At 46.0% G+C, this 129,678-nt stretch overlaps 6 protein-coding genes and 1 long non-coding RNA gene across 10 annotated transcripts; 3 read left to right on the plus strand and 4 right to left on the minus strand.

Moving 5' to 3' along the window:
- Window positions 1-627: 627 nt before the first annotated feature.
- MTG2 (mitochondrial ribosome associated GTPase 2) lies at window positions 628-6,503 on the minus strand. Its single transcript, XM_061441270.1, has 6 exons — window positions 6,289-6,503; window positions 4,769-4,916; window positions 4,077-4,192; window positions 3,214-3,432; window positions 1,843-1,981; window positions 628-1,438 (listed from the first exon to the last, which is right to left on the minus strand). Exons 1-6 carry the CDS (start codon window positions 6,463-6,465, stop codon window positions 1,044-1,046), a joined length of 1,194 nt encoding a protein of 397 aa, XP_061297254.1. The 5' UTR covers window positions 6,466-6,503; the 3' UTR covers window positions 628-1,043.
- Window positions 6,504-7,458: 955 nt separating this feature from the next.
- On the minus strand, window positions 7,459-24,796 carry SS18L1 (SS18L1 subunit of BAF chromatin remodeling complex). The gene is made up of 11 exons (XM_061441337.1): window positions 24,527-24,796; window positions 20,927-21,003; window positions 19,535-19,619; window positions 18,551-18,695; window positions 14,829-15,026; window positions 13,710-13,874; window positions 12,701-12,802; window positions 12,240-12,332; window positions 10,899-11,018; window positions 9,845-9,972; window positions 7,459-9,642 (listed from the first exon to the last, which is right to left on the minus strand). The coding sequence occupies exons 1-11, from the start codon at window positions 24,593-24,595 to the stop codon at window positions 9,616-9,618; spliced, it is 1,209 nt and encodes a 402-aa protein (XP_061297321.1). The 5' UTR covers window positions 24,596-24,796; the 3' UTR covers window positions 7,459-9,615.
- A 343-nt stretch (window positions 24,797-25,139) lies between these two features.
- PSMA7 (proteasome 20S subunit alpha 7) lies at window positions 25,140-30,191 on the plus strand. Its single transcript, XM_061441733.1, has 7 exons — window positions 25,140-25,268; window positions 26,743-26,869; window positions 27,410-27,534; window positions 28,482-28,604; window positions 29,000-29,119; window positions 29,633-29,695; window positions 29,956-30,191. The coding sequence occupies exons 1-7, from the start codon at window positions 25,173-25,175 to the stop codon at window positions 30,046-30,048; spliced, it is 747 nt and encodes a 248-aa protein (XP_061297717.1). The 5' UTR covers window positions 25,140-25,172; the 3' UTR covers window positions 30,049-30,191.
- A 1,275-nt stretch (window positions 30,192-31,466) lies between these two features.
- LSM14B (LSM family member 14B) lies at window positions 31,467-43,636 on the minus strand. 3 transcript variants are annotated; one of them, XM_061442049.1, is made up of 9 exons: window positions 43,437-43,635; window positions 38,811-38,974; window positions 38,325-38,460; window positions 37,751-37,867; window positions 35,873-36,043; window positions 35,673-35,750; window positions 34,504-34,665; window positions 34,181-34,334; window positions 31,467-33,303 (listed from the first exon to the last, which is right to left on the minus strand). In XM_061442049.1, the coding sequence occupies exons 1-9, from the start codon at window positions 43,555-43,557 to the stop codon at window positions 33,132-33,134; spliced, it is 1,275 nt and encodes a 424-aa protein (XP_061298033.1). In that variant the 5' UTR covers window positions 43,558-43,635; the 3' UTR covers window positions 31,467-33,131. The 3 variants fall into 3 exon arrangements, with proteins under 3 accessions (XP_061298033.1, XP_061298035.1, XP_061298034.1); XM_061442051.1 differs by lacking the exon at window positions 37,751-37,867 and having other exon boundaries at window positions 43,437-43,636; XM_061442050.1 differs by lacking the exon at window positions 37,751-37,867 and having other exon boundaries at window positions 35,673-35,753; window positions 43,437-43,636.
- Window positions 43,637-45,546: 1,910 nt separating this feature from the next.
- Window positions 45,547-51,644, plus strand: LOC133262475 (uncharacterized). The gene is made up of 2 exons (XR_009741322.1): window positions 45,547-45,662; window positions 50,581-51,644. It is a non-coding gene; the product is annotated as an uncharacterized LOC133262475 (long non-coding RNA).
- An 8,000-nt stretch (window positions 51,645-59,644) lies between these two features.
- Window positions 59,645-96,794, plus strand: TAF4 (TATA-box binding protein associated factor 4). Of its 2 annotated transcripts, XM_061441813.1 has the most exons (16): window positions 59,647-60,015; window positions 61,921-63,009; window positions 80,687-80,853; window positions 81,389-81,508; window positions 83,029-83,148; window positions 83,486-83,608; window positions 84,504-84,593; window positions 85,317-85,568; window positions 86,913-87,057; window positions 87,426-87,540; window positions 88,171-88,340; window positions 88,775-88,905; window positions 89,509-89,634; window positions 91,192-91,248; window positions 91,330-91,449; window positions 95,251-96,794. In XM_061441813.1, exons 1-16 carry the CDS (start codon window positions 59,700-59,702, stop codon window positions 95,416-95,418), a joined length of 3,309 nt encoding a protein of 1,102 aa, XP_061297797.1. In that variant the 5' UTR covers window positions 59,647-59,699; the 3' UTR covers window positions 95,419-96,794. The 2 variants fall into 2 exon arrangements, 1 of the variants encoding a protein (XP_061297797.1); XR_009741348.1 differs by lacking the exons at window positions 91,192-91,248; window positions 91,330-91,449; window positions 95,251-96,794 and having other exon boundaries at window positions 59,645-60,015; window positions 88,171-88,343; window positions 88,777-88,905.
- Window positions 96,795-99,186: 2,392 nt separating this feature from the next.
- Window positions 99,187-128,253, minus strand: LOC133262488 (fer-1-like protein 4). The gene is made up of 45 exons (XM_061441712.1): window positions 128,138-128,253; window positions 128,000-128,055; window positions 126,908-126,996; window positions 125,365-125,464; window positions 124,934-125,025; window positions 124,312-124,353; window positions 124,040-124,207; window positions 123,720-123,780; window positions 122,885-123,016; window positions 122,694-122,756; window positions 122,495-122,579; window positions 122,083-122,242; window positions 121,716-121,899; window positions 120,901-121,087; window positions 120,019-120,383; window positions 119,400-119,508; window positions 118,498-118,696; window positions 117,675-117,795; window positions 116,701-116,801; window positions 116,348-116,435; window positions 115,183-115,299; window positions 114,202-114,354; window positions 113,784-113,967; window positions 113,140-113,264; window positions 112,621-112,755; window positions 111,835-112,008; window positions 111,522-111,638; window positions 111,192-111,353; window positions 110,721-110,880; window positions 109,628-109,716; window positions 109,145-109,276; window positions 108,801-108,849; window positions 108,178-108,284; window positions 107,885-108,016; window positions 107,105-107,215; window positions 106,578-106,705; window positions 105,942-106,112; window positions 105,474-105,628; window positions 104,639-104,817; window positions 103,255-103,340; window positions 102,319-102,417; window positions 101,862-102,103; window positions 100,915-101,195; window positions 100,193-100,293; window positions 99,187-99,740 (listed from the first exon to the last, which is right to left on the minus strand). Exons 1-45 carry the CDS (start codon window positions 128,214-128,216, stop codon window positions 99,560-99,562), a joined length of 6,051 nt encoding a protein of 2,016 aa, XP_061297696.1. The 5' UTR covers window positions 128,217-128,253; the 3' UTR covers window positions 99,187-99,559.
- Window positions 128,254-129,678: the final 1,425 nt, after the last annotated feature.

Raw genomic sequence — 129,678 nt, forward strand, 5'->3', positions numbered from 1 at the left:
AGTTAACCTGCTTTAAAAATCAAGAAACACATAAAAGCTCAAGAACAATTGTTTCTCTTGGCTACTTCAGTATTTGTGTCTCAGCAGTCCACAAGTCTGTCAGGGCCCCTTATGAAAAAGCTTTGATAAATACTGGCTTTTCACTATAAAGATAATATTTCACACAAAACACAATGGGAGTACACAGAAGCAGCTCGTCTTTTAGCATGAGGAGAGGGCAAAGACTCACTGTACTAAACAAAGATTTCTGAATTCCTAAAAACCAACATTTAAAAACAGGACCCACAAAATGACATAGTAAAAAATAAAAGGGGGGGGGGGGCAGAGAACTGTGTATTTCTTTAATTTGGGATATTTAAGCCTATTTCTCAGAACATTGCTTGAGATTCCTTGAGGAATCTGGAAGAAAAAGAAACTGGAGTACTCAGAAGTGAGTCTCAAATGACTGTCCCTGGTTAGTTTACAGAGCCAAGTAGCTGCTACCAGCATTTAAAGACAGTTAATTATTCATACTAAGGAGAAAATCATTTTAATGATTAACTGCAACTGTTTCACACTTCTCCCCCGTAAGACACAGAGCAGCTGCACCTCCTCTGAGAGCACAAAAAAAAAAAAACAGGAGAAGAGTTTAAGAGAAGACGATTGAAAGTGGTTATGGGACCACCTGATTTTTATTTCAGACTTTTTGATTAGTGAAAAGGAGGAACCACTTCACTCTGATCCAGAAAGCAAGGCAGCAGCTCCTGCAGATCCTGAGCTTCAGTCGTTTCTACTAGACAGTACTCTCTTCATTCCATAATTAACCATCCAATGCCAAATGAGATCCACATTTCCAATTCAACACCCAACATGATTACAGTTGTCAAATTTTGTTGTAAAACACCTGAGACATCTCAAAGAGGAACAAACATTTTTGCAATGCAACAGCCCAGAACAACTCCAGATGCTGGGTCCTTGCACTTAAAAAACCCAAACCACACAGATGCAATCTAATCGAATTATGGGGTTTTTCCTCCTTCCAGTACAGTTCTCAGTTCTGGTTCCTACCACTTGACTGGGCTTTCCCCTCGTGACTGTTCTGTCTTCACATAAGCATCATACAGTTCTCTCAAACAAAACAACAGTTCCTCTAGGTTGTCTCCTGTCAATGCAGACAACGCAATGACCCGGTCAGCTACGTGTTCTTTAAGGAGTGGCAGATTGATCCTGGACTGAGCAAGGTCAATCTTATTCCCAATGACAACACAAGGCCTCTCAGACAATCCTTTTCGATACTGTTCCAGTTCATATTTTAAGTCTTCCAGCTGAATCCATGGCTGAGACACAGAGAGATCCACTACATACAAGAGAAAGCGGCAGCGTTCAATATGCCTTAGGAAGGCCATCCCGAGACCCCTGTTTTGATGAGCACCTTTTATTAGGCCAGGGATGTCAGCAACTACAATGAGAGAAATTCCACAGTGAATCCAACATATCCAACAACAACAACAACAAAAGATCAAACAAAAAGAAACCCCAAGCCAGTTTTTTACTGGACAGTACAAGTATTTCTAGAATTACATCTCAATGCACCAACACCTCACAATAAGTTTAGCTGCTCTTACCTTTTAAAACACCCAAATTGAGTTCATTCCAGAGAAGAGAACACACACATTGCTAGTTTGCTATTAAGGGCACATATAAGTGAATGTGAAATGGATTTTCAGTATTGTTTTGTTTGAAGTTCCTTAGAACCAACAAGAATTCTACAGAACTACTAAACTTACTTCTGCAGTACTGCAAAGAACAACCACAGTGACACAAATTGCCATCAAGGTACACACAGTGTACTACAGTTCTGACCTGCTACTTGCTCATAGTCGTGATAGTGGACAACGCCAACGTGAGGGTTGAGGGTTGTGAAGGGGTAGGCAGCCACTGCTGGCCTGGCACGGGAGATTGCTCTCAAGAGTGATGATTTACCAGCATTGGGAAAGCCCACCTGGAACATAAATACTTATTAAAGCCAAGGTTCTGGGCTAATCCTAATAAAAACCAACTGTAAGCTTCTACAGATGTGGCAAGGTTTTTCCAGGATGAACTTAACGTTAACTTTGCATACTTAGCTCTGAAAAGCACCCTGGTTTTCATGTTTTGTTGCTCCTAAATCCTGATTTATGATAAATATATTTGCTCATGAACATGAAACAGATCCCCTTAACTTTCTTTATGCCATCTTAAGTATTTACTTTGTCCAGAACCAAGAGGGCTCTTTTACCCTGAAATAACGTTATGACACTTCATCCAGCACTTCTCATTTTATCTGTGTTTTCTAACTCCTATTTATTATTTTCCATAAGAATTCAGAATTGGCTTTGTCCTTGACTCAGTTTGGCCTATAAGTAAGACACAAGTTTGGGATTTCACAGCTCTTCATAGACTCAACATCAAAGAATTAAATTGAAACCTGGCCTTCCAGGGAGAAGGCAAGAATTTCCATGTGTCCAACCAGTCAGAGAATTACACATACTGATCCACCAATGCCAACTCTTTTCTTAGTCTCTAAATATAAATTCACAAAATTCTGCTAGACCAGACAGTTATTCTGCAGTTGTTGAACTGCTGTTATGCAGCAAAGCATCATTTTAACAGCTTTACCAGCTGGCCTTAAAACATTTACATGCTTAGATAGGAAAACTGCATAAACCCTAAATTGATTTTGCATTCATGTCTAAATAGTGTATTTTATTTCAGAGGATGTTAACCCTGGAACAAACAAAGTAAAACATTAAATATCTGTAAAGAGAAAAACATAAGGATGAAACAGAAGATGATTTGAAATTTATCAATTTTGGTTTAAAAAAAAAACACAAGAAAGCAGAAACTAATTTAGAAGAACTCTCCATACTGTGCTGTTACCTACAGAATCAGCAGACAGAGCCTCCTGTACACCAGCAGCAAGTCTGTTAATCACTGATCAGTCTCACACACTGCTTTTCTATACATAGTTTTGATTTGAGCAGAAGGAGGATGACATCAAGGATCAAGAGAGTGACAGCTCTGCAAATCACTCTGGACATCCTTCTACCAAGCAACAGCAAGAAAGCATCAAGCTGCATCTCTAAACAAGCAAGCCAAGTGACTAACAAAAACGTTATCAGACATTATTTCTTCAGTCAGTCAAGTGTCATCCTACAATGCTAAGAAAGTTGAAGAACCGACAGTGACACTCACCAGTCCTGCATGAGCTGCTGTCTTTAGTTCCAGATGGAGGATCCTTTCCTGCCCTGGTTCTCCTGGAGTAAATGTTGTTGGAGACCGGTTTTCATTGGAAAGAAAAAAGCGATTACCTTTCCCTCCAGCTCCTCCGTAAGCTGCAACATACTCTTCTCCATGTTGAGTGAGGTCAGCCACAACTTTCCCATCCTCCTTAACCAGTGTACCTACAGGTACCTTAAAGAGAAGAGAGATGCCAAGTGTTAAACTGAACTTGAAGTCTGCAGCAGAACTGTCTTCAGCAGATCCCTTATCAGCCGACTTCAGATTTGTTGAAAATCATTCCTTCATATTGTCAAGATTAGGAATCCAGAAAGAGAAGTGGATTTCACAAGACACCTTCTGAACCCAAACAGCACTGGTGAGACATCTGCAGTCCATTCAAATGTTAACAGAACCATAACCCTCTTTCTTTCAAGAAAGGAGAGAAAAGCAGCCTAAGCACAGTAGTGAGTTGAGAAACATACTGCCTCTCATAACCAAAACAGGCATGCTGGAGAAAAAAAAGTATGAAAGAAAAATTCTGCTCCCATTGAAGAAGTTCTGTGTTACGACTCCTTTAGGAGTATGACCTATAGAAGTAGAGCAAATCAGGACAGTATCTGTTTTGGCCAGATGTTATCTTCCAAAGAAGTCTTATTTTTAAAAACACCTTTACAAGCAGCTTGATCTGCCTGTGTGCCAACCAGCCCTGTCTTAGCAGACACAGCACACACAGCTCCCTGCAAAAACACACGAGATTCTCTCACAATAACCTTGAAAAGCAGCAATGTTAACACAAAGTTAACACAACAGCATGTGTTTAAACTTCATTTACTTACTTTAACATACAAATATGCACCGTTAGCTCCATAACAGTTTTTAATTCCTCCTCTCTCTCCATGGAAACCCTGATAAAAGGGGAGGACTGAAGAAAGTGATTTCATTTGCTGGTCAGCTGCAAAGCAAAATGCACATATTTTAAACAGCAGAACAGGCACAGAAGAGCAACCTCTTGACTATTCTTTCCCTTTAAAGTATTGCATGAATGAATATCCTATTTACTGTCTCAACATATGAGGTAACTACTAATATTAAGGGAAGTTAAGATGAAGTTTAACTGCCTTTACTATTTGTTTATTAACCATGCACTTTATTAAGTGGTCATTCAAAAAATCAACCATTGCAAAATGCTCTGGAAAATTCATGTTATAGATTTTGCAGCAGGGCAGAGGCAGAAGCAGCTTTATCCATCTTAAAATTTGCTCAGATCCCAGCCTTATCATAACATAATCAGGCACCAGCCACCAAAATGTCTGCAAAATACTCCGACTATGAAAATGCTTTCTAAGGCATTTATGTCCCTGTTACCACAGCTCAGGACAACGCTTAAAAAGCAAAACCATCTTATACAGAAACACCCATTTTCACATTTTTGACATTTACCATGCCTGTAGGGTTGTTTTTGCTGGGGTGGTGGGGGTGTGTTAAGGGATAAGACAACACAAAACAAAACAGATTTACTAAGTTTTACCTTTCAAAATGACATGACCCCCATCACCCCCGTTTCCACCATCAGGACCTCCAAATATTTTTCTGGGTTCACTATAAAAAGAATGTCCTCCTCCTCCTCCTCGTCCTCCAACCACATGCACTCTCCGGTGATCCACAAAGTAGCGGGTCTGGAAGAGAAGTACAGTTTATCAGAGTGATCTGCTAAGAAGTTAATGTTCTGCAAAACTCAGTAATATGCAGACTTGCTGTTCTGAGTCATGACGGGGGCCATTCAACAGTAAAAAAAAAAACAAAGAAACTGGAATTCTGCTGCTATTCAGAGATCAGCCAAATACAGCATACTAAGAAAAATAATTTTGCTTTTTAAGTATTTTTAAGAACCCCATTAAAAGTATGTGCCTGAGGCTATGTTGATATAACCAATGCAGCAGCTCAGATATCCGAGGTATAAAATTCACATGAAGGGAACTAACAACAGGGAAAGCATCCTGTTAATACAGTCATATAATGCTGGCAAGCAGCTCAAGGAAGGGCCCACACTATAAATAAAAAACACTCAGTAACTCATGAAAACAATCAAAAATATATACATGAACTTTTTACTTCTTTAAATTGAACTGAAATTTGCAAAAGGGGCATAGTGCATGTGTGGGAAGGATATTCTGACTGATTCACTGCTTTCTACAACAGGTGATGAAATTAAAGCAAACTTCAATCTTGTAACAACTAAGAAAAGTATTAAAGACAAAGAATAAAACACAACTGTAAACGCAAGAAGAGGGAATCTTAATTTATGCCCAACCAGTTGCTAAAAATATATAAAGAGAATTCTACGTCTTAGCACTATTTCCAACATTAACTTCAGATTTGACTGATTACACTGCACTATGTTTCAGCTTTTCTGTCAGCAAAATAGGTTTGATGATACTGACCCATCCCCAGGAAGCAGGCTGATATCCTCAAGGCAAAACATTAGATAAGTACACTCATATAGGCAGGTGAAATTGCTTACGATGGGGATGAAAAGAGATAGTATGACCTTGACTTGTGGTAACACCTGAATTCTGCCCATTACTAAGGGACTTCCTAATAATGGAAGAAGTCCAAATAAGTAATCAGGGTCACTTTAAACAGGCCAAACAGTATTTGAGGGAGGAAAAGTCGTCTTCATGTTATGATGCCGGAAAAATAACTACCGATAATCAGTTATACTGTGACCGGTGATTTCTTAAAAAGCCTTTTATAAAAGCATTTGGCACCACCACACGGCGAGACAGGAAACTAGTGCTTTAAATGGGAAGTACATAGGAAGAGCATTAGAAAACAAGATTTTCCACAGACGCTTAATTAGAAAACGAACATGAAGAAAAACGTTCCAGGGCCTGCCGTGTCTCCGACATAAAGCGCTGCGTGTTTGGCAGCTGACTGCTATGCGTGAGACACAAAACAGCCTCTTAGCTTTAAAGCTATGTAAGGCTTTTTGCTCCCTCGACCTGTGCACGCACTGCAAACTGACAGCCGACTCCCTTCAGGACTTACCAGTTTCCTTTCCGAAATGATTCTTTTTTGCCTCAGCCGCCTGTTCTTCGAGCACCTCACGCACGTTGTGGAGAAAGGCACCGGCCGGCCTCCCCTCGGCAGCGGCACCGGGCTGAGGAGAACGACTGGCTTCCACAGCGGCCGGCTGCCCAGCACGGCCCAGCACCGCGACAGCATGGCTGGGCTCCGGGACCGGACGGGACAAGACGGAACGGGACCGGAGGGCTCCGGCAGCCGCCGGAACAGCCCGGAGCGCAGCCGCGACCTGTCCCGCCGCTGAGGGCCGAGCCCGCCCTACGGTCGCACGCAGGCGCAATCGCAGCCGCGCTGCTGTGGAGAAAGCGCGGGAAGGCGCATCCATGGCCGCGCTCCGCCGCTTCCACCCCGCAGCTCTCGGCTTCCCTTCACGCACCCGTTCGGGGAAAGCCCCATCCCGCCGTGCTCCCACAGGCCGCAGCGCTGCGAGGCTCGGTCTTGGGATCCCTTTCCTCCAGGGGCGCCAGGAGTGCCCTGCCCGCTTCCGTCTTACGGCGCTAGAAGTCGCTGTCCCCCTGGCAGCGGTCACCGGCAATAACGCCTGTGCCCGGGCCGCCCGTGGGGCTGCGGGTGAGCCAGACCCGTGAGGAGTCCTCCCGCACCATCGGTCACCGTGGCACAGTGCCCCTGCTCCGCCCTGCCTGTGAGGTGAGCTGTGAGAGGGACTTGTGAGTGAAGGGACAAGGGGAATGGCTTTAACCTGCCGGAGGGGAGACTGAGATGAGCTCTTAGGCAGAAGCTCTTCCCTGTGAGGGTGCTGAGGCGCTGGCACAGGGTGCCCAGAGAAGCTGTGGCTGCCCCATCCCTGGCAGTGTTCAAGGCCAGGTTGGACACGGCCTTGGAGCAAGCTGCTCCAGTGGAAGGGGTCCCTACCCGAGGCAGGGGTTGGAGCTGGGTGAGCTTTAAGGTCCCTTCAACCCAAACCATTCTATGAATTGCTCACATCCACTCGGCACACACGGAACGGCTGATCTTCACATATCAAATAATGTGAATTTGGGACAAGCTTTTGTCGTCTATAATCATCCAGGAAGTTATACCAGAGAAGCAGGGGAGAAGGTGCACCTCGAAAGAACTTCCCTGTATCTGTTGTTTCCATTCAAAACTCTGTGCCATAAGAAAAGTACCACCAACTTCATTCTCAGATAATATTTAACCTAAACAGTTTTCAAGCATTCTGTATTACAAACCAGAAAATGATACAATTAATGGAAGAAGTCCAAATGCTGGCATCACTTTGTTTCCACATTAATACATAAAAATGGACAACACATTAAATAAACATTTTGTTATTAACAATAAAAATATTAACACCAAAAATCATGTATAAATTAGGAAATAAATGTACAAACTATTTCCAAAGTGCTCTTTCAAATACATTATATACACAACATTCACGGAGTTCTTAATGTAAGACATTTCAGATTGATGTAATGTTGCTGTTTCATTTGAAGTGGTGTTCATATTCTCTCAACAGTATTTCAGTGCTTTCAAAAAACCACATAAAAGGCATATTTCCAAGCTGGCAAAGAGCAATATTGCATTCTTCTGGCTACCTGTAATATTAACATGGTAAAGAAAGCAATCTTCCTTGCTGTTCCTTGCTATTTGTATGAAAACACCAGCAGGAAAGATGAGAGAAATGAGGACCCACTATTTACTCAGTAATTAAAACTATTAATGTAGCATGGGCAGTGCTTGGACAACATTTAATAGTAAACTCTTTAGTTGTCCAGTTAAAGACTTTACAGAGAAAAATAAAAAGCAGTGAATTGGGAGATCTCTTCTTTTCCTTGTTGTCTTGGCTTTTCAAACCCCAAACTGAAATCCTATAAATACACCAGTTCAGGTAAAGAAAAGGAGAACAACCTACAGAGGGTGTATTTATATTGTAAATTTGCAGTTAATCTCATTAAAATTGCTCACAGAGTGCGGTCATCCTGGCCTTCTGATCAGAGAAGTTTGGCCATGGTATTTCCGTCAGCACTTACATTAGCACTTTATAAGTGCTTTTTATCAACACTTCATAAGAACGTATAAAACTGCCTAGAAGTGACTCACATTGTCCATACTGGCTTTTACATACCACTAGTCTTTATTCCTAAATTCTCCCTCTATAGATATTCTCTCACTGGGTGACCCCATTAATAGTCCCCCTCTCTATATGCATAACACTGATTCGCAATTAAAGCTGAATTCAGCTGCTTATTTGCCACAAAGATGGATTTTTTTTTTCTTTTACTTTTGAACTATTTCTGTCAAAATATCAAAGGAAAATAAAAACTGATGGTGAACTGTAAGAACAACAGACCAAATCATGTGACAGTATTTATGGTCATACTTGTGGGAAAATCCGAACACGGGCAATGGAAGAATCAGAACTAAAGAAGGATGCCAGCCACCTGCTTGCAAAATTTGGCATGAAAATGGATATGGGAGTTACAGAATTTGGAGTGGTATATTTAAGACTGGAGTTTTGCTAGATGGTTTTCTTAGCTAAGCACAATATGAAGCAATACTGATGTCTAGGAGGCTGACGCTGCAGATATGAGAATTCCCTTCTGTTTTCCTTTCCACAGTAGAAATACCTTAGTTTACATGGATATAGAAGAGATGCCTCTAGTGATTAACATTTCCTTGAATATAGGCTTGGATCCTCTTTCTGTACCTTTTACAACAGAAATGTGGATTTAGCAGATTACCTAATTGTAAGACTTGGGCAGGTGTTACAGAAGCTGCAGTTAATTTTATCATATAGTATAGAACTGTCTTCACATAAGGAACATATCCATACCTTTATTCTTAGGAAGTAAAGAGCCATGGATTTCAGAGGCCAGCAGGTAATCTTCAATGCATTCAGTTAGAAAAAGATCAATAACCTGCCAGGACAGGATACTCCCTGTACTGAGACATGACTGAATGGCTCCGTATTGAGCCAGACTGCAGAATAACCTGGCTGTTTTCCAGAACAGGGCACAGCTGTGATCAAATGATCCTAAAGCTATTTGGAAACATCAAGAATGGGGCTAGGGAGGGGGGTAAATGAAAAACTTCTGCATTGTATCAACATACAGTACTATACACAGCACCAAATATCAAACCATTAAAGCACTGTCGTGTTACCAGTAGTGCACTGCTTCATATCCAGCATGAAATGAACACTGTTCACATACAGACGCTGCTTTGTGCTAAGGGGTAACCAACATATTACAATTAATCAAAACTGCCTGTACATCCAGTTCAAAAGATGAAGATACTATTGAAATGAATCTGGCACAGGAACATGCTCTTTTATTGCTGGTAATTTCCATATTGTCCCTATAAAAAAGAGAAATAAAAATGTTGGAGACTAATATATCAGAAGTTTACAAATAGTGAGCTAGGCAATTTCTTTTGGCCTATGAATTTTGAAAGACCCACCGAAGTATCACCAATATGCCTGTACCAAATTATCAGATAGGTTTATAGTGGAGCTAACAGCTGCATCTGCTTTTTCATAGCATAGATTTAGAAGATTTACCTGCTCATAGCCATAAGGCCTCTGTTGCTGAGCGGATGGGCCGGTCTGGGAAGCTCTGTAACTCCCGTATTGCTGCCCCTGTCCCTGTTGGTAGCTGGAATACTGTGAAGAGGCTCCTTGTGCAGGACCTGAGAAGACAGTGAAAGCTGCTACTAAGGCTTGAGGGGGAGTTCTTGTGCTTAACATAATGTAACACATGATGGTAACAAAGTAAGCTCTATGAGTATGAACTATGAGTGGGTTTTGCCCAGACCTCCTCCCCTCTGGCTTTACACTAGAAAGTGTTAGTAATAGTAATGATCTAGTCCCAGTTTGGTTAACATTGCCTGTTCACAGTCAAGTCCCATCACATCTGGGAGAGCCACCAGAAATCCCCTGCCTCAAAGCTCCGATTTAGATTATTCTGATCTCTCTGGACTCTGGTTTTGTACTGAATAGCCTGATGTTTGTATTTGGTTATATTGTACTAAATAAGCTGACAGTTTCTTTCTGATGAAGACTGAGGATACATACAAGATGCCTCTAACTGATAGGAAAGCTCAAAGACATCAAATTCGGATCTTTTTGATGATAGTGGGGAACTCTGCCACTGCTGACTTGAAGGGTTTGAAAGCCCCACACTGGTGTCCACTGCATGCTCAAGTCTCTTTTCTCCTTTCACATCAGCCCCTCACTAAGGAATAAAACCCCTATGATGCTGCAAGAATGATTCTAAGCAAGGGAGCAGTGACTCTCCAGACTGTTGATGTTATTTTTTCCTGTCAACTGCAGAACTGAGATGTGCAGGAGGCCTGAGAATCTAGGCAGTATCCTCCTGCCCGCACTTACCAGGAAGACAACATGAGGCAAACCTGTATTTTCTAACTTTCTTTCAAAAGAGAGGGATTCAGGATAGATTCATGGAATGCGGTGCTATACTAATGTATGTTACTGCCCAGAATCCCTTCACATGCAATACCCAAGGTTAATCAAAGAAATAGTTTTCAGCATATGTTAGCTTAGGATGTGTCAGGATGAAGTACTGCAAACAGTTGGGCAGTCAGTGACTGCTTACCATATCCTTGCTGCTGTCCTGGGTAACTTTGTTGGTTTGGGTATTGCTGCTGGGAGTATGTTTGCTGTTGTGCAGCTCCCTGTTGGTATCCTGCCTGCTGCTGGCTGTACTGGGAATTTCCTAAAGAGGGAAACATTGAAAGAGTTGGGTTATAGGTGAGGCAGGTGTTTCACTGTACATGTGAGTCACGAGGAAGACAAAGACAGAAGTAGCCTTGGTCTGGAACTCAGACAAATACTCTTCTGAAAGAGCTGATTCATTTTTCCAAGCAGGATGTTTATTTCTGTAGTGAATTTTAGTTCATTTGAACAGGAGAGAGGTGTTTGTTTGTATCAGACTATACAGACAAAGAACCTGTTTCTCAAAGGATTTTTTTTACCCCAGAAGTAAACCACAGAGTCCCAAAGGTAAGGGAGCCAAGGTAAAGAGCTGGTTTCTCAAGAAGCCACCCTCCCACTGTATTTTCTCCTAGATACTGATGTTTATTCCCATACCCCAAAACACCACTTATCCAATTGTTACTGGTATGTTTTAAAATACCTTTGATAAAAACTCCATTTGCAGTATCCTGAAACAACCAAATGCACAGAGACTACACAGATGACACTGCTTTTCCTAAATGCCTGCTCACTGTATCATAATTAAGATAACATTTTGCAGCTAATTTAGAGTTCAGATATCTTGACAATATCACTGAATTTATGATGTGCTACTGTTGAGAGGTTTTAGTGGTAAAATGGTAAACTCATAGTATTGATATTCAAAGAGTAGTTTCATTTAACCCGTTGTTCTTCACCATTTGTAAGGTGAATTAAAAGATTAAAACCAGTTGGTTGGAATTAACCATTGGGCTTTCTTACTCCAGAGAATGATGACTGCCAGTTTTTGCCAGTTCTGACCCCATTTCTAGCTGCATTTTACCTTTGTCAGCATAACCATTTACTTTAATACAACCATTTTTATTCACATTATATAAACTGTTTGTTAATGTAAGGGAGAAGTCTTTTACTGCAAGAAAAGGTCAGTATCCGTAGCTCTAATTCCACCCTGCTCAGCTACAAACAAGGATCATTTTTGTAATGAATATGAGGCTACACACAAGTTGTTGGTGATCCCACACAGCTGCACAGCGTGACTGCCCCACAACACAGGTACCAACATGTGGACAGTCTGGTGTAGTCTTGGTATAAAAAATGCCATATATACCTAAATTCCATTTCCTGGTCACTCCTTAAGGAACAGCAGTTAGTGATGCAGAAATTGCACTTTTCATAAGCATTTCACTAGTATTTTAGGGGATTCAGAGCTTGCTTTACAAAGATTGGCAATATATTTTCCTACCTCCTTCGTAATAGTGTTGTGTAGAGTCGTCAAATGACCTGTCATAGCTCTGCTCAGTATAGGATGACTGCTGATAGGCATAGTCACCATGTCCTACAAAGAATTGCAAAGATTTATCAGGCACACTGTTAATAGAACTACATATGTATTGTTGAATGATGTATCATAAAGCTGCACAAAGATGTGGCTGAGAAGAAATAGACTCCATAGGTAGGAGGTCAAATGTATGGGAAGGAAAGTCACATCTATGGATAAATCTCTTGCATTTACTAATCCAAACTTGGCTTCATGCTGCTTCTGAAGCAGCTTGGATAGCAGGGTGCACTGATGTGTGTGTTTATGCACCAGGCTGCCATGCCCTGGGATTAGAATTTTGTAGCATTTCACCTGGGAATGAATCATAATGGGCTTGCCACATCCTAGGACGTGGCAGTCACGGTACTACAGCTCAGAGGAGTTACCATCTGGGTAGTATTGCTGATTCATAGGTTCTGATGAGCCTTGTCCATGGCTGTACTGTTCACTGTAATATTCTTCCTGACCCATATACTGCTGCGAGGAACCTGCAAGGCAAAGACACAGAGAGCAAACTGAGTGAGCCCAGGGGCTCCTAAGGGATATTCTTATTTTCTATTCTTAATGAAGAAAACAGTGTTTACAAGTGGAGAAGTGAACAAGCAGAGTATGTTCAGAGCAGTTGTAAAGATGTTACGCTCATTAGAAAAAGGAAATGGATTTGTATTTGCCAGAAAAGCTGCTTGAAATTGAAATCACGCAATGGTCAGTACCACATCCTAAACCCACTCACTTCTGTGGCAATAGGAATGGCTACATTTCATCTACTAATTGTTGTTATTAGAAAGCACAGGAATGTAGTCCATGCTCAAGAAAACAGTCAGGATTAAATAGATTTGAGTTAACGTATTAATTTGTTTCTTAGCAAAATTCACTTTATGTTAGAATCAGTCTAGCAGCTTTATTACCTCTTAGAACTTTTTCCAGAGAGGTCTTAGAGCATGGCAGTTATCCTCTGGAGTTTTCCTTTCCTTGGCCTAATTTTTCGTACTAATTGCTGGCAAACTATGTCTTCTTTGCAGAAATGTGTCCTTGTTAATGTGCCACGTTATGGCTGATCCAATACCATTTGAAAGAACTGACAAGATTCCCAGTGGCTGGAGGGAGCTGTACATCAAATTGTTCATCTTTTCTTTAGAGATATATGATCCCTTTTAGACAGAATTATGTTTTCTAAAGACCTGAAATAATTAAATAGATACATCTTGAAAATAGATTCAAGTTCATCTGATTGGCATCACACTTCCACCATCTGAGATTTCCTGTGTTCCTGGATGGGATTCCCTGTTCAGAAATGTGACTTGGAAATTCTGGTGCCTTGCCTACCCCACAGGATGCACTGAATTATCACCAGTATAAAAATAACTCAATCAATAACCCAGTAATAGAGTTTACCTTGCTGGGAAGCTCGGTAGGGGCCCATCGGCCGCTGACCCATCATGCTGTTGCCTTGGTTGCTCTGACTCATCATGGCAATGGAGGACTGCCCCTGGTAGTGCTGGCTCCCTCCTTGTGCCGAGTTGTAATGTGACGTTGCTGCTTGCTGGTGCATCATGGACACTACAATGCACATGGAAAACACTGTTTCTAAAGGGATGTGACAGTTGTCTCCCTAGTCTCTTCAGAAGCAAGTTAAAAACCTTCAGCTAACATGCATCCCGATAAAGATGTGAATTTTCCACAGGGGCAGATGTTTTCCTACTGCATGTATTTAACTCTTCTGCACTGTAATCCGGAAAGGATGTCATTACATGGTCAGTTCTTGCCATTTGCTCCAGTTAGGTATTTAAAAATACATCTAGCTTTGGTTATTATTAGTTTATTTAAAATAATATACTCATTCTTCCAGTAGGATTAAAGAAAGAAATTAGAACTGATGCTACCTCCTAATTCATTGCTGCATTTCTTTTCTGATCAACTATTTCTTCTGCTTCCATCTTACTATATACCTGATAATTATACAGTTTAAATAAACTGACATTCTACATCTTATTTGATCTCTACATTTCTTATTGTCAGAAAGAATTCTTAAGCATTGGACATGCCACTCAGTACTCAGCAGTAAACACTTCTTACGAATGAAGAGGTTCATTCTGAGTTGCCTGCTAGTCTCTCTATGTCCTGAAAGCAGTGAGAAAGTAACAAAAAAGGGGTCATAATGTACAAACAGTAAATGTGTAATACTCTTTGGCAGGCTTTTCAGCTAGGATAAAGGGGCTTCTCAGATCCACAGTTGTGGGATTCGCTGCCAGGGGCTATGGGATAGTGCTGGTGCACTTCCAGGGCACCCTCTTTCCCCCAGTTCCCTGCTAACCATAGCAAGTCAGTGTGAGTTAAAGTTCTGACGTGTGCTGGTGCCTGACACCCAGCAATTCAGAGATGTTAAAGTTGTCTTTTCCTCTTGGATGTTTGTCACCGTGTACAGAAAACATTTACAGAGCAAATTCCAGTGTGGTGAACCTCTGAGGTCACTGAAAAGTCAAGTTGGCCCAGAAGGAGGAAGAGGGAGTTTACCTGGATTAGACTGCATGTTGATGTTTGTTCGAGAGACATAATTGCCTATTGACCCCTGGCCTTGCATTGGCACATTCTGAGATGCAGGCACTGTATGGCTATAACCAGGCCCAGTTCCATGACTGCTGACAGTCATACTCAGAGAGGTCGTGGGCATGGTGTTCTGGCCTGACTGCTGCATAGACACGTGATTAGGACCTAGAAAAATTAGAGAGAGCAACAAGAATAATCTGTGCTATTATTGGCAATGTACAGTGAGCATTAAAGCCCTCATGCCCTTTCTGAAATACCTTCTGATAAGGCAAAACCAAAGAAAAAACTCCTTGTTATTAAAATTCCCTCTTATCTACAGACAATAAAACTGCACAGTTAGAGTGATCCTCCTTCTCCTGGCAGCCAAATCCAGTACAGAACTGCAGACAGGAAGACCAAAACCAGCAGCAATGCCCTAAACCAGTAATTGCAGATACTTCAGAAAACACCTGGACTCTGGATACATCCCAGCCCTCTGAAATTTGTCCTTTCCTTCCTCCTGTCCTGCTCTTGACTCCTCCTTCACACAGATAGTGACAATGGGAAGGAACAGGAGTGGCTGAGAAACACTTTGCACGTTGCTGCTTCTGTCCAGTTGCTCCATCACCAGCCAGCCCTCTTAGCTGGGGAGTAGGAAGTGACGAGGGACCCTCTCAGAGCACAAACCTGTCTCTCCCTGCCCTGAAGTTTGACTGGAAGTACCATAGACTTTCAGAAGATTAATTTCCCAAGTCACCAGAATAATCCCTGTCATTACAGTATTCCCTTTCCAGCATCATTGTATGGAACCATCAGACTGCTCCAGTTATGTCCTGAGTTTATCATGCTCTTTACTTGGAAGTATGCTTATTTTTAAAAATCCTGTTGTTGGGTAACTAAAACTGGGGGAAAACTGATTCTTATTTTTTGTTGTTTGTGGCTGTAAATGCTTTTATGAATGAGTTTTTGGAAGTTGTTTTCATTGTGCATTGTTACTCTCTAAAATGTGATAGTGTGTATTGTTATCTATCTAAAATTCAGCTGTATTGTTGTCAGTCTAAGTTAATGTAGGTAGAATGGAAGACATGCAGAATCCCAAGAAGAAACAGAATCATGTTGTAGTATTAGGTTCTGATATCTTAATTCACAGTTATCTAGTGTATCTACAGCCTCTGAAAAATGTGTTTAATTCTCTTAGTACAGACCTCATTAATTACTCTGAATGGTTTGTATAGACCTCAAAATGGGCAAATTTGCTGTAAATTATTATGTTTTCCTCTTGTGGAGAGATACAAGCAGCATTTTCAACATAAGACAGACAGCTCTACTGAAACCAGTGGAGCCAGGTCAAGCTCTAGCTTCTGTTTTGCTCCAGGTTTTGCATGTCTTCTAGAGCTTCTACTTCTGCTTGTACAACACAGAGCCACATGGTGTTTGACCAGAGCTAGAGCTGCTTTGTGTGAGAGATGGAGTTAAGCAAGTGTTGGTAAACCTCACCCTATGTGCGTGGGAAAACTTGGAGAATCTTGGCCTTTAGAGCAACAAAACAAAAAGTTTGACTAATTTGTGATTGTAAGGGAAAATAGGAAAGCATGGCCCAAAGTGTGTAAGTAAAAACACCAGAACAGTAGGATAAATACAAAGCACTGAACCTCTTTCATACTTTCATGGATCTAAGGCGGTTGGGGGTTGTTTTGGAAGGCTTTCTTCCTGATTTCTGAACAGTTAAAGTTCTCAGTTGAGCCCAATTCTGTCTGGAGGCAGCTGCATTTCACTGCTGGTTCATTGAACCGAATGGCTTTGCCTGCAGGGCTGTGGCAGGAAGAATCACTGACTTGGGGTTTACTTGAAATCCTGGTGGGTTGTTTTTTAGCTTGTCCCCATTGACAGAATTATCATTACAATTGACCTAGCTGCCCCTATGCAATTACCATATGTGTGGTTACATAGTGACTGTTCTACAGAGGTGATTCCTGTACAGTCCTGACTGAGGGCAATAAAGAATAAAAGGTAGCATCTTCTGTGGCTTCTTCCTTTTTCCTCCCCCTCTTACAGTGCTGTTACGTGTCCATGACAGACTTTCATCTCTACTGCCATTAGATGAGAAATCGCCACAAGTGCTAGAGCCCCTATATTGGAATTATTTCTGCATATTTATTCCTATTTCCCCCCAAATGCTGTCCAACAATTGTTGACCAATGTGAAAGAATCGCTCAGTCTCAAAGTCAACCTCAGGAATGCTGTGTCATGCATCATCACTGTGCTGACTCAATTCTGGCTGGCACAGAGACAGTAGCATTAGAGACTGGCAACCCAAGGGAGTGTCCCTAAGCCCAAGGGTGTGAGGGCCCTGTTCTCACAGCAGAGCACATGCCAGCACTGCTGCTGTTACCCAGGCTACTCAGAAGAGGCAAGCTCCTACATCCTCAGTTACAGCTCTGCTCTGAACGGTAGCTGTGTCCTCAGTCTGCTTCCCAGGGCTGGTATGTCTATGATAGAATAGCTACCACTACCCAAGTGATGGAGTCTTCATGACCAGGCAGAGAATAAACTACCCTGAGACCCCCCACAACTCAGCCTGGGTTTTAGTATAAGGCTGGGGCAACATGAAGTAAACCTGCAACATGAGGTAAACTGCCCTGGCTGCTTCTGTTCTGAGGCTGGTTCTTTCAGTCAGCACTAACTTACTATGAAGAACTGGGGAGCACATAAGAAAAACCAGCAGCAATAACACTGAAAATGTAGATTCTTAGTAATACAAACCAATGTTTGACTGACTTATTATAGTACTTATACTAGGTAATAAATCTCTCAAAAAAGAAGGCCCAGATAAATTCAGTAAGTTCACTTTACAAGCTGTAACTGTTTAAAGTAGGCACCTCATCCATTAGTTTAACAGGTACTATCAGCTTGACCACAAATGGATTTTTAAGAACTCAGAAGTCATTTCATGGCTTGCATCTGCTCTCGAATCCCCCTTCCAAAGTGATTTTACAATCAGGTATTTCTGTTCATAGGAACTGGTTTTTTTCTCTGTCACTCTGGGAAAGACCCACAGAAACCAGAACTGCCTAAAAGACTAGGAACTGCCAAATAAATATATTCATACCATAAAATGCACAGAGTAAAAACAATTGGTTTGTCTTTTGATTAGTTTCAGTTCCACAAACAAACACAAAGTATATTATCTTGTTCATGTGAAATGCCTGTGCAGGCTCTTTGGCTACGTAGTACAAGCTCTGCAAGCTTCTGTAGAGGACAAAGACTGATGCAACACCAAGTTATTGTTAGGAGGGCGCATATCCTGGAAGGTCTTTGCAATGTAAAGGTTTGGTTGTGTGGTTAGCCATGCAAGCAATTCCATTTCACCCTGGCCAAACCCTCTACTTTCTAGAGAAAAATACCCCAAGATATCATTTTTCTGACTAAAAACTTGGATGCATCTTTACATGGTGATTTTCATTAGGCATTTCATGGAAAAGATGGTTTTCATTTCCCCTATAGAAACACAAAGCAGACTGGAGTCCTTGCAGAAGCCAGCATCATTATTGACTGTAGCCATTTTGTGATGATTTCAGCATGTGCCTGAAACCCCCGTATGCCTGAAAGGTGAGTTAGGAGAGATCTTTTACAGCTCTGTAAGTATATTCTGCATTAATGATTTTGTTGCCAAGCAACAGCAAAGCAGCACAAAGGGGACCAAAGCTCACCATTGCTAATCTGACTCTGCATGAGGGAGGAAGGAGGAAGGCCCGTCCCGATTGCATCACTGAGATTGCTCTGTGAATGGAGAGATTGGTTGGATGCACTCTGAGTCATTCCTCCTGGGCCCAAGTTTATGTTTTGCGTTGGTGGCTGCAAATAACAGGGAGGAGAAGCAAATGTTTGGTTAGGTTTGTAATTAGAAAAAATAATAGCCCCCAAATTAGCCTATGACTGAAAACTGCCTTAATTAAATATGTGTTTCTTTCACTTTCTGGGCTTCCTTGCCTAAACCTTTCTTCATCTGACTCCTATGTGTGAATGACATTCAGCATGACACAGAGAAGCCAGCAGGCAGCTCAGGGAAAATCTTAAAACTGTGCTTGTAACAGTTTCTGTGGCCATACTCCTGTACTTATCATAGCATCATAAAATGGTTTGCATTGGAAGGGACATGAATTTCATTTTGTGCTGGTCAGAACATAACTGCAGAAGGGAGATGCATTAGCAATGATGATACAGAAGCGTGCTGGCAAGTTGACCTTTGTCAAACATAAAGCTATGCTGTATTTTGAGTTATACCTCCAGAATCAGTCCATTTAGCTGGAATAACACAATGTTTAAAGACAAACTGAGGCCCGAATGCTGAATTAGATTTTTCACATAAAATAGTGGCTTTTTTTTTTTTTCCTGAGTAAAGAATACAATTAGAATAGGTAAAGAATAATGAACCTGGAACACATGGAGGCTGTTCAGACCTGCACCACTGCACCATTTATAGTATACAGAACTTCAGTTATGGAGACAGAGATTAACACAAATGTCCCAAAGAATGTGTTTTAAACACAGTAAAAGTAACTTTTGATTTGTTTCGGGGTCTACTTGACCACTTCAAAACTTGTAGCTGGAGAAACACTAAATAAAAGGCTTATTGACATGGATCAGTAAGAAAATCAAAGAACATTTCCGTATCTGATGGTATTGGTACTTACTGCAGGAAGCAAGGACTGCATATTCTGGTTAGAATCTGCTATTGTTGCCAAGTAAACCAGGTTTCTGTGCAAGATTTGTTGGTATCTACAGAATAAGGAGTAAAGCTCATTTGGAAAGGGTTAACATTACAGAAAATTCCAAACTTCCTTTTCTTTTTTTGTGCCATTTCTAACTGATCAGTTAAATTACATTATCCCACGTTTCAACCGTCATAATAGCTACAGTAATGAGCTGTATCTGTGCTGTCCTGCTTTTCATCAAGCATCAGCGTCTTCATCACCTCTTCTACAAATGGGTAAACCTGGAGGAGGGGAGAGGTAAAACACTCTCTCCACTGAAAGCACTTTGAGTGAATTGTGAAGCTGGGACCTCAATCTCTGAGTACCGACACTGGGGCAGCTGCTCTAACAATTGGCCACTTCCTCTGTTTAACAAGGCTCTTAGGAGCAATGAAATTCCAGAACTCCCAAACCCAAAACCTCTGTGTTCTGCCAGCAAGCTGGGAAGAATAAGGGTTTTTTCAAGAGTGCTCCAACTGGAGTGTTTACTCAAGTAAGCACCACCTCAACTATTGATGCTTCTTCACAGTTCTCGATGAACTGGAAAAGCTCATAGTAAAGACCAGAAGGGCACCCGAAAGCAAACCGAGAGCTGTGCTACTGAGCAAAGTGAGGAGTCAAACCTCTGGAAACAGGGAGGAGGGTTCCAAGAACAAAAATGCTTTTTTAGCATGAGTTGTCTTCTGATTAGAGGAAAATGGCTGGGAAGTGGGGAAGAACAGAAAGGTGAAGCTAGAACAGTGACACGACTTCTTTAGCGAAGGGGCCTTTCTTAAACAAGTAGCTTGAAAGTACAGCCCCATGACTTGACCTTTCATGGGCAGATTGGCTGCTTTTCTGGCTGAGATTTAGCAGCTAAAGGCTATATCTATTAAATACTAAAGATTAGGAATAGTAAGCAGCGATACAAACTGGCACTTCTACATGCACATGGTTTTAACCACAGGTAACCACATGGCTGATCTTTAACACTGAATTACTTTCTGATGAAAATGTGTTATTAACTTTATACATGATTCTACTTTATTTAATGAATTAATATTATATTGCATATATAAATTTATTTAATGAATCTGCATAGAGCAAGTGGTCCAATAACCATCACTGTTTATAATTATTATAATAAATGACCAGTTAAAAATACTGTAAACACTAAATAATCAAATCCTTCAGGAAAAGCCCTCCCTTCCAAGAACAATATCCATTCATAAATACAAGTGAATCTAAACAAAGAGCCCAAGTATTCTCAATAATCAGAACTGTTCATAGGACTGTTCCTGACAACAAATACACACAAAAGTTCTAACATGCTCCAAAACTCGTAATACTCACTGAGTACACTCTGCAGTTTTCCCCTTGCTCTGATAATCCATAATGCATTGTATTAGGTGGTGATTTTCATCTAGCATCTGCGTAAAAGAAATATGATCAAAAGACGTTACTATGAGAACCATACTGAAGTCCCATAGGTTTGTGCTGCCCCACAGTCACCTTTCACGGCAGTGGGTGTTCTGTTGCCTTGGGATGTTACAAGGTTCCTGCACATGATTTTGTTGAGTCACAAGGTTGTGTTTTTCATTCATTTACGAACAGTTCTCCTTAAAGGAATCGGTTGAAATACCCAACACAGAAGAATTAAGGGGCTTACCTTTTTTGCTCCTTCCCTGGCAGATGGATTTTGATGCTGAAGAAGGCAAATGCTTTCGCTATGAAACACCCCTGCCTCATTCTAAACCATCACTCGCCCTTTCCAAAACCGCAGATTTTGCTGACATGTCTACTTCCAAGTGATAAACACACTTTCAAGCAGTTTGAACCCACTACTTTTCCTGCATGGGACTACCATGTGCAGACTACCGAGCCTGAGGAAGTGTAAAATACACATTACTGGATCCACCGAAACCACATTTAAGACAACTACATCCCAACATGTCCTGTGAGGTTCAGTTCAGTCCTAATGCAGAGAGGACTTACAATGAAAACACAAAGTAGTTATATATCAGTTAATTTATGTTTATCAGTGGCCGCTAGCTTAGCTTCATACAATAAATTCTAGTGACTGACTTGTTCCAAGAGGAGCAGAGCCGCTGGACAGAATGACCACTGACCTTTATTTCATGAACTTATAATGCAGTTATAAGCTTAAAATACCCTTTGATTTGCTTTCAAATTTCAACTACAACAGTTTGCCTCTTTCCCACAGCTTTCCTGTGGATGTGGGAGCCTTCTGAGGGTGAGTGAATGGAAAAACAACAACAGTATTCACAAATTTAGACTTGCCCCTGGCAAAAACTCACTACATAATACAGATCGTAGGTACCGCTGCTATTAAGTGCTTGTAAGATTGGGCTTTTGACCCACAGTGTCATCAGGACAGAAGAACTCTCAAGGAAAGAATAAGATGGTTTTGACAATGTGAATTAATCCAAGTTCTGATCAAAACCAGTTCTTGACCCATTCACATGCAAAGAGATTATAGGCAAATGAGCAGAGTCTTTCTGGTGCACTCTCAATCACTGCCTTAGAGAGCACAGCGGCTCCCGGTGCTTGCTTGTACTTTGCAGGTTGGGCTGAGCTTGGCTGGACCCCTCTGTCCATCACTGACTGCAGCGATCCCCTGGAGCTCCCCAGCGAGGGGCAAGGAGCAGAGGCACTGCTGTGGTCTGCAGGCTGCGCCTCGCACCCTGACAGGGAACATAGGAACCCTGTCAGTCAAGGACCTGGCATGCTCACGTGGCAACCCAAGGTGAGCCTGGAATTTGAAGGGAAAATACTCCTGCCTGGTTCCCAGTGCAGCGTGCAGAATATTCACCCATCTCAGTGGAAACTCTGCATATTGAATCAGCAAAGAATACAAACGTGTCCTTTTCAGTTTCCACAACAGACATCACAGACAACGTTCCCACATTCAGTTAAGATACATATTCAATAGCAAGAGTCCAAGCAATATTACACATATCTTCCTCAGAAAAGGACTATGCTTCTACAATTAGCTGAAGAACATTTTCCTTACCAATAAAGGAATCAGGAACAGCTCTTTCCTGACTTCCTAAGTCAGTACACTTAGTAAACTCAGTAACCAAGTTCTGATTTCCATTGCACAGAAGAAACTGAAGTTTACTGTCCTGCAAATGCTGTTTGAGGAACTATTTTAAAGCATCACTGTCACTGCTCTATTGCCAACGGCTCTAACATTCTCCATGTGAAATTGATTTTAGGAGCTGTTGGTACTGGAATAGTAACAGCTTTGAAAGGCTCTTGAAACTGAGCTAATAAATAAAAGTAAGATCTTTATATACCACAAATGCAAATAAGAATCTTTCAATTAAATAGGTATGTGTTCTACAACGCTCACTTTAATACACTTTTGAAGCTTCTAGCACGGCATCTGCCCCTTTTCTACACTCTTCTCTCATTGCCCCATTTCTATACATGATTATAAAGCCATCCCACTTCTGTGCCTTCAAGTCTCTTTCTCAGCACCATCACTTGCCAGAAATCACTGCCAACAGCCCAGCATCGACCAGCAGTCCTGAAGTAACATACCAGCAGTCCTGAAGTAACATACCAGCAGTCCTGAAGTAACATACCAGCAGCTGTACCCGAGACACAAGACGGTTTTGCACATTATTTGTAAAGAAATAACGTTTTGAAACTTCCATAAAGTTGATGAATATGCAAAAGGAAAGAGTTTGAAAATCCAACTGAATTACTTTGGCTGCCTTTGTCTGTGGCCACAACAGACAAAGCCCAAACTATCTGAATTAAGAACCCAACGTGGAGGTTAGGAGAAATTTATCCACCAAGACTGAAACATTTTAGTATTGAAAATCAATGACTCCACAATCCCACACGTGCTGTAAGAGCAGCACAAACGGGATCAGTTTCCAAACAGCCTCCAGAGACTCAAGCACCCTCTCCAGCCTCTCTTGCGGCAGTTTCCCTGCCTTCATCTCTGCTCTGTCACAGGCTTCTACTGAGGGTTTGGGGTTTTCCTTAGAAGTCCTAACTGGGCACCAAAGCCCGGTCACTGATGGGGTAGCAATGGCGCTTTCCCCCGGTCCCTGCTCACGCTGGACCGCTCCGGGCACACACACACCTCGCTCCTACCGCTCCTCGCACCCGCACCCCATCCGCGCAGGGCACGAGCACGGGTGACGAGCAGCGGTGGCGGTGAAAACACGCACGTTCCTCACTGACATTTCCAGCCTCTTCGGCGCTGACCGTGACCGGCTGCGGGAGGAAGGGGCGCCGGGCATGTGCGTGCGGTCCCTGCTGCAGCCCCGCCGAACAGGAGACAATAACTTCCCAGCTGGGAGCCCTGGGCTCCGGCCTCCACCTGACACCCATGCGGAGAGCTGCTCTCCAGAGAAAACCTCTCCTAAACCTTTGTCTGTCACGAAATGTCCATAAGCACCTCGCAAATACCGCTGTGTGAGGGATGTCAGCGAGCGGTGCTCCCTCTATCTTCAGAGAGATTAACATTCCGCACCCAAATACAAAAGAAAACCTTTGCAAATTCACTGTTTTCTTTTAATTCATTTTTTTTTTAGGTTGGATTTGGGGGTTGGGGGTGCAGAAGCTGACACACCGTCCTGAATTAATCATATTAACTGCATTGCCATCTCCCAATGTATTATTGGCAGCCTTTCCCCCCTTACGAGCGGCAGAGATAACGTGCCATCCCGATTTTATTCCCAAGTCCTCCTCCGGCTCTCTCTTTGCAGCGATCTGAACACCTTTGCTTTGTTCCACCTCCTCCTCCTCCTCCTTCCCCCACCTCTCTCTCCAGCTGTCCATCTCTGCAGCCCTCGCAAATTCCCTGGTTCTCCTGATCGCCCCAGCAATCCGCCTCCTTCCTCAGCTCCGGGGGCACGGGCGGAAGAAACGGCTAAAATCCGCTGTATAAAAGCATGCTGTTTTTTTTTTTACCTTCTGGATAGTTTGCTGGGTGACCTCCCCTTTGCCTCTTGGGCGAGCAGAAGCAAAGGCAACCGACATGGTGGGGTTTTTTTATGTGGCTATAATATATCTGCTCCAGCCTCTAATAATATTGTTATTATCTGGCCGCTATTGCCGTGCAGGGATTCTCCGCAGTGCACGGGGAGGGGGGGGGCCGCCGCAGATGGTACGATCTGCGCCCCGCAAAGAGCCACCGGCCCCGCACCGCCACCGCTCCGCACCGCCCTCGCCTCGCTGCCCGCGCCGCCGGCCCGGGCCGGGGGAGCACCGGCGGGGATTTGGGGAAGGGGCGGGAAGCGGCCGCGCCGCCGCCTCCCCGCCGGCCGCACATGGTGCGTCCCTGCTGCCGGGCTTCCTGTCGCAGGCGAGCGGCGGCTCCCTGCCTCCGCCGGCAGCCGCCGCCTGCGCCAACTGCGTAGGACGGCCGCCCTGTACGCCAAGTGCGCCAGAGCGGCGATGGAGAGAGGCGAGGCGGCCGCCTACGCTGGATGCGTAGCGCTGCGCTCCGTACGCTAGGAGCGCAGGCGAGGCCCCGCCTCCCGCCGCGTCGGGCGGGGCTGGCGATGAGTGTGCGGTTTTGAGGGAGCGGCAGGTTCCGGCCCCGCGGGACGCAGCCATGAGCTACGACCGGGCCATCACCGTGTTCTCCCCGGACGGGCACCTCTTCCAGGTGGAGTACGCGCAGGAGGCGGTGAAGAAGGGCTCCACGGCGGTGAGTGAGAGCGGCGGGTGTGCCGGGCCGCTCGCTGAGGGAAGGCCCGCGGTGGGGCCTGCGCCTCCCCGTCACCGAGCGGGCTGCTGGGGTGAGGCCCCACGGGAGATGCCCTGAGGCGCTCGGGCTGACTTCGGGGGCTGGAGCTGCCTTAAACAGCGCCGTTTCCCTCAGTGGGTGCCGTGCTCCTGTCAGGCTCCGGCCGTGGCTGCGGGTTTTGGGGGAAAAGTCGGAAGTTTTGTGCGCTGAGCACGAAACGTGAGGCCCGGGGCAGGCACCGCGTCCTGGCAGCCCGGTACAGGCCGCCGTGGGGAGGAAGGTGCTGCGGAGCCCCGGACGGCGCTGGGCCTGTGCTGTTGCTCTGTGTGGTGGCAGTGGCTCCGTGCTTGTGCACTCGCGGGTCAGCAGTGGACTGGGAAACGTGTCAGTAAAAGCACATAGAAGTAACTTTATGGCTCCCAGCCTTCGCGTGTCCTGAGGTTTTGCTCAGTGAGGGTTTTTTTAATATTTGGGGAGAAAAAAAAAAAGAAGTATTAATTTCCAAATTACAAAATACCCAGAAGAAAAATTACTGTCCTTGGGGTGGAATAAATATAATGACATTTAGTGCCAAAGAGGTGGCCTTCTTTATCTCACAGAAATGAAAAACACTGTAAAAGTGGAGCAGACATCAAATATAATCAACCTCTGCCTCTCTTGCTGAGTAGTTGGTTGGAAATGTCTGTAACACACTGACAGCCATCCCATAAGGAAAAATGATTCCCATCACCCCTTAGAGAACCACTGGGAATGAGTGAGAAAGACCAAGGGTTTCTTTTGTCCCTGATACTGGAAAAGGTATATCCAAAGTATGGATTAGGACATAGAATCATAGAATAGTTCGGGTTGGAAAGGACCTTAAGATCAGCCAGTTCCAACCCCACTCCCATGGGCAAGGACACCTCACACTAAACCATGTCACCCAAGGCTCTGTCCAACCTGGCCTTGAACACCATCAGGGATGGAGCATTCACATGCTGACATGAAGGCAGCAAACTCCTGGCGGGCTGCTCATCAGGTTTTACTTGTTCTGACCTTCAGTGTTGTGGGGTCTGCCTTGAGCAGTACCAGGGGAACAGTTGTAGTGGTAGTTTTGTTGATCCTGCTTCTGTGGCTGCACAAACACTCCGACTGGTCTTGGGAAGGCAGGGTTGGTGACAGGAGTGGGATTGTATCTCTGAGAGCCACATAGATTTAAACAGTAATAATTGATTGTAAAACTGCACCCTGGAATCCACTGCAGGTTTTGTAACATCAGCCCTTTCCCCAGGTTGTGGCAATAGGAAATAAAATACTGGTTTCAAGCTGAAATAACACTTACAGAGTGGGGGGGTTTGTGTGTCCTGGGTTTTCCTACTAATTTCGGTGCACTCTGAAGCTCACCGAGGTTTGAGGCCCTAAAAGCTTAACTTGTTCTTCTTTTAATGTGTTGAAGGTTGGAGTAAGAGGGAAGGATATTGTTGTGCTTGGTGTGGAAAAGAAGTCTGTGGCAAAACTGCAGGATGAAAGGACTGTACGGAAGATCTGTGCTCTCGATGACAATGTCTGCATGGCTTTTGCAGGTACATGCTCCCCTCAGGGGGTTTGGAACACTTAGCATAAGTGGCTGAGAACTGTGGGAGGGAATATGGTCCCACTGTTGCTTATTCTTTGTAAACCAAGAGTAGTCTACTGTATGGATGAATATAGAGAGAGCCAGGGATCTAATGAGGGGAAATACATGTTAAAGTTCAACCAGGCAAGCTTTGCTGTGCACATAAAGCTGCTTTGTAGTTGGGTTGCTGCATAAGAAATAAAGCCAGTGTGTGTGAGAACTGAGATTGCTTTGCCAAATGCTGTCGCTCTGTCAGTAGCATTGCCATCACCTGGCTCAGAATTGTGTGTGTTCCCTGAAACTCACAAACATGAAAGCTGTGAACCGACCCCTCTGCTTGTTTTGGTGTGTTGGGTTCTGTCTGTTGCCTTAAAAATGCAGCAAACCTGAGGAAGTGTGATCGCGTTTGGTTTTTCCTTTGCTGTCACACTGACCTCGAGAGCCTTTGGAGGCAACAGGAGTTGTTGTGTTTGTGCAGGATGAGTCTGAGAATACTCTGTCGTTTCAGGGCTGACAGCTGATGCCAGAATAGTTATAAATAGAGCTCGGGTGGAGTGTCAGAGCCACAGGCTGACAGTGGAGGATCCCGTCACCGTGGAGTACATCACGCGCTACATTGCCAGTCTGAAACAGGTACGTTGGACCCCATAGGGATGCTTCAAGATACATCCCGATGAACAGAGCTCTAAACTTAAGTATGTCCAAGCCTTGTTCTACTCAGCTGGTCAAAATCAGCACAACAAAACGTGTTTATTGGAAGTAGGGATGTAGAAATAGAACAGGAGGAGTGATGACTGACTGGGTTCTCTTCCAAGATGAAGTTAATTAGCACTTGCGAGTTCTGCACAGTGACTGTTGTGATATCATCAGGAGCACTGAGCTGATCCGCAGCTCTTATCTCGCCCTCATAACAATGGAGCTGTGTTATTGTCAGAACGTCTTCATGGCTCCTATTCATTTTTCCTCCTACTAAGCCATTGCAGGGAGGGATAAGAGGGGAGCAAATCAGTGCAGTCCTGAGTATGGTTTAGGGTTAATATTAATTAATTAGAGCATCAAAATCTGCCCAACTGTGCTCTGTGATAAATTGTGCATTTAGTGTGTATTAAACTGCTCTGTCTGCCCCTCGGCACCACCCAGCAGCCAGGGTTGCTCCTCAAGAAATCTGGAGAGTAGCTTGGGACAGGCCAAGGGGAATGGCTTTAACCTGCCTGAGGGGAGACTGAGCTGAGCTCTTAGGCAGAAGCTCTTCCCTGTGAGGGTGCTGAGGCGCTGGCACAGGGTGCCCAGCGAAGCTGTGGCTGCCCCATCCCTGGCAGTACTCAAGGCCAGGTTGGATACAGGGGCTTGGAGCAAGCTGCTCCAGTGGAAGTCCCTACCCATGGCAGGGGAGTGGAACTGGGTGAACATTAAGGTCCCTTCAACCCAAACTAGTCTGGGATTTTAACTCTAGCAGGTAGGTTGGTAAGACCCTGCTATAAATATTTCTAGTGTTTTTTCTGGTTCATCTCCAGTGCCTGCTTCTACTCTCACAACGGTCTTAGAACTGCTTCTGAAATAAGTCTCTTCTCTTTGCTCAGAGATACACACAGAGCAACGGGCGCAGACCCTTTGGCATCTCTGCTCTTATTGTGGGCTTTGACTTCGACGGGACCCCGCGGCTGTACCAGACCGATCCCTCTGGCACGTACCATGCTTGGAAGGTGAGTTGGTTCTGCTTCGTGTGGAGATGGGATGGAGTATTTGTGAGTTAATGTCCCCTTTAAAGAGGGACTGGTGTAGGAAGGAGATCTCACTGACCAGATGGGGGTGGCTCACAGCTGGAGAAATCCTGAGTGATCAGATTGGCTGTGAATGGCAGCTGCAGCTGAGCTTTACAGGGAGATCTTGTCCTGTTTGCAACAGGAAAACCCCAAACCCACCACAAGTGTCTTTGTGTGTGACATGTGGGAACTTACACATTCGGTCTCCTTAAAAATAGAAGGGGATCACAGAATGGCTTCAGCCTATGTAATTGTACAACTCTTATTGCTTGCTTACTCTGTCAGTGAGGCTTTCGTGAACTTCCATTGCCTTTCCCCTCCCTCAACGTTTCCAGGCCAATGCCATTGGCAGAGGAGCCAAATCCGTGCGTGAATTCCTGGAGAAAAACTACACTGATGAAGCCATTGAAACGGATGATCTCACCATCAAGCTTGTCATCAAGGCACTTCTTGAGGTGCGTCCCTTTCACAGCCCTTCAGTCACTTCTCCCTGCAGGGCTGCACTCACTTCAGTGGGAATACAGGGAAATCTCCGTGCATGTCTGTCACAGGAGAGAACCATAGCAGGATCTGTGAAGCTGTTCCTTGCGGGATTAAATTCAAGGTTCAGAGTATTTGAGTAGCAGTTTCCATAGTTTACGTGGAATTTACTGGTAGTTTTCCGGGGAGGAAAACAGGCTTCAGTTCTGGGCATTCAGCCAAATGCACCACACAGGTGCTGCACCACAGGCAGAATGTTTTACTTCTGCATTGAAGAAACAGCAAATAGCAGGAGGTTGATGGTGGCAAAGGGGGCTCCTGCTTGCTCCCAGAAGGAAGACCCTTACTTCTGTAGAGCTCCACTGCTGCTGGAGCAGAGTGTGTAGAGCCAGTGAGGGGAATGCTGCCCCTCTGTAGCCATTCTGACCTGGAAGGGGGTGGTTGGGAGCGTGTCCATTCATTAACTCTAACACTGACCCACTCCTAAGGTGGTGCAGTCTGGAGGAAAGAACATCGAGCTGGCCGTCATGAGGCGGGAGCAGCCACTGAAGGTGAGTGAGGGCCTTGTTCTGCTCTTCTCCCTTCCCACTGTCCCTGTTGAGCTGTGTTAACCTCCACCCCTCACCCTGCATCCTGTCCTGGCCAGAGCTTGTGTCTGTAGTTGGTGGCCAAGGAATGCTGTGTCTCCACAGGGTACCTGGGCCTGGATGAATCCCAGCTAACTCTCGTTCTGAGCGAGAGGTAGTGTTGCTGAAACAAAGAGCCCTGAGCTGTGTTAGGATCCTGAGGGTCTCCTGTGTTCCTGTTCTAGATCCTGAACCCTGAGGAGATAGAGAAGTATGTTGCTGAAATTGAAAAAGAAAAGGAAGAAAATGAGAAGAAAAAGCAGAAGAAAACAACATGATGGATGAAAGTCAATGGCTCAGCTGCTGCTTTTTAACTGAAGCAATGGGTTATTCTGTATAGACCATTGGTGTAGGCATTCCACTTGTCCATACTCTGCCCCTCGGGAGACCTACAATAAACCTACTGGGTGTTTTTTTTTTTTAAAGCTGTTAGTTTGGAATTGTCCATTCCTTGGATTTTCCTTCCCTGGGAGTTGTTGGTGGCTGCAGACCAGCAGCAGTGACCCATTAAAGGAAAAAGGCTTTGGCTCCAGTTTTCCTGGGTCACTTCATTCTGTTAATGGTTGGTCCCTGCACCCTCTCAGTTGGCAGTGCTTGGCTCGAGGGCTGGGTTAAAGCAGCAGCAGAACAGAAGCAGTGTGGAATTGAGCTTTTTTTTCCCCTAATGCATCTTCAAATGTAAAGAGCGAGGCTGTGCCAGGGGGTGGTGGTTTCCCTCTGGGGGGCAGCACAGGGGTGTTGGGGGTGCAGTATGAGAACTGGCTGCACGGGTCCATTTGCACAGTGTGGGACAGGATCTGGTATTGGCTTGGAGTGGCTGTGTGACTCCTCTGGTTCACAATGAGGGGTTGCTGGTGAGATTGACCACCGGGAGTGACAGGCTGGTGGCTTCCCATAGCTAAATGGAACAACACCATTAAGCCATAAATGCACCAGTGCCCTGGGGCCAGCAGGAACAGTCCTAGCAGAAAAAGGCTCATGCTTTGTGAAGGGCTCCCAGTCAGTGAGCTGAGCCACAGCCACAAGTCCCCTCACTGTTCCCATGCACTAGTGACCCAGGTACAGCTCAGCTTGGACACATGCACAGTGCAGCAGCTTCCACAGCACCAGAAACAGCAACTCTTGTCTCCTGTACTGAAGCTGAGGATTTGCTGTAGAAACAAGGGGATCAACTGCCTTGAAAACAAACAAAAGGCCTTCGTACAGGGAAGCTAATAGCAAAGTCACTTAGTGTACAAGTCATTTGTGGCAGTACAACTCCATCCTTAACACTGCACATCACACTGGCTGTTGCACCAGCTGAGAAATGGGAGGCTCACAGCAGCTTCCACGGCAGCTGCCTGGTACAGCCCTGTTGTGCTGGTACAAGCCCAGACACTGAATCCATCTGTGACCACTGACCAGCAGTGCTGCCACCCAAAACAAGCTCCAGCCAAGCCCATCTAGGAGCAGGGCAATGTGTGAACATCACAACCCTTCCGGTGGGTGCTTAACAGGAGGGTGGAACAGAGGCTAACAGAGACCAGGGGTCAGCGTCTGGATTTGAGGTTTTAAGCCCTTTTCAAGTACTGTGTAAGGCTGCACAGAGCTCTGCAGCACCCTGAGCTCCAGCTTGGGTTAAGCCCTGCAAGGGCAGACCCGCAGACAGATCAGTGGTACCCAGCTCCATACAGAACAAAGCAGGAGGGCAACATGAAACATTTACATGTTTATTATAATTACAATTTACATTACTCCAAAGAGCATCCCCACTGCTATGGTCTAAGTCTTAGCAATAAAGTCCTACAAAAATAAATCCAAGCTTTGACAGTAACCTAGGTCAGCGCGTAACTAAAACTCTAGCTCTGTAAGGGGTTCAGTCGTCAAGGTGCTTTCCCAACAGAATTCCCTACCAACTGAAAAGGGACGCATGCCTACAGCAATTTAACCCACTTATTCATGCAAACAAAGGCTCCCCCCTCCCGGCCCCCTCCCCACATACAGCTTGCTAAAAACAAAAGAGAAAAAACCCAACTAAACTATTTACAGTATGGGGGATACAGAGGAAACAACTTAAACATGCCCATCGGTTAAGCTTCAGGAGATGGACTCCCATCCCCAGTTTAATGAAGACATTCCATAGTGTTCCACCACAGCCTATGAGTGTACAGAGAACTGTTTGCATTTGGTACTACCCAGGAGCAAGGTACAAACTGAAGCAAGAAGTCGGAGCTGCGGATTCCATCCCAGACAGTCAGACACTGCCAAAGCCTCCTTGTGCTGAGCACAGGAGAGATGAGTCCCACCAGGACACAACGCACTGCTCCCTGCACTGCCCCGACCCTGCAAGGAGCTCCGAGTTTGAGGAGCACACGGTGCCCTTGAGCTCAAGGGAGAGCCATGGCTCTGTGTAAACCTGTAGTACCTCCACACTAGTACCAGCCAAACAGTTGTACAGTCTTTTACACTACTACATGATCAACAATCCAGTATTCCCAAGTGACAATATACACAACTCCTCAGCACCAGGAATCCATCCTTCCAGATACCGAGTGCTGCTTCACACCTACTGCTGAAACCAGCAGCACCAAAATCCATTTGGTTACTCAGAACAAAGAAATTAGAGCTGGTTTATTTCAAGTGAGCTTTGGTTCCATGTTAAAACAGCATGATTTCTTCAGGGTTCAGAAAAGGAGTCTGACTTTCAGCTTAGACTACAGCAGCCTTTGAGAGACCCAGAAAGAAGAACATGAAAGTTAATCTGCACTTAAAAAATCATACACAAAAAAAAGACACCCTGAAGAAGGTACCCCTGAACACATTCCCTCTTCCAAAGAATATTCCAGCTGACAGTTGCTGGTCCAAAATAAGTCCAGAATATAAGCAGTAGTACATGAAGTTCTGTCACTTGAGCTGAGACAGCAAACAATATGAACCATTTTCCCACATTAGTGCAGCAGTTGGGTGGTTTATTTCTATATACACTTCCATCCTCTCAGGGGAGATGTTAGGACCTATTCAGGAAAAAAAGCAGGATTAGATTTGACGCCATGGGGATCTGCTCCCGGGAGACAGCAAAGTTCACTCCGGTGTTTCAACTGAAACGCTTGGCTGCAAAGCCTCTGCTCCAACAAAGCAGCTCTTGCTTCCCCAGACCAAAAGCCAGTCCAAGAAACAAACAGCACATTCAACACGTGAAACACCACACTGAAACCACTCCTATTGCCTTCTACCACTTAGAAGAATCAATCGGACACAATAAGGAACAACTCTTGGTGCCTCTGGGAGGCTGGAGAGCAAAAGAGGTTGCACAGAGAGCTCAAACAAGGAACAAGAGACAAACCTGGCTCGGTTTTGATCTCAGTAAAGAACTTGCCTCGAGTTACACTCTGCCAGTACCAGCTCTGTGAGTGGGTTGGTTCCGCCTCGCCGCGCCGCTGCCCCTTCCACCTCGAAAGCCACCGCGAAAGCTGCGGCCACGGAGGAAGCGGCCGGACACTCCGAACGTCTCCGTGTTGAGCTTCCTCTCCTCAGCCCACGTGGTGCGCCTGGAACTGAACCACACCGCGGTCAGGTCTGACGCCGACAGCGACTGCCACCACTCACCCGGCAGGAAGCCTCTCACCCCCCGGGTTGTTCAACTGCACGGCAGCAAGAACCGAAGTCACCAACTCAATTCCTCTGCAAAGCGTGGGTTTGCAATTGGCAGCTATTGGCTTTTGTAAGCCACTGTCATACTGGAAAACCAAACCTGGGCCTAAGAAAGGGTTGAACATGATCTTAGGAGCAGTTCTGTGACTGCTACTGAGGCAGCCCCACAGCACTGGTGTGTTTCTTCCTCAGCAGAGCCCGCCCTGCCCTCAGCACCTTGGAGTACACACTCAGAGGAAAGCTTTGCTGAAGGGAAACACAAGCCTTACACCAAGGGAATTCCACATCCTGACACCCCAAGGATGCCTGACTTCTCCAGGCAGGCGATACCATCAGCAGCCAAAGATGAAGCTTTTGTTTAACATCCCCAACGTTTAACTTAATGCATCTCCAGAGACAGAGCTGGCCTCCGCTCTGCCCCAGCTCCTGTCTGCAGGCTGCTCCACCTCTAGCACAGCCTGACCCTGATGCCTCCTCCCACAACTGAGATAAGAAATTCATTTAAAAATCAACAGGTTCAAAGCCAGTACTGGGAAACAGAACTGGAAATTCCTGTATCAGAGTTTAGGCAAGTCTGTCAGTGGAAATCCTTGCTTTTTGCTTGATCCCACTGCATGAAGCTTGGTACTATCACTTGTGAGCCACCAACTGCACAGCAGTACTCCTTTTTGCTCATTTCCTTGTACTCTACAAAGAGCTAAACCAAGCGACATAGATTCTGCCTAGAATTCTAGGCCTAAAATTGCTTTAAAACCCAGCAGCCTTTTAGGGAACACTCACCTAGACTTCAGCTCTGAGGAAATGTTGTCAAAGAAAGACTTGGATTTATCATAGTAGCAGTTGGGCCCCAGAAGGTCCTCCTCTGCACTGCCATCATTGTTTTGAGTTGCCACTCCAGGGTCCCCTTTTTCTTCCCCCGTCTCTGCTTTGTCATCTGAAGATAATAAAGCGTATTACACTTCCTTGGTGCATACTGAAGAGCCATCTGTTCTCTTGCTCCCTCAAACAAGATTTCAGATGTAACCATGCAGTTTCTCAGCACGAGTTTCTCTAGGTAGCGTTTACTACTAGCTCAGCAATTCATATTTAATGAAGTCACAAACCTTTAAAGTTCAGTTTCTTCTTGAATTCTTTATCAAGTTCCTCTCGGTTGAATTGTGCATTTGCACTTTCAAAGTCAAAGTCACCTTCAAACTTTATTGTATTTTCCTTCACAGTAGTTGGTCTGTTTTGGCCTCTAGAACGGTTTCTGGTTCTCCTGTTTCCTGAAAGCAGGAGAGTTTAAACACTGGGTAACGCACAGGGGGGTTAAATGACTTGCTCAAGACCAGAGGAAACCTGGGTTAGAACTCAGGAGGTTCTGGCTTCCAGTCCTGTGGTTAGGCCACACCTCTTTGAAAGTAACTTCTCAACTTGGCTGTAGGAGACACATTACAGCAAGACTTTAACTGTCTGAAAAGCATTCCTAGATGGTAGTCTTAATGGTTAAGACAGAATACACTCAACGCTCCTTCCAGTGTGAGGAGGGGAAATAAGAACAAGTACTATACCATGGAACAAGGAGGGAAGCAGGGGAAACTGCCCTTCCTGTCTGCTACTCATCTGCAAGCAGGGCACTGTAAGTACTCTACAAACCTGTCATAATGGCAAAAGAGATGCAGGTCACTGGTTTTGGAACACCCACCCCAGATTCACCTACCCACAAAGGAAGCTTGTACTCTCTATTGTTGCTGGTTTCCACCTGGGGCCATCAACTCCTTTCTACAGGGCTGCCCTCAGGCAAAGCAATTCAAAGGTTGAAGTTTTGTTTTCTGCCTTTTCCCCTCTACCCCCCTCCCTTTTTTCCCCTCCTCATATTGCTTGGGCAGAAATAGCTGTTTGAACTCAATTTCACTGTCTTTTGATCTGTGCTTAAGCTGCAGCCCCGATGGAAGCAAGGGCTCCATAGTTCCTCTCACTTCCAACAGCTCTATGAATTCTCAGCAAGCTGCCCCTTCCCAGTAACAACCCTTCAGGACCCAGCAAAATCCAACTGTCACTGCCAACTCGTGGTACCAACTTTTATAACATACTTCAAATCTCTAAGGAATTCTGTCCCTGGAATGTTCTGAACCACTGTGACTCCAGAACCAATTTTGGTAGGGAAGCATCTCTGGATGCCCAATGTCTCATTAAGCTTTGCTCTCCATCTTTTGTCCAACAACCCTTGACTGAAGCTCACAATACTTGCCTTTACAGATCAACACACCTGCTCAGTGCCAGGTTAACCTACCCGATCTTCTCCTTTGAGGTCTTCTGTTCTCATCATTCACCTGCCCTTGAGTTTGCACAGGTGCTGCCTGAACTGTATCTACTGGACAAGAAGGATAAACTCAATGAAGGAGCAAACAATGAAACCCCAAGCTGCTCAGTCCTGCAGCTTTGGAGGCTGTTTCAGAACAGCACGTTAAGGAAGCAGTGATGTGTACGTACCATTTGCCTTAGTGCTGCCCTGGGGAACCTGCCTCCCGTTGCGCTGAACCCCGGGGTTGACTTTCACTGGGGGTGGCTTTTGTGAATTCATGTTGTCCACCGGCCCGGTCTGGACAGCCTGTTCCACCATGGGGCTTTTGCGGACCGGGTGAACAGAAGGAAAACCAGCACCTGGAAGAGATCCCAGTGACCCAGTGCCTCTCAGCATGGGCCAACGTTACCCAAACCCTACCCGCTGCTATGGAGAAACCGTTTTGTCACCACTTACTCAAAGCCTCGACTGTTCATCATTTAAGTGGCATATACACCAGGGAAGGCACTACAAGTCATAGCCCTCCAAGGCAGAGCTTAAAAATCAGGAAATCTACCCATTTATTTCTTCAGAAGAGATAGACACACATTAGATAAGCAAGCCAGGTCAGTCTCTTTGTCAATTTATACCAAAACCTCATTTCTAGGTGTACCTTCGGATATGTAGGATTTCATGTACACAATACTTGAAATCTGAAGCAAAAAAATGCATTATTTTGAAATTGCTCAAGAAAGCTGCCCTGCTTTGTTAAAAAAGTTTAGCAGCAAAAGCACAACCACCTCAACTATATCTCATTTTGGAAGCTGCTTTTAGAAGTCTTTCAACTTCATTGCTTATTGTTAACTTTCAGACAAAGAAAACCTGAAACCAGACCAGGATCTCAAAGTTACCCTTTTAAATTCCTTCTTGGTCAAGGCCCAAGTGTTACCAAGACTTCTGTTGCTCTTCCATCCAGGCTTATTTATTCACGCTACGAAACATGTAAATACTTGGTTTGGGGATACCTTACAAAGTGACAGCTTTTAGTACTCAGAAGAAACACTGCAGTCTAGGTTTAATCAGAAGTTCTGGAGTACTGCAGGGTTGTGCAGTTATACATAAAAGCTGTTTGGAAGCAAACTCTGAATTAGAGCAAGGAAAGTGAAAAGCTGAAGAGTACAAACCAAGGCACTGACACTGCTGGGTTACTCAAGTCCACATGAGATATACCCAGTAGTTAACATCATGCAGGTTCCCAGTTAGTGTACATCTGGAAAACTTGCAAGGAAGACAGACTTATCCTAAGGATTATTCAATAGGACAAAGCTGCTGTGCAAGTTTAACAAAGTTTCAAAGCTTTGCCAGAATACTGAGAGTAGGTACAGAGATGGGCAAAACCAGTTCCATGCCAACACAAGCATACATGCTCCAGTTCAAAACAGAAGAAACTCATTACCATGTTTAAATGCAGGCTGCACCTGGTCCCTCTGCTTTGAGGATGGTCAGTCTAGTACCTCTACTCAACCTTTAAGTTCTCACACACAGAAGCAAGGCCCCAGCACTGTCATCTCAGCCTTACCGCAACTCAAACCACTTACTGCTAGTCATGCTTTGCTAATCAGGAGTCTTGATAAGGTACAATGCCCCATCATGCATGAAATTTACCCTGACATTTCATCGACTACAGCAATACTCCTGAACCTTCTATTAGCCTAGGTCTCCAACAGAAAGGCCACCCACAACTTCAGCAGTGTTTGTCTTCCAAGCAAAGGCAAATTCCTCACTCAGTCCCTACAGTGACATACGTTCCTGAATAGGATGCAACATGTTAACATCCCTGAACCTCAGCCCCCTCCTCATACTTACACAAGAGGATCCACTGTCCTGTGCTTTCTCCTGTCTAATTGATACTTCTGGGACAGGAGGAATACTTCATATAATGAAAGGCAAAAAACCCTGAAAACAAACTAGTTTCACTAGCATTACCCACACAAGTACTATAATTCTAGGAGGGGTTAACAAGAACAGAGTGTTTGCAAGTGCCATGCAGTTCTTCCAAATATTTGGAGTCCTCAAACTGCTGTTACCCTTGGAAGAGAGCTGATGGGGCTCTGAAGACATGTCAGGCTCTGAGACAGGTTGTGGAGACGGAGAAGAACTAGGACTGGAAGCAGCTGCTGATGCTGGAGGGCTTACCAATTTCTCTAAAGAGATAGAGGGAAGAAGAGAAAGCAAAGATACATGGATAAGACACCAGGTAGTGAAACATCTGAAGGACTTGGGAAGAGATACAAGAATCTCTAGAACAGCATTAGAGTGTCTTATTTACAGTCCTCTCTAGGAATTCAAGATCTTTTTACATGTGATGGATATGTAAGGTATGGTAGGTTAGAAATGAGCTGGCCTCAACTGTTAGGTGTCCACATTACTCCCAGAAGGAAAGTTCAGCTATCTAGTTTGTTTCTTGTGTGTGTGTGTGCATGCATGTGTAAGTGAAACACAGGCCTCCATGCAGGAAGATCATTGCACAAAGTTAACTACTTATTCACTGATGGTTACAGCCTAACACTTGGCAGGACGTCTGGGTTAGTTTTATTTCACTTCACAGTAGCTGCATACAAGGATCAGACCTTTACTCTAGCAAGTAAAGTTTTTACTTACCTAAACCTAATGAAGCTGCATACTGCTGGCTAAGTAAAGAGCTGGCTGCAAGCTGGCTGTAAGGTGGCATACCTCTAAACGGGCTGTAAGGCACATGTGGCTGAAAGGATGATGTAGAGGCAGAGCCCAGTGAAGACTGTAACAAGACAAAGTACATTTCCATTTACAGTGTCCAGAAGTCAACTTGCTTTGGCAGTGATTTTCTACTTCATACACAGCATTACTAAAGCTTAAGTAAATACTGAAAGCATTATTTTAACCTCTTTATGATTTTTTCTGCATTCTCAGCTAGCTCTGGCTTTTATTGACTGAAGTCTTTGTAATGTTTAAGATAGCAGCATTAATGACATTCAGGAGGCTTCAAACAATCTGAAGATTCCTAGAGACACTTAACGGCCTTTATTTTCTATCAGTTCATACCAAAATCCAGTCCTTCAGCACCAATGTTTTATCACAGCTTTCTATTAACACTTCACACTAACTTACTTGAACAATGGCAGGATCTTGTGGCAGAGTATGCTGAGCTTTTGGAGGTTCACAGACAGTGATGTCTTTGATGTCACTGCCCCGAAAAATGATGTATTCATAGATTTCTTCTCTGGGAGGAGCAGGTCTGTCTGTGGGCCGGTCTTCAGTACCGAAGGATCGCACTTGAGCGGCAAGAAGATCACTATTAGTCCAGTATCACCATCACAGCATTGCTCCAGTGAAGATTTATGCAATTAAAAAGTAATATTGTAATATCTACCAATTTCAACAACAAAAAGGTTACCTCCAGACCCCTGAATCTCATCACACACATCAGTTTCCTTAAACATCAACTCCTGCAGCAGCCTGTACAAACACTTTCGTTTACACCAAGCTCTGAAAGTAAAGACCAAAGACCACTGGAGTAAAGCATCTTGCTCCAGAACTGAGAGCTTCCCCACAGCACTGCACTGCCCCATTCCCCTTCCCTCCCCAGCACCTGCCCCATGCAGGCATTCAGCCCAAGACAACTGCCGCTACAACAGACCATGGCAGAGGCCCCTGAAGGAGGAGGGGAAAAGTTAGAGCTCAAGTTTGCATCTTCGGTTTCACATATTTATTATACAGATGGAGGTAAATTTGATCAATGACAAGAAGTTCCTACTCAAATTCTCTCTCTTCCCCATGCCACTGACTACAAAGCAAGCTCAGCGATAAATCTAAACCCTCAGTGCCTACAAAGGCTTTACTCAGTCCCAGGTATCACAACACCTGACCAGGTACTAGCCAGTGATGTTATACATTAGAGTGGAAGACAAGCTGCAATTGACTGTGTGGCAGCTACCAGCTAGAAGCATAAATTAACCTGAACCATTAAAAAGAGGTCAGACTCACTGGATTGTTAGTGGAGGAGAACAGGTAGCAGTTACATGAGACACAGACATATGGAAGCTTGAAATTTCAGCCACAAGTTACAGAAGCTCAAAGTTACCAATCTAGTTGGTTTCTGTCTTCATGAGGCTTTGCCAGTTCAGATTAGCACCAGCACATTCTGGTTTGATGTATGTTTTCTGCCAACAGAAGAATTCTGTATTGGAGTTGCATCAATTGCTTCTACCAGGTTACCACTGAGTGCTCCCCCTCTCTGCCAGGACATGCCACAATTCCTGCAGTACTTTTACCCATTACAGACCTTTCACAGGCCCCTGCCCATGGCACAGGCAGATGGGCCAGCCTGCTGCAGCTTCCACTGCACAGATAGGAAGCGATAAGCAGACAGCCCTGTCACACAGACTGGGACATTACAGGGGATGGGGGGCATCACAGCCTTCCCAGAAAAAGGGCAACAAAAAGGGGATCCACTCAACTCCCATGTTGAGCATCCCCAGTATACTATACTGTTGTTAACTTACTAGGAGTGTTAACAGTTGGTCAGGGCTACTCATCAAAAGTCCTGTTTTTCGAGATGAAAAGCTGTATCCCCACCAAGCAGCAGTCAGTGCTGCAAGTAGTCATCACCTCTGTGCAACTTATCTGTGAGCTCCCAAGCAACAGCAAGCTCCAGGGACAGCAGATCAATGCTAAACTTTGTCTCTATCATGCTGATGCCGTTTAGCACCTAGGCTTACACCCAACTGGAAGGGAACTGTAACTGGTACGAGGACAAGCTGTCAGTCACTTCCTCTGAATGACTGTCTTCCTTTGGTTCCTAGGGTACAGAACCTCTCCAAGTTATTTTAGATCTCCAGCTGTTGCTTGATCATATTACAGCTGTAACCTAGTCAGCCAAAAGCAGATTATAAACTGACAGCAATGCTTGTGGCCTTTTAAACATGAACCATACCACTGATACTGCTGCTCAAGATTAGATTCCTACAGCACATAGCTCATGGCAAGACTACTAAAGCTATGCAGGGACTACTGCATAATCCCATGGATAGTTTGGAAAGCACCACATCTTCTCTGAGCATTGGGATCATCCTGTCAGCTTCCACAGAGAAACACACGACTGGCAGAGCCAAAAGCTGTTACAGCTTTACAGCTGTAAACTGGCTGGTCCCAAGGTTTCTAACTAAAAAGGAGGATAACTTGTGTCCATGTAACCAAAACAACAGTGAGGGCATTTCAGATGGCTGGAGGAGTTGAGCCTGCACGCCACTGCATTTGAAGGGTTTGACTATTTCTAGCACATCACAAAGTACAGCTTTAAGCTCCTGTGGGGGTCTGAAAGGCTGTATCCCATGAAGGGTTACAGCAACTATTGTTTACAGATGAGCAGGAAATCAATCCCACACCACGCTGCAGCTCGTGTTTTATCATAGAGTTTGTACTCATGTGCAGGGCTCTGTTGAGGAGACCTCTGAAGGTTCAGGAAGCATAACAAAGGCAACTGGCTATCTAGAAGGCAGAGCTTGGGGTTATTTCTTAAAAGTTCCAGATTCTTCAGACTTCTACAGAAGGGGGAGGACACTTCTGGTGTTCACTGCCAACAGGACAGTAATGGGCTTAAACCTCCTTTGTTTGCAATTTAAGCACTGCAAGAAATGTGTGTCTTGTTAGATGCTGAACTTAATTAAGCACATGGAATCTCCTTAGCCAGCGTTTAAGACATTGTGCATGTGTCGAGATTCAACAGGAACCAAATACAAGATCAATTGAAGTTATCCCTGCTTCTAGTAAGAGGCTGAACCAGACTCCTTCCTGAGGTCTCTTTCAACCTAATTTTTTCTTTACATCACTTGGGTGATGGAAGTCAAGAGAACAGCATTAACATTACACAATGAGGTTGTCTGAGCCTTAAACACTTGCAACTGGGGCTTAATAATGATTTACTAGTTATCTGGACAGCTTCAGCTGCATGTCAGCAATACATGGTTCTTCTAATCCTTCAGAGATCAAGTGTATTAAACCACTGTCCCCCGTTGATCACAGAGTTAATTTTGCTGTCACCAACTTTAACGTTGTTGTGTTCCTAATTCTGACATTAAATTTAGAGACGATATCAAAATTAAAAACCCCACTGAGCTAAAGCGAAAAGCAGGGTTTGTCCTGTGAAGTTTAGAGCAGCACTTTGAGTGAGCAAAACAATGTATTCATTCTCTACCTATTTGTAACTATTACTCCTTAGGCATGCCAGTTAATCAAAACTGAACATTAAGAGAGCAATAAACACAAAAACTAGCAGAAATCTTACACAGAGCATGTGCTTTCTCACGTCAAAAAGCACTTCAAGCATATCTGCCTTTGAAACACCACTGAAGCTCTGAAGTAGCAAGAGCTGAAGCTATGAGAAACCATTTCTACTTGCTGCTGGGTAAAGGTGAAGACCTCCTTGCACAGAGTAGAGGAATGACAACCTCTCGCTTGCTTTGAGTGGAACACTAACAGAAATAGCTCTGTTTATACAGTTAAATAAACAGCTAAGCCCTTAGGGGGGTGGAAAAGGGAATTTGTTAAAGCTTACATTTTTAACTTCAGAATACACACTAATAGGTGTCAAATAATAACCTGCATCACATAAATGCCATTATACTGCATAAATACTGTGGCACAGGCTGCCTTCAGGATAGCTGAGAATCAAGCAAGTCAGTGTCTGCAGCCAACAGATAATGTTTCAAAACAAAAGATGCTTTGTTTGTGGACAATCCTGATGGGTTGTTGAAGGCAACACAGAACGAAGAAGGTGTTAACTTCCCGGAACAGGGAAGAATAAAACACAGGGAGAAAGCTGATGAACATTAGCTGGAGTAGCCAAGCTGGACATTAAAAGCAGTGCAGAAACAAGATCTTATCTGAGAGACTACACAAGATAGGGCAGGCTTTTCTAAGAGTAAATACAGCAGTTCTCAACACAAGTGACAACTGAATCCAAATGACACCATTTAAGCAGAAGATAAGGATCACCATTTCTATAGGGAAACAAGATGCAAAGCTTTGATGAGCAGCCTGCAGGGTAGGAAGCGCCAGACCCACGTGCGGATGCCCACAACGTTCTGCACACCAGCTCTCAGCCTCTCCACCGGAGCAGAGTCCAGTTATTGATCCCGAAAGGAACAAAGGCACATCGACAGCAACTCCGTCTTCCCCGGCGCTGGCCTGTGGCCCTGCTGGAGCCGACCACCGACACACTGCCGGGCATCCATGCACAGACAGGGAAGGGGAGCTAAACCACGAGCAGCCGCACAAACCATCACCTTCCTGGCGCTGACAATAGCAACAGAAGCCGGCATTGCTGGCAGCCCTTCTGCATCAGACGGATGGCAACTGCCTGTGACAACCAAGAACCCCGCGGGCCCTGCGAGGCACCGCAAGCCCCCGTGCTCGGCCCCGCATCGCGGAGGGGCCTCGCAGATGCTGACTCACGGAAAGGCAGCAGCGCCGAAAGCGCGGGGCTCCGGCCCCACCACCCCCAGGCTCGGGCCGCAAGCGCGGGATGAGCCCCAGGCCCCGCCACAGCCGCTCAAGGCGGGCGGGCTCTGGCCGCCGCTCGCCCAGGCCGGGCTCATTGTTCAGGGCACGGAGACGGCAGGCGAGGCGAGGCGCGGCGGGAGGCGGGGGCTCCCCGCGTCCCCTCAGCGAGCCGCGGGCCACGGCGCCAGAGCCAGCCTAGGCCTGCCCGCACCCCCCCCCCCGCAGCCGCCTCACCCTTGGCCAGCGCCACGGTGGAGTTCTCGGTGTCGATGGTGTAGAGGATGCCCTCATAGCGGATCTGCGCCTTGGAGATCAGGCTGATCTTGCTGCCGATGTACGGCGTCCCCGAGCTCATGGCGGCGGCGCGGCCGGGCCGAGGGGCTGTGCCTGAGGCAGGAGGAGGCCGCGCGGAACCGCCGCGCACCGAGCGCAGCCCGGACCCCGCCGCGCCGCCTTATGTGGGGCGGAGGGAGACGGGCTGCGGGGCGGGGGGGGCAGAGCGGAGCGGGGGTGTGCTGCGGCCCTTCCGCGCATGCGCCTCCGCCGCCCGCTATTGACCAGACGGGAGCCCGGGTCAGGCGCGGGAGGGGAGGGGGGGAAACCCGCGTCACGTGACCGTCACAGGCGAGGGTGCCACGTGCTCTGCGGGCGGGGGCGGGGCCTAGGAGGGGAGGGGCGGGGCGGGGCGGGAGGTCTTGGAGCTTCCCGCGCTACCGCGGCTGAGGGGAGCGGGGCGGGAGCGGCCGGTACCGGGTCATGGCCGCGCTCTGCTCCTGGCATTGCCCGGCCGTGAGCTGCTGCCCGCTGTCACCCGGGCGGCGGGGCTTTGGTCACACACCGCGGAAAGGAAGCGGAGAGGAGGGGATCGCCTTCCAGCCCCCCCGCCCCGAGCGGGGCTCTGACGGGAGCTGTTCCCGCCCTGAGAGCCGCCGGCCGCCTCACCTCACCGCGCTGCCCGCCAGCCCCGCTGTGAGGGCGATAGTTACGGCTGCCCCCGAGCCCCTTCTCCTCCCTCCGTGGCTGGTTTGGTGCTGGAAGAGCCCTCGGTGCACACTGAGGCTCGCCCCGTGCCTTTGTTCAGCGGGCGAGGTGGGGTGGCGGCAGGTGACCCTCGGGCAGAGGCACCGCAATGCTAGGCCGCAGCTGGAGCATGAGGCGTTCAGTGCGGCGTCTCCTGGGATTTCGCCGGCGCCGAAGCCATCTGCGGGTCAATGAGAACCAACCGGTAGTGTCTGGCAGACGGGTGGTGGGAGATGGAGTCGGTGTCCACCCGTGAGGGTGGACGGGGATCAGGCAGGGCAGGGTGTGCAGATCTCACTCATTCGTGTGACGCAAATGAGCAACATTCAAACCCAGCAGCTGGAGACAATGCAGCGGGAGCCATTGTCTGAGTGCAGAGAGGTTCACTGAGCGGTACGCGCCTTGGTGACGTGTACAGCAGTGATACAGCAGTGACCTGGTAGTCTGCAGTCCACAGGTTTATCTTCATGTCGTAACAACCTGCTTCCTTGCGCGCCAATGCCCGGAGAGCTGTTCTCCAGATGCCCCAAGCTGTCCGCCCTGTGACCCTAAGCATTTTATGGTGCTACTCTTTATGGTGTTTACACAGCTCGGAGGGCAGAGCTCCCTGTCTGAGCAGGGAAGACTCCTTCCTTCTAGCTCTTACAGATGCACGTGTGCAGTCTTTTGTTAAATTTTCATTGTTCTAACATGGAGTTGCTGAAAAAACCCAGGGTAAATTATTTCATATATATTAATTGGACAAACAGTATTTTTTTAATAAGAAGGTCAGCCTTTAAAGTGAATCTTTTTACATATTTAGCTCAGCCTTAAGTGTAACCTACCCAGAGCAAGAAAGAATTCCTTTTCTACCACAGTGAACAGTTCCCTTTAGCAGGCAAATTAATGGTTAGAAACTTCCCTGATGAAAAAAACTCATGTAGCTCCCCTGTATGAAGAATCTCTAGTTTAAACGTGGAAGAGTTCAAATGGAGAGAAAATAGGGGAGGGAACCAAACAAACTGAAATGTTCAGTTTCAGGCAGTTGTAAATAATTACTTTGAATGGGAAAACCAGTATCAGTATAGGCAATGCCAACAAAGGTAGAGAAGCAGCACTCCCTCTTTTAGTTTATATTCTCCAATTCCACAACAGATTTAACTCCTTATTTCCACTCTTAAAATATATCTCGGAAATGGTAAATGGGTTTTTCAGTTCAACTCATTTGTTTCTTTACGCACACCAAAATGTCACTGATTCGTAAGCACCTCTAGTTCCAGTGCTTTGTTCTGTATCCAACAAAAGGTATTATGATTGTTTTATCCTTTCTTTTTTTTTCTTTAACATCAGGGAAGACAAAGGGACAACCCCACACACAATACAGCAACGTGGAGTCTGCAGGAAAACTCAGTAAAGCAGTGTGGAGAAAGAATACTCCAAAGTGGCATGAATTATACACTGGTGAGATATGCAAACATACGGATTTTTTGTCATAATCATCATGGCCATAAATCGAGCTGCATCTGGAAGAGATTCTTGTAATGGATTTCCTCGGTATCTTTTGTTTGACAACAGTCAGAGATAACAGGTGATCAGCAAGAAGAAATATGACACCTGACATTTTAAATGCCCTCTTACTGTTATTTATTCTGCTAAAAAATAGTTCTTCATCCATTAAGTGCTGAAAAAGGGGAATGAAAGAGCATCTTTCACTGAGTGAATTCATGACAAGTGTGCAGGCCCAGGCATCCCTCATATGAACAGGGAATATTTGGCTTCATATTAAGAAGCTGACTGCAGTTCATCATGGTACTAGGAAGAGATGTAGCAATGATAGCAGCAGGCAGAGCTTTCACAGAATAGCATTTTAAACCACTGGTCTTTGGGTACAGTCAGAGTATGTAACTACATAGCTAGTTCATTTACAAAAAACCTATGTTGCCAGAACTAAGGAGACACCCATGGCAGCTGCAATGCAACTAGTGGCATTTGGGATGCTCACGTCTCATGACATTTCATAACAGTTAAAGGAACCTGTGACTTACAGCAGTGATGAAAATTTGTGGGGTGTGTGATGGTTGAGACAGCACTTACGTGGTGGCTGATGGCCATATCCATGGCAAAGTGAGCTGAACTGACACAACTGGCAGAGTTAATGACAGGGAAACACCTGTAACAAGCTCTAACTCCTGGAAGAAGTGAGACAGGCACTGGCTGCTGAAGCATCGCTGGGGGAGAGTGGGATATGTTTGCAGTTGATAGCAAAGAAGAGAAGACAAAAGAGACTAGCATGGAGAGGTGAAAGTGGAAGAGGGATTTGAATTTGGGTGTGGCAAACAAAACAGATGATACAAAGGAAGGGAGAAACATTTAAGCCCTACAGGAAGAAAAGTTAGAATCAAACCAGTAGTTCCAAAGAAAAATGTGGTAGCTGCAGGGAAGGAGGGGAAGGTCACCAAGTGCAGAACATGATTCTGTAGTGGTGTGGGGAATGGGCAGTAGAAAAGCGCCGAGGAATGAAGGAGGGATTAGAAAAGGTTGGAGAAACTGGAAAGATTTTTCAGACAAGAAGGGGAAAAAAAAAAGAGCCATCTATGTAAGTATTTTTATGCTAAATAAAGAAAAGCAGAGGAAGTAGAATAAAGGAAAAAACCCAACATGTCAACTGAAGGAAACTCAAATAGAGGGAAAAAAGAGGGAAGGAGAATGGAAAGGGAAAGAAACAAATGGAAACATGAGTAAGTAGGGAGAAAAAGAAAACTTGGTAACTTTTGTTTAGATATGTGCTTCATGCAATTAATTTCTCCATTTCCCCCAGTCTAAGAAAAAGAGCTACAATGGCATAAGTAGGAAATAGTGCTTCGGTACACTGGTTTGTCTGGCAGCTCAGGAAAAGGGGATCTCTGCTGGAAAATAAACCCCAAATCAATAGGTGTTGCTTTCTTTTTCATTCCAGAAATAAATACAGAGTTTGTAATACCTGTAATACTGCTCTGTTCCCTCTCCCCTCTCTTTCTCTTCTTTTCAGTTTTGAGTCTGCCTCAGACATTTCAATTTTGACATCTTTCATTCCACCCCCATACATCAAATTTAAAGTCAGTTTTTAACTCCTGGATTTAAATGAAATATTTTATAAAGTGTCATAGTTTTAGGCTTGTGTGGGATTCACTGTCTTAATCAGTTCCTGCACTGTCTACTTAATGGAACTGGCTTAATTCTGCATTATTCCATTGCATTTCTCAGCAGTCCAAGTGTGCTGTACAGTCAAGATAAAACATCTTTTACCAATATGGATGCAGTGGCAGAGAGCTTAAACTTCTTTTCCAGACCCACAAAGTTTGTCAGTGTCAAAGCAAGACCACAATTTTGGGCATTGCTGATTATTTCCATGCTGTAACTGTATGGAATACAAAGAGATACACAGTCTTTACAAGATGTCAGTATCTAACATTAAGCTTTACCTATAGGGGTTAAAAAAGTAACATTCTGAATTGCCCACTAGATTTAACAGGCTCTTAATCTATGCTTTTTAACCAGCTTTACTATAAATACACTCACATTAAACTAGTGTATCTTTGTTTTCTTGTTGATGTGTGCATTCAATACCACTTTTCAGACTGTAGTCAGTTTACTCTCTTCCATGCTAAATCAGTTATTTTCTATGGGGGAAGTCAGTTCTTTGCTGTGATGCAAAATGATCATTTCTTCTTGTATTTGTGAAATCCAGTGCTAATATTACAAAGAAAATCTGGAGACTTTTTTCTATTTGTGCAGCACTTCCATGTGGAAGATTCAAATTCCCATGTGGGGATTCAGATTACTAGTCTGGCATCTAAACTCTTCAGTTGTTTAAATCAGGTTCAATATATCAGCTTAAATCTGTGGGCTAAGCCAACAGTGCCATCCTGACCTGCCTGGTCTTTGCTGTTTGTACCTCAGGAATCTACAGGGTCTACTTATGAAAGTTGTGCTTGATTACCTGAACCTACAGAGGTTAGAAATCACTGGGACACTTTTGATGCAACAGAGTAAGCAGGGAGCATACATTCACTTATTTTATAAAACTGAAATATCTTGGACATGTATAACATCTCTTATTAGAGTGAACACAAACTGCTATTCCAGAGTTTTCCTGCTCACATCACTACGCTACAGGCACTGCTTTAAAAGCTGTGAATATGAGACTAAAAAAAACACACTCAGTATTAGACATAAGACCAAGAACACAAGCCAAAATCCTGTCTGCTCTTGTGATTCATTTAATCTTTGAAGCATGGGGGGGTGGAGCAGTTAGAGAAGCGCAAATACCTTTTATACTGAGGCTTTCTGAATCACAAAGCGCAAGGTGAAGTGATCCTGGCTAACGAGGGGGTCATTTATTCACGAATGTGGAAGCTGGAGATAAATTTAAAAGATCCTTTTATGAAGACAGCTAAATGGACAGTGGATGTGATACAAAAAAAGGTTGACAAAGCTGGAGTTTGCAGTTGGGTAACAAAAAATTGAAGAGTGAAGTCTTACAAACCAGACCTAGATTCTAAAAAAAGGTGTTTAGGCATCTATCTCCCATTCAAATGAGTAAGAGGATTCAGACCTAAGTTTAGAAATAATTAGGGCATAAAGAGAGATAGTTGTCTATGTAGGACAGTGGGGAGCACTGAACATAGCCTAAAATACCATGTTCCATTAGGAAAAATCTCTGATTTTGTTTTGCTTGTTCTTGGGTAGCATTGCACTGAAGTGAATTGCAATTGTGCATCCTCCTCACAGATGCACTGCTCTGAGGGAATAGTTTCAAAGTGGGGTTTCATCAAGCTTTTTCAGGTATGAAGTGAGCAAAAGGTGGAGTGAAGAGCGTGCTGAAGGGCAAGTAGGAGATAATTCTCCTAAATGGAGAAAGGAGGCAAAAATTTGTCTTTGAGGGATCAAATGCTGCAGAGGATTAGTCTGCAAATAAAGATTTTGTAGGGTTTCAGGTTCATGCATTAACTAGGAGAGTAAGAATCTGTGTATTTAGCTACGTGCCCAACTTTCTAAGAGTTTCAAGAGCTGCAGAGATAGCCAATGATCTAAATCCACTTGTAGGCTGCGAAGAGGCCAAGTTACAGCTAGACTATCACAACTGACCTACTGGTACACTTCACAGGGGTGTCAGTGGAGGGACTAAGGAGCAGATGACACATTGCTCTGTGGACAGTCTTTCCAGAACAAAATCATATGTTTTGGAGAGTACAAGTTATATTCACTGCATGCTTCAGATGTCTGGATGTTGCAGACTAGCAAATTTCACCATTCCCTGTATAGAAATCTATCTTTACTAATTGGGTTTGGCTAAAATTCCAGACAGCTCAATAGCAGTGTTTCTTTAAGAGCTCCTCCTTCGCTCTCTGTACTTCTTTGTCTCTCTACAAATTATTGAACTCATTCAGGCTGTCAGTATTGAGCACTATTTCATTGACACTGGGGCTGTAATGGGGTCGAACCAAGATTCTGCTGCCCAGTTCTTGCTAGTGCAAATTAAATTGTCAGACAACATACATCACCAGGCCGAGAACATGGAGGAAAGAGCTCCTTTATTACATTTTTTAATTCAGAGACCTTATTTGAATTAATTCTCTATGGTGGACTCTGTTCTTGAGCTAAAGAAATGTCCCTCACTTTACCTGTTTTACAAATGAACTGTAGATTCTACTTCTTCCTGTTCAGGTGGAGAATGTATCATTTTACCTGGACCCAGCACTATGCTGTTCCTTCCCTGCGTAACACCTGCTGCAGTTGCATAGCTCCAATAGCTCTTGGACTTGTTTTAAAAAGCATGTTTCAGAAATGCCTTTGAGCGTGGAATTATTAGTCACTGGTTTAGGGTGTTCTTCATATATGTTTGTTATTTTGCTTTTTAAATTAAAACTAAACAGGCTTTGAGGTTTAAAGTTTATATGTTCTAATTCAGGTTTTGGGTACAGATACCAAGAAAGGTAATTCATAGCAACAGGATGTTAGTGCACTTCCACAAAGTAATTTCTTTTTGCATGACCATAAACTGGCATTTAATCTCCATCACATTTTAGAAGCTAAACTGTCAGTCTTCACAAAAGACAGCAGTGTCCCTCTGCCTCGTCAGTTCTAACTCATGCTTCTCCTCACTGTTGTAGTATTTGTGTACACACTTTCCACATCCACCTGAAAATGCTGACATTTACTATTCCAAAGCCTTTGTGTCATTTGTACTTCAAACCCCATTTCGCTATTACTTGATGTATGACAAGTGCACTTTTAAACCACAGTTTTCTTCTGTAAAGTAGCCCTAATAATAACAGTTGAGATTTGGCATTTCAGTTTTCTCACTTAATTCATACTAACACTCTCCTTTTCTTTCCAGAGAGTGTCACAGCTTCATTTGTATTCTTCACTTTACTCAGCAGCATTCTCAGCACTTACTGTGCCCGTGACATCACCTGAGAGAAACTTCTAAAGGCTCTGTGGGACATACACTTGCTAGTAAGACATTCTGATGGCAAAAGGTTTGTGCAAGTATAACTCAGAGTGTAAACTGGTCTGAAGAATCTGAATTGTTGTTGATGAAGCAGAAGTAGAGTTGAGGGTGAGTCTGTGAGCTAGAAAAATATATCTTCTTTTATTCTAAACATAAAGAAATCTGGTATTTGCATCTGCAGGAGAATGAACTGGCAGCCCAAAGTGACTTAGTGCTGAATAACTTTTCCAATAACTATCTGAGCTGCAATGAGATAATAATGCACCAGGTCTTTAGAGGGCAAGAGTTGGTGATTCAGTCTCTGTGTGATGCAGGTGGCTCCTACTCCACCCACATATAAAAGGGGATGGTGTGGCTCCTGTAAGGACAGATGAGCCTTTGCGATTGAGAAGTTTGAAAGCAGTCAAATTGCAAGAGGCTTAAGGTTCTGTTTTCTGTGAATCCCCTTTAAGGACAGGAAAGCTTTAGGAAGGGGGCAACTGTGGAAATTTGGGTGGAAATGCTGGTGATAGTGCAGGGTAAGAGCTAGCCTATTGTATGATCATACCAACACATGGACCAGAATGCAACTTCACACAGCTTTTAAAGTCACAGGGATGTCATATTTGGTGGGTTCTTGTTGGGGATGAGGGTGTTGCAGAGATGGCTGCAGGCTGCCAAGTTGTACAATTCTACTTAGATGGCTTCATATCAAGAAATAGTAATGAATGAGTAAACTTACTGTACTGAGCAACCCACTAAACTGTACAGAGTAGCAAAACTAGCTCCCTCTTTTGGTCTGCTGGAAATAATGAAGTGAAACAAGTTCTATAGTTGCATAAGAACAACTTGACTTTCTTACACAAGAACAAATTGTCTATTGCTTCCCTAAGTAATCACCTTTCCTAAGCAAGTTGTGTTTGTTACCTGCCATTTTGTCTGGTCACTAATAAATGGTTGGTGTGCACAGATGGATGGGTTTACTGCCCTTGCTAGAAAATTAAGTAATAGTGGTGTTATACTTCATACTTCATATACTTCTGTGGTAATGGAAGGGTATTGCAAGTAACCCCATACAGACAAAACTGACAATAAGGAACAAGTTAACATAAAAAACTTGGCCTTCCATCCGAGTGTGTCATTTCCTTTGGGCTGGAAGTTTTCCCCATCTTGTATTTAAGAGATAAAATATTTGTCTGACTTGCTTAGAAACTTCTGTCAGCTGTGGGAGCACATCCCATTTTTAACTGAATTAGTGGATTCATCTGGAGTTTCAAAACTAAGCAAAAGCTCATTAAAATAATAGGGGCAAGTCCTTGAACTCTGTCTTCAACAGTGAGAATATATTTTAGGTAGTGTAAGAAAGTATCCTATAGTCTGAAATCACATCCCTAACTATCTTAGACTGCTGGAGATTTCAGGAAAAACCACCCTTGTATAATAGTCTTTCATGCTGTGTTTTCATAAAGTCTGAGGCAGCTCACTGAAGAAGCTCCAACATGATGGATTTTAATCAGTTCCTACAGAGAAGTCATTAAAAAAATAAAACTTGGCAAAATCCTGCTTACATACTTCCTGCATTCCAAATCCACAAAATGTTTAGATACAATCTCATTTCATTACAACCAAAACAAACATTCTTTACTAGATGTCTTTCATTTTTTTCTTTAAATGATGATGTTTCCATACATCTTCTGTCTACACTGGCTTTCCAGTTCAGTGTATTTGTGTCTGGGTTCTTTATAATGCCACTAAGATTAGTAAGGTTGCTCTGAGCATTTGGCAGACTGTGAACTCGAGATGGAGTGGGGAAGATTGTTTAGTGTGTTTGTTATCTGAAGAAAACTTGCAGAAATACTTGCACATGGGTTTATTCTTTCAGTTCAAATCTACAAGAATCTGGATTTTGACACTTTTGTACCTACACTGAAAGTTTGACCAACATTTTTGTCTGTTTCATTTGGCAATTCTTATTGTTGAGTTAAAAAGTGTCTGCTCAGGAGCACACAGAACTCTCCTATCAAATAACTCCTCTATTTTAACAGAGGGTGCTGTGGGACTATTCAGTGATTTAGACAGGGCAATCCCAGGCACAGGTTGGGCAGAGAAGTGATTCAGAGCAGCCCTGTGGAGAAGGACTTGGGGGTGTTGGTCAGTGAGAAACTGAACATGAACTACTTCAGTGTGTGCTTCAGCCCAGAAACCAACTGTATCCTGGGCTGCTTGAAAAGGACCATGACCAGCAGGTTGAAGGAGGTGATCCTGCCCCTCTACTCTGCTCTCGTGAGAGAGTTCTGGTGTCCTCAGCATAAAAAAGACATGGAGCTGTTGGAGCAAGTCCAGAGGAGGCCACGAGGATGATCAGGGGACTGGAGCACCTCCTGTATGAAGATAGGCTGAGAAAGTTGGGGCTGTTCAGCCTGGAGAAGAGAAGGCTGCGTGGAGACCTCATAGCAGCCTTCCAGTATCTGAAGGGGGTCTACCAGGACGCTGGAGAGGGGCTCATCATCAGGGACTGGAGTGACAGGACAAGGGCTAATGGTTTAAAACTTGAACAGGGGAAGTTTAGATTGGATATAAGGAAGAAGTTCTTTACTGTGAGGGTGGTGAGGCACTGGAACGGGTTGCCCAAAGAAGTGGTAAATGCTCCATCCCTGGCAGTGTTCAAGACCAGGTTGGACAGGGCCTTGGGTGACACGATCTAGTGTGAGGCGTTCCTGCCCATGGGATGATCTTAAGGTCCTTTCCAACCCTAAGTATTCTATGATTCTAAAACACCTTTTGGTGGGGCAAAAAGATGATGATCTGAGAATGCCATCTCATGGTATTGACTGGAAGAAATCAAGCAAGCTTCAGTTCTTTGAGGAGTTCCAGTTTTAAGAGTGAAGAAGCCACCTCTGACCATAGCAGGCTACCAAGCATGTGTCTGGAAGCAACAGACCACTTTGTCCACTGTTTTTAAATTGCTGGGAAGCAGAGGATTAGAATCTAGAAGAGAAGCAAAGGAAGAAGAGGAACAGTGATCTGCACTGCTCAGAAAGTAAATAGTGAGGATCGGTGAAGAGAGTGTTAGGTATTGAGTGATGCTGGAAAGCTCAAGGAAGAACTAGAACAGCTCTGAATCAAAGAGTCCAGAACTGGAATACCAGTGTATTACCTTTTAGGTTGTTTGTTGAGGTATATTGTTGATAAAACATCCCTGGCAAGGGAATGCTTTGCTCACAGAGAACCACAGAGGAACTGAAGCAAACCCTGCCCAATTCGCCTCTCATTAAGAAGGATTTCAAATATATTCTAACAAATCCTGACTGTAAAAATGTGCAAATTGAATTTCCAGTAATGGGCCCCATCAGTAGGCACATTGTCTTGACATATTCTGTCTGAGTATCACTTGGAAATAGTGATTCAATATTGCAAAAGTTAGTCTCTTGCTGAGAGGGAAAAACATGTTCAGTTTGCCCAGTCAGTTCTAGTAACTTGCTAAATTCAAATTAATGTGAAATTGCTGAAGCTCCTTGTAGTGACCAGAAGGACACTAATCTTCCAATATTTTGTTTCCCCCATGATTCATATGGACTTGCACAAGAAATCTCTCAGAAGCTCACAGAGCTTCTGGTCACCTTCACAGCCATCATTCTGCATGTTTGCTAGTCATCTCCATTCAGAAGATATGCTTAAAGAACTGCTAGCTGCTGGGCTGCGTAGTTGGAAACTTCCATCTTCTTACACAAGTGCTCCTTGTTCTTAATACAGTTCTCTAGCTCTTCCCCCACAGATGACTCTGGATATTGATACTTCCTATTTTGGCCAGCAGTACCAAGCACGAGAGTTAAATTAAGAGCAGTTGGGAAGGAAAAAAGTATCCCACAGTGCCTTCAGACTGTAAAGCCTTGAAGACCTTTAAACAATAATCCTTTATCCCACAGTGTATTCTCTGGGCATCTTCTTTTGGGTGCAGGATGTTGAGCTGCATGGCCTTTGGTATGCCCCAGTACAGCCATACTTAAGGAACTCCCATGTGAACTGCATGTAGCATGTGTTGGTGACAGTCTTCTAACTGGCTCATAAAACCGAGACATTGCCAAGGCGGTTGTGTGCTCAGGTAACTTTGCTTTTTGAAAATCAAGCTCTTAAGTAGTCTCTAACAGATATTTTCTATGTATTTCTCAATCAGTAACCAGGTATTGTTAAATACCTTGCTTTTAGAACGAGGCTATCCTGTAAGCTGACACATAATATATTTATTCCATCATACCTCACTATAATTAAATATATTTGATGAAAAGAAGAGTTTCTTGGTTTTCTGCTCCACTGCTGGAGCTCCAGTAATGTTAGGCAGCTACAAACACTTAAATAGGTGGGTGGTTTTGCCACAGTTCCATAGCAGCACTGTGTTAGGTGTTCTGTCTGCAACACTGAATTGCAGTCAAAGCGTTGGTGCTTCTGTAGCTGTCAGAGATAGTCTAGTACACATCAGGGTAGACACTGTCCTTAAGTGGAAACAGGAGAGTAGGTAGGTGTGATTATCATCAACTACATAGGGACTGCACAGTTGCTTTCCAAATCTACTGCTCATCTATCTTTCAATGCCAAGATTAAGCCACTTTCCTGGAGCACAGCACACTTAATTTCCAGTATTAATCCCTGACTGCTGGAGGCATTAGATTTCTTCAGGGATTCACCTAAGGATAGCTGAAGTAACCAGGGTGATTTTAAGACCAATAAGCAGTATTTTGAGGTTCCAAGGAGAAGACAGCAAAGTCCACAAACTGCAAAGAGGCACTGAAGTTTATTTATCTCCACGCGCACATCGGTAATTAGACTGCATTTGCCCCTAAATTCAAAGTAAAACACTTAAACCAGGGGTATTTTTCCTGTGGATTGTCAAACACTTGTATTGCAGATGCATAGGAAGTCTTGCTGGTTTTGCTGAACACTTGTTAGTGCAGACTGACGCCTATTTGCAGAAGAATCAGCACACAGACTTTCACATCTACCAACCAGGAGCTTCTACATAGGACTACATCTTCAACCAGGGCACCATTCCTTTGTCTCCTCCTGACACTCTGTAACTCACTGGTCAGTTAAGACTCAGAGGAGCTGTGCAGAGACAACCAAAAGCGACTCTCCTTTTCTCAAACCATCTGTAGGCTTCTCTGATACATCCCTTATCACTAATCCATCCTCCTGCCACCTCTGTCGGATGTTCTTGTACTGAATTTTAGGCTAACCATAGCAAACAAGCAGAAAGAGACTTGCATTACCACTTGAGACGGTCTCTACACCATGGTCTATATAGGTTAGCTCTCAGTGGGGAAAATAAGTATTAAATAACAATATCCTAAAGAAGCAGGTTAAAACAACTGTCAGTATTATGTTTTTCCTGTATAGCTCCTCCTAGCTTTTACTCTTTGGCACTAGAGAGAATCCGTACGTGCCTGTAGTGTTCAAGATCTTTTGTTGTAATTGCTGATGGATGAAATAGCATTCACTGTATGAGACTATTTCTACACCAGCACCAATAATTACCAGTAACCCATTATCAGAACTCTTACCCAAGTTGCTCTTTGATACTATTTGAAATGGAATGTGAGCAGTGAGCAGAGAGGAGCAGCTGGATCCTAGTCCTGAAGAATCCAGCCTGGAAAGTGACTTCCAATGTCAAACAAGAGGCAGAGAGTATGAAAAGATAAATTATTCAGTAATGGATCCTACACACTTACAATGCACAAGTTGTAATGAATCTCAGTTGCTCTTGTAATTTTGTAAAGTTGTTTACCTAATATGGTAGATACACCATATGGTGCACTAAAGAGAGCGTTAGAACAAGGACATAAAGATTTCTATGCTTTTATTTCTAGTTTTGTATGCAACTGAAAACTACACTCAAGCTGTCCTAGAACGCGAGCAGTAGAGGAACAGAGGCTGCTCTGACCCCTCCTGCTGCTGCAGCTTGACGCATGTCCTCCCTCCATTGTCCCTCCGGTGCTACAGCCCAGCGTTAGGCTGTACCCTGATGCCACAAGAGACAGACCTGCAGCCACTCCACAGCTTCAGGCTGGTTCAGCTTAAGTCAAGCTTTTTTACCCTTAATAAATAACTTGAGCAGATGATGTAGAGTCACTCTCCAGGTACTCAAGTTAGGAAATGTGTAGCTGGTTAGGGAATGGGACCAGACTTCTATTCTAGATAGCTCTTTGGTATGTTGCTTATAGAATTTACCCCCTGCTAAAACTAGCTATGTGCTCAAGTGTGGCTGGGACTCCCATGCCTGCAGCAGCATTCCTGCCTCGTAGGAAATGGGCAGCATGTCCTACAGTGATGTCTGTAACATGGCACCTACTGTGCAGCCCCGTAATTGGGCAAAAACTGGGGAAATGGAGTTCAAAGTCATGGAGAAGGAAAGGGAGTTTTCTTTCTCTCCCTTGAGTTTCAAATGATGACTGAGGAAAGCTCCAGAGTACAAAATGTTGGGGAACAAAAGATGAATATAAAACTTCTCAGAGGACTTAGGTGCTCCCTCTGAGTGATGCCACCTGGTGAAGCGACCAGTACCTTGGGAAAGGCTCAGTGTTGTCATTCTTACTCAGCAGCCAAAGTCTACTGCAGGTGAGGGGAGGAAATCAGAAACTAGAATAGTAATAGCCCTTACCATAAGCTGAATTTCCAACATTTTTTATTTAAAGGTATTTACTCACCCTCTTATTCAAGCTCTGTGTGTTAAGAACAGATACCTGCCAGTTTTTATGTTTGCAAACTTTTGGCAAAGAGCGTCTCCCTTGTAGACACATTTGCATATCTGGGTGCAAGGCAAGACAGCACAGTATTCCAGTGCTGTTCCCATCGCTCACAGGGCCAAGTATTGAGCAGAGCAATTCAGTTCATGTCACAGTACTACAAGTGAAGTGATCACCACAAATATGTAACGTGGGAAGAGTTGACACCCATGTTTGGGCAACTCTGAGGAATACTTTGACCTATTTAAAGCAATCCTTTCCCTTAGATAACTCAGAGCTCTTCACCTTTCAGCCTTCTGGCAGCTCTCAGACCAGTCAGATCTGGGCATTGTCAGCCAGGGCATGAGCAGGTGCTGAGTCAATCCCACTGCAATACATGTCCAGCCTCCAGTTCCGCCCTTTCCCAATTTGTAAAGCAAAGCTTATTTTACAATAGTGAAAGAGGAGGAGCTATTTTAAGCTTGATACCCCTTAATAGCTTACCACATAGTGCACTTTATCTTTCAGTTCATAGACTCCTAAAATCGTTCAGGTTGGAAGGGACCTTAAAGCTCATCCAGTCCCAACCCCCTGCCATGGGGCAGGGACACCTTCAGCTAGAGCAGCTTGCTCCAAGCCCCTCTGTCCAACCTGGCCTTGAACACTGCCAGGGATGGGGCAGCCACAGCTTCGCTGGGCACCCTGTGCCAGCACCTCATCACCCTCACAGGGAAGAGCTTCTGCCTAAGAGCTCATCTCAGTCTCCCCTCTGGCAGGTTAAAGCCATTCCCCTTGTCCTGTCCCTACAGGCCCTTGTCCAAAGCCCCTCTCCAGGTTTCTTGTTGGCCTCTTCAGGCACTGAAGCTGCTCTAAGATCTCCCTGGAGCCTTCTCTTCTCCAGGCTGAACCACCCCAGCTCTCACTGCGTCTTCATAACAGAGGTGCTCAAGCCCTTGGAGCATCTTTGTGGCCTCCTCCAGGCTCCCTCCCACTACTCCACATCCAGTTAATATTGTTCCAATAGTTTACTTGTGAAAACAGTGCCTGGCACAAGACAGCATTTATCCAAAGGCGGGTTGTATTTTTACGTTAACCGTATTTACTTCCTTCACGATGGTTGCACAACGAGGTCAAAGTGCGGCTCTACTGTAAGGCCGGCGCTCAGCAAGACGCGTCCACCTGCAGCCAGCGCCCGGCCCGGCCCCGCCGCACCCCGCCGGGGCTCCAAGCCCAGCCCCATGAGTAGGGCCGCGGCCGGGTGCAGCTTCTCCTGCTAGCGCAGGGCTCCCTCCGAGCGCGGCTCGGCAGGGACACGGCTCTCCCCACAAGGGTTAAGCGGCAGCGGGGGTGTAACGCGCGCTGACACCGCGCGGGGATCGTCCCCAACGAGGCAGGGCCCCCGCCTCACAGCGCCGGGCTCGGAGCTGCGAGTGGACCGTTTAAAGCGGGGATCTCCCTCTCCTCACTCTCCTCCCCTCCCTTGTTTCCCTTCCCAGCGCTGAAATCCCCGCCACCCTCCCTCCCCGGGGCTCCCCCCAGCCCCGCCGCGGCGTGCTGAGTCAGGCTGTCCAGGCCGCGGAGCGGAGCCCGCCGACACCGCGCCTGGCACACGGCGGCCGCGGCGCCCAACCGCGGCCCGGCCGCACCGAGGGCCGCTCCGGGGCAGCCCGCCTCTGCACAGCGACAGAGGGAGGGAGAGAGGGAGGGAAGGAGGCGCGGGGGCCGGCGCGCTCCTCCTCGCCCGCTGCCCCCGCCCGGGGCTGGGCGTGGGTCCCGTCCGCCCGCCCGCCCGCCCCCCGGTTCCCCCCCGCGCCTGCCGGGGATCAGTTACACGCAGCTGGCACAGGTGCGGGGCGCCCTTCAGACTCGCGGCGGCGGGGGAGACCCGGCCGCAGGGAGCAGCGGGGGAAACATGCAGCCATTTTGGGCCGAGGCAGACAAAGAGCCGCAGCCACCGAGGCCTCCCCCGCCGCTCCGCCGAGCCACGGGCCGGGGCTCGGCCTCACCCGCGGCCGCTGCGCGCCGCCCCGCGCCGCCAGCCCCCCTCAGCCGCAGCCGCGCCGCCACCGAGCCGCTGGCGCCCGACTCCTAACTCGGCGGTCGCAGCCATTTGCACGGCCTTTTATAGGCGGGCGCCGGCCAATCGGCGGCGAGCGGAATCCCTCTCCGGCCGGTGATGTGAGGCTGGGCGCTTGCGCTTGCGCAGTTGGGCGGGTTGAAGTGTGTGTGTGGGGTGGGGGGGAGGGAGGGAGGAGTGGAAGGGGAGGGGGGGGAGGAGGGAGCCGCTCACAGGAACCCTCCAAAAAAAAGATGGCGGCGGGCTCGGATCTGCTGGATGAGGTTTTCCTGAACACGGAGGTGGATGAGAAGGTGGTGAGCGACCTGGTGGGCTCCCTGGAGTCTCAGCTGGCGGCCTCCGGCCACCACCACCAGCACCACAAGGCGCAGGAGCCCCTGAGGGCCGCTGGGGGGCTGCTGGGGAACCATGTTGTGAGCGGCAGCAGTAGCAGCAGCAGCCCTAGCCCTAGCCCTGGAGGAGTAGTAGTAGGAGGCAATGCTAATGCCCAAACAGAGAGCAGCAGCAGCAGCAAGATGGGACTGAGTGCCCCAGAGATCACAAAAGCAGGTAACATGGGCAGGGGTGGGGGGCTCTAAGGGGAGAGGGGCCCTCCCCTCCCCCCACTCCCCAGCTCCGGCTGCCTCCTTCCCTCACTGCTTTCCCCCCTTTCCCCTCTCTCCTCCTTCTCGCTGTGGCAGGAGCGGGAGTGCAAAGGCTGGTATCGATCATATGGGGGAGAGCCTCCCCTCATCATGCCCCCTCGGTGTGTATCCGCGCCTCTGCTCCCTCCCCTTTATTTTCCCTCCTCGCTTCTGCTTACTAGAGGGTGTTTTATGATGTGTGGGGGGCAGCCTCCCCGCAGAACAAGCCGGCAGTGCCCGTCCGTGACTCTGCCGGTCCCCTCGGCTTTTCCTGCCCTTCTTGCTGGAGTGTAAGAGGGTTCTCTTCATCTCGGGGGCTGAGGGAGGCAGAGCCCACCCCCCTTGGTAATGGCTGTGCCTCCTATGCCGCCTGTGACTGCTCCCCTTCCCTTTCCGGGGGGGGGGGGGAAGGTTATGGGGGGGGATTCCCTCTTGATAATGCCGCCGTAGCTGTCTGTGTAAATGCTTCTTCCCCTCCCCCTTCTCTGTTGCTGAAGTGGAAGGGGGTGTTATTAATCATGACACCTATTTCCTGTAGAGGAGGAAGCGAGGGGGGATTTCAAGGGGAGGAAGTCCCTCAAAATGCTTCCCCCCCATATCTGCCTGCCTGGATATTCCTTCCCCCCCGGCCCCCTCCCTTGTTCCAGGGGCTTGGAGGGGGCATTCGACACCTCTCATTCCTCCTCTGCCCTCAAGGGGGGGTTGTCACAACACTAGGTCCCAGGAAGGGGGGGAATTGAGGCCACAACACCCCACCTTGTACAATGTCTTCTCCCACCCACTCACACACCCCCCGTAGCTACCTGGGAATATTCCCCTTCTTCGTGCTGTGAAGGCTGTAGGGGACAGTGTGAAGGCTGGGATGAGGGCTCACTACATGGGAATGGAGGGAAGCTGGTTTTCAGGGAATTAAAATTAATGTCTCCCCAGAATCGCTGCAATTCCTCCCCTCCCCCATTTATTTATTTTATTTTTATCGCTTGCTTTCTTGTTGCTGAAGTCTAAGAAGATGTTACAGACCCTCTGTTAAGATTAATCAGGCTTTCCTAGGAGGATCTCCTTAACCCTTATAACATGCTTCTCAGTGTCTGTCTGTCACTGTTCTTTTCCTCTTTCTGTCTCTGTAGGGCCAGGACCTGGACTGTGTGATTGTACTTGTGATAACAGCAAGCCTCATCAAGAGGCATGAGGATTATTCAGGACAAGAAGCTTCATCAGCTTGTCCCTTCTCAAACCAGCTTTGCTTTTTATTTCTTTATTTTTCAGTGATCTCAGGCTGTGGGAGCTTCAGGTCTGGAAGAACAAATTCAGTGATAAAGTGGAGGGGGTTTATAGTAACCTGCTTCAGGCCGTGCAGCGTTTCTTATCTTGCCAGCCTCATGTTTTCCTTTCACTTTTTCATATTTTGCTGTGGTTGAGCCTCCTGATCTAACTGACTTGATCTGTAGGTAACGTGTGGTGGGCAGAGGGGATTTGTCTTACTCATGTGCCTTCCGTCCTTTTGCTAAATGCCATGTCAGGCTCTAGACTGGGGAAGAGGTCTGAGGTGATCTTTCTTCTCCCTTCCCTTGGTTCATATCAAATCTGCTTTCCCTGTTTTGTCTTACTGTAATGTTGAAAGCAGTTATGTTCAAATTAATACTGAATCTGCCAGGCTTTGGTAGGAAGTCGGAGACTTCAAAGCCATCTTCAGTTTGTGCTCTGTCCTGTTCTCTTGGCTCTGGGCAGGCAGCATGAGAGATGGAGAAGACTTGGTGACGAGGAAGAACGTTCTGTCTTCTGGACGTCTTCTCTTGCTCGTTCTCTGTTTAACCTTGTTGTTGTTTTGCAGGAGCAGGAGGAGTGCAAGGGGGTGTTATTAACCATAACACCAGGTCCCAGACTTCAGCTCTGGATGGAGCTACCACAACGAGCACCAGCACCACCACTGCAGCAGCAGGAGCATCTGAAGTCACTGCTGCTCCAGGGACCCTCAGTCAGGGCAAATCGGTGGTTATCAGCACCATGGCAACTGCCTTGTCCACCAGGAATGGCAAGATTGGGACCACAACAGTGCAAACTTTGAATGGGAGTAATGTGGTGATGAACTCTCACCATACGGGAAGTGCTGCTTTCCCTGGGACTCCGGTGACTGCTAACCCTGCTCCTGCCCCTGCTGTTGCCCCTCTTGTTAACAATGGACCTGGATCTGTGGGGAAGGGAAATACTGTTAATGCTGTCTTGCCATCGGCTTCCAACACTGTCATCCAGACGTCTTTCCTTAACACTGCTGTGTCCTCTGCATCTTCCTCCTCGCCCACAGTTATCTCCTCGCAGCCACCACCGAGCATTGGGACTGGGACACCGACGGTAACGCTTGTGCGGCCACCGATCCATACAGCAGGACCCACAGTAGCTGCAGCTGGGGCAGCCACTCAGAATGGGAGCAATACTGTGATCAATTCAACCATCAGTGTGGGGAGTTTTCCTGCTGTTGCTACAGCCACTGTGGGATCTGGAGCTTCCCTCCAGACATCACTTGTGAACAGCCAGTCTGGTTCCACTGTGCCAGCAGCTGCCACCACACAGGTCATCAAATCTGAGTCTCCTAAAGCTATAGTCCAGGCAGTATCCCAACAGCAGACACTGGCTACTGTTGGCCAGCCCAGTACTACAGGGGGTAACATGATTATTGGGCAAACTATGCAAGCTGGGCTCTCCAATGTTGCTCCCAATCCTGGTGGGATACCTCCTGCAGCTCCTGGCACCCCCACGGGAATGGCTAAAGGCACTGCCAATACAGTGGCACAAAGTCTGCCAAGGACTCCAACAGCAACTACGAGTGGAATAAGAGCAACTTTGACTCCTACAGTTTTAGCACCTCGCTTGCCTCAGCCACCTCAGAACCCAACTAACATTCAGAATTTTCAGTTACCACCAGGTAAGCAAGAGGATTGAGGGATTTTACTTTGAAAGTGTATTTCTTGCAGGGAGGAAGGGGTCCAAATAAGATTTCTTGCTGTTCAATTGTGAGGTGTGGAAACGGATTACATTTAACAATTAGAATTGTCTGATTTTGAGTACTAGCATAGCGGGATTCCACTACCTAGTCTGTGAATTTGGGTGACCAAAAAGTCTTTCCAGTGGTAGTAATACAAGAATAATCGTGCCTAGTATCTTTGTCAGGGTGTGAGTGTAGATGAAGCTGTAAATGGCCAAAGCCTGACCATGGGATGTTATCAAAGGAAAAGTTGCTGTTTCATTTTCACGTTAAGGCATTTTGACTTTTAAGGTGGTTTTGTCAGTAGTTCATGTAACCTTCGTGTGCTTTTCGGGTCCCTCTCTGTCCCTGCATGCCCCCAGCACCACAGAGCACTCATGAATAGAGAAGCAGCAGATACAACAGGAGAAAACTGCCTTCTTTTGCTTGAAATACCTTCAAAGTCTGACTTAAAAACTCACAGAGTTGAAGCTTATAATCATCTTTTTAGTCACTCGAGTTCTGATACAAAAGGCAGTCTTCCACTGTCCTTACCTCACCCTGTTGTGTCTAGGGTTGCAGCTTTTGTAGTAGCTAGTCTCATGCTTAGTGCTGAGCATCTCTGGACAAGGAATCTAGCCCTGAACTCAGTGGGTGAGTAAAAGGCAGGATGAGAAGCCTTTCTGTTCTAAGAGCTCTTGTGTCCCTCCTTAAATATCCTAGATTTGGAGATTTAAGATCATATATTTGCTATTATTTTGAACCAGGCTTGTCATTATATCCAGATCTACTTTTAATTGAAAATACTTTTGTGAACCTGCACATAGTTTCCTGTCTTTTTTAATAGTATATAGTAATAGCTGTGTTCTTATTATTGAGTGTTTTCAGGGCAGCGTACAAAGAACAACTGGTTAAAATTCACCGAGTGAAATTAGTGGTGGTTGGATATCACTTGTTTCAATTGGTCTTAGTAAAAACACACCTATTGAAACTCCTGAGCAACCTCAAAGCAATGCACCTGTCACATGAGGTACATCACAAACCATACGGTGTTACCCTACACCATCTTTTTGTGTAATATACTATTTATGGTATGTGATGCCACCAAGTCTGATGAAGTCTGTCAAACATTCTGTGTCTCTAACTGGCATAAATATTCCTCACTTTTTTCTAGAGAAATTATTCTCTCTATGAGTAATTTGAATGACACATGTTGCTAATTTAACAAAAACCCAGCAGTAAAACTCGGACCTTAAAATCCCAGAGCTTGATTTGAAGCTTGTGAATTGACAGACTGGAAAAGTCTTATTTATTTATTTACTGCCACAGTGTATCAAAGGTTTTTTCACGTTCCAGTCTATTGCCATGTACGCCTCCATTTTCACTAATACTGCATTATAAACCTGATTATGGGAAAAATACCACTGTGGAGTCCAGTGGGACCTTTTTTCCAGGTAGCTGATGTTTTCCAAGTGCCAGAGCACACTGAAATGTGTTACTCTTAGAAGCAGTGTTGCCTGTTCTTAAGCATAATTGGACCATAAATTGCACCTTTGGAGGTCTCAGTAGATCAAAGTAAACCAGTACAGGTTCTAAACACTGGAGGGTTTTTATTTAGCACTTTTCTTGTCTGTCCCACACTTTAAAAAATATTTATAACTTCAGAAGAATAGCATGACTCTTAAGGAAATACATGTCGCTGAATGCATAGGAATTGGGAACTGGGTTTTTGCATGCTAGGGCAGACTTAATATTGGACAGGATTTTTTTAGTGGAACAGATCATATTTGTAATTGTGTTGGTTTGCATTTTTTGTACTTTGCCAAAGTAGCCAGCTTTGAAAGTGCTTTGCATAAAGCATTTCTTTCAGAACAGTTAAGAAGTGATGGATGTTGAGCTCTTAGAAACATCTCGCAGGTGCATGTGCTACTGTTGGAGGTGCTTAGCCCTTGCAACTGCTTTAATCTTTAATAGGGCCCATGTACATTCAGAGTGAAAGGAGAATGGATGGCTCTGCTTTTGAAACTCTATTTCAAATTACAGTGTCATAGGCTGGATTTTTAAAGGATGTTTGCTAGTATGAGGCTGCAACTGCAGCACTCGCGTGCTGCGCATCTGCTGCATGCATCAAATTTACATCACAAGTTTACGTTTATAAAAGTTGCTGTGTGCTAATGAGAGTTTGTGAGACTCGGGGCTTGAAATAGCCTTGGATCCTGCACTGCACATGTTGCTTTCCACACAAAGATTTACACTTAGAAAGAAAACCTCATGGAAGGTTTGACCAATAAGCAGCACATGTTTCATAGTTATTTTCTTACCCTGGATTACTGTTTCTAACTCTGCAACACAGTTACAGTTTCACATACATGGAGAGCAGAATATACAATGTCAGTAAGTGTTATTAACCAGGGGATTGAAAATTAGAAAACCTTGAAAGGTTTCAGATGGTCTCTTAAAATGCGTCTGTGGAAAACAGACTCGATCAATGCTCTTTAAAATATATTACTTCTAAAATAGTGCTTTGTATTGCATCAAAGTAATTGTGCAACAAAAAATGACCAAATCAGAGCTGTTTGAAGAGCTCATGAGCTGTAGTTATTGTGCTCTCACCTGATTCTGGCATAATGCTTCCCAAATAAACTGGAATAATCAGAGTATCTGTGCATTAAAAATGGTTTTCCGTTACTGATGTCTCTGTGGAAGACACTGTTGTGCTTACTCTTCAGGAGCCTGTGTTTGGAACTTTGTGGTCCAGTTGGACAGATCTGTGTAATGAAGGTCCAAAAGTAACCTTATTTATAGCTTCTTAGCAAAGACATGAAAATGTCGTCAGATGATTTCCTACGGGGCGGGAGCACAAGTTTCCCTTTAGACAACACTGCTTTAAAGATGCAACATCATCTGAAACTGGGACTGAAAATAAATTGTATGAAGTTCCAGCTACTTCAGGCAATAAGGTGAGATGTGCATTGTAAGAGGTAGGAAAATTGGTGAGTTTGTTAAAGCATGAAGTCAGTGTTCTGCTGTTATAGGCACTCAGGAAAGTCTGCAGAAAAGCATAACTGACAAAAAAAGCATAAAAGCATAACATGCCCTGAGATGAATCTTTTTTGCAGTGTGAGAGTTCCTGAAGTGTTTCGAGGCAGTCACTGACACATGGTAAAATCATCTTGTAAAAGGACAAACTTGTGTACTTCAGAATCACTCTTCAACATCTTATCTTCCCCAGCAATGCTATAATACAGTTTCAAAACCAGTGTCTGTGAGCTTGTACTTACTTTATCAGTACTGGCAACATAAAGGTTCAAATCTTTGCTTTCTCTTCTTGCTGATGCTTTCTGTTGTTGCTCTCTTCTGCTTTATTTTTCCATACAAGCATCTTGTCATAAGCAGGTGCCTGCTTAAGGAAGAGAGCAGACTGGAGGGAGTGCTGTAGGTGTGCAGTGCGAACAATACAGAGTAGGTAGGTCTGGGCAGTGAAACTGAAATCTAGAAACCTTCACTTCACTGTCCCCCTCTCTTCTTTTACTTTCACTGGAAGTTTCTAGCACTTACAAAGGTTTGCTAGCTTGATGCTAAAGACTTCTTTTTTTTTTTTTTTTTCTGAAGAAACAAGATTCTGTGACTCTCAGTCTGTTTAGAGATAGCAGATAGGACAGGTTGTCTGTGGAGTTTATGTATTTCTTTTACTTCTGTGATCATGACCAGTATTCTCATTAGCAGTAACGTGGTTGTGCAGCTGTAATAGAACTCCTATCGCAGATTCATTTTTGCTTCGTATCGAATAACGTAACTTCTTTATTACTTTCACAAAACTCAGTTGGATCTGCCAGTAGTTAATGCTAGAGGATGAGACTAGGCTGCATTATTACTTTTTTTCTGGAGGGCATCTCATGTGCCATTTCTGTGGTGACTACAGGATGTTCCACTCCTGGCTGTGAAACCCATGGGGATCCTCTAAAGATATTCCAGAGTTCTGAACAAGCCTAATGCAAGTGACCTCTACAGTCAGTTTAAACTTACTGTTGGTGCTTTCTAGAAGCAAAGGGTACCTGGAAGAACATTGGTGCTGTAATCCACTGGTCCAGACATGTATCTGTTTTCATGTTCAAGGTTTTGTTCATGGCCTTAGATGCTGCAGACTTCACTTGGTGTTAAATGTAAGCTTAACTTCTGTAGAAGCTGTTGATTTTTAGCTGGTGCTACCTAGCCAAGAAGGATTCTTAACTTAAGCTTTGATTATAGTGGCTTTAAGATGGGGAAACTACCTAAGCACATACTGCCTTTACAGCATGGGTTCTGGTCCTTTCCACATGAGCAGTCATACTTCTTGAAGCTGGAGTCACTGAAAGATAACATCTGCAGGAGCAGTTCAGTTTCCTTCAGTGAGGAGCTGGGGTGCAGTGTTTTTTGGGTTACTTTATACTTGAAATATGTATCCAGAAATGCCTAAAGTAACTGGGATTATAAATAGAAGAGGAAATCTACAGAGTTCTATAATGTAAGAGATACAGAAAGGGACAGAAGAAATACTATGAAGTAGTGGAATGTAGTTGTTTCTATTTCTCACTGACTAGTAAGCGAGTTCAAACATATCCTGATTATCGTTTTCCTGTATGTATCCTGTATGTGCTGCCAATATTATGCCTGTTAACTGTGTTGGCATGGCTCTATTTGATTAAAAATAATGTCTGTATTGCACAGTGATAACAGAAACTTCTTACAGGACTTATAGTATGTTTTACTTTCAAAGGATTTTACAAAACTTAATCCTTGTAACATGCCTGTGTGGTTGGTAAATAAAGTAGTATGAACTCTGCTTTAGAGCTAGGGGAAAGAGCAAGTTAGAGAAGTTCTGACTTGCCCAAGGCCATGAGGGAATGGATATTTTGCCAGGATTAGAGCTTGGGAGCCCTATACTTGGCACATAAAGTGGTATCTCTCTTTCTGAAAGATAACTGTGGATCTCCTCTGCACAGCTCTTCTGGGTGGGGGGTGGATTTCGTGTTCAAATCGTGCATCAGCAAAAGGAACATTCTGCTTTATCTGAAATCTGCTACCTCATATCTGCCATATGTCACCAGAGTGAAAGTTGTATTTGTTCTCACTGTAGCTTTCGTGACTGAGGAATCCTGCATGCTTGGCTTTGTACCCCAAAGGACTTCAGACTTGGAGATGTGCAATAGGATTTTGTTGCTCTTAAAATGAGTGTCATGAGATGTTTTGCACATCTGAGAAGAGTGTATCTTTAAGTGATGGAAATATAATAGTGATTCTGTTAAGCTATGAAAGCTATTAACTTTGGCTACATATTGTTCAGTTCTGCTATGGAAAGTACCTTTGGAAGAGCATGTATGGATTCATTTCATATGCCTATCTACATATGGTCTTCCTGGGTTTTTTGCGTATCCCTAGGCTTATGATCAAGGTTGTTGGTCAGTGACCACTGTGAGTGCTTTCTTTTGAGCCATGCTGCACTCTGCTACTCTACAAGTTATGTGGTGTTTTGATGGTCAGTGAGCTAAGTGAGTTTTCCAGCTCTGGAAATCTATGTGGGTTACTTGTAAAATGCAGCATCATGGTTTGAGGAGCACAAATTTGGTGGACTTGAATCACCTACTAAGACAGGATGCTGCAGCAAAGTTAGAAGTCTGAGGTGAAAACGCAACAGTTTGGGGCACTGGTAAGACACAGTTTATTAGGTATCACAAACTCTCCTCAAATGCAATGTCTTGGTGTAGTAAAACTCTTACTATTATTTGTCTTCTCTGTTTTGGGAAATGATATTTAACTAGAATCCTAAAAAGAGGGAATGTATACAGTTGTTCAGGAGCATAGTTGAAAATACTGATACTAATCTAACTGGGGTTTAGCAAAGCGAAGATGCTGGCTTTTGGAAAGCTTGATTTCTGGCTCTCTGTTCTGAACAAAACAGAGCGATCAAGTACTACTAGTCTGTTTAGTAAGAGCACAACATGTTAAATGGTTTTGGTGTTTTTTATGGCTATGTTCAGTTTTTCTCAGAAATACCTGAAATCACCTTTTTAACCTGAAAATGAGTTATCTTGTCAGGCTTGTTCACTGTGTATGAATCCGTATAACTCTGCTTATCCGTCTGAATCTGCTCTTTGAATTTGATGGTAAAAAGAAGGCTTTTGCCAGTTGGAAGACCGTAAGTGTTAGCAAGATTAACTTTTTTTTTATCTCAGACATATGATCTCTTGTGAAAGATTTGAAGAGGTAGAAGCATAAAAAAAATTCTGAGACTTGTGTTTCTTATAGCTGAAGACAGTGATAGGGATTTTTGATCATCCTTAGGAAGCAGTTATCTGTTACGTAAAGCTGTATGTGAAAGAAGGCCAAACTCCAGAGCGAGTATGTGGTGCTCGCAAGTTACAAAGGGTTTTTCAGTGTGCATGGCCATATGGATGTTTCTGTGTACGAATAGATGTGTGATCCATGAACACTGATTTCCTGGTGCCATTCTGGGACTGAAGCCTCAGTAGGTCTTGATCTCTTTGGCGGGTTGCATGCAGTTGTTTGACTGAGACAGTGGCTGTGGGCATACTTGAGCTTTGGTTTTGTGCTGTTATAATTCGCTAATGCATTAACTTGCATTTGTTTTTAAACTAATGAAGGTCTTGCCTAAATGCAGAAAGTTGTGTGTTTATAATCACACAGGTTTCTTGAAAGTTGCAAAACCTTTCTTGTCTGGGTAGTTTTTTGCTGGATCAGCCCTCTTGCATACTGCTTCCTCGTGAGAGAAGGAAAACAGCTTATACAATAAGCATCTCTTACAACTATATAGTTGTGTCAGCACTGGTGATTATACCACTAAATTATTGTGACAAAATGGCCCCATTTCCAGCTCAAATATTGAGAGAAGCATAAAAATTGTACATAGACCAGGCTGTGATTAAGGGGGTTTTAAATATAGAGTATTTTTTGGTGAAGAACAAAACCTTGATATCATCACTATGTAATGGTATAGATTAACAACAATTGAGAAAGAGGTGATAATTTTAAGGAGTTGGTACAACTGTGTCCTGTTTGTGCAGGAAGAGCTGTTCAGCACCTCAGTAGAGCTATCTGAAGGCATTGCACAAATGTGGATAATCTTTGCCTCTGTAACTGTTGTCAGGCTGGAAATAACATGTTAAAAAGATGAGTTTCTGCACTTATATTACCAGTGGTCGGAAAGTTACACTTTGAACATAAAAGGCTGATTCTCAGCAAAGTGCATAAATAAGCTGTAAATCCTTTCACCCAGGGACAGTGCTTTTACTGGGTATTTATACAGGATTTAGTGCAAGGTTTGACTCTGTTGCCAAGCTTTTTCTGTGGAGTTTGGAAAAGAATATTGATAAAAATTGAATAACTTTTTGTCAGTGAAGAACTCTAAATTTGACCTGTAAATATGAGCACTTTGTATCTTTTATTTTTGATGCTTTTTTCCTTAAAATGCATTTCTAAAATATTTGTGTTCTAACCAGTACCTAGGTAACTAGTAACATAAACCTTGCCTTGATATGCGATGTGATTTTACATGGCTCGCATCTTCTCAGGTTTGTATTGAATCAAACAAGTATCTAATAAAAATGACCTAACTTACCATTGTAACTTGATTAATATATACATCTGAGAGTAGCTGAACTACTAAAAGCCATCAGAGTACTTTAGTTCAGAATAAACCACATGCTGGATAAACTTAGTGCAACAACTGGTGCAGATTCAGTTGGAAAAAGCATGCTCTAGATATTGGAGTATAAACAAAACCTAAGCAATGAGGTGTGGTGAGTGCTCTGGTCTGTCTTAAATGCTTTGAGGGGCAGCGAGGCTGCACTGGGCTGTCTTCACACCTTTCCTCAGTTTATTAATCAAGTATTTCTGTAAGGGAGGGTTGGATTTAGTGCCTCTCTCAGGATGTAATAACATCATTTGTGTTCAGCATAAGTGGTGGTGTGGCGAGTGGGACCAGTTGTACTCACATGAGTCAGAAGTGCCAACTCCGAGGAGTAGCGCTGTGGAATTGCAGCACCTCTGGCAAACAAGTCAATGGCAGTGACCAAAGAGTGCTGAGGGATCAGTGGAGGAGGTCAGAAGAAGAGATATGAAGTAGGAAGGCCGAACTGTGCAGAAGTCTGTTAAAAAAAAAAGCATGAGGAACTTTCAGTTTTTAATGAACATGTGCACAGTCGTGTTTGCAGTAGTATTAAGGGTGGAGTGGAAGAGACAAGTGATCATGCCTTGAACTTCAACCTCCTATTTCCTTTCATTCTTCCTTTTTTCCAGTGTATCATTTGGTTTTCTTTCCTTCCCTTGCCTCGTGGGGGAAGGGGAGAGAAGGCACTAATTATTTATAAGTGTTAGTCATAGCCAGTCATTAAGCTTAGTCATTACTCAGGATTGTGCATTTGATGGTTAGTAAAAATCAAAACAAGACTTGAATTGCTGAATTCAAGCTTACAGGTGTGAAAATACTTTCATTTCTGTGTTCAGACTCACTGGCAAAGCAGTGCTATTTAATCAGTGTTGCTATCAGCCAAATTACATGTAATATCATGTCCATGTTGATAGTTTGTGTTTGAACTCAAAGCCATGGTGTTCAATGTATCCTTAAAGCAGAGAAACTTCTAAATCATCAGTGAGAGTGATAAAATCGCCGTCTGTTTCTGCAGAGGAGGATGTGAAAGGAACATTTCCACTGATGCTGCTTTGGGTACCTGTCACTCGGTGGGACTGTGACATTTGGTCTCCACAGCTCCAGCTGAAAAGATGGCATCAGCAAAGGGTTTTGTCCCTGCCAAAATTACAAAGGGTATATACCTAGAGCAGGACATTCACAGTGGGGACTAGTTAAAGAAATGCATTTTTTAAGGGGGTTTTCATGTACTTTCTTATTTTAGGGTGTTGTTTTTTGAAGGAAGATAATGTGGATTTAATGCATTACTCCTCATTAGTTATTGTGTGCAGACTGTCGTAAATGCAGAGTAGCTTGCCTGTTCCTGTTTCTTCAGGTGCTTGAACAGCACTAATGTTGATATACCTTAGTATAGACAAACTGTTTGCCAGAAATGAAGACTAGTTGAGTTTTAAAATATCCTATTTAGTATAATAGATCAAAAGAATTTTATGTCTTCTATTCTCAAAACCAAAGCTGATTTTGATGTAACTGTGTTGTTTGATGTAAGTATATTGACATTAACGGTAGAGCTGAATCTGAATCACTTTGAGATCAATAACTAAGGTTTAGCTCTTGATAGCGTTTTCCTCAGTTCTTTCTGCAGCAGACCAAAGAGAGCTTTGTGTGGTGACTGGGTTCCAGTTTGACAGAGCACGCTAGTGTTTCGGCTTTGTATGCTTGACTAGCAAGGAATGTTAACACACACTTTCAAGGAATCCAGCTTTCCAGAAAAGTCAGAATGGTTTCAGATCACAGTGTTGTTGAAGTGTTTATCAATTGTTGCCATATAAAATGACACATTTCCCAGAGCACTCCTTACACACCTTTTCAGTGAGCAGGTAAGATTTTTTCCATATGGGATTGGTTAAAAACAGCAGCTTTTTGGCACTCCAGCACGACGTTGTTTCTTTAACTATATTCTTAAAAAACTTGTGAAGGAATACTTTACCAGTGATTCATTTCTTCACTTTTTATACAGTATAGTTGAGTTCTGTAGTTTGAAACTGAATTATTGCATAGTAAGAGTAAGCAAAAGCTTAATGAAGCTTTCAGTTTCTTGGACTCCTTAGGAGGAAAAAAAACAAAGGCAGTTTTTACAATGTGAAGTTGTGTGTTTGGTCTGTACAAAATACATTTGCTGTGCGCTGCAGTCAGGGTTCTTGATGATTTGGGGGACTTATCTTTCATCTCTGCTCACCATAATCATAAATCAGCTGTTCAAGAATTAGAGTTTCACATTCCATAACTGTTAGTTGTGATCTGTGTGTGCAGATCAGGCATGTGGAGAGAGCGAGGACAGGCAAAGGGAGTGCTGTAGTAAACTAATGCTGTACCAAAACTTTTAGGCATTGTATCTGGGTAATACGTGTTTTTATTCCAGAGTGGTGCGAGTTGGAAAGTGCAAGGACTGATGTGCTTTTGCAGTTCTGTAGTAAGTTCTTGTCCAAAACTCTGTGCTGCACCAGTCTTCACTATTGTTTAACATGTAGTGCCCATCTGGAGAGTCTCCAAGTGGTTTTTACCGGAGATGCTCTGAAGCAACACCTGACAGTCATGTTTTTTTCATGCCAAGTTTAGCTCACCCTAAGCTCAGCAGGTGCTGAATGTTCAGCAGGCACCTGTAAGATGTGTTGGGCATAGTGTGCACTGTGTGCTCTCAGTACCACTGTGTGCAAAAACTTGTGTTCCTTGCTTTAGGGCGCCCACTGCTCTGAAACAAGATGTGAGGGAATCTGGCACAGTGCCTCAGGTCATTCCAGGGTGCTGGACAGCTCTGCAACTGCTGCCAGGTTTAGGGCCTGTAGACCTGCAACTTGGCATGGAACATATCTGCTACTCATGTTTGCACAGGCTGACCTCACCAGCAGGACAGGCACTCTGGAGCAGGTGAAGTCGTGCACAGTCATGGGCTCATTTTCAGCTAGTTGGTGTGTAGGAGCTGATGCCTGCACTATGTCGACTTCTCTGTAAGTGCTAAGGTTATCCTTTTTGAGCTATGACACCTTTATAGAAGTCACAAACAAAACACATTTGTTCGTGAAACTCAAGAGCCAGGATCGCTGACAGTGTTAAAGACTTTGGCAGGAAAGTTCAAGTAAACATGTCTTGGGGTTTTTGTCTGGATTTGCTGTGCGGCACAGATCACCGAAGGTTCTAAGCATCCAAACTTAGTGCATCCGACCTGGTGGTGCGAGTCTCTCATCAGGTACAAAGTAATGTCTTCAGTAACATATAATCCACAGCTTTGTTACAATTTAAAGTTCTGTGTTGTTCCGCTTGACTTGTAACTGTTTCTGATGAGTTGATGTACAGGTTGTCCTACATGAGCTGCTGCGTATCTGCTGGTTTCTTAGGGGTGCTGCTCTTTGACCTAAGTGATTCTATATCTGCTAAAAGCAAGATTCCCTTAATTGCCCAGATTTTCATGGAGCTGCAGTGGACTGGTACTTTGACAGGTTCTTCCCTTTCCTTCCAATAGAGTGAGAACTTTTCCAGGCAGGTCAGTTATCAGATGAGGAGGAATGGTGATTGTTGGACCAGGTTATCATTTCCTTTTCTGCAGTAAGGGACACTATCATATCCATCATTTCTGCTGAGAGTTCTTCCTGTGGTTTGTATAGGCAGTTATCCTTTTCTCTAGCTGTCTCTATAGCTTTTTTGTGTTGGCAAAATCTTAGAAACTTTGTCCTTTTATAAAGGTTTTGTCATTCCATCATCTCTGTATAGCCTGATCCACCCATCTACAGAGCATTGACTCATCCTTTTTGCTTTATCTGGCTTTTGTGGTGTATATGATATCAACTTGCATAACCTTACACACACTTGCTTTCCTTTTTGTGGCAACAGAATCTCTTCTGATGATACAGAAGGGATATTATTGTAAAGCTTTCTTCTGCTAATATGGCACAGCAGCTCATGATTGCTGTCAGGGTTTTTGTCATGTCAGATGTTTGCAGCATCTTGCCACAAATGAATATATGCTTGAGAGCTTGAGGCAGAAAGAGCTTTGACGTTAAGATAACCTCTTAGTGAACTTCCCCGGAAAATCTAGTTAGGGTTTGAACATTTGTCAGATGTCAGTGGATTCTCTGATCAATAACTCTCTTTTCTAGAGAAGTTTGTAAGGACTTTGATTTTCTACACCTGAAGCATCAAACCTTTAGTTATTCTTTCAGGTCTGGACATTCTTTCTGAATGTGTGTGTATTGAAGGTGATTCTTTGCTGCCAAACAGTTCTTTCTGACCCTGACTGTTTTTTCTCTGGAAATAAAGTTCAGTTACTTCTTTACTTTGAGAAGAAAATTTCCTATGGAGAAGGGAAAAGGGATTCTCCATGTGATTTCAGGGTCATACATTCATTAAGTCTTCTGTCATGTCTCAGCTGCTAAAAAAGAGGACTTATTAAAAATCTAGGTTCCATAGTAATAGCTTTGAATTTCTGTGGATTAGACCTTGAGCTACATGGTGGGTAATGAACAGAATGTGTAAGCTTGAGCCTTCTGGTCTTCAGTATCTGTATCAGAAAGAGAGATTTTGTCACTTGGGCTTGGGTAGGATACTGTCTGTTTTGTACTTCACAGATGCAAGAGTTCCATTCTTGCTGGTATGCCCAGTGACAAGCATGGGCAAGTTATGAATGCTCCATCCCTGGTTGTGTTCAAGGCCAGGTTGGACAGAGCGTTGGGTGACATGGTTTAGTATGAGGTGTCCCTGCTCATGGCAGGGGGGGTGGAACTGGATGATCTTAAGGTCCTTTCCACCCCTAACTATTTTATGATTCCATGATTTTTTTTTTATTGTCCTCATAGATGGAAGGACCATAAAACCGTGGTCCTTGCTAACTGTAGATGAAGCCTTCCAGTGTATGTCGCCTATTGTATGAATCAAGTCCCTGAGAAATGGAGCAATTGTTATGAGAGAGGCTGGGATGTTGATATGTTGCTGTTTGAGTGGCTTCCTACTATGTGTGCTTGTCAGGGGTGACAAGTGGCTGGACTCTGTATTTCCTCAGAACAGTAATCTGAAGAAGTCTGCTGTATCTGTGGAAAGCTTTAACTCTGTCATCAGGGTGTCCAGCCCTAGAGATATTATTAATCTTGGTTCACCATCAAAACCAGGTAACAAAACAGGGCACTTTTGGGTTTCTGTACCAAGAAAGCTGTATGTCTCAGGAGTTACCAAGATAATCAGAATGCTCTGCAAAGGCTACAAAATACTATTTTATTCTTCCTTTATTATTCTGATAATTCTATTTTTTCTCTAGTCTTTGCTAAGCCAAGAGAAAAAGGAAGAGGAAAACATGAGGAAAAAGCCTGGTTTTTGTTTTTCTGACATGTCATATGGCCAGAGCTCTTTGCTTTTTATTCCAGAGCATGATTTTACATGTTTTATTAACCAAAAAACCCCAATCAACCAACAAACAAAAACCCCACCCCAAAGCACAACACTTTGTAAATGGAAATGCCCTTAGCAAATGGAAATGCAAACATCAAGAGGCAAAGATGACACAATGTAGCATCAGGCAGCTCCATTATGTAATAATGAACTTTTCCATCCAAGCACTCTAAAACAGGAGAGATCCGGGAAGGTCTCCACAGCATGAACACGTGAGATGACTGTACAAGTCTTTTTGGGATGAGGAGCAGTCCAACTCAATTTTGTTAATCCTTCGTTTGGAGCTGTGATGAATCGTTTAATTCAAACTACAATATGAATCTTTCTGGATTCTCTTAAGCCTCTAACTTCTAACAAAAAATGATAATTAATTTTAATAGGTTTTTCAATGAGAGACTTGGAAAGAATGTTTGAGTGTTTGCCTTTTCAATAGTGAATTTGATTTTACAGTACATGAGATCAGACCTTCTAGGAAAAAGAAGGCAAGGAGAGATTTAAAATGGCCAAGTTTTAGTGTCACCTTTTGGTAATTGACCGTTTCCAATGATCCTTAATAGCTGTTTGGTCTCAAAGAGCAATTCTTCAGTGTCTGGAACAAAAAACTGGATGGTAAACTCGAAACAGAAAGGTATTTCTCATCCTTACTTTAAATGCAGCAGCCTATTTAATTAGGGAAGTGAGATACCTTGGTACAACTCTAGCTGCCTTCTGGTACCTTGTAGTCACGTCTGATCTGGTTCATAGAGCATTTGCACTCTTCTGCATTGGAGTTTGAGGTTATGATACTCTAAACATTTAAAATACAAGTTTTGGATCATAAGAGAAAGAATTGGTTGGGTTTCCTTTACACACAAGGCTGTGAGTCCCTCCTTTTTTCCATTGCAGTGAATGAATTAACTGAGAGATGGATAATATATGTATGGAGAGAGGGGGCTGTTACAGTCCTACATCGACTTTGTTTAGAAGTGGGAAATAAATGAGACTTTCTTTTTAATTCTTAATCAAGTGAGCTCCACTGAGCTCTCTGAACTTCACTAAAAATCCACTTAATGCTAGCTTGGATGTAGGTTTGGGTTAGGGAATTTCTTTTTTTAGCTAATTGGGTTGGAAAAGAGTCTGTAGTTGGGCTGGGGAGAGAGAAGCTGAGAGAGAAGCTCCATCTCCCTTATTAAAGACCTCTCAGCAAGGCTGGAGAGGTGTGAAGTGTGGAGTCAAAACTACCTGTCTGCTGATGAACTTCTGTACTGGAATTTCAGTAACAAACTTCATGATCTTTTTTACACCTTTTCTGAAATCCCCCATGTATTAACAAGGTAGAAATAAAACATCTTCTAACATCATACCAGGGTTAAGGTTTATGCAAGGCTAGTCTGCTGTTTGTGTTTATATGTAGCCCATTCAATGTGCCCAGCAATTTGTATCAGTAGTAAACCCTAACTTAAAGACGTATTTGAAACTGTATAAAGTGATAATAACACTGTATCAAATATGAAGGCAGTATAAAAGAACTACTTAAATAGGGACACATATGAATGTAGCTTTGGAAGAATTTCTTCTTTATTACGACTTTGGTACCTGGGGGAAGGATCAGACTTCCTAGAGTTACAAATCTCACAGGTTCATGCTCGGAGTCAGGGTTTGAATTACAAATGATTGTTTTGTCTGGCTGCTGCCAAAAATTGAACTTTCTTGGTGTGTTTTCTAAAGCTCACATTAATATGCTTTTCAACTGTCTGTTTCAGCAGTTGTGCTATGTTAATGTGTAGGCATGTTCTAATTTTGCATGTAGCTCGGGGAGAATGTTTCATTGTTCAGGCATTGTGCTTGCACTCCAGGGGTAGTCAACCTGCACTCTGTGGTTATAGCCGTTCTTTTTTCCCTGTTCCCATTCATGTTTTGGCAAGCAAAACAACATGCTGACAGTAGTGGTGTCTCAAGGGGTGTTTGTGCTGTTGCAGGGCTCTGACATGAAGTGTGGACCCGTTCTTGAGCCTGATGCTTATATTGAGCTGGAGACTGAACAAATAGTGTAGAGCTATGTGCCAGTGCCTGATGCTATAAAGGTTCTCATATACAAGTAAGCTTCTTTGGGTTGGTTCTTTCAGGTAACTTCGGTTACTTTTGCACTGAGAGAGAAGTCTAAAAACCAAACTCCCCCCTGTCATAGAGTCATAGAATAGTTTGGGCTGGAAAGGACCTTACGATCAACAAGTTCCAACCCCCCTGCCATGGGCAGGGACACCTCACACTAAACCATCTCACCCAAGGCTTCATGTAACCTGGCCTTGAACACTGCCAGGGGTGGAGCATTCACAGCCTCCCTGGGCAACCCAATCCAGTGCCTCACCACCCTAACAGGAAAGAATTTCCTCCTTACATCCATCCAATCTGTCCCCAAACCCCAAACTAGAGTTAGCATCACTTCTATTGCTTCTGGAAGGAAAAAAATATATATAACTCACTGAAGAATTGGGATGGTACATTAGCCCTAGAATATCCTCGGGAACCCCCAAAATGGTGAACTTTAAGGAAAAAGTTTCTTATGGGATGTCAATATAATTCTGTGATGTTTAAGGGCTTCTGAAAGCACAGGCATGTATAGTGACATTGGGCCTTTTCAGTTGCTAGGAACTATATGGTAATCAACAAGCCTTAATATTTGGCACAGGCTTGAAACCAGCTCCTCTAATCAGACTTCCACTGTACTGATATTTTCAGTTATAATGCTGTTGAAGATTTCCACTGATTCAGTGTTTAACTTCTTCAGCTGATTGTTCTGAGGGATGACAAAGATGGGTAACATGAGTTCATTTCCCAAGATTTTGTCTTTGCATATTGGAAGAAGATGCCAAGTTCTGTTTGTGCCGGAATGAGCTGGATGTAGTAGCAGGTCACTTTCTAGTCCTTAAACTATTGAATTTATCTGCTTTTGGTCAGTAGCCCCCTCCCCATAGTGTGAGGCTGATAGTGAGAAAGTAGTAATGGTTCTGATGAGCAGCTGACAGAATCGAGCTCTGTATTCACAGTTGATGTATGGTGTACGTCTCTGCTGTTTTAATGAAAATGCTTCTCCCTACGTAAGTTACAGGAGAAAAAACCTTTGTGAAATGGTTTGGAAAAGGGCTTTTTCTGGAGTTGGCAGCTAATCTAAGGGTATTTATTTCTACAGTCTGCAGGATGATAAATAAGCTTTCCCCACTCCTCCTGTCCTACAGAAAAGCAGTTTGAGAATATTTGTTTCTAGATATAACTGTTGCCCATAGCACATCACGGTCCCACCTTAACACTTCTAAATAAATCCCAGTGGAAAGTCACAGGTGTCACATAAACTACTTCAATGTCTCTGGGTGACTCTGCTTCATTAAAAGAGAGATAATGCAGAGATTGTAAGGAAGAAACTAGGGATGAATCAACTAATGTAATCTCGTTTTCTTTTGAACTCACTTGTGTAGAAGGCAGTATGTGAATTCTTGCAGTTTAATGCTAATGTTCAAACAGTCCAAGAAGATTGTTGAAGGCATCATCTGTAAATGTTTCAGCTCTTCATCTGAAAAGGAAAGCAAATGAAGTCTTAATTTTTTTGTAGTCATGCTCTGAGATGGCATAGAACAGATCTCCAGGTATTGTTGGGGCTTTTTTATTCACTGAATAACACTTAAGAAAATCTGTTTGATTCCAGTAGTGCCTCTTGGTTTTCCACGGTGAAGTTTCCTCCTGTAGTTTGTTGCTCAGAAAGGCTAATTTTGAGTGCTCAGTTCGTTTCCTTGGTGGCTTTTTCAGAGCTGATGAGATCCTGAGTCTTTCATGGACTCACTGAGGCATGCTGAATGAAAACACTTCATGTGCCTTCAAGAAAGAGAGTCTGTCATCTGAAAATCTGCCTGTTAAAATCTGCTTCTCTATAGCTACCCAGTGGGGTTAAAGGTATTGATCTGAGTGACTGAGCAGGGAATGACTGCCTCATTTCCCTCTCCATTTTATTTCTCTTTTGGGGTGTAACATGGCATGATGCAGTCTGTTGCAGATGCACATGAGAGAGATTATGATTTTATAGCCACTTTCATTACTAAATTTGTTATGGGAAATTAATTTAGAACTTAGACAATTGTGTTCCTGTTTATGGTGAAGCCTGTGTTTGATTATATCCTCCCTTTAAAGACAGACTAATGGGCATCTTGCCTAATGGCAAGACTTTCCTCTATTTGTAGTGTTTCATAAACCAAGCCACTTAGTAAAGAGCAGGTAGGATTTTTACGTGGTTGGTAAGTTTAACTTCCAGTTGCGTGGAATTTTTTGATTGGGGTGAATACGACTCATTATGTGTTCTGATGTGCACCATAGTGAGTTAGAGTATTTCTGTAATTAAGCTATTCTATACAAAATATGGTGATGCAGCTGGGTATTTTGCTTTTATCCTAAATCCCTGTTATTAGCTGTGTAGTCCTTTAACGCTGTATCAGTTCCATATGTATCCAACTTGGATAAAAAAAGCTGCAAAAAGATGGTTTTCATATTTGAGAAGGATGCGTGTTTCTTGACCAGTTTCTTTATTAACAGGCATGGTCCTTGTGCGTAGTGAGAACGGGCAGTTGCTGATGATCCCTCAACAAGCCTTGGCACAGATGCAAGCACAGGCACATGCCCAGTCTCAGCCTCAAAATACTATGACTCCTCGTCCTGCTACACCTACCAGTGCTCCTCCAGTGCAGATATCCACAGTGCAGGTCAGTGCAGTCATTTGTAGTGTTAAGAATGGTTCAGGCTTTTGTTCCTGTGAAGAGTACACCAGAAAGGAAGGCAAGATGTTAGTGATTTGAAGAAACCATTGATCAAACTGGTGCTATCCAGGCTTTTCCACATGGCATAAGCATTGCATTTTGGTCCGAATTCTGTTACAGTTTGTCTGTTATTCATCAAAACTTTTTCTACCTAGCTGAATTACATTAAGTTCAAAACCACTTGATATAAAGGCCGTTCAAGACCATATATGGTTAACGTGTACAACTCTTTTCCCCAGAGAATCATTATTCTTTATAAGACTATAAAAGAAAATAGTGGATATGGGTATATGTACACTGAGATCATCATAGTTGCATGAAGTTCAGGACTAAAAATCCTTCTCTCAGTTTTATAGTGGTCCAGATGTGTTCTTTTGTATCTGTAATAATGGCAACTAGCCAGAGACACAAAATGCTAGATAAGATAGATTAGACTTAAATATAGGAACTAATGTGTTTGGCTTTTTTATCTGTTGTCCAGGCTCCAGGAACGCCAATTATTGCACGACAAGTGACACCAACTACCATTATCAAGCAAGTGTCTCAGGCTCAAACAACAGTGCAACCCACAACAACGCTACAGCGTCCTCCAGTTGTGCAAGTGAGTTTGTAGAGAAGTAATGTGTCCATGAGAGACCTCAGTTGTTAAGATTAGCTGATAACCTGCTTGAGACTGCCAGAAATACAGGAAATACAATTGCTAAGTGCATGGAACAAGTATCTTCTGGCTTACCCTTTCTAAAACATTTGCAGATCTCAATTTACTGTATCTTTTAGATATACAATTGTTTTTATTACTACCATTTATTATTTCATACTGTACCTGTATGCATACATATTTAAAGATGTCCTGTTATTAGTTCCTATAATCACAAAAATGACTAAAATGAAATAACTATGCTTTCTGCCTCAAGAAAGTGACACCGATTCCCTGTAGTCCTCCGAATTGTGCAGCAAAATGTACAGTTACAAACCAGAGTGCACTGGTAGCCACAAGTCACAAGTGGTGCAAGTTTAAAACGATGCAGAAGTGTGAAATTCTCCACATGGCTTCCAGGCAACAGTGATACAATATGACTGCTGTCGCCTAATTGTTTTCATTCTGCTTTTTTCATCCTGTGAGTAGACAGGATTAGAGAGTTTTAATTTAAAACATGCAGGTTTTGCTGTGCATCCAGTTAACCCTTTCCCCCTCAGAGAGCCTTTGCCTATGGCAGCGATCTTTCTAGAGTTAAGAGTCCATTTACCTGAGTTGTCTTAATTTGCACTGCTGTTATACTGGACAAAAGGAAGTCATTCCATCTGCATATTTTGTGCTGTAATGAGCATACCATGAACTTCATTTATCCTGATTTCAATAAATGAGACAAATCAAATCCTTGCTTCCTTTTCTGCCTCCCAAAATACCAGCACAAGTTTGCTTTGGCAGCGCTGCAGCCTCTTTTCTTGTACACCTTTATAGAAAGAGCAAGTTTACAAATGAGTTGTTAAAATTCTGAGTTAGCTTTAGCTTGCTGAGAATCACTGCCCCTCTGGTAGGGCTGTCATCAGTGATCAGACTGTGGTGGTGTCCAGGAATGAACTGTGTGCATGGAAAAGCTCTTGGTTGGAGTGTTGATTCTTTAAAAGTGTTATTCCTAATTTGAATTACTGATCTGTGTACAAAAGTAGAAAAACATTTTGTCCCATTGCTCATGAAAAAGATCTTGGTAAACCTGAGCTGCTGTTTCTCTTGGGCTCCTTATATAAATTCCTCCCTTTGGTGTGTAAGGGAACAGGTTAAAACAAAGCTATTCTGTTCACAGAAACTTAGTGCTCATTGTAATTGTTTGAAACCACAGGGTATGGTTTTGAGGGTATGTGTATGGTATTACTTTGCATTTTATTGAGTAACCAAAAATCGTGGAGCTCTTAATCAACTTTCAGGATTTCAGTTTCACTGTGTAGTGTTTTGTGCCATCTGGTGGCTCTTTCTTTCCACTGCAAGATGAGTAACTTCTTTTTATAGCAGCTGTGAAAGGTGTTCTACTGTCCCGGGGCTCAGTTTTCTGTTTGATGGCTCAGGAAAACAGCGTTTGGTGCGTTCCAAGTAACAGATTGTTATGTTTGTATTCTCTGCAGCCTCAGATTGTTCTGGGTGGTACTGCACAAACAACTACGTTGGGGACAGCAACAGCTGTACAAACTGCAACTCCTCAGAGAACTGTGCAAGGAACGACGGCGACCTCCACTGCAGCCACAGTAAGTTACTGAGTGCATTTGGGATCTTCCTTTGTTCATTCACATATACATATGTGCATGTGCCATTTATAAAATACATGGTGTTTCCTGGCTTCATTAAGAACCATAATTTTCTTAAGTTTTGGTAACAAAAAAGTATACAATGCATGCATATATGAAGCAAAATGATAATTTCAGTCTGATTTTGTCTGAAGCGGTGGGGGACACAAATCTGTAAGTAATACTCTGCAGTTATGAACTAGAGAAGGACTTTATTTCTCAGAGTACGTAGTCAGATCAGGGGTTATAAAGTGTTTCTCTTCTCTTCTCTGACTGTTTCCTTTTCCTCCTGTAATAGGAAACTATGGAAAATGTGAAGAAATGTAAAAACTTTCTGTCCACGTTAATAAAACTGGCCTCATCTGGAAAACAGTCTTCAGAGACTGCAGCTAACGTGAAAGAATTAGTACAGAACCTGCTGGTAAGGAAAGTTCTTTAAAAGCTGAAAGAAACAGTATCTGAGAGAAATCAAATTAAAACTTTGCTGCTTCTGAATTAAAATATATGCATGGGTTTTCCATTAAGCTTGTAAATGACACATTACTGCTCATATTAATGCATGAGAATGTGAGTTAAATTGTAGTGTGGGTAATGTAAATGGTATAATGCAGTAGCTGAGTGTAGGAAATCACAAGCTTGTACAAAAAAGTAGTATTATCTGAAGCTAATGTAAAAACTTGACATAATTAGTATTTATAGAGTGAGTACTAGTACAGCTTAGCCTAGTTGTTAGCAGCCTTTAAGTCAAGGTAGATCTGTGTGTTCCAGATATGACAACCTCTGGTTATCATGTAAAACAAGACCAACATTTGGAATCTATCTTCCCATCAGGGATATACATCTGCTTTTGTGAGAGACATCTCCCTTCTGTGGGAGACAAGGCCAGTTTGTGCCTGGTGAGCACACTTTAGCCATTTGAAATAGAGGAGCTATAGTACATCTGGAAAAGAGAACATCAAAGATGGGGTTGCCCACAGCAATTGCTGGCTGACTGCAGGTCATGTGAAGTATTCTTGCTGGTTCCACCTGGCTTTTGATCTAGGGATAGGACATTCCTGTAATGGTGACAACTGAATACATTTCTTAAAATTGACTGGAAGACAGGAAGGAGAAAAGGAAAGATGGGACTGTAGGTCTTACTGGTTGAAATTTGTAGTAAAAATAGTTACTACCATAAAGCTATTGTCCCTCACTGGCTTTCGTTACCAATAAAGCCACTTATTTACAATAAATTAAGTCTAATTGTTTTTTGTGTGTGTTGAATATTATAAAGTTAATTTCTACAAGCTCATTCATTTGGGTTTTCTGCTTTGAAGGATGGAAAAATTGAAGCAGAAGACTTCACCAGTAGGCTGTACAGAGAACTTAATTCTTCACCTCAACCTTACCTTGTGCCTTTCCTGAAGGTAATTTGTGTTCACTAGTCTTTATATAGATTTGTGCTTATGTGTCAGCAGCAGTGAACACAAACACGTCTTTTATCAGTATAGATGGAATTCCAAAGTGGTGTAAATGGAAGTTTTAAGCAGTGCCTGATTAGACTTTTGCTCCCTTAAAAAATATTTCTGTCTCTTGATTCCAAGAGTTTGTTAGTATGGCTCATGGGCACAGTCAATAATGTAATTTCTACCGTAGTGTCACATCATAGCTCTTTTGAGAGATGACTTTTATAAGCAGTTTCTTCCCATAGCATCAAACCTGCGAGTTGATTTATTATCCTCTTTTTAGTTCTGGAAAGAGAACAAGAGATTGAATGATACAGAAAACTACCTTCTGGGCAAATTCTAACTGTTTGCATGTGCTGTATATCTGTTTGAAAGATAAACAGGAAATATGTCACCTCTCAATAATAAATCCCATTTGTCATAAATTTTATGGTAATTTGACCCATTTTGGAATAAACATTACTTTGACATTTACAATCTGAAAATGAGAGGAAGTACCACAGCACTGTATAGTAAGAGTATTGACTCTGCTGGACTAATGTGTGATTAAGGGATATAGCTTTAGATGTGTGTTGATATTTGCGAGTTCTTGAATGCTAGTTCAACCTTGAACTCTTCATGAGGATGAGGACAAAAATTTAGGATTAAAACACTCAAGCAAATTCTTTCCTTTCCTCTTTTCAGAGGAGTTTACCTGCCTTGAGACAGTTAACACCAGACTCTGCAGCTTTCATCCAACAAAGCCAACAGCAGCAGCCAACAACGCAAGCAACGATAGCAACGATTCCATCCGCAGCGGTGCTGCTCAGCTCCTCAGTTCAGCGCACAGCAGGGAAGGCAACTGCAACTGTAACAAGTACTCTCCAACAACCTGTCATCAGCCTAACTCAGCCTACACAAGTTGGTGTCAGTAAACAGGGGCAGTCTGCACCACTGGTATGTGAGCTGAAGTGTATCATCTGTTATTGCACATGGGGTTTTTGCCTTCTTCACCTTAAATGAGTGGTTTAACTCAATCAGAGATCTTCAACTTCATCAGAGAAGCCAAGGAAAAAAAGAAAGATTTAATTTAAAATCCATTCTTAATTAAAGTACTATATTATTTCCTATTTTAGCATGAAATATTGGCACATTCTCTCAATCACTGCCTATCCATGAGAGAGCAGTGTTCTGGAGGATGCTTCATTTCCTATTCCATAAGTCTAACAACAGATTACCCCAGAAGAGGAGAAAAGAATTTCTCAGGCCTGGATATAAACCAGATAAGAACAGTATAATGTACAGCACCTTTTTACCTTTCTCATAGCAAAGCAGTGTCTAGGGTGTGTATTAATTAATACACATTATTAAATTACTAGGTGCTTTTTGCTACTTGGTAGTTCAGCGTTCCATGTAGAACGTTCAGCATTCATCTGAGCTGCTCTGTCCAGAAATTTCATATAAAAAGAAAAGGAGAAATCTTTTCAATCCACAAATATTTTTTTGCTTGCCTAGAGAGAAAACCTAGTGATTATATTGCTCTTACTGCCTTTATAACCTAGGTATTATAGAAAGAGGTTAGGAAGGACCAGAGGAAGGGAATAAAAACCGAACGTTCATTGGTGCTGGATTTACAAAACAGCTTGGCCTTTAACTCTGCAAGTATTTCTTTTGCTACTTTTTCATATATTTATAGAGATGGAGCTTGCAAAATAGGCAGTGTTGGTAGATTATTTTACAGTAGTTTGAAAGTAAATTTCTGAAAACTAGTTGAGGTCGGAAGACAAGTTTGCATAAATTGCTCTGAATAGCATTGTGCTGTAACTGAGTTCAAGTTCAGAAGTGGTATGACTACAGTTGCCTGAGCATCTAACCTAACAATCCAGTAGTACAAGGTTACAGGGCTACAACTTATGCTGATTCTGGATAAAATAGCATATGTAGAGCCAGCTGTATTATCTTTATTATCTCTCTTAGTTCTAGGGTTTGTTCAGGCAGATCCAGTTTGCCTCTGAAACCACATGTAGAAAGTTTTAAGTGGACCTTTGTGATTATAAGTTTTTCTTTTTTATAGATTACTTATTTCTTTTTTTTATCACAAAAAGTGGAATATTAGTTTTCCTGTAAGGTATAATTTAGATAAACTTTTCAGTACCTTAAAACAGGCTGTTTCTAGATCAATGAACAGATGCTCATGACTCACAAGTCTGATTGTTAAGGTTTGTTCTTACCACCTGATTATTAGCGTTAGTTATTACTCAGATTGCTTACCATTCTTTTTTCCTTATTAATTATTTGCAGGTTATCCAACAGTCTCAAAAAGCAGGGGCATTGATAAGGCCTCCACAGGTAACGTTGACACAGACACCGATGGTAGCACTGCGGCAACCACATAGTCGTATTATGCTCACTACTCCTCAAATTCAACTGAATCAACTTCAGACAGGTAGGAGGTTAAGATACTCGGTAGTATATGCTAGATTTGATACTATTCACTGAAGGCTGGTTTATGAATGTCAGTGCCTAAGTGCCCTGTAGCTGTGTGATGGCTGTTGTACTGCTGCTAAAATCTTCAGAGCTTAGTGCCATAGTGGCTGGGGATACACATCTGTGAAGGCAGCATCTACAGACAAATTGTTTTGGAACCAGAGTTGTGTGGGAGGGTCCTGTTTTAGATGAGTGAAAATGCTGACAGAAACTGTTGACATAAAGTCTTTGTGCCAGATTTATTGCCATTGCTAGCTGTGACCGGCTTGTAAATCTGAACTCTGATACAAATTTTATGGAGTACAAATCTTGTCTTTCTTCTTGCAGTACCTGTGGTAAAACCAGCAGTATTACCTGGAAACAAAGCTATTGCCACTGTTTCAACACAACTAGCTGCTGCTCAGAAGAATAAACTGAAAGAACCTGGGGGAGGCTCTTTCAGGTGAGGACCCCTGTGTCTATTTGTGCTTGTGCTGCCTGGGCAGCCTGCTGAACTCAGTGGGAATCTTTCTCTCTGCTGCAGAGGTGCTGGACTGAGCTGTGTGAACGCTCAAGAACTATTTGGATTTTCAGTGGGCAGGTTTGCCACCTTATTAAAGACTTTAACAACCAGCTATGGGCGTAGTTGTGCCAGGCTGGTTATAATATTTAGCTATCAGAAAGGATAAATATCAAACCTTGCAAACAATTCCTGCCTGGACAAGCAAGTAGAATTCATGCCTTCACTCCTCCCAGCTCTGCTTGGGTTGTCCAGATGCACAGCCTATCTTAGTGCTGAGTGCAGTTTATTACTGTTTAGTGGTAGTGATGTATCTGGTCTCTTGCTTCTCAAGTTGCTCAAACATTACATAAGAAACATTGAGAGAACAGTTAGGAAGTAGAAAACTACTTCTAGTGCTCTTTAGAATAAAATTGTTAGCTTTATTTATTGTATAATAAAAGCAAATAAAATGGAAAAATGAGATAAAGTATTCAGGTTTATTGGAATTCATCATATGCAGCTGTGGTATTGCAGAAGTGGGTGTAGATGAGCACTAAATGTTATGATTAAAATGAGTTTTCCTTTCTTAAGGGATGATGATGACATTAATGATGTTGCATCAATGGCTGGAGTCAACCTGTCGGAAGAAAGTGCTCGGATACTGGCAACAAACTCTGAACTAGTGGGCACATTAACAAGGTCCTGTAAAGATGAAACCTTCCTTTTCCCAGCACCTTTACAAAGAAGGATATTAGAAATAGGTATGTTATTTCTCTTGAACTTTATTAAACAGATTTCATTAGTCTTGGGTTTGATTGAAGGCATTTTCTATTGAGATTGATTTGAGTAGATTGGAGTTGCTGGAGTTATTACCTTTTGTGTATTCTGATGCTTGTGGACAGTCATTCAGCTTATGGAAGCAGAACATTGTTAAGGGATAGCAAACCAATAGAAACCATTGCCTTCTAAAGTGATGGCAATGTAACATCAGAATTCCTGGACCTGGTTAAAAATTCTCACTGTTTTAACTGAGAAGGCATAACAGAAATAACACTTGTTTTTATAAAATCCAGAAACACTTCAATCCTATTTATTTACTAGTTTAGAGTTAATAGTGGAACATGACTGAGGTTAGCCACATGTTTAGCTGTACTGTAAAATAAGTTTTTACAACTGACTTCTGTCCTGATCACAGGTAAAAAACATGGCATAACAGAAATCCATCCTGATGTAGTTAGCTACGTATCGCATGCTACACAACAAAGACTACAAAACCTCGTGGAAAAATTATCAGAGACTGCTCAACAAAAGAATATTTCTTATAAGGTAACTGTATTTGATTGCACAAATTCAGCAGAGTATTATGTTGGCTGTAATGCCCGAGCTCAGGTATTTTGTTCTCTGAATTTAGGTTGTTTGTTCTCTTGACTGATTCATCGTACATTAAGATATTAGTATACATGGATTACCAGAACTCTTCAGCTTGCATGTACAAAATATTTTAAAAGCAAATGCAGAAAAACTGTGCCCTTCCCCTTTATGTCAAAAATTTAGAGTCTGAGTGATTGTACAATCAGGCAGATAACAGCGCTGCTTCGATTTCTCAAGAGACTGCTGACAGATGGGTGTTCTTAATAGATTCAAATGCCTGAACAGTGTTTAAAGAAACCACACAGCTCTGTGAAATACGTTCAGGAAGCTAAAGCTGTGATGGTATTAGTTTTGAAGTCAAAATCTGATGATTCATGACTAGAACAAAATGCTTTTAAGAATCCTAGCTGGTTTGACTGGTGTGAATACAGACTTGCAATTTGCTTGAAGAGGACAAAGTGAACATTTGAGCTTTAAATGTGTAAGTAAGTTCTACAGTACAGTACAAGCTAACAGCTTTAAGAAATGTAATGAGAAACATCTTTGCCATGTTTTCAGGATGATGAAAGATATGAACAAGCAAGTGACGTTCGGGCACAGCTCAAGTTCTTTGAACAACTTGATCAAATAGAAAAGCAGCGTAAAGATGAACAAGAAAGGGAAATTTTAATGCGTGCAGCAAAGGCAAGTGCTTGGATTTCACACATGTTTGCAATGTGTCAGTTTTGACATCAGAGCTGCAGTTTCTTTTCATTCTGAAGTGCTTGCAGTAAAGGGGAACACTAATCTTCAAAGATGGAGCTTGATGAGTATGTTCTTTAGCTAGATCTCTGTTCTGCTTTTCATGGTGTAAAGCATGTGAGACAGCTTCTTTGCCAGTCTTATCACATGTTCCCTATTCAAGTAGGTCTTAAACCTTAGTTTTTGCGCTTTGCTTTGTGGAAAATATGAATTCTGTAGCTTGATGGTACTCATAAATAGAATAGAGACATTACAGGTGTTTTGGAGACCAGAAATGGAATCCAGATTTTTTTCTTTAAAAGTCACAGAAATACAAAAAAATAGGAAGCAGTTAACATAAGAACAAATGTAAGCTTTAGACTTTGAGGTTTTACTCAGTGACATGAATGTAGGATGAACATGACCTAGCTGGGCAGAAGCACTCTAGAAATAATTCACAAAACAGCCTAAGGGTTCTGTAGGGTTTGTGATACAGTATGATCACTTAAGTTGTGAACCAACATCTTCATTTTAGTTGGTTCCTGTTAGACCTGAGCTGGAATGCTCTATCCAGATTTTGAGCCCTATGCAAAGTAGACTTCAGAAGGAAAGCAATTTAAAGGTCTAGGAAATGTGACCTGTGAAGTCAGATTAAAGAGTAAATCCATTTACTTCAGAAGAGAAAAGACTGGGGTGAGACATAATTCCTCATGAATTTGTTTTGCATATTCATATAATTTCATATTTGCAGATTCATATAATCTTCATATAAGCTTAATATTCTGAAGGAACTTGAGTACTGAATTAAAATAATTTAATTTGGTCTAAAGAATGTATGGATTTAACAGTCAGGATTTGTTTGAATATAGTTAGTCTTGAGAGAGTACTTGAGACTGTCTTGAAGGTCTTCCTGTTTTCTGTTTAACTTCTTGGAAAAGTCAAGAAACTAAAAGAATTGAAATTCAGTGTCAACTAAGCAAAAAGTAATTGGCAAATAAGTGTTAATAGTATTAGACAATGAAGTGAAATGGGCAGTTGCTAATGTAAATGGTCTGTTGGTCAGTTGTTCAAACAGGAGTCTGACTGATGTGTAGATGTAGCAAAAAGATATGTTCTTAGTAAGTGCATAATTACACAGGAAGGGGAGGAATTTTTCCAAAAAGTGCAGGTCTGATTCCTTCTTTCATATACAGCGTGTGTGTTTCAATTCACAGATCTCTGTAATTCATGTCTTGTCATGGTTTTGAGGTGTAAATGTTTAGCTATTGCTTTACTGTTTTTAACAAAGCTGGAAAAAGGGATGCTTTTTCAAACATAGATACCTGAAACTAAGAAAAGCAAGGCTGCTTTTAATTCCTAAGAGCCATTTTCCCCTGTTGCCCTCTCTGGCAGTGGCATGTATTCTCCACTTCCTGCTTTAATTTAAGTAAAATTTTTGTATGCTTTGTAAAACTTTAACTGCTTTTGTAACCAAATTAATTTTTCTTTCTTTTTCTCCAACCATGTCCTTTATCAACATAGTCTCGATCTCGACAAGAAGATCCAGAACAACTTAGGTTGAAACAGAAGGCTAAGGAGGTGAGTGTTCACCTTAACACAAACTTTTATCTTGGGAATTGAGAGAAAAATAATTCACTGTACTTTCTCTGGCACACACAGATGCAGCAACAAGAGCTAGCACAGATGAGACAGAGGGATGCCAACTTGACTGCATTAGCTGCCATTGGTCCCAGGAAGAAAAGGAAAGTAGATTCACCGGGATCTGGATCAGGGGCAGAGGTACAGTGTAATTGTAATCTTTGGGTTTGCTGTATCAGCCTCTATGAAACCTTTCTGTTCAGAGTTTTTTTCCCTAGTTGTGGATGCTTTGAGCAGCAGAAGTGTATTTTTGTGTTCAGATTTGCTTGCTTCAAGATCAGGCATCTGTGTACGGTATGGGGAATAGAATTTGAGTTGTCATTTCCCTGTTTCCTCCTGCAGTGGAGGAATGTTAGAAAAGCCATCTCTGTTCCCTCAGGTCTCTGCTGGTTTTGGACTTCCGTAAGTTTTGGAAAGAGATTGTTGTTGTAGTTAACCTACTTAAATAGGAGTGCAGCGTAATTAATGCTGCTGAGGTGGGTGCAGTGGTAGAATTGAGTCCCTGCTAAATTTGACAGTAGGAGCTTCAGGTCATAAAAACTTTGCTAATTTCTTTCTTTAGCTGTTGATTTGCCTTAGTTTTAGTATCTCTACAGCAGATCAGTTTGACCAATTCCATCTGATAATGATGTTTTTGCATCCTTTGTATATTCTACTGTTCAGTCTGGCCTTTTAAAAATTTCTCTGTAGACTAAGTATCATTGTGCTCAATATTTGATTAGTTTAGCATTAATTTAGGTACATTGGTAAACTACCTGCTGTATTTCTAAACAAGTTACTAAACATGAAATGCTATAGAGTTGCTTTCTGCATGGAAGAAATATGGGATTTCTCTAGTGTTTGAAAAGAACAAAATCTTCTCAAAACTTGTCATTTATAGGGACGAAAGCTCTCTTCAGAATTTGAGGATTTTTTCCCTGTTTCTGATAGCAATTATCAGGATAATAATAGTCTAATAATTCTGATTATCACTTCCTGGGCATTCCCAATTTTCAGTGCTAAAGCATTTATAGTGTAGAAAAGCCTTTTGTTTCAAAAGAATCCACCTTGGTTTATACTGAGTTACTAGAAGAGATGATTTACATGTGCTTGATATATGAAACAGTGGAGAACAATACTAGTAACTGTTATTTGTATTAACAAATACAAAAAGAACAATCAGGCCTCTCTGGAGCATCTTCTAAAGTAATTTTGAGTTTGAAATTTATTAAAATGCTTGTTACTAATAATAAGACTTATGAAAAAAATAAGTTGAATTGCTGTGTTAAAGGTTTATAATTATGGCTTAAAACTATAAAAATTGCTGTATGTGGCACTTTATAAAGATAGATGTGGATATAAATGAAGTCATCTCCGAGGAACATGCAGAAGTATCTCGGGCAGCATTAACGTTGGCATTGCTTCCTTCTGCAAGTGCGAAGTTAATAGTCTGTTAATGTCATTTAAGTTATGGAATGTATTTTTACATCCTCTGTGAGCACTTGGTTGTATTTCATCTAAATCTGGCTAATTCAGTTATCCCAGATTAATCACTCACTGGTTAACCAAATAACTTCAGGTTCCCTGGAAATCTCATTGTTTTGTCTGTTTAATTAAGAACCAGCTGCTTTTGATCTAATGCTCACAGCTGTGCCTTTGCTGCTGTGTCACTTGACATTTATAAATGGAGCTCCACTTGTCACCATTTGTAGGCAGTTTGTCGTTCAGGCATATTACAAGAAGTGTGGAAAATAAGGTTTGTCATTACTTAGGCACAGATTTGTAAATGGAAGCTTTTGATGTCTAGGAATGCTGAATCTTAATTGCATGTAAAATTACTTCTAAGTAGTAATTGTACTGTTTTGTTTCAAAATCCAACAGAACAGGTTGCTGTCAGTTTATGTCCATGTGACTTTATTGAAGGTTACAAGAAAGGTTCTTAACTTATTCCATGCCTACAGGAGCAGCATAGTTCCGTGTCTTTAAAGACTCCTGCTATTTATCTTTGCATCTAAAGTATTATAATCTACATAATAAAATCAGGGTTGAGCTTCTACTAAAGAATATTTAAATCTCCAGAATTTAGAACCCCTTCCAACCGTTCTTTCTTGTTAGTAGCCATATATATTTGAGAAAATCTAGTTAGCATCCAGTGTTCTCCTGCATCTTCTAACTAACTTGTAGCGAAATTGATGGAAATCAGACACCTAAGTTGTACAAGTCCCTTAAGATACCTCTTTGAAAATCCAGCCTTTAAACCCTTCTAACTATACAGGATTTCAGTGACTTGATGCTGGTGGTTCAACAGAAGTCTTACTTCAGTGTTAGTGGCATGATGGTACAAGAATACAATTTCCAGCACAAGCTTAGATCTAGTGGAGTGTGTTTGAACCTTCTGGTGTCATAAGTTCCCTTAGTAAAGAAAACATTATTCTAGTAAATGAAATTGGAGGAAAAAAGAATCCCTAGCTAATCCACAGAAGTATAACCTGTTCCAGATAACTCAGAACACCATTATTTACATAAATATAGAAAGAGCAAGGTACCAACAAAAGGCAACTGCCAAAAAAGATTCCCGACTTTAAAATTGGCGGTGGAAGCCGCATTCCCGGTCGCTGCATGCCATCTGCTGGTGCCTGCGCTTTACTGCTGCAGGGATGCTGCTTCCCAATGGGTTTGGGTGCTGGTGTTCTGAACCAGGCTGCTCTTTGACTGTCCTTGCTGGACTGTGCCCCTCTTCCTACCAGAAAGTGTTTCTGTGCAAGTGCACGGGATGTGATCAAACCCAGGTCTTCAATGGAAGAGGCACCGTGTCACTGGATAGTGTTCTGCCAATTCCAATGGCTGATGACTTTAAAGCACTCCTGGAATCCCTTGCTTGTATAAAGGAAAGCATAGCAAGCAGAGTTGTGTTAATTGTGTGTATCCTATTGGGACTGTGTGTTCTGCAAGTGAAAATGCATTGAAGCTAGCCCAACAGAGCTTTGTAACTCCATCACTAGGCAGTGCACATCTAAACAGCTTAAAGGATGTGGGGTTCTCTAAAGATATCAGATTATTTTTTTAAGTGACATACCATAATATACTACTTATCTTGCCACTTTGTGTGGGAAACTACCAGTGCGTACCAGAGATGGCTGAATGACAGAGAATGAATTCAGAGATCGTTAGAGAATGTCCGTGTCTAGGATAGCTGCTGCTTAATATAATCCTGAGTTTGGCTACCATTGTCACTGAAAGGAGAGCTCATGGCACCCTGCCATGAAAAGCAAGGTGGAATCTAGTATGTTATTCAAGACAGGATCCAGGCAATAGGACTTGCTTCCCACTTCAGAACACCAGGGCTACCCTTGGGATCTGTCTGCCAGCATTGGGAAGAACGCTATCTCTTTTTTGGTTGTTTGTTTTGGTTATTTGGACTGCTTATCTCTAGTGCCTTCCTAAAGATAAGAGCAGTGCTTTGGATTTGGCTTTGTTTGAGTCTATTTAATGCTACTGAAAGCTTCTGATTGTTCAGCTATTGTTTATAACTATTAAAAAGAAATCTCTGCTCTGGTAGCATACAGCTACTGCTTGGTAGCTTCACATACATAGTCCCTTAGTTCTTACCTTGTGTGTTTTCTCTGCAAAGTTGTGGAATACCTGGGGGCACTGATGTAGAATCGTAGAATCATAGAATGGTTTGGGTTAGAAAGGACCTTAAGATCATCCAGTTCCAACCCCCTGCCATGGGCAGGGATGCCTCCCAACAGACCGTGTCACCCAAGGCTCTGTCCAGCCTGGCCTTGAACACTGCCACGGATGGAGAATTTGCTGCTTCTCTGAGCAACCCATCCCAGTGCCTCACCACCCTCACAGTAAAGAGCTTCTTTGTAGCTAGGCTGAACTTTCCCTGTTTAAGTTTGAAGCCGTTACCTTGTCCTGTCACTGCTGTTCTGATTTACCTGTTCTTCTCCTTTGCAGGGATCTGGTTCAAATGCAGCAGTCCCAGGCGGCTCTGGAGTCGGAACAACCAGACAGTTTACGCGACAAAGGATAACGCGGGTGAACCTCAGGGACCTCATATTTTGTTTAGAAAATGAGCGAGAGACAAGCCATTCACTATTGCTATATAAAGCATTCCTTAAGTAATGGAAAAGATCAAGGTATTTTTGACGGAGAGACGCCTGAGGACATTTTTTAATATATTTACAAATTACGCCTTTTTGTAACAAGCAAACGGGATATTGTTTAAAAAACAACCACCTCTTTACATGGAACAGTTTTATATTCCTGTTTATAAATAAACTCTTCAGTATCAGAGAAATACATTTCTGTAACAGTGAGGATACTTACAAGGCCTGTGGAGACTATAAAAGGACAATTAAATTTTAACTCATCTCTTTGATTGAGTGGCCTTCTTGCCAAACAAGCCATATATAAAGACTGATGGAATCGTTTAGCAAATAACTAGCTACCCTTTGTCAGCCCTGTAGCAGTTTCGACATTAATTGTGCATTTTAGTTCAGTTTTATTCAACTAAATCAAGTATATAGGCATATGTCTACAGCAGATGACCTCATTTCATTTAGCTTGTTTTTTTAAACAGTCAGTTAGCAAAGCAAACTGATTTTTTTTTTTAAAGAATATTTATCTTTTCCCCCCCAAATGTTCAAAATCTAGAGGGATATACAGTTAATTTTAAACATAACCTCAATTTTAATCACATTATTGCTTATTAGAGGCCCTGAAATCCCATAAAGGAGGGTTTACTTCTGAATGTTTTAGCAGCATCTGTAAAAATGCATTTTTATTTGCTATAGTTTGTAAAGCTGTAAAGTTAAAAAAGGAAAAAAAGGAAAAAAAGAGAAACCTTTTCAGCATAAATATATTTTACTTGCACTGTGTTTTTTAGCTAAAGTGAAAGCTTAGATTAAATAAAATCAAAGTCGGGAGGAATCATCAAAAAGACTGTTTCTCAGTGTGAATCAAGTGTTGAAAAATGGTTGGTGTATTTTGTCAGTAATTGTACATAATTTTTGGCACATAACATAAAAATGGCTATGTAAACTATAATTATTTTGCTAAAAGACTGTATGCAAGCTGTGGGCCTACTTTAAAGATGTCCAGAGCAAAGTCCCTTCTTTGTACCTATTTTTTTATTACAAATATACTAATTGGTTCTTTATATTTTCAGAGGTTATTGTATTAAATTGTCTATTGATAGTACTTTTATGACTGTAAATACTTTGGCTTTCTTTGTGTGAACTCTCATGGTAGAATTTAACTCTCTTGCGTGTAAACTGAATGCTGATCAGTATTTTTATCAACACCTGACAACTGTTACACCCCTTTTATTTTGTCTTTTAGGAAATCCTGTCTTTCCATTTTTTTTTTCATGTAAATTTTGCACAGTTACTTGTTCATATGTAAATATTTTACTTTCAAAAATGAAGTTTTTAATTGCTATTGTTTTATATAGGATTGAAAGAAAATTAACTCCTTTATTAAAAACAAATTTATCTGTATTTGCTAATGTATTTTTCTCGCTAAATCTTTTCTCCTCTTGGATTTATTTGTCTTGGTGTAGTAAAAGATTAGTCTGTCTGAGGGGATGCTGTTTCCTAAGGATGCACTTTGGGGGGGAGGGGGGTGTTTTACACTCTTTTGTCAATTTGGGGGTATATAACTTTATGAATCTTGACATTTCATTGTTGTCTGAGGGATCTTGGACTAAGATCAATGGGTTTCGTTTATTTGATTTTTATGTTTCTGAAGAGATCTTGAAAGTACTTTGGGTTTGTTTAGTGAAGGTTTAATAAAACACCTTCTCCTTGAGGGCAGAGTCTGCTCCCTCAACCACAGTTAACTACAGTGACTTCAGAAGAAGGTGTGATATAAACCACAGACTTCAGAGCACAGCTATAAAAGGATATAATCAGGGTTTGGTTGTTAATGTGAACATGTAAGAAGGTGTTTTAATGATGCTCTGTGCTGAAGGTTTACCTTTTGGTTTGGGTTTTTTAATCCCTTCTCTCATGGGTAACTTAAATAATAATTCACAGTGGTGGGGGTCTAATCCTGCTCTTAAATAGACAATCATATATCATTACTTACAGACAAATCTATCTACAGGCACCAATCACTGCTATTGATGTGGTCCTTAGATTGGCACTGACTTGGGCAGCATGAGGAGACTGTGGATTAGCCCATAACATGATGGACTCACTTGACGCCATATATGACACTTACTTGAAGATTTAAATTGTTTGTAAACCCCAAACTGTCTTCCAAACTGTGTAATGGTATCAAGTGGAAAGAAACAACTTTAACTTTTGGCCAAAGCATTGTCATAGCCTTCAACTGTTGAAAGTGTTGGTTTAAATGTGAATCCCCATTGGCCATCCAAGGACCAAGCACAGAGTCTATGAAGCTGTGGCAGGTAAGCTGGCAACAAACTGACCTTCAGGTGCTGCTTCTAGGAGCAAGCTGGGGGTAAGTCATGTTTGAACAATCAAAGTTATTTCATGGTGTGCTGTACCTTGTGCTCCCTCTTCAGTAGAGGTTGTAGCTTAGAAATATGCTGGAGAGGCTATAAGAGTTGGGAGAGAGCTGTAAGCCCATAGTGCCTGCTTTTGTTTTATATTACACATTTTTGAGTGCATCATCAGCCCTTCATGTAATTTTTCTCATCTTTTAAAAGCTTTTAGACTGAAAAGCTGATAGCATCCATCTCATCCAGTAGTTTAAATCCATGTACCTTTTGACTGGGATATTGGCCATGGTTTGTACTGGAGTGAGCACTGCCTCATGTGCATATATTGGGGAGATATTTTCATGGCACATCTGTTGTTGACTTTCATCCTCTTTGTCCAAAGAGTGAGGCAAATTCGTGTTAGCACCCTCACAACTGGAGGTGAGTGCGTCGAAGACTGCCACAAGAGGGAGGCTCGCTCCATGTGTGTGTCTATGATGGTTTATTATCCCTTCCCTTACAGCACTTTCAGCTCTGTGCCAGGCACAGGTCGCTTCTCTCACTTGTAAGTTTGCCAGTATTTGTGTGTGTGTGACCTAAAGGCTCTCAACCCTGTTTTACAGAACTCTTGGCTATATTTTTAACACCTTTGATAGATAATGCTGTCATGTTCCTCAACTATAATTCCTTTGCTGGCACCAAAATTCAACAGAACAAATGGGATACAATGAGGCATTCTGATTTCAGCCTGTTTTTCAAGTTTCACAGGTGTGTAATTAAATAGATAATTTTTTAGGGAAGCTATTAAAATACATACTGAGATGAATGAATGCTCTGATCAATGCTATCAAATCCACAATAATTAAGATTCATGTGATCCAAGAAGTTTCCCCATCTTTTTAAGGTTGTCTGAATGACACAGAATGCTATAAGAAGTGTCATGCAATGATAATTTAAACCATTTTCTTATGTTTGCAGTTATTTGTCCATCTGCAAGGAAGGCTGACCCTTTGGGGTAAGTGGGGTGGGAAGGCAGCTCAGATGGGCACAGCTGTAAGGCAATGTCAGCATTAATGCTGCTCTGGAGGGTGAATGCAAACCCATGTGTCCAGGTGAGCTACAACCCCTTACAGTGCGTGTTCAAGCGGGGAGGGATCCCTTCTTTAAACACTTCCAGTGCTTGTGCAGGGGATTTTACACATCAGGGCTTTGGGCAAGCACAGGTTGCCTGGATGTATTAAAGTGTGGTATAAAGGGAGATGAGGAAAAGGCCAAGCTCGTTTTCTCCCCAAAGCATACCCTGTTCCTGCCCTATTCACCATCCACTCATGCAGCCACCTTCACCTAAAACCCCTTTGTCAGTTAATCTAACTGGAAATGCCACAGTCCCTCTGAGCATCATCCCTGTCCTGCCAAAGCTCAGGGTGAAGCACCTACCTCCTCTTGCGATCGGATCACATCAGGGCTTGTCTGTGTGGAAGACAGCAACAGGGGGGCACCAGAGACCATGCTGGAAATAAATCTCATTTAATTTGCATCAGCCCAACCCCACAATCTGGATTCATGCAAATGACCCCATGCCAATGTCCCAGTGCTGTGCTGTCTGGTAGGAAAGGTGAAGGGGGATCAGCGAGGAGTGCCTGCAGCATCTCACTGGTACTTATCACAGAGCAGTGCTCCTCAAAGAGAGGCCACTTCTGCAGGTCTGTCACTCTGAAGGTTGCCTCTGCACCTGCAGGATTCCTTAAACTTGCTGGTCCAGTCTCAATTCCTGCAATAATCACCCTTGTGTTTGAGTAGTCCTGGGCTGAAGAGCATCTATCCACTGATGATCTTCTCGCTAATGTATCCAGGCATGGTGTAGATCAAAAGAACCAGGAAGATGGTCAGAAGAGCAACAATGAGCAGCACAATGATGTACTTCTTGTACCGCTTCCAGATGAAGAACACAAAGGTCTTCATAGGATTCACAAACCAGTTGAAAGAGGTTTTTGGTCGGCTGGAATGGAACAGGAAGAATAGATAAGCACAAGCTCAACCCCCGAGGCAGTACATTGCCCTCATGGGTCACCAGCTCTTCCTGCTGCTTCCAGGCAGGATCTCCCTAAGGGCTGCATTAACTACAGTGCCTGTGAAAGTGCTGGATACAACAGGATACCGGGCTCAGGCAAGCCCTGTTCTGCATCCCTGTGGCCAATGGGGATGCTCACATGGCTAAAACAGAGCTGCCTTTTCTGTATAAGCAGCATTATGGCATCTCTGCCTTCAGAACCTCACTGAGCTTAGCCCTGCCCCAGATGCTGCGGTCCCAGTTCTGCAGCCTCCCTTGTCCCGGTCCCCGCTGGTTGCCCTCAGCTTCCTGACAAGCAGCTGCTCCCTGTCCCCATGCAACCAGCTGCTGAAAACGCAGCACTGTCCCTCCCTGTTAACGGGGGTAACGGAGGCACTCACTTGGGCTTTTCCAGGGGTTCAGGCTCTTTTCGGCCCAAACCAACGGGATTCTTCTCAGCCTCCTCCAGAGTCAGCAGCTGGAACTCTGCTTCCACCTTACCCTGCAGGGAGAACAAATCTGAGCCACAGATGGTGCGGATCCCTGCCAGGACTGAGTTTGTTTCCTCTCGGTTCCATTACCATTTTCTCCAGGCAGCAGCTACAGTGCCTCTGACTTCACAGCCAGCAGAAACTGTGGCCTGGCCAGAAAGGACCTGGTTTGCAGCCAAGGCACTGCACTGTAACGCACTGCCTGACACCTGGGTTTTCTGCAGCCTCCCCCACCAGCACTGAGCAGAATTCACCCCTGGGGACAAACAGTGGTCCACGAGCAGGGCCATCACCAGTGAGGCTGTCCTGGGACAGCTGGTACCTGGGACAAGCTTTTGCTGCTGTCCTGCGTGGTGGATGTGGAGCCACGTGCTCTTGCTTTGCTCCCTGCACTGAGCACTGGTGTGTGGGAAGCTCAGAGTAAGACACAGATAATCCCTGCGTGCTGCTGCATGCACTTGTGGGCAGGTGAAGGGCTGGATTCGCAGCAGATGGGACAAGTCTCCACTGCTGCACAAAGTCCTGCTCGGTACCTTACTCTGTCGGTGCTGTGCATGCAATGGAGGTTGCAGGACCAAGGTTGCCATGTCAAGACCACCTCTCTACTCACCCGTGCCAACATCCCACCTTACCGTCAGGAGGTACTTGTTCCCGCTGGGGTCTGTGAACTCCAAGTCCTCTGGTTTGACCGAGCTGCTCCGCTTCTTTTTCTTCTTCTTCTTCTGCTTCTCCCTCTCCTCCCTCTCCTCGTCCTCTTGATCTTTGAGCTTGATGAAGGGCCACCAGCCCCTCATGCGCTTGTTCCGGAAGATGGAGAAGCGTGGGGTTGCGTTCTCCTTGGCCATCTTGATGGTGCAATGCTCCGAGCTCTTGGCTGCCCGCACCATGTCATGCAGCTTCAGCTCGATGGCCCCTGCAGGCACAGTGAAGAGGAGAGCTCATGGTGAAACCCCCACCCATGATGTGGCTTTCTGTCCCAGCCATGCTCCCACCACCAGGAGTAGGTCCTGGCTGATCTGGCAGCACCCTGCACATCTACAGGTGGAGAACCTGAAGCTCAGCATAAGAAAGGACCAGCCCAAAAGTTAGAGACTAAGAAGCAGAAGAAGCCACGGGTCTCGTCTCATCTCTGGCCAGTTTGGCTTGCACAGGTTCCAATGGGTTAATTTGCCTCCTTTACCCACATCTACCCTGCTTCCCTCACGTGTCCAAGCTCCTTTTCCCCGCTTGCTCTTGCAAAGGTCAATCAAAACTTTAAATCTGGGAAACCTCTTCAAGGTTTCAAGTCTGTCTCACATCTGAAGCAGCCCCGGTTCATTTCCCTGCCTGGCGCATTCCCTTGCATCCCTATCCTCCTTGGAAGGAGCTCCCACAGCCCTGACAAGGGGCACCAAGGCCCCGGGACAAGCATGCAAGCTCAGGGGGCATCTCCAGGCTCTGCCTGCATCTCACATGTGAAAAACCACTCCAGGTGGCTGCTGAGCTTGATCTGATGCTCCTGGTGTCCCTGTCCCGGAGAGCTGAGCCCCAGGGCAGCACTGTACTAGCCCAGCAAGGCGAGGGCCAGGTCACACCATACCTAGAAAGTCATTGGCTGAAATCCTGTCATAATCCCAGACCTGGAGGACCAGAACAGCCGGTTCCCGAAACTCCGATTCCTCCAGCGAGAAGACGGAATCCTTCTTCTTGTAGGTGATCTCCTTCTCGGTCGGGAGGTAGTTAAAGCGGAAGATGAACCTCCAGTTGAAATTGCCCTCCCCAGTCAAGGAGTTGAAGTGAACATCCGTCTCCTGCTTGTCGTGGTCGAGGCCCTTTATCCAGCTGCAAGAGGAACTCGGTTATCTCTTACCCCTGTCAGCCAGACCCAAGGGTTGAGCAGAGGATGGAGGGGCTGCAGGAAAGAGCCAAACCAGACCAACACTTCTGGGGGTACAGCAGGGGGATGGAATAGGGCACCGCATGGTGAGGATCAGAGGAAGCAGCGAGGGTGCAGGGCAGGAGCTGGGGTCTGGCCTCCCCCTTGTCTCCCATCGGACCTCTTCACGTAGATGTCACTGGAGGGCTCTCCCGTTATGGGGTTGACATCGTCCAGGATCACGTCGTCTGTGTTCCAGATGATCACACGCAGCTCGTAGCTGTGGGGAGGACACAGGGGAGAGTGAGACGTGCTGGGAGGGCAGGGCAAGCCCACTTGTGGTGGTCCCTGCCAGGGCTTCTCCGGCCAAGCACAGCCCAGCAGGCTGCTGCCAGGCACAAGCCCCTTCCTAAGGGCTACAACCCACAGTACAGACACCCACAGTCACAACAGGCACCCCTTGCAAAGCAAATCCCTAGGGAAGCCCAACCAGCCCCACTGGGCCACAGGAGCACAGAAAGGCTTAGGCAGGAAGGGACAGCTGCAGGCTCTGCTCTAATTTCATGGTGAATCAGATTGCTCAGGGCTGTGCCTGCATGAGCTCTGAATACCTGCAAGGATGGATATCCCAGCACCTCCCTGCGTCACTACATCCCTATCCTCGGGTAGCTTCACTCTCATTGGGAAAACGTTTTCCCTCTATCCAGTTGGAACGTTCCCCGCTGCAATTTGTGTCCATTATCTCTCATCCTTTCCTGTGCACCCCTGAGAGAAATCCGCCCTTCTGTCTCAACAGCCCCATCACATCACTGCAAACAGCAGATCTCCTCCTTCGGCTTCACTTCTCCAGCAACCCAAAGCACATCTGGTCCAAACTGAAGCCAAAACAGAGCCAGATGAGGAGCTCGGGCCTTCGTTTTCAGCCTTAAGGGGATTAACTCTGCCCTTCACAAACACTCGTGAGCTGAAGCTCTGATGTCCCAAGCTGATGCACCCCAGAGACCGCCCTATGGCGGAGCTGAAGCAGAGGAGCTGCACACCAGGCTTGGCACAGCCTGCGCAGGGCTCTGTGGCACATCCCTCCCGCAGGCCACCAGCCCCATCCCATGTGCGGTACCTGACAGGCAGCCGTGGCTGGATGTTGACAGGCGGCGGGGCAGGGACGTCGTTGGGGAACATGTCAATCCACATGTGCAAGGAGCCCTGGGGAGGGGGCACAGCACAGAGACTTCAACCCTCAGCCCTTCGAGGAGCAAGGGCTTGGTCCTGCAAGGAAAGCTCTGGCCAGCCCCACCGCTTGGCTCTGTCCATCCCCAGTGCCTCAGGGACGTGTGACTGGATTTTAGATAGGGAAATCATAGAATGGTTCGGGTTGGAAAGGACCTTAAGATCATCCAGTTCCAACCCCCCTGCCATGGGCAGGGACACGTCGCACTAGACCATGTCACTCTAGGCTCTGTCCAACTTGGCCTTGAACACCGCCAGGGATGGAGCATTCACAGCTTCCCTGGGCAACCCATTCCAGTGCCTCATCACCCTCACAGGAAAGAATTTCCTCCTTATATCCAATCTAAACTTCCCCTGTTTCAGTTTGAACCTGTTACCCCTTGTCCTGTCACTACAGTCCCTAATGAAGAGTCTCTCTCCAGCAGCCCTAGAGCCCCCCTTCAGATACTGGAAGGCTGCTTTGAGGTCTCCACGCAGCCTTCTCTTCTCCAACCCCAACTTTCTCAGCCTGTCTCCATACAGGAGGTGCTCCAGCCCCTGATCATCCTCGTGGCCTCCTCTGGACTTGTTCCAACAGTTCCATGTCCTTTTTATGTTGAGGACACCAGAACTGCACACAATGCTCCAGGTGAGGTCTCACAAGAGCAGAGCAGAGGGGCAGGATCACCTCCTTGGACCTGCTGGTCACGCTCCTTTTGATGCAGCCCAGGATACAGTTGCTTTCTGGGCTGTGAGCGCACAGTGAAGCCTGCTCATGTTCATTTTCTCATCAACCAACACCCCCAATCCTTCTCCACAGGGCTGCGGCCTCACACTGCCAAAAATTACAGGGAAGCAAAGCAGCAGCGATAGAGACAAAGCAGAGGAAGAGGCAGGAACAGGCAAGGACGCCAGCACCCACCCTGGTGCATGACGGCAGGGATCGGGAGGGGAGGCAGAGCCAGTCCCTTGACCCCCACACAACAGCTCATCGGGAGACAGGAAGGACTCTGGGCACCAGCACTGGTACCACAGCATTGATGGGCAGAGATCCCTTGAGGAAAGGGTGTTCAGAAGCACCATGAGAGGTCAGAGCAAAGGACACCCAAGGCCAACAGCGCTCACTGCATAGCAGGGAGAGCCTCCGCAGACACGGCTCCAGTTGCCCATCCAGGAAGGGGCAACGCATGGGATTCATGCCATGGTGAGGAGGAAAACAGGGTCTGGGCTGGGAACCAGCTGCCCCAAAGGGCCTTCCCACAGCAATGTCTATGCTGGGCAAGGAAACCCCTCACCTGCACCAGCCCGGGGTTCTCAGGGTTGTAGAGGGCCCGGATCTCCACATGCTCGGGTACCAGCTTGTATCCGTATCCTGGCATCTCTTCCCAGTGCTGCAGGACGTACAGAGCCTTGTGTTCATCATCCACGGCGGAGTTCTCTTCCGCTGCTCCTCTCTTGCTCCTCACGGAGGCCTCTGCAGCAGGACACAGCCAGGTAGGAGATGAAGAGCTCTGGCCAGCAAAAGCCATGTCAGGACATTGGTCACAGGCTCAAGGGAATGGACCAGGCAAACCAGCACCTCCCCAGGAAAACAACATGGGGAGAAGCAGGAGCTGAGGGTGAAGCTCAAGACCAAATCCTGCAGGAACCCCTCTGTGAGGAGAAACTGACCAACCCACCCCTGGGTTTATGAAGAGCTTCTGCCCTTTGGAGACCAGACTGAGACTGAAACCACCCCAAGATGGCGCCGAGCACAGCAGAGGTTCATGGGGCACTGACTGCAGCCACGTTTGAACCAGAGCCAGCTCTCAGGAGCACCAGGACAGCACCTCCCACTACCCACTGACCTGAGAAAGGGGGGAAAGGGCTTTTGGGGACCACCAGAATAAGCTACACCATCAACCCCCCGTGCATATCACTGCCATGCAAGTGAGTTTACTTTGCTCCATCCGCTTTGGGACCTAAGAGCCTGGATCTTCCCCCAATGCAGCACCATCACCCACTGAACGCAGGGCACTGAGCACTGAGGATGCTTCCTGGGAAGAGGGGCTGCTGGGTTCTCAGACCTCTCCCCACCCAGCACAAGCAGCAGTATAAAGGAGCAGCCTTTGTCCTCCCAACCCTCTGTACCTTCAGGAAAAGCCTCTGGAGGGACCTTGAATATCTTATTGTCCACTTTGACCTCCTCCCGCCTGTACTCTGCCGCAGGGAGCGAGTTCTTCTTGCATAAACTATCCAAGATCTGGGTGGGTTTGAAAGCGTCGCGCCAGGCGTTGTAACCAGCTCTGCGTGGAAGGAAGGACATTGGGAACATCTTCAGCTCAGACACAACAGGTTCTTCTCCCAGGCTGCGGAGCGCCCTGCCTGCCCTACAGCACAGGATCCACTGGGAAAACCACAGTGGTTTAGAGCTATCCCAGGAAGCGGAGAGGGATCTAAAGGAGATGGAGTTACCCAAGTAACTTGTAGTGAATCTGTGGGGCACCGGCTCGAAGGAAACTGGGTGCAAGCTCCGTCCTGCAGAACTGGAGCTGTTCTGCTGCATGGTCGATGAGAAGAACACATCTCACAGCCCCAGTGCGCCGCACTGGTACTTACGTGTCGTACTGGGAAGCCACTCCACAGTTGGCCCTGTGCTTGCTGTAGAATCGGTTCTCCAGGTCGATCTTGGTCTCCCCAATCAGATCATCAGATCCAACCAAATCATGGTCGAATATCGCCACAGTGAGCTCCGATTCCACGGGAAACGACACCGTCAGCTCCACCACTCTGGATAGAAGCAGAGTGCAATTAGCAAAGAGGATGGGAATGAAACCCACGCTCTGCTTTGATTGCCCTACTCATCTAAGAACTGTATTTGACAACTCCAAGCCCTCTGACAGAGCCTAGTTCTCCCTAATTCAGTGTGTGAACTTCACAGTGCAGCAGTTTTCAGTGTGCATGCTCAAACAAAGGAGTTGCTTTTCCAGAATGCCCTTGGATAGAGCTTGGGAAAAGCTCTCCAGTGCTCTGTTGCTCCTTTGCTTGCTGCTCTGTCTGTTAAATCAAGCCCCTAGGAATGCTCCCATCTTAACCCAGCACACTGATGGCTCCTGCGTTAGCCAGGACATGCCTGGCACCTTTGTGTTAGGTGATTCCCAGCAGAAAGGAGAAGTGGCACGTGCTGGAGCACAGCCTGAGCCCCACATCTGCACTATTCCCATTAAACCTGCTGGAGGAAAACTTCCTGCGTACTCTCCAAACACGGGGTTGAGCTGCTTTGGGATGTATCGCTCCTTTGTGTCCTTCTGCTCCTTCCCCACAGTCACCACCACATAGGGATCTGCCTTGCCATTGGGGTCTGCTGGAGACAGGTTAGTAGCCTGGAATACACAAGAGGAACTGCCATGCACTGACCGCAGAGAGCAACCTGCGCAAGGAACCACCCAAGCCCACTGTCAGGGCCCCCCAGCAGTGAAACCAGCACTTGTTCCAACACAAATCCCACTCAACAAGCCACCCACGTCTCCATCTTCTTGCTCATAGTCTCGAGGCGAAGGAGAGGAGCCAAGAAATGCCCATGGGAACGTTAGTACCTACTGAAGCTACAAAGCATGGAAGGCTCCCCATGGACAAGAAGCAGCTGCCTCCCGCTGGCCTTCAAGCCAGCATCAAGCTTGTCCCAAGTGCTGCTGCTCATATTCAGTGAGCAGAGAAGGGCAGGAGGTCCCCATGGAGGGACAGAGCTCCAAGCATCACTGCCACCACCACCAGGTTCTTACCTTCACAATGTAAACCCTTACAAGAACCTTGATGGGTCTGTTCCTTGGAACACCCTGGGAGACCTTGGGCTCAGTGCCGGCTTCCGCGGTGGGGTACACGCAGAAGGAGCCCTGCAGGAAAGGCGCTGTCAGTAACAGCTAGACACCAAAGAGAGCATCTCACATGGGATGGGAGCCACCAAGACCAGCTTCACGCACCAACTGCAAAACCAGAGCCGCTGCCCCATGCAGACCACAGACACCCAGTGCCCGTGGGGACAGCCCTTTCCAAAGGCACAGTTGCAAGTTAAGCTGCAGGCTGTCAGAGCACTGCCAGGGCCAGACCTAAACGTCTCCAGGCACTTTGGACTGCACAAGGCAGGGGGCACCAGAGGTTTTCTAAGGACCACCTTAAACCAGCTGCTGCGGTTGATATTTCGGTACTCAAGAGCTCCTGGGTGCGAGGATGCTGCCTCTTTTAACCAAGTTTTTTGTGTTTAAAACCAGGGAAGCTCGCTGGTTGTTATTCGTACACTGAACATGCTCAAAGGCCCCACAAGAGTCCTTTATGTTTTGTGCATGCTCCTTGCAAGAGCTAAAACATCTACATCAGGTGCATTCATCAGTTAACAAAGGACCACAGTGCACACAGGCACCAACAGTAAATGGCCCTGCCACACCATGGCCACATGGCACCTTGCACACACAAGGCTCTGCTGGTGCTGGCAGGCTCTGAAATGCAGGGTGTCCTGAGGATTTGCTTCCACAGGCAGCACAAATGGCTTTCAAATGACGCAGTACCTTGTACTTCCCTACAAAGTGTTCATCCTCGTTTCCATCTTCATCCTCATTCGCCTTGCCACGATGGAGGGGGAAAATACACAGCCAGTCCTCAAAATGATCAAACTCATTTTCCAGCTCAGAGCTGTATATCTGAAACAAGCAGAAAGCAATCCGGGGGCTTTTCCTGCCATCTTCAAGGGGAGGGAGTCAGAAAGACCATCCTTCCCCTGCTTCAACCACTTCACCTGGTCCTCACCAGGGAGGTGACAAGGACACAGGCAAAGGGCTGGATCTGTCACCCCAATAACCACCTGAAGGGTGGCAATGAGCTTCCTCTTGGGTCGAGCAGGTTCAGCTTCAATCACTGCCTCATCTTCCGCTTCCATGTCAATGGAGGATGCATTTAGATTTCCTCCATCTAGAAACGGCAATAAAAGAGTAGGAAATGCTCTGATCTTTCCCATCATCTCAAGTATCCATCCATGAAATCACCCCAGCAACAGCTTTTGCTTTCACCCAAGGCTTTGGCCTGTGTCAGGGTAACTGGAGCTATTGCTGTGTGTAACAAGCATCCTTATGGCATCTCCGATTCCCACAAGGCATGGCTGGATGGGTGGCACACATTCTGCTCTACCCTCACAATCCCATGCTCTTGCAACTGGCTTTGCTGCAGGTGTTTGCTCACTCTGAAGGCTGCTGCTTCAATGCCATTTTCCATCATTTTCTGAGGAAGATTTGGTGTTTTTGGCTTGAAACAGCATTTGCCAACCCCTGCCGATGTTGCCAGTCTCTGTGCTGCCTTTTGCGCTGCTTCTGCTGAATGTTGCAAAGCTGTTGCCTGCTCAGACCCCATTCCCACAAGGCCAGCACCCTCTGGGACGGTTTCAGCCCTGTCACTCCCCACAGGAGCACTGGGTATTGCCAGAGAACTCACCTGCATCATTCAGGTCGTCATTGTCAGCATCTTCCTCATCACTGCGTGTCTGAAACGCACATATACACACACAGAGTCACCCCACATCCCTGCCAGCAAAGGCTTCCCCACCCAAGCACAGGACACTGTCAATGCTTTCCTGCCAGCAGTAACACCTAACCTGAGGTCATTTAACATCAACATCACTGCAGTAGGGTATCCAGGGAGTGCCTTAAGGACATTTTCTTCCCCCCAGATCCTCCCGCTGGCTTTTCTGTTTGCTATTTAAGGGACACAGGGCAAGGAAGGAAAACTGGGCAGACCCATAGCACATCCTCGGCAAGACAGCTCTCATGAAACACTACCTGGTTGTACAGCTCCTTCAGGGACTCGTAGTACTTGGACCACCAATCCAGCTCTTCCAGCTCTGGTTTCTCCTCTTCGTATTCTTCCTCCTTCTTTACAAGCTTATTGATAGGAATTTTCTTCAAAGGAGCCTTAAAAGAACAGAGAAAAGGGTTCAGAGGGAGGAAGCAACCCAGGACACCCATTCACCCATGTGCCCTGGGAGCCTCTGCCTCAGCTTTCAGGCAGAACACATGAGATGCAAAGCTACCTGCAGCTCCAGGTCTGTGCTTTGCTATAGAAACAAAGGCACAAGGAACCACATCTCTGCTCCCGGTGCCCGACTCCAGCCATGCAGCAGTGCTGATGAACAAGAGTGTTTGGGAGCAGAGCAAAACACAGTGCTTGAAACCCAGCTCTGAGCTTTCCTTGGGTGTAGCCTTCGGTCTGGCTTTCCAAACTGCTTTGTTTCCAGACTTTGCTGGGCCCAGCACATCACTCACCTTCATAAGGCTGAGGGGGTGAGTGCTGGGACCTGGGTCGATATTCACCACAGTCTGAGAGAGAAGACGCTGGGATGAGACTTTCCGAGCTGAGATGAAGGGAGAGAATTTCACGTTTCCATGGGTTTATTTCTGCCCCCTGCTCCCTCCCCTCTGGTCAGGTGTTATTCCACAGGGAATCCCTCCCTGTTGTGGGATTGCTTTTAAAGCTTTTGATAGCAGACCCTGCAGGAAACCCAAGTGCAGTGCTGAGAGCTGCCACCATCATCTCCACACTTGTTGCCGACTCCCACAGACATGAGATACACCTTCCCCGCTCAGAAATAACCCCTCAACCCTTTGCCTCTTCCCCTTTGTGCTGTATTTATTTACACACTTCCAGATCAGGAGCTCTGGCTGCTGTTATCACTGAGCTATTTAGTGAATCCATTGCCCAATGAACAGACCTCGACCCAATGATGTGAGAGAAGCATAAAGCTTTCAATCCATGGTCCTAATGGACCAGCTCCCTAAAGCCTGATGGAGGCATCACTGAAGACAGCTCTGCAGCCTGGCTACAGAAGGTTGGAACAGGTCAATGCAATAACCCTTCTCAGGCCAAACATCTCTGATTCTAGACACAAACTTTCCACAGGAATAAGTCACTGCCTGCTACCTATCCCATCTGAATGTCCTGCGGGACTAAGACATCTTTATGAGCCATTCACCCTCTCCTACTGGCTACAAATGTAATGCAAACAGTGCCTGGGAAAGAGACCCTGAGAAGATGCCACATCCACAGGTGAAGCCCTGCTGGTGTGATGGGGAGGGAAGCGCTAAGCTAACCTTGGAGGAAACAGTCTGCAAGCTGCCCTTTGTCATCCCCAGACTGGGATGCCAGCCCTTACACAGCACTCCATCACTTGGCTGCTGCCGTTTGCCAAGCACCAGTCTGGAGCCAAGCACTACAGACCAGGACCATAACCTGTCTCCAACCCCAACCTGTCCCATGCTGTGTGTTTGCTAAGCATCCTATGGCTCTCAGAGAGGGCTTTGCTGCCTGGCTAGCAGGGAATGGAAGCTCCCTCAGTGGAAGCCTCACCAAGCAGCTCACCTTTGGGCACATCTTCTGGTTCCTCCTCCAGCTCTCTGGGAGAGAATTTCATCACGTCGGACACAACGTGGGTACCCACCATCACCGTGCGCCCAAACGCCCGCTTTTCCACCACAAAGATGCTGAGGGGAGGGTGCAGGTAGACCTGCTCTGGGAGCTCCTGCAGAAGAACCCCAAAACGAACCTGCAGACTGGGGTTTGAAGGAGCAAGGGCAGTACCCATGGCAGCCCTGCCACACATGAGACGGTCTGATGGTGCCTCGCAGCTCTGCCCCAGCATCAAAGCCTTGCAATGACAAGTGATGCTCAGACTGCTTTTGGTGGGCAGTTTCATAAAGGTTTTATCTGCAGCTGAACCGTGTGGCCACAGGAGACCAAAGCCCCCAGGGGCAGCTCCCCTGCTGTGACCTTGCCCCATGCAGACAAGCAGCGCATGGGTGCAAAGCGGCCGCGGCGTGCCCTGCTACTCACCACGTCCATGTACTTGACCAGCTCGGTGAAGTTGGGGTTCTCTTTGTAGGCTATGATCACCTCTGACTCCACCTTCTTGCCAGCACATTCAATGATCACCTGGGGCTGATCCACCTCGAACAAGTTCACCCGCTTCAGGTCCCGCAGGCCCCAGAAGAGGATCTGAAGCACAACACAAAGAGGGGCATGAGGCCACCCTCCAACCCAACCACACGGTGACCCCGGGGCTGTTTCTTTCTCATGTCGAACACCTCCGTTTCTCCTCTGCTCAGGCCTCACAGGCACATCTGAGCTCCAAGCGGGATTCCAGCCCGCTGGAAGGTGGCACACCTCTATGCGGAACTCCTTCAGCACCGGGCGGATGCCCTCAGGGATGATGAACCGGCCATCGTGGGGGTCTCCCAGGTAGTCGGGCTCCTTGGGCTCCACGTCCTCGGGCACCGATGGCTGAACAGATGGATACAGAAAATTCCCATTACTTTCAAGTAATGAAAGCCATCCCTACTCCATGCCGTGCCCCTTCTCCCTCCCCTCTTGGTCTGTGTTCACAGGCTCTGACCCTGCAAAGTCCAGATGTAGCTTTCAACAAGGGATCCTCTGGTGGGTCCCACAACCAGAGAGCAGCTTCCTACAAGCCTGTTACCTCCAAATAGCCACTGTAATCCAGCTCAATGAGCTCAAAGGTGGCGATGAGCTCCCCCGCTGCTTTGGTGCCCTTGTAGAAGTCGAAGAACTGCAGGGTAGGTTTGGTGTAGGGCTCATCCACCAGCTTCACCTGCGGGACCGCAAAGGCCTGGCCGAGGAACTCAGGAGACCCCTGCAGGAGAAGGGGGAATGGGTCAAAGCATCCCTGCATCGTCTCACCTCCTCAAAGAGCACCCCTGATTCCAGCCAGTCTGGGACAGCACAAGACCACTCTTCCACCCTTGCCATCCTCTGCTTTGATTTCCTCTGCTCCATCCAGAGCTAGGAGCAGACCAGACGTGCCTGCAGCAGGTCCTCTCAACTCCCAGTCCATCTCCATGCAGGACTGCCCAAAAGGCTTTGCCATGCACCAGAGGACATCAGGTTGTTCAGTGTCCTCCAATCAGAGTGTTAATGTCTCCAAGGATCCCACAACCCCTCTGAGCTCCAAACCCAGAGTTTCAACTCCCTCTGGGTGAAGGTTGCTTCCTTACATCGTTTTTCTCTGGTTCCAACTGGTGCTCCTTGCCCGTCATCCTGTCCCTGGGTACCTCTAAAAGGGTCTCCACCTTTGTGCCCTCTCCCATCAGGCAGCTGTAGGCAGCAGTAGGGCACTGCTTTTGCTTCATCTTCCCCAGTCTGAATGTACCCAGGTCTCCACTTCTAAGCCTGCCCTGTGCTCCAACCCCAATCTGCCTTCCCTGGCCTGCAAAGTACAGCACGAGGGCAGCATGGCCGTACTCACAAAGTTATTGTGGCTGAAAAGGTTGACGATAACAATGGGGGTCTCTGTTTTCAACTCTTCCTTTTTCCCATCTATAATGAGCTGGTCAAACAGAAGGAGCTCGTTCCACATGGGGCTCAGTGTCTCCTCCAGCATCTGCAGACAGAGGCAGGAAGGCTGAATGTACCACAGCCAGTGGAAGCAAACTACATACACTTCCTAAAGAGAGTGGACTGAGCCCCTCCATCACACAGCCACACACAGATGGTGCCTTGCAGGAGGGGACATTGATGGTAAAAGCGTGATCAGCACCTTGGGACAACTAGCACATGCCAATGAGCCTTTGTGACCACAACACACACGCTTTATCAGTGCTCCCTGGACAGAATCACACCAACCAGAGCACGTCTCATGCCTGGCGTTATGGGAATTCCAGGATCACTGCCATGGCACTGGCCTTCAGCATGTTAGTGAGGACATGGGGATTCCTCTGTCCCCAAGTCCCCCAGGAAGGCAGAAGCAAGGGTTCAGTGCTCTCACCCTGGTGGTCTGGCAATAAGTTGAAAACACCACTCTTGCAAATGGATCTGAAAGGCCGTTGTCATCTGCAGGGAGGATCCCTCGAGCCTGGTACAGATGTGCTCGCAGCTGGAAATAGCTGAAATCTGGTGAGAAAAAGAGAAGGTCCCTGTGCCCCAGTCCCTTCCTGTGTGAAGGAGAGGGCCAGCCGGGTAGGAGTGGGCACATCCTGCAAGGAACGGGTTCCCCTTCTAGGGGCACCCACGGTGGCTCTCGGAAGGCCAACACATCTCAAAAGGTTTGGCCAAGCGAGACAAGCTCAGGAGGCTCCCCAGGCTCCTCTGGGAAGCACATGACATGAAATGTGCAGTGATTTTCTGTGGGCATCTTCTGGGGACGGGGACACCACCAGGCCTCAGAAAAAGGGGTAGACCCTGTACCCGTTACTGCTTTGGAAGCATAATCAGTGCCTATGAAACACCCATCCTGCCTGCTGGGTGAACGTGTCCTCACGAGAGCAAACTGGACCTGCCTGTCCCAGTCATGGCTTGGGGATGATGTGGAAATAACAGATGAGGTCCTGCTCCTCAGACACGGAGCCGGAGGCAGGATCTCTCACCTACCTGCTCATGGTTAAACCATGGGAAAGGGGCACCTGCACTCACCATCCCTGCTGAGCCGGCTGGGAGGGCTGCATGCCGAGAGCTGGGCAATCTCCTGTCCGCTCTCAGAGAGGGGCTTGAACTCCTCAGGCAGCTCCAACAAACAGTTCTTCGCATATTTGGTTACCCCAAGCCACATGTAGATTTCCAGCTTGGCAAAGATCCCACCAGTGTGTAAGCCGGGGACCTGGAAGCACAGGAGGTTTAGCAGCATCCCCACCTCAGCCATACCCCCTTCAGACCAAGATGACCACATCAGCCAGCAGACACAGCACCACATGGACAGAGGCAAAAGGCAGTAATGGAGCAAGAGCTGTGCTTCCTTGTGAATGCCAGGATTCCACAAAGGAGGGCTGGAAGCAACGATGGAGAAGCAGCACAAAGCAAGCGAGAGCATGCTGTTTTGGTTTACAAGCCCTACCTTCATAAAGACAGTCTGGATCTTTGCACAGTCCTTGCCTTTCTCCTCTTCGACTACGGAGTACAGGATGTTCTGTGCAGGAATTCTTGCGTACGCCACACGTTTGCCGTTGCTGAGCATCCAGATGAGTACATCGGGAAGGGTGCATTGGGGCTGGAGGGAGGAAAGAGGAATGTCACATACCTTGTCCTCCCTCCACTGATACAGTGAAAGCGAATGTCTCCCCCATTTCTTTCTTCCTCCCCAGCTTTATATGTTGAGCACGATGCTATGTGGTCTAGGATATCCCTTGGATCAGTTGGGGTCACTGTCCTGGCTGTGTCCCCTCCCAGTCTCTTGTGCACCCCGAGCCCACTTGCAGGTGGGGTAAAAGCAGAAAAGGCCTTGATCTGTGCAAGCACTGCACAGCAATAAGGAAAACATTCCTGTGTTATCAACACTGCTTCCAGCACAAATCCAGAAGCGTCACCCCCATACCAGCCACTGTGAAGGAAACGAACTCCATCCCAGCCAAAACCAGCCCAGCCGGTTTCTTGGAGCAACCCGTGATCCACTCAACCCCATGCCATGCTGGGCAGAAGGACCCCTCATGAGGCTGGACAAGTGGCATCCTACCCCACACCTCGACAGACGCCCAAGTGCTGATCCATGGGAAGAAACCTCATTAGCTGGCATCCAGCAATGAGCGCCCAGCATAAAGCTGCAGTTCAGGCTGAGAGCAGGACTGAAGCAAACACCGATGGAAGCAACGACTTCTTTTAAACTCTAACCCGTGTTCTCTTCCCCATCTCGCTTTCACCTGTACCCATAACCGACCCAAACCAAGACCGCCAGCCTCCAGGCAGGGGCCAAAAGTGTGCAGTGTATGTGCAGGGCTGGCTCTGCAGAGCCAGCAGCGTTCCCAGTGGATGGCAGGAAGCGCCTTCTCCTTGCCTGCTCCCTCTGCTGCTCGGACACGGGGTGCCCCTGGGGCAGCTGTACCTCTTTAGCCACGAAGCGCAGCTTTGCCAGGATCCTCCTTGTCTCCTTCACCTTCTCCTTAACGTTGGCTCGAGTCAGCCGCCGCTTCACCCGGAGCCCCTGCTTCGCATACAGGATCTGCACAGAGGGCACAGCACCGGATGCCATGAGCCGGGCGTGCTGATCGCATCCATCCCGCTCCATCACACCCTGACCTCTACCGTGGCTCAGATGTGTAAGGAATAAACATTTCAGAAACTGGTGGTTTTAAAGTTCCAGAGGGTACCTGGGGGAAGCTTTGCACAAGAAGCAATTTGGGGCCACAGAGATATGGGATGCACAGAACTGGAAGATGGGCCTGGGCTTTCATGCCCATTAGTTGATAGTGTACACATCTGAGAAAAGGCTCTGTGATGAACCAAAGCCAATAGTGAAATCCAGAAGGAATTCTGTATGGACCGACAAGGCCAGAAAAACTCATCTCTTGGGCTGGTTCTTCCTTTCAGAGTCTTAGCAGAGTACCTTCACCATACCTCAGCTGATGATGTGTGGGGAGACAGAGAGAAAGGAGTTGGGACCCAGACTTGCCTACGTTTTGTTTTCTGCTGCTGTCAATGCATTTTGGTCAGCCTTTCAAAGCCTGATGGGGACTATGACTACAGCTGTGCTGTCATGGAGGATACGTAACTGTGCTCCCATTCAGATAGTTGGCCTTGTCTGCAGGATTATGAGCCCCTAGGTGATGCCTTCTCTGGGGACAGGCAGATGGACGGCTGTTGTAGGTTCCCTGGATGGGTACCCAGCCTATACGGGCTCAGTTTCCAGGGGCAGTGGGTCTCAGTGAGCTCCCCCTAAAGTGCCTGCAGGAATAGCCTGCAGCAAAGGACCTCCATCAACTTACTGGGCAGCATCATGCATGTGCTCAGCCACACGTGTCCCACAGGGCAGGAAGGATGGCATCAAGGCACAGCATCTATATAAAACTGGAGGCAGCCATGACCAGTCTCTGCCTCTGCTCCCCGTGCTGGAAGCTGCATTGCTCTGAGCAGAAGTGGGAGATGCCTATGACTGACACCATAAATCTTAGCCCTAAGTTTCCTTCTTAGCCTTGAGTTTTGCCAGTCCTTCAGAAGCATCCCCAAGAGCAGGGATCACAGGTTCCCACCACCCAAGTCCTACCACTTACGATGCTGCGCATCAGGTACTTCATCCGACATCTGTCCAGGTTGTTTGGATGTGCCATTGTTTTTCTCTCTGCGCTGAGGGAATACTGCCTGCAACGAGAACAGCAGCGCAGACTCTGCGTGCCCTGCACCCAGGAGGCAGAGCACAGCTCACACAGCAGGGCCACAAGCTCCAAATCCCTGGTACTGCTCTAAACGCACCAGAAGCCACCCCCTCTGCAATGCACTCACTTCTGCAAGCTTTCTAGTCAGAAAAGGGACTGCCCAGGACCTGAGGCTCCCTCTGCCCAGCTAGAATGGGATTTGAGCTCCTAACCTAAACCAAGAAACCATAGGGAATCAGGGACATTCTAACCTGCATCCTGCTACAAACTCCTCCAGTGCCTCTCGGAGCCGCTCTTCTGCTTTAGCCTTTGGCCTTCTTAGGAGCTTCTCCGCATCTTCCAACCCTTGCTCCTGTGGGGAAAGCACAACGCTGAGGGACCCTGAGCCCTGCTGCGGGCTCAGAGCGAGACACTGCAAGGAGGCACTTGGCATAAATGTCTTGTGCCCTTCTGCGGGGCTGGGGATTGTGAGAGTGCTGCAGGTCATCACTTCTCCTTGAAGCCTGGGGATAACCTTAACGCTGGCTGTTAAAGAACCTCGTGTCTCAGGCCCTGAGCAGCCACTGAAGCACAGGGGAAGATGCCTAAGCCCAAAAGGGAAAGATGAAGCCCTGGGAAGAGAGAGTGCACCCGCTGATGACAGCGCAAGGCTGAGTCTGCTTGCAGCAGCATCTCCCCTGCACATGCAGCTCAGCACTGGCATCAGAAGAGCTTTTTGTCACAGGCATTGTGTCCTTCACACCTCCGGGAGCCACCATAGGGCAGCACGGGCAGAGGCTCTGCACACACCTCTAAGGGGAAGGTGCGACTGAGCCCTGCGAGAGACACAGACTCGCATGGAACCGGGAGTGAGGATGCTGTTGGCAAACATAGAATCATGGAATAGCTTGGGTTGGAAAGGACCTTAAGATCATCCAGTTCCAACCCCCCTGCCATGGGCAGGGACACCTCACACTAAACTATATCACCCAAGGTCTTGTCCAGCCTGGTTTTGAACACTGCCAGGGATGGAGCATTCACAACCCCCCTGGGCAACCCATTCCAGTGCCTCACCACCCTAACAGGAAAGAATTTCCTCCTTAGATGCAATCTAAACTTCCCCTGTTTAAGTTTGAACCCGTTACCCCTTGTCCTGTCACTACAGTCCCTAATGAAGAGTCCCTCCCCAGCACCCCCAGCTCCATGGAAAGCGGACCAGGTGCCACAGACACCGTGCACACGCTACCAGGCGCTCTGCCAGCTTGACAATCCAGTTGGACACGCAGAGTCTCCAAGTGTGATCCTCCCAGCAGCTCCACACGTACACGCAGGGTTTCTCGTGCGTCATGGGCAGGCAGCTGTATGACCTGAGGGCAGCAGGCACAGGGGGTTATGCTGCTGTCACACACCGTGTCACAGCAGAGGGAGCAGGGTCTGCGCTCCGTCTTCCCCATAGAGAGCTGGCTTTTCTGGGCCCTGCACCACAGACATGGCTGCAAGCTCCTGGATCTGCCCTTTGTCATCCCAAACTAGCGCACGGGGCTGCTAGCAGGGAGCAGCCTGTGCCCGGTGGAATGAAGCTGATGGGTGCAGGGGATGCTGCAGGGCCTTCCTGCTGCTATGGCACCGAGCAGCAGCAGGCACGGGGCTCACAATGCAAACACCAAGGCATTGCCAGGCCTGGGGGACAAACCAGGCAGCATTCCCAGAGCAAGCATGTCATCAGAAGAGTTTGTGTATGGGTCTTGCCTGCCCAGCATAGGACAGCATGTGCCAGAGCACTCCTCTCCTTCCTCCTCACTGGAAGCAAGCCCTTAAGATGCTGCCTGTTAACCAGAAAAGGGGCTGCCGATACTGATGGGTCACAGTTCCCCCTGGACACCTGCACACATCAAGCAGACACCAAAAGGCCTGCAGGGATAATGGGCAATGGCAAGCTGAGGGTTTGCAAAGAGGAAAAAGACTGCACAGCACTGGCATTGCTGAGCAGACCTCTCAATGTCTGCAATAACCAGCCTGGGAAGGTGAGGCAGGACCAGGGAAGGTGGGAAAGGAGGACAAAGGCTCACCTTTCGTACTCCATGGGCTCCGGTCTCTGGCTCTTTGTCATTGACTTGTTCAGTGCTGCTGAAGCTGGGGCCAGGACTTCAACATCCAGCTCACCCTCTGAACCAGAGTCCAGCAAAGGCTGCTTTTCTTCTTTCCCTTCTCCCTTTTCCACTTTTCTCCGTGCTTTGATCTCAACCTCTTCAGCTTTGCCATAGTTCCCTTGAAGTCAGGCATTGAACAGGTAAGTGGGATCACCATTAAACAAGTTTCCTAGCTCACAAAACCAGAGTGCAATCATCCTGCCAAGAGAAGCACGTGGCCATGCACTGCTATTGGAACTAGCAATTCAGCAGCACCCAAGCACCAGAGCATCAATGGATAACCAGGAGGTCTGAGCTGGGTGACACCAAAGGAGTTCTTGTGCATACCCTCAAGTTCCACCCGCTCCTCCAGATGCTGTCACCTACACCCGTACACTGGGGTCAGCCCCAGTCACCCAGGAAGACCTCTCAGCATCAAGCATCTCCACCCACCCAGCTCAGTAGGTGAGGGCTTGGACCTGCTCTCCTGCTACTGATTCCCCATCACCCACTGTCACAGCCCCTCAACACTGCACAGCCAACCCCAGCACTCCAGCTTATCCCTCCTCTGCTTCCCTTCCTTGCTCCCAAACCCTTCTACTTCTCATCCCCACTTCCCAGGAGAGCTTCAACTCTTCTCCCCACACAGGCAGCTCATACAAACACTGCAAATCTCAAATCCCATAGGAGAGCATCCGGACTTCTAAGGTAATGAAGGCACTCCCTGACCTCATCCTCCATCCTTCCCAAGATCCTGTTTCGGAGGCTGGCACCTCAGGACCGCAGCACTAACTTGGGCTGTCCCCATAGCTTCTGGACAGAGGTCCCTGGGGAATACCCACCTATAGAGACCTCAAAGCTGACAGGCTTTGAGCCGAGAGAGGAGTCCATCATAGTGGCTTCAAAGAAGGCAGCAAAGAGAAGGAATTCCTCCTTCCTCCCCAGCGCGTTCTGAGCAAGGAGACAGAAATCAGCTCGAGAGCTTCGCGTGCCAAACCACTGCCTCAGCAGGAACTGGGAGAGCGCCGGGGATACCAGGGGGATGCTGCTGAGGTCGCTACCACTGGGTATCCCCGGGGGCTGGTGCAGAGCCATGGCTCTGACTGATGCTTCTGTGAAGCCACTGAGCAGATCTGTAGGCTAAGGGATGGCTGCTCTATCAACACAGCTGCATCCCACCTGCCTTTCCCAGGCCAAGTGGAGACCCAGGACCAGCTGACAGCTCCCTGGCTCCAGAGGAGAACAAGCTCATGCTCAAAGGCAGCTGTGCCCTGGGAATAACACCCGTGTGAGAGCCCTTCCATGGGGATGCTCCAAGCCTTACTGTGGGAGGCAGTGGTTCTGGCCTCAGCCCTTACAGTGGCTGGGAGGGCCCTGCATGGCCCAGCCCTGGGCAGGCTGGGTTTGCTCCAGCGCTGCTGCACCAGCAAATGATCCCAGTGCCAGCACTGCAGGACTCACCTCGGGGAGCGGATGAAGCTCTTCCACCTCCACAGTGACCTCCTCGGGCTGCTCGACCTCATGAGAGCCCCCCGGCTCCTCCTCTCCCCGCAGCTGCATCAGTTCCTTGGCTTTCTCCTTGGATTTCTTACTTTTCTTCTTCAGCTTCAGCTTGCTCAGGGCACCTTTCACCTTGTCCCCAAGCTTCCTCTCTGCCACGCCGGGGCTGCTGAAGATCTCCACTGTGATGGCCATGAGAAGGCGGCCCCGGTAGGAGATCCCCTCGCCCATGCCCTCGTTGAGGTCTTTGTGGGTGTCCCGCAGGGCTGAGTTCTGGGGGGAGCCGTACAGGTTCACCCAGGCTGGGCCAAATGTGGGGTTAAAGCCTGCAGCGACAGGGACAGGGGATAACTGCACCAGAGGGGCTGATGCACAGGGACCTCCCTAGAAGAATACGTCACGGTGCATGGGGATATGAATGCGCTCCAGGCTTTCCTGCATCCCAACCTCCAGAAGAGCACCATGGCTGAGCAGAGCGTGATGGAATGGGGCTGAGCAGAGGGTGGTGGCATGGGGCTGAGCAGAGGGTGGTGGCATGGGGCTGAGCAGAGGGTGATGGCAGGGGGCTGAGCAGAGCGTGATGGCATGGGGCTGAGCAGAGGGTGATGGCAGGGGGCTGAGCAGAGCGTGATGGCATGGGGCTGAGCAGAGGGTGGTGGCATGGGGCTGAGCAGAGGGTGGTGGCATGGGGCTGAGCAGAGGGTGGTGGCATGGGGCTGAGCAGAGGGTGGTGGCATGGGGCTGAGCAGAGGGTGGTGGCATGGGGCTGAGCAGAGGGTGGTGGCATGGGGCTGAGCAGAGGGTGGTGGCATGGGGCTGCCCAGCATGTCCCCAAAGCCTCACCGTTCCTGCCAGGGTCTGAGATCTGCTGCAGGTCAATGTAGTGCGTAGCAATGGCCACGTCGCCAACGTTGGCATCATCCAGCACCTGGACTTTTATCTTCCTGGCCAGAGGTGGGAACATCTCAATGAAGCTGATCTGCTCATTCCACTCGGGCTTGGTGGTGCTGGTCTCCACTGATGTTTCCCCCTGGGAAGGAGAAGGTGTGAAAGCCACACAGCCTCAGCCAGAGCAAGGGATGCCTCAGAGCCTCTCTGGGAACGGCATATCCTATATCTCCTGCAGACAGTGCCAGGAAGGCCCTGGATGTGGCAGTGTCGCTGCTCCTGCCCCATCCCAGCAATCACTCTCTGTGCTTCACCAAGGAGGGCTGTCCCAAAGCCCTGCACTGATTCTCATCTTAACAAATATCACAGGACCAGAAACCCTGGCCTTGGGTGCAAGGAGAGGGCCATTAGCTCAGTAAACTCTCCCAGGGGAGTCAGGCTGAGTCCAGCTTGCCACAGAGGATTTCTTGTATGCTCTGGGATGTATTTGCCCCTATGTTTCGGGGTAGGAAATCTCCGTTTGCTCATCCAGTGGCTGTGCTCAGGGCTGGGGCTGTCCCCATCTGCAGGGACATAAGTCCCATAAGAGCCACACATCCATGACCACATGGCTCAGGCCACTGCCAAAGGCAGCAGGACTTGGGCTCTCTCCCAGCCATCTCCAGTGGGATTGCTGCATCCCACGGAGGCTCCTGGCAGAATGAGCCTAACTCATGGTGCTGCACAGCCAAGGGAGGATCGGCCCCATGCAGCCCCCCCTCCCGACTCACCTGCTGCCCACAGAACGAGACCTGCACATAGGGGTCGATAAAGACCTTTTTCTCCCCTATGATTTTGGAGAAACCACCCATGATGCCCGCACTCATGCTGGGCAGGCCCTCGGCACGGTAGAGCTTGATGCAGACCCTGGCCCAGGGTCTCTCTGCGGGGACTCTCTTGGGCAGCAGCAGGTTCCTGAAAGACAAGTTCATGTTCTGGATTGCTCCTGGAGCCCAGGAAACGCAGTGCTGGGAAATGCCCTGACTGGCAGGAGGTTTGGATCCTGCTCCACCACACATTTCGTTCCCCGAGTCTTTCCCCATTGAAACAGGGAATAATGAGGCAAAACTTGACCAGGCAAGACCACACTGCACCTACCTCTCAATGTCCTCATCCCGGCTGCTGGAGGAGGTGGGAAGGGAGCTCACCGCATCCCCGCGTGCGGTGACGGAGATGTTGCACTTCACAAAGCCTTTCACGCCTGCCCGGGTGTCCGTGGGGTCGCTGATGACTGCCCACTTCTGGAAGAACCTGTGGTCTGGGAGGGAAGGGAAGGAGATCCCTATGGAGAGCCCAGGTGACCGTTTCTCATCCCAAATACAGCGGCACAAAGGCTGCCCTGAGCCTGCCTCTGAACGTGCAGGAGGCATCACCAGCACCCAGAGAGCCAGGAGGAGAAGTAAGGGCTGCTCCTCATGTGAGGTGAGTGCTTCACATAGGGAGCCCTCAGCAGGCCCAGCAGCGTGAAGGACCATCAGTTTCAGATGGAGCGCGGTGCAGTCCATCCTACCTGGCTGGCTGTACACCGTCACAACATCCATCTTGAACGTTCCCATGCACGTTCCCAGGAATGGAATTGCCTTGGAATGGAAAACCTGCAGACAGCACAGACCCTCCTGAGCACCTTGCCCATCACTCCCTGCATCGACACGCAATAGTGTTGGGCTGTACCAGTTACAGATGAAGGATGAAGAGGAGCACATCCTTACCGAGATCTCTATGAGTCTGTGGAATAAAATGTCTCTTGGCTCGTGGAATTCAAACAAAAAATACTGGAAGAGAAGAGAAAACCACTTCAGTCTGGGCTCCCAACACAGACCCACAAGTGCCACTGCCTGAGAGCATCCCCTGCAAGGACTTGGGATGCCAGCAGGGCAAGGACAGAGCCTCTGTCACATACTTCGTTGTAGAAGGGGCAGTTTGTTGACTTCTGTGTCGCCGTGTGCCTCTTCTCCTCTCCAACCTTGACTACCACAAAGGGGTTAATGTTCACCCCCACCAGCTTCTGGGCTTCAATGATATTAATCCCAACCTAAGAGAACGTGGGAGAAAACCTTCAGATCAACACTGCCCTTATTTCCAGCTCCATCTGAGCTTGTTACAGCAATACCGGTAACACAAGTGTGCAGGGCAGTGCAATACTTCTCTTTGAATCCTACTGAGATGAACACCATTGGAAAGACTAGAATGTGGCTGTCTCATTTGCTTCAACTGGTTGCAAGTCTAAGATATGGGAGAAATGTTCTCACATTTACTCTCAGGACAAGCAATTAGACAGCTGTTAAGCTGAAGAATAATAACTTCAAGGAAGGGATGGTAGGAAATTCCATCCTCGCAAAAGCTTCCTGCCTGGTCAATAGGACCCAGCTAAGAGATGCAAATGTGAGTCCATGTTTACTTAGAACCACCTCCCCTGAGGTCTGCAAGGGCAAATAATGGTACTGAGCTCCATTTCCAAACTTTACAGTGGGCTCAGACCGACCCGATGTCAGAGCATCAGTCAGAACCACAACTTCATGCCAGCCTCCAGCATCTCCAAGAAAGCCCCTGCAGCATCCCTCCACCCCAGCCACGGCCCACATGTCCCTGGGGAAGCTGGGAGGCACCAGCCCTGCCTGGGTGCTCTCTGAAGCTGTGCTCAGGCAGTATTTAGCAGTGGCACAGGTGGCCACCAGGCCGATTCCCTTCTCCTGTACACCCATAGATGCAGGGACGTGCACCCAGCGCTGCGGTACCTGGAAGCTCTGCGGGGTTGGGGTGGCAAAGAGGTCCCGTGCGGAGCAAAGTCTGGAGCGGCTGCGGAGAAGAACAACCCATGTGAGCAGGTCTGCATCCACAGGGACCTGAGCAAGGTCCCACCAAGGGAAACTATGGAAACCCTGGCAAATAACAGCCCCTCGCCCTGGGACCAAGCAAACCCCAACAGCCCCTGTTTGGCACCATTGGTGACTGAAGATCACCATTCCGCAGAGGCAGAATCCAAGAGATGCAGGATTCCTGCAGGAGCTGGCACTTCCCACCCCAGGGGCAGGAGAGCAGAGCACACCACGGATACCTCCTCACAGGGCTGAAGACAATGCCCGAGACCTCCATCTCAGATGCATCGTAGAAATCTTCTTCCTCCTCTTCCTCTTCCTCATCCGTCTCCAGGCCCTTTGCCAGCTTCCTGCCCAGTGCAGCAGCTCTCCTGTCCAGTTCATTGCCTCTCGGCCCCTCGGCTGCCCTGCAAACCCCCACCACATCACTCGGCACGTTGTGAGCCCTGACAAGGGGTTAGTGCACTTCCCTGCACCCCAGAGGGAGAGTTGGTACACTGGGGCTACTTACTCCAGCTCCTCGAACGCAGGATTGCGGATGATTAGCTCTGAACTGTAAGAAAAAGAGATGTTTTGCTGAAAAAACAAGTGTGTTGTGGCTGTTCGTGGATGCATTTAGTAACAGTGCCACAGCCACGCTCCTGCTTGGCTCCTGGCAAGGACAACAGCATCCTCCCAAGTGATGCTTTTCCACTGTCTATGCAATGTGCCCACTGCTTCGCCTCCGGCACTCCAGCAGTGACACTGCCCAGGCCTCCCTTGCTGCTGCCTGTCACCCTGTGCACCTATATACCCACATCTCCCCTGGCTTTGGGTACCACCAAGGTTGATACAGTCCCAGGCCACGCTCTCTGCACCTTTGCAACCACAAAGTCTCACTCCCATCAGCCAGGAAGGCTGCAGAAATGCTCTCGAGTCCAAAAGGACTCCCAGGGTGCTGTGGGTTGCTGCAGTCACTTGTGAAGACAAGGTATTTGCTTTCCAAGACCTCTACTCACTTACTGCAGAGCAGAGATGCATCAGCCTGGCCAAGGTGGAGAGTAAATGAGGCTGGACTGCATCCCAAAGGCTGCCATGGACAAAGGCAGCAGTACAAGCTGCCTGGCTATTTGTTCCTCCTAGGATTTCTCTACCTGTCTTTCATCTGATAGACAAAGTCCTCTTCAACCCAGGTCCCAGCTGAGCCATCTGGAGGCTGGTAGCGCAAATCCAACTCGATGTAGATCTGCAAACAGAAAAGGAAACTGACACAAACCCACTGATCCAGCCACCTCAGCAGATGAAATACCCCCTCCTGCATCCATCACCCAGAATGGGGGGGGTTATTGAGCCTCCCTGCGTTCATTCAGGCCCCCAGCCCACCCTATGCGCTTCTCGATGCTCCTTGAACCACTTGATGGGTATCAAGCAGCTGCATCTCTGCGCAGAGAGGCACAAATGCACAGCACTCCCGGGCTCAAAGCAGCCCCATGGATTCCCCCCGAGCCCCAAATCTACCTGGGAAGCATCACAGCAGGTTTCACTCAAAGCCTTCCCTATTGCCAATGGCCCACAGAGGACTTACACCAGTGACCCTCTGGTTCTTGTCAACAAGGGCTTCCCGAAGGATCAGCCTCCCGGCTGTCATCAGGTGCTGAAGGCTGAGGACAAGGGTACCAAGCAGCCTGGAACAAAACCAGAGGCTGCAGCAACTGTGTTCATAGCATCAGTGCCCACATCCTGCGGGAAGAGAGGACCAGGATCTCCGCTCTCCTGCTCACAGCCCCTCCGAGCTGCAGTGAAGGCAGGAAAATGCTTCAGAGTTTTCCATAGGGAGCCAGAATACCCGAGTCCCACTGACCAGGAAGAGTTTGTGCTCAACCCCAGCCATGCCCAGGCAGCTGCTTGCAACCAAGCTGCCAGCAGTGGTTAAAGGCTTGTGCAGACCCAGTCCCACTGAGTGTGAGCTCTCCCCACAGGAGCCAGCCTGTGTCTGGGCTCCCAGCAGAGCTGCTGAGGCTTCCCAGACAAAACAGGGAAGCAGAAGCTCCACAGAAGGAGATGCAGAAATAAGACATAAAGCCATGGCCATAGGGATGCCTGCAGCAAGTCGGGCCAGAACATGCTTACTCCAAGGGGGATTTACCCTGGGAAGGGTCATGTTGCTCCCTGCAAGTGGCAAGATCGTGCTGTATAATCATCATCCCAGTGGGCTGATCAACTGCTTTTAAGCTCTGCTGTCACCTGCCGTTACTCTGCTCCTCAGCAGCACAACTAAATCATTCTTATTTACCCCCCTTATTTAACTTCATACATCCAGCACCGCTGGCATCAGAACCACCGGCTCCATCCCTCTTCTAGAACATCTGTCCTGTGTGGATAGACGCTGTCAGTACCAGACCACTCACTTCCCACTGGATTTCCTTGGTCAGCGCAGTCAGGTCCCGGTGATTTGTCACTGTTTGTTTTATCTGTTTGTCCTATAGCAGTTTCTATTGACATTTCAGTCAGAGGTAATTTCCCTGATCCAGCTCCCATAAGAAAAGCATCCAGTAAACAGTGACACAGAGTTCAGCCACACTTTCTGCTCTGGCTTTATCTTCAAGCATCTTGTGTGTGCTGCATTCATTTGCTTCCTCCACACCCTCTCTGGCAGGCTTTGTAATATTATTAGCAGCCTCTAAAAAGCTGTTCCTGTTAGTTTGTCTTCAGTTCTTGCACTTTGCTTCTCAGAGTTGACACCTTTCCCTGTGGACTCATGTTTCACGTGTCCTGGAAGGACGTGCCTCTGCTCTCTTGCTTGCTCCACCACTCTGCTGCAAGTCCTGCCCTTGTAGCTCTATCTTTTAGGGCCCCATTTTACCCGTGTCTGATCCAGATCCTTGGGTAGCCTCTGTTACTGCTGGCACAACCAAATCATTCTTATTCACTCCCTTTATTTAACTGAATATATACAGCAGTGCCGGCACACCAGAACAACCAGCTCCATCCCTCTTCTAGACGCTGTATCCTGTTCATCTTCCTTCCATCAGATTTCCGATAGATGATTCTACTCCCAGTAAACGATTCAAAGCCCAGCACATCTCTTGTCCCACTTCTCCTGGTCCCCCACCAACCAAAGGACCTACCTGTTACTGAACACCTTGCTGCAGTTGTAAACCTTAATGGACAGCGTTTCTCCCATGACGAGCTTCCCATAGTGAGGCCAGCGAAAGAGCTGCAAACAGAGCACGAAGAGGGGACAGCTCATTCCCAGACCCACTTCCCACTGCTCGGTGGCCGATTGGGGTCCTCTGCGAGGTGACAAAGAGAACCACAGAAAGCTGCTGTGGTGGGGAGTCACCTTCCAGGGCAGGCCCTGCAGCTGGGATGGAGGAACGGTGGGGAAGGAAGTGAGGGTCCCTCCAGCAGCACAGAGCCGCAGGGCAGCTGCCAAGGCAGCCAGAGCATCATCACCCTGGGAAGAGGAGGGTGCTTGTGCCTGTGGAGGACTCAGAGCTGGCAGGTTGTGGGGTGAGACGGGGCATGGGAAGGTGCAGAGATCACCCAGGGCAGGGAGCTGTCAGGCTGAAGCACACTGAAAAGCTGTGCCCCAAGGCTGCCATTCACCTGACACCCAAACGGGCTGGATGCCTGGTGGCTGCCAGGAGGGAAAGGTCCATCCTGCCCCCGAAGGCCTTCTCTTCCTTTCTCCAGGCCAGCCTGGCCTTGAACACTGCCAGGGATGGGGCAGCCACAGCTTCTCTGGGCACCCTGTGCCAGCGCCTCAGCACCCTCACAGGGAAGAGCTTCTGCCTAAGAGCTCATCTCAGTCTCCCCTCTGGCAGGTTAAAGCCATTCCCCTTGGCCTGTCCCTACAGGCCCTGGTCCCAAGCCCCTCTCCAGCTTTCCTGCAGCCCCTTCAGGCACTGGAGCTGCTCTCAGGTCTCCCCTTCAGGAGCCTTCTCTTCTCCAGGCTGACCCAGCCCAGCTCTCTCAGCCTGGCTCCAGAGCAGAGCTGCTCCAGCCCTCGCAGCATCTCTGTGGCCTCCTCTGGACTCCCTTCAGCAAAACTCAAACTCAGCTCCAAGTCCCTCTTGTGCTCGGGACCCCAGAGCTGGACACATGGATGATGCTAGGAGGAAAACTCCACAGCTCCCCCGGGTGACACGATGCTAACCGAGATACTGCCGCATCCCATGGACAGCGCCTGCAGAGGAGACCCCGTGCTTTGCCCTCACCTCCTCAAAGACAGCCTCCGAGCTGCACTGGATCTTCCTCGTCTTCTGGGCGAAGCCTTGGGAAGGAGAGCGGAGGCGTGAGGCGCCGGGTACCGCAGCCCCCATCCCTCCATCCCTCCCTGCTGCCCCCGGGCGCACCTCGGAAGCGGAGCCGGACCTGCCGCTCGCCGCGGCCCGGCAGCCCGTGCAGCCGCCGCACGCCGACGCTCAGCGCCATGGAGCCGGTGTGGGGCAGCGCGGGCCCCCTCGCCCCGCTCCGCCCGCCGTGACTCAGCCCCGACTCGCCCGGCCGGTTCGGCCGCCGCTCCCCGCCCCGCAGTACCGGAGTTAACGGGAGCGCTCGGGCACGGCGACGGCGCCGGCAGCGCTGATGGACGGGGAGGGCAGGGGCCGGTGCTGGCCCTTCCCAGGGCAGGGAATGGAGGGAGAAGGGGTGAGAGACCGCGCTCCTGGAGGGGACACGGGCTTCCATGCCGGGGCTGGAGGACACCAGCCTGAGCACTGGGGAGAGGACGGGAGCCCGGTGCTGCTCTCGGCCACCCCTGCGGCTTCCCCAGCACAAAATCGCTGCTTCTGGGGTTAAAACCACACAAAGCAAATAGAGGGAGGGTGGGGAAGGGCCTGGCAGCCCTCTGCTGAGGAGGGTTGGGCTGCCCTGACACGAGGGAACTGCACCCAGACCAGCATGTGCTCAGCACCCCCTGCTCACCTCCTGCCTACCTGCACCGGAGCGTGCCGAGAGGAGCTGAACTGGTGGAGGCTGGACACCAGAGCACTGTCTGTGGGTACAGGCTGCAGCTCAGGCCCCAGCTCTCCACAGGATAGAGACAAGCAGAAATCCAGGGACCATGGGGTAGGAGCTCCAGCAGCCCTGCACCGGCCTCTGGCACCAGCAGCACCTCATGCCAGGAATGCGCTCACAGCTGCACTCATCTGCTGCGCCTGATGCGCGCCTCACCTGCACAAAAGCTAGTTAACGAGAGCTGTTGGAGCCCTTCTATAGCCCAGATCCAGGCCAGATGAAAGCCATTGTGCAATCATGAGCTCAGCAGGGTTGGGAAAGCATTTCTTCCACCTGGGGGTCTGGCTCTCCCACTCAGTGCCCAACACCAAACACCTGCACCCACACACCTTGCAGCAGTGGCTAATCCAGCTCTGCAAACACTGAGGAGTGAATCATGGCTGTGCAATGCCAGGGCCCTTTGAAGTGAGCCCTGTGGTTATTCCCTTTACTTCCCTCTTGCCCAAGAGCTTCCTGGAGTGCCAGGGAAGCTGGCAATGGAAACAAGCTGCAGTGGAAAGGATGCCACTTCACAGAGCAGCAACAAGACCATAGCAGGCTGGCAGCATTAAGCACCACCTCTGCGAACCCAAAGGAGCCCATCAGTTTAGAGCAGCACATAAAGCTCAGTGCTCGAGTCCACACCCAGTCATGGCTGGAGCAGAGCAAGGGCTGCAGTTCAGGCTGCTCAATGAGACAATCACATCACCACAGAGTGCCATGAGGGCAGTTTTCCTCCCTCTCTTCCCCACTTGTAAAACGTTTTTCTTTAGGCAGCCGCTCAAGAAGAGAAGCTGCTTGGTTTCCTTCAAGAATCTAAGTGCAAGAAAACTGGTGCTGCGGGTTACCTGATGCAGTGTTTCAGAAGAGAGAGCCCAGCTTTCTCTAGAGGAGCCAG

The sequence above is a fragment of the Pezoporus flaviventris genome, unplaced genomic scaffold (assembly GCF_033815535.1).
Source record: "Pezoporus flaviventris isolate CSIRO_AGI_PZ_B2104156 unplaced genomic scaffold, CSIRO_AGI_Pfla_v1 ptg000213l, whole genome shotgun sequence".
Taxonomy (NCBI): domain Eukaryota; kingdom Metazoa; phylum Chordata; class Aves; order Psittaciformes; family Psittacidae; genus Pezoporus; species Pezoporus flaviventris.

Excerpts from the sequence above, each read along its gene's own strand:
- LOC133262488 (XM_061441712.1), bottom strand. The coding sequence starts at position 128,216 with ATGGCGCTGAGCGTCGGCGTGCGGCGGCTGCACGGGCTGCCGGGCCGC. Across the intron at positions 111,354-111,521 it reads TGAAGGAGTTCCGCATAGAG|ATCCTCTTCTGGGGCCTGCG; the intron begins GTGTGCCACCTT and ends GTTGTGCTTCAG. Across the intron at positions 110,881-111,191 it reads TGGTCAAGTACATGGACGTG|GAGCTCCCAGAGCAGGTCTA; the intron begins GTGAGTAGCAGG and ends GTTCTTCTGCAG.
- SS18L1 (XM_061441337.1), bottom strand. The coding sequence starts at position 24,595 with ATGTCGGTTGCCTTTGCTTCTGCTCGCCCAAGAGGCAAAGGGGAGGTC. Across the intron at positions 18,696-19,534 it reads TGCAGTCCTTGCTTCCTGCA|CCACCAACGCAAAACATAAA; the intron begins GTAAGTACCAAT and ends TGTTATTTGCAG. Across the intron at positions 11,019-12,239 it reads ACAACACTATTACGAAGGAG|GAAATTCCCAGTACAGCCAG; the intron begins GTAGGAAAATAT and ends TTCCCTCTTTAG.
- LSM14B (XM_061442049.1), bottom strand. The coding sequence starts at position 43,557 with ATGAGCTCGGGGACGCCGTACATCGGCAGCAAGATCAGCCTGATCTCC. Across the intron at positions 36,044-37,750 it reads CCATCAGCTCTCTTCCAAGG|GTGCTGGTTTTCCTTCTGTT; the intron begins GTAACAGCAGTT and ends GATCTCTTCCAG. Across the intron at positions 34,335-34,503 it reads GAAGAAACTGAACTTTAAAG|ATGACAAAGCAGAGACGGGG; the intron begins GTTTGTGACTTC and ends TATTATCTTCAG.
- PSMA7 (XM_061441733.1), top strand. The coding sequence starts at position 25,173 with ATGAGCTACGACCGGGCCATCACCGTGTTCTCCCCGGACGGGCACCTC. Across the intron at positions 27,535-28,481 it reads ACATTGCCAGTCTGAAACAG|AGATACACACAGAGCAACGG; the intron begins GTACGTTGGACC and ends CTCTTTGCTCAG. Across the intron at positions 29,120-29,632 it reads TCATCAAGGCACTTCTTGAG|GTGGTGCAGTCTGGAGGAAA; the intron begins GTGCGTCCCTTT and ends CCCACTCCTAAG.
- MTG2 (XM_061441270.1), bottom strand. The coding sequence starts at position 6,465 with ATGCTGTCGCGGTGCTGGGCCGTGCTGGGCAGCCGGCCGCTGTGGAAG. Across the intron at positions 4,917-6,288 it reads TCATTTCGGAAAGGAAACTG|ACCCGCTACTTTGTGGATCA; the intron begins GTAAGTCCTGAA and ends CTTCTCTTCCAG. Across the intron at positions 1,439-1,842 it reads CGACTATGAGCAAGTAGCAG|TTGCTGACATCCCTGGCCTA; the intron begins GTCAGAACTGTA and ends CTCTCATTGTAG.
- TAF4 (XM_061441813.1), top strand. The coding sequence starts at position 59,700 with ATGGCGGCGGGCTCGGATCTGCTGGATGAGGTTTTCCTGAACACGGAG. Across the intron at positions 83,609-84,503 it reads AATTAGTACAGAACCTGCTG|GATGGAAAAATTGAAGCAGA; the intron begins GTAAGGAAAGTT and ends TCTGCTTTGAAG. Across the intron at positions 91,450-95,250 it reads GATCTGGATCAGGGGCAGAG|GGATCTGGTTCAAATGCAGC; the intron begins GTACAGTGTAAT and ends TCTCCTTTGCAG.